General features: G+C 36.5%; 19 protein-coding genes and 2 pseudogenes across 33 annotated transcripts; 6 read left to right on the top strand and 15 right to left on the bottom strand.

Moving 5' to 3' along the window:
• Positions 1-1375: 1375 nt before the first annotated feature.
• Positions 1376-2648, bottom strand: LOC106380524 (protein BIG GRAIN 1-like A). The gene has a single exon (XM_013820294.3). It carries the CDS (start codon positions 2566-2568, stop codon positions 1510-1512), a length of 1059 nt encoding a protein of 352 aa, XP_013675748.2. The 5' UTR covers positions 2569-2648; the 3' UTR covers positions 1376-1509.
• Positions 2649-12022: 9374 nt separating this feature from the next.
• LOC106348655 lies at positions 12023-16404 on the bottom strand. 2 transcript variants are annotated; one of them, XM_013788443.3, is made up of 9 exons: positions 16072-16404; positions 15842-15885; positions 15276-15573; positions 14869-15001; positions 14002-14528; positions 13559-13901; positions 13157-13466; positions 12605-13069; positions 12023-12486 (listed from the first exon to the last, which is right to left on the bottom strand). In XM_013788443.3, exons 1-9 carry the CDS (start codon positions 16253-16255, stop codon positions 12196-12198), a joined length of 2595 nt encoding a protein of 864 aa, XP_013643897.2. In that variant the 5' UTR covers positions 16256-16404; the 3' UTR covers positions 12023-12195. The 2 variants fall into 2 exon arrangements, with proteins under 2 accessions (XP_013643897.2, XP_013643888.2); XM_013788434.3 differs by having other exon boundaries at positions 12023-12513; positions 16072-16401.
• Positions 16405-16975: 571 nt separating this feature from the next.
• LOC106348643 (protein Brevis radix-like 2) lies at positions 16976-19531 on the bottom strand. Of its 2 annotated transcripts, none has more exons than XM_013788422.3 (6): positions 19052-19531; positions 18814-18958; positions 18270-18643; positions 17728-17863; positions 17283-17656; positions 16976-17201 (listed from the first exon to the last, which is right to left on the bottom strand). In XM_013788422.3, exons 2-6 carry the CDS (start codon positions 18934-18936, stop codon positions 17123-17125), a joined length of 1086 nt encoding a protein of 361 aa, XP_013643876.2. In that variant the 5' UTR covers positions 18937-18958; positions 19052-19531; the 3' UTR covers positions 16976-17122. The 2 variants fall into 2 exon arrangements, with proteins under 2 accessions (XP_013643876.2, XP_013643868.2); XM_013788414.3 differs by having other exon boundaries at positions 18814-18971; positions 19052-19529.
• An 8596-nt stretch (positions 19532-28127) lies between these two features.
• LOC106348628 (polyadenylate-binding protein-interacting protein 4) lies at positions 28128-32641 on the top strand. 3 transcript variants are annotated; one of them, XM_022688300.2, is made up of 16 exons: positions 28162-28411; positions 28718-28727; positions 28765-28901; positions 28981-29136; positions 29243-29379; positions 29524-29708; positions 30069-30252; positions 30346-30558; positions 30637-30764; positions 30843-30903; positions 31021-31051; positions 31397-31647; positions 31728-31871; positions 31962-32054; positions 32173-32256; positions 32360-32641. In XM_022688300.2, the coding sequence occupies exons 3-16, from the start codon at positions 28778-28780 to the stop codon at positions 32387-32389; spliced, it is 1821 nt and encodes a 606-aa protein (XP_022544021.2). In that variant the 5' UTR covers positions 28162-28411; positions 28718-28727; positions 28765-28777; the 3' UTR covers positions 32390-32641. The 3 variants fall into 3 exon arrangements, with proteins under 3 accessions (XP_013643852.2, XP_013643856.2, XP_022544021.2); XM_013788398.2 differs by lacking the exon at positions 28718-28727 and having other exon boundaries at positions 28128-28411; positions 28756-28901; XM_013788402.3 differs by lacking the exon at positions 28718-28727 and having other exon boundaries at positions 28158-28411.
• A 1384-nt stretch (positions 32642-34025) lies between these two features.
• LOC125575593 (nuclear transcription factor Y subunit A-6) lies at positions 34026-36289 on the top strand. 7 transcript variants are annotated; one of them, XM_048739580.1, is made up of 6 exons: positions 34026-34270; positions 34718-35045; positions 35126-35220; positions 35328-35387; positions 35494-35670; positions 35768-36289. In XM_048739580.1, exons 2-6 carry the CDS (start codon positions 34721-34723, stop codon positions 36035-36037), a joined length of 927 nt encoding a protein of 308 aa, XP_048595537.1. In that variant the 5' UTR covers positions 34026-34270; positions 34718-34720; the 3' UTR covers positions 36038-36289. The 7 variants fall into 7 exon arrangements, with proteins under 7 accessions (XP_048595537.1, XP_048595551.1, XP_048595542.1 ...); XM_048739594.1 differs by having other exon boundaries at positions 34042-34266; positions 35500-35670; XM_048739585.1 differs by having other exon boundaries at positions 34043-34266.
• A 1690-nt stretch (positions 36290-37979) lies between these two features.
• On the bottom strand, positions 37980-38533 carry LOC106375105. Its single transcript, XM_013815002.3, has one exon. The coding sequence runs from the start codon at positions 38468-38470 to the stop codon at positions 38114-38116; it is 357 nt and encodes a 118-aa protein (XP_013670456.2). The 5' UTR covers positions 38471-38533; the 3' UTR covers positions 37980-38113.
• Positions 38534-39542: 1009 nt separating this feature from the next.
• Positions 39543-42288, bottom strand: LOC125577771 (subtilisin-like protease SBT1.4). Its single transcript, XM_048739559.1, has one exon. It carries the CDS (start codon positions 42093-42095, stop codon positions 39765-39767), a length of 2331 nt encoding a protein of 776 aa, XP_048595516.1. The 5' UTR covers positions 42096-42288; the 3' UTR covers positions 39543-39764.
• A 221-nt stretch (positions 42289-42509) lies between these two features.
• LOC106348669 lies at positions 42510-45323 on the bottom strand. Its single transcript, XM_013788455.3, has 6 exons — positions 45085-45323; positions 44362-44871; positions 44022-44294; positions 43846-43948; positions 43644-43762; positions 42510-43566 (listed from the first exon to the last, which is right to left on the bottom strand). Exons 2-6 carry the CDS (start codon positions 44857-44859, stop codon positions 42658-42660), a joined length of 1902 nt encoding a protein of 633 aa, XP_013643909.2. The 5' UTR covers positions 44860-44871; positions 45085-45323; the 3' UTR covers positions 42510-42657.
• Positions 45324-46270: 947 nt separating this feature from the next.
• Positions 46271-47753, top strand: LOC106380532 (sm-like protein LSM1B). Its single transcript, XM_048739544.1, has 5 exons — positions 46271-46583; positions 46893-46961; positions 47058-47173; positions 47266-47328; positions 47421-47753. The coding sequence occupies exons 1-5, from the start codon at positions 46523-46525 to the stop codon at positions 47496-47498; spliced, it is 387 nt and encodes a 128-aa protein (XP_048595501.1). The 5' UTR covers positions 46271-46522; the 3' UTR covers positions 47499-47753.
• A 1111-nt stretch (positions 47754-48864) lies between these two features.
• Positions 48865-56050, top strand: LOC106348676 (nuclear pore complex protein NUP107-like). The gene is made up of 24 exons (XM_048739511.1): positions 48865-49117; positions 49237-49604; positions 49754-49823; positions 49902-50017; positions 50177-50208; positions 50302-50427; positions 50883-51041; positions 51443-51535; positions 51626-51793; positions 51864-51962; positions 52436-52662; positions 52747-52804; positions 52881-52969; positions 53172-53297; positions 53406-53528; positions 53712-53810; positions 53907-54095; positions 54242-54413; positions 54503-54653; positions 54765-54967; positions 55098-55239; positions 55359-55519; positions 55650-55766; positions 55844-56050. The coding sequence occupies exons 1-24, from the start codon at positions 49038-49040 to the stop codon at positions 55913-55915; spliced, it is 3240 nt and encodes a 1079-aa protein (XP_048595468.1). The 5' UTR covers positions 48865-49037; the 3' UTR covers positions 55916-56050.
• On the bottom strand, positions 56039-58539 carry LOC106348684 (peroxisomal (S)-2-hydroxyacid oxidase GLO4). 2 transcript variants are annotated; one of them, XM_048739520.1, is made up of 12 exons: positions 58294-58539; positions 57939-58080; positions 57707-57831; positions 57586-57632; positions 57408-57485; positions 57199-57323; positions 57051-57108; positions 56907-56969; positions 56756-56825; positions 56571-56671; positions 56386-56490; positions 56039-56311 (listed from the first exon to the last, which is right to left on the bottom strand). In XM_048739520.1, the coding sequence occupies exons 2-12, from the start codon at positions 58076-58078 to the stop codon at positions 56132-56134; spliced, it is 1092 nt and encodes a 363-aa protein (XP_048595477.1). In that variant the 5' UTR covers positions 58079-58080; positions 58294-58539; the 3' UTR covers positions 56039-56131. The 2 variants fall into 2 exon arrangements, with proteins under 2 accessions (XP_048595477.1, XP_048595480.1); XM_048739523.1 differs by lacking the exon at positions 58294-58539 and having other exon boundaries at positions 57408-57492; positions 57707-57985.
• A 67-nt stretch (positions 58540-58606) lies between these two features.
• On the bottom strand, positions 58607-59960 carry LOC106348713 (trihelix transcription factor ASIL2). The gene has a single exon (XM_013788513.3). It carries the CDS (start codon positions 59707-59709, stop codon positions 58774-58776), a length of 936 nt encoding a protein of 311 aa, XP_013643967.2. The 5' UTR covers positions 59710-59960; the 3' UTR covers positions 58607-58773.
• Positions 59961-60512: 552 nt separating this feature from the next.
• On the bottom strand, positions 60513-63430 carry LOC106348698 (annotated as a pseudogene).
• A 419-nt stretch (positions 63431-63849) lies between these two features.
• On the bottom strand, positions 63850-65126 carry LOC106380542 (annotated as a pseudogene).
• A 5217-nt stretch (positions 65127-70343) lies between these two features.
• On the bottom strand, positions 70344-71263 carry LOC106380551 (dormancy-associated protein homolog 4-like). The gene is made up of 3 exons (XM_013820328.3): positions 70963-71263; positions 70756-70810; positions 70344-70653 (listed from the first exon to the last, which is right to left on the bottom strand). The coding sequence occupies exons 1-3, from the start codon at positions 71141-71143 to the stop codon at positions 70626-70628; spliced, it is 264 nt and encodes an 87-aa protein (XP_013675782.1). The 5' UTR covers positions 71144-71263; the 3' UTR covers positions 70344-70625.
• A 443-nt stretch (positions 71264-71706) lies between these two features.
• On the top strand, positions 71707-73893 carry LOC106348730 (protein PATRONUS 1). The gene is made up of 4 exons (XM_013788534.3): positions 71707-72388; positions 72458-72519; positions 72606-72824; positions 72914-73893. Exons 2-4 carry the CDS (start codon positions 72462-72464, stop codon positions 73135-73137), a joined length of 501 nt encoding a protein of 166 aa, XP_013643988.2. The 5' UTR covers positions 71707-72388; positions 72458-72461; the 3' UTR covers positions 73138-73893.
• LOC106348721 (dnaJ homolog subfamily B member 6-like) lies at positions 73756-75630 on the bottom strand. The gene is made up of 6 exons (XM_048739537.1): positions 75289-75630; positions 74991-75084; positions 74731-74807; positions 74566-74622; positions 74242-74478; positions 73756-74162 (listed from the first exon to the last, which is right to left on the bottom strand). The coding sequence occupies exons 1-6, from the start codon at positions 75388-75390 to the stop codon at positions 74055-74057; spliced, it is 675 nt and encodes a 224-aa protein (XP_048595494.1). The 5' UTR covers positions 75391-75630; the 3' UTR covers positions 73756-74054.
• Positions 75631-76675: 1045 nt separating this feature from the next.
• LOC106348767 (phosphoinositide phosphatase SAC2) lies at positions 76676-81702 on the bottom strand. Of its 2 annotated transcripts, none has more exons than XM_048739515.1 (16): positions 81326-81702; positions 81032-81236; positions 80795-80960; positions 80163-80385; positions 79986-80062; positions 79530-79717; positions 79327-79424; positions 79110-79243; positions 78904-79026; positions 78270-78627; positions 78069-78190; positions 77864-77977; positions 77617-77790; positions 77358-77528; positions 77188-77266; positions 76676-77081 (listed from the first exon to the last, which is right to left on the bottom strand). In XM_048739515.1, the coding sequence occupies exons 1-16, from the start codon at positions 81398-81400 to the stop codon at positions 76983-76985; spliced, it is 2406 nt and encodes an 801-aa protein (XP_048595472.1). In that variant the 5' UTR covers positions 81401-81702; the 3' UTR covers positions 76676-76982. The 2 variants fall into 2 exon arrangements, with proteins under 2 accessions (XP_048595472.1, XP_013644029.2); XM_013788575.3 differs by having other exon boundaries at positions 78270-78615; positions 81326-81700.
• Positions 81703-90085: 8383 nt separating this feature from the next.
• LOC106348775 (GDSL esterase/lipase At3g14220) lies at positions 90086-91689 on the top strand. 2 transcript variants are annotated; one of them, XM_013788585.3, is made up of 5 exons: positions 90086-90392; positions 90473-90591; positions 90660-90860; positions 90957-91212; positions 91306-91689. In XM_013788585.3, exons 1-5 carry the CDS (start codon positions 90146-90148, stop codon positions 91560-91562), a joined length of 1080 nt encoding a protein of 359 aa, XP_013644039.2. In that variant the 5' UTR covers positions 90086-90145; the 3' UTR covers positions 91563-91689. The 2 variants fall into 2 exon arrangements, with proteins under 2 accessions (XP_013644039.2, XP_048595462.1); XM_048739505.1 differs by having other exon boundaries at positions 90117-90407.
• A 631-nt stretch (positions 91690-92320) lies between these two features.
• LOC106348784 (ethylene-responsive transcription factor RAP2-2-like) lies at positions 92321-94633 on the bottom strand. Of its 2 annotated transcripts, none has more exons than XM_022688251.2 (3): positions 94196-94633; positions 92731-93584; positions 92321-92629 (listed from the first exon to the last, which is right to left on the bottom strand). In XM_022688251.2, the coding sequence occupies exons 1-2, from the start codon at positions 94485-94487 to the stop codon at positions 92779-92781; spliced, it is 1098 nt and encodes a 365-aa protein (XP_022543972.2). In that variant the 5' UTR covers positions 94488-94633; the 3' UTR covers positions 92321-92629; positions 92731-92778. The 2 variants fall into 2 exon arrangements, with proteins under 2 accessions (XP_022543972.2, XP_022543977.2); XM_022688256.2 differs by having other exon boundaries at positions 92778-93584; positions 94196-94612.
• Positions 94634-102636: 8003 nt separating this feature from the next.
• Positions 102637-110044, bottom strand: LOC106380560 (protein LURP-one-related 11). Its single transcript, XM_013820340.3, has 2 exons — positions 106056-110044; positions 102637-105967 (listed from the first exon to the last, which is right to left on the bottom strand). Exons 1-2 carry the CDS (start codon positions 106434-106436, stop codon positions 105590-105592), a joined length of 759 nt encoding a protein of 252 aa, XP_013675794.2. The 5' UTR covers positions 106437-110044; the 3' UTR covers positions 102637-105589.
• Positions 110045-114385: the final 4341 nt, after the last annotated feature.

Below are 114385 nucleotides of genomic sequence, written 5' to 3'. Positions count from 1 at the left end.
TCAATGTCAATTAATGTATTTGATTCTCTATAATGCGACTGAAAAAAACTTTCCTACACGTAGGTATATTTGTTAAGTGACTCGTATAAATCAAAACAAATCTCAATTTTCGTGTCCTGTAATATTTGTTTTTGAAACTCTTTTTTCTTGTTGAAGCTATTGAAGGATTGATTCTCGATCATGCGGGATTTGCAAGCTATTAATAATAAACACAACCGTTTTATTAAAGTTACTAAACAAACGAAAAGAAAATGAAAGTGGGAAAATGGGTCCGTACTAATGTATGTGATCTTGCCTTTGTATCTGATTTTTTTTCCTTGGCTACGCCACTTTTGACTACATAGCCACTATAGCCTTCTTTTGAGTTTTGTCTAGGCAATAATCTAATTGTTTTTATGCTTAACTAATTACAAAATATAAGCTAAATAGCATGTTTGTGTTAGCTTTAATAGCTTATCATAATGATATGATTCGCTGGTCCAATCTTGTTAGTTGTTATTTTGTACTAAATTTAAATTTTTGTCATGCTTTGCTTTGTTTGTGGACTCTAGTCATTTCTTCATGTAATGCAAATAAATTTCCGAAATGTGAATATATTAATATGACCTATAACGTTAGATGTGTAGATTCTTTCTCGTTCTATCAACGCAATCAAATCGAAAGTTGTCAATCTGACACACGTATGTACAATTATTAATAATACATGATTTCATTATTTTACAATAGTACATAGTGTTTTGAACTGGAACTTTTACTATTCGAGAATATATATTTGCACGTAGGTTATTCAACTACGTTCTGACCATTCATTTTCCATCGATAAACAGTAACGTGTATGATCGATATATGAAAGAGAATATATACCACGTTCATCATAATGTTGTTTAATCATCGACGATATGGTAAAGTGGAAAGAAAGCTAGTGTGTAAGTACTAAACATTCGAGAGTAGTAAACCACCATTATAATCTTAAGCCATGCTTAGAGAAAGACAAGCCAATCCTATCAAATTCAAACAGAAAAAAAAAAGTACTCAAGAAAAGAATCAAATGTTGGATACTATTGTCAATGACATTTGAGACCAACGTCTCTTCCACTTTGTTCGCTCATCTTATTGATCATTATTAGTAGCATCAAATCAAATCTTTAACTTTTAATTAATTATATGTTTTTTACTCAAATATCTTCTTATGGAATTTTAAGCATTCTTAAAGAAAAGGTTGAGAAACAAAGAAAAGGCAACGACTCTTTGCTGTTCTAGTTGGTGACAGAGAATGTAATAGAAAAACTTGGTTCCCTCTATTTTTCTTTGTCAGAGATCAAAGATTAGATTAAACCTCGCAGTAATTAGAGTAGCTAATTAAGCTGCATAGTTATGACCCAAAAATATACCATGATTTAACATATATATTGTTACACAAAAGTTACTAACATAAGAGAATTTAAGAAAGAACAATATAAGAAAAAAAATACACTAATCACCCCCAACCACTTAACTAAAACATTATTATTATACAGTTAAACTTGTAGCAACGGCTCGATTAGTATTATCTAAACGAGTGGTCTCATACACTGGTAACTCTTCTTGATACCGCTCGATCCCAATCGCCGAAAGATTCTCCAACTCGAACAGATCCGAGCTAGCACAACTCGCCGCATCATCATCATCTTCAACGTCATGGCACGTTGTCACGGCCAAAAGATCCTTGTTCTTTTGGTACGTTCTGATAAGATCCTTGGCCGCTTCGATAACGCGACGATTCTCCTCCTCCATAACTTGGCGATAACGTTTGGTGTCGTTGTTGTTATTACCGCAAGGGATGTAAACGGAGGAGTCCTCGTCGAGGATCACATTCACCGGACAGAACCGTACGGACCTTTTAGATTTTCCACTAGACGAGGGAGTTTTGCTTAGGCAAGACCTAGAGAAAGACGACGCTGAGGAGCACGTGGTGGAGGATGACTGTGACTCCGACAAGACAGAGATGGAAGTGCTGTTTTTCTTGGGCTTCTTAGGGTTAGTGGATGCGTTGGTGAAGAGCGAGTTGAGGAACGTAGCGAGCCGTCCGCCTGGAGAGATTGGTTGTTTCGCTTTTTTCAAGTCGGTGTAGATCTTCAACGCTTTTGACTTGGTTCTCAAGAAGCCACCGAGTTCTTGTTTAGTGTTGGTTCTCTCGCCGGAGCTCACGGCGGAGGTACGGATTGGTTTAGGTTGCGGAGGAGATGCAGAAGATTTGGAACGTCCGTAGAAGGAGTCTGACTCGGAGGAGGAGAGTCCGCTTGAGTCAGAGGAGGTGGAGTTGGAATATCTGAGGAAAACAGAGTCTGCGGCGGCGGCGGTGGTGGTGGTTCGCCTGGATCTTTCGAAGTCAGCAGCTATTGAGCGGCGGTGAAAGACTAGTTTGTCTGGAGAAGTGTCGAGATCCTCATGGAGAGGTTTCTTCTTCCTTGTGGGTTCTAAGGGAGGGGAGTTGTCGTCGATGGAGCGGTAGATATGGTCGAGGAGAGTGGAGGAGAAGGAAGGGTTACGGTGGTGACCTCTAGAAGATGGCTTCTCCCAAGTCTCCATGTCTGAAGAAGAAAAGCTTTTGGTGAGGGGAAGTGAGTTTGTGAGAGAGAGAGGAGGAGAGTGTGTTTAAAAGAGGAGGAGGAGTCTGACAACTGGTAATCATTGCCACGTGTCTTTCTCGACGACAGCTTATGTGACTATGTCTCTGCCCCCACAAACACCAATCATCTGTTTATTTACCTATATTTTAAATAAATTTTAAATACTATGCCATATTAACAGTAAGTCATTAACATAATGGTTAAAATGAGCTTCATGGTATATACTGGATCAGTTTTCAGAACCTGATTAGTTAAAATCTATCTATCAGGTGTTTCTAGTTAAAATTTTAACAAGTGCTTAGTATATATTGTAATCAATTTCAAAAATATGAAAGCCTTAAAATTTTGGAGAAAAAGAAAAAGAAAGCCTTAAAATTTTGGAGAAAGTATTATATAAATAAATATAACGAAATAACATTTCTGAAACCTGAAATCATAAAACTCTTAATTTATCATTAGCTATCCAAATGAAATTAGTGAAACTCTTAATTTCTGCCTCAATCTAGAGGCTATACTTTTCTAATCTATTTTCTTAACAACATGCAGTCGGACTGGAACGTAAGTGATATAACACATCGACTACGAACAATAGTCCTTATTAGAGACGGTATCTAAAATCTTAGGCTCCGAATGGTGACTGCGGTTTGAGCGGTACGGGAGAAGCGATTCAACTGTAGTGCGGTTTTAACAGTTATAAAAACGTATAAATATATGATATATGTAGAGAATTTTGAAATTGTTAACTGCGGTGCGGGGCGGGACGGTTGTAAACATTCGAAGCCTTAAAACAAAAAGAACTGTTTCAATTGCCATTTTTTCTTTATTATAATGGTCCATGATTGCAGTATTATAAATCTTCAGAAATCTAAAATATGTATGTTTCGTTCGTTAGTGATGAATCAAAATGGTTAGGTTTAAGAATTTGTCTTGAATCAAAAAGAATTATGGGATATCACTGCTGGGTTACAGAGCAACTTAGCCTTTATTCACATGACACGACCCGAAAAATCACTTGTGTGTTCCCTACTTATAAAGTAAAAGATTAAAGTTGTTCCTTCCCTCATCATAAGTCTCATTTGTATTTCATTTTAATAATTTTCTTTGTATTTTGTGAGTACTATAACAAAAATATGTGATTTATTACAGGCTACAGCAAACCCAATATTGATACTTGGGTCCATTACACTCTTTTTCTTATTTTTTTAAATTTAGAACGTCTAATTAAATAGTACTATCGTTCTATAATATTCAAACACATTTTTCTTATAAATATTTATTCCGGATAACGATTTGAGGAATATTTTGTTGTGCGTCTGAAGGAAAAAACAAAACAAAAACACTGTAGTCTGTAGTTTCTGATTCTTTCTAGAGCTCACGAAGACACTCTAGTATACTAAAAGGTTTGAGAAAGAGAAAAAGACTAGAATAACACTAAACCAAGTTTTTGTTCCCAAAGTAGCACTCAAGGCTCAAAGTCACAAAAATAGGTTTCATTAAAGAGTTAATGTACACTTATACCCCTAGGGTTAATTAATCCAAACCTTAGGGTTTAGAGTTAAGGGGTGGGGTTTTGGAATTAGGGTTTAAAATTTTATAAATAATAAATAATAAAATAAAAAATAAAAATTTTAAAAACAGTTTCAAAAAGTATTTTTAAATTATAAAAATAAAATCTGAAAAAAAATAAAAAAAGATTTGAAATTTTTTTTTTAAAGAAAAATTATAAAAATTTCGAATCTGAAAACATATAATCTGAAACTATAAAAAAAAATTTATTTTTTTTATTTTTATTTTTTTTATTTATTTTTATTTTTATTTATTTTTGTTTGTTTATTTAATTTTAAACCAAGGGTATTATAGATATTTTACCCTTTAATGAATGTCATTTTTGTGACTTTCTCCTTCTAGTGCTATTTTTGAGACATAAACTTTAAAATGTGCTATTATTGACAATTGTCCTTTGAGAAACCCTAAAAGGGTAGAGAGAGAGATACGTCTAACCAGAGAAGAAGTTTTGACAGACGATCTTGAGTTTAAAATTAAAACAAAACCCATCGTGGTTAATTTGGTTGTTTTAAAGAGTACGTAAGTGATATGATGAACAAAGATTAACTCGGTGCGTTTGTACGTAAGCTCGTGTCGGAAGTAAAGAAGGAGACACCCTTGAAAATCAAGCTTATCATATTACTCTTTGTTATATAAAGAACATGCATCTAGGTTTAAGGTGGCAATACAAGTGGGACTAAAAGTCACACAAGAATATTTTGAGATCATCACTTATATTCTCAAATTCTAGTGGATTTGCAATGATTTACGGCGAGATATAAGTCATAACGAAGCGGTAGTGGATCATGTGTTTTCATTAGAATTGCCCTGAACAGAGTTTCAAACAAAATTAGAAACAAAATTCTACAACAAAACTCAATATTTGAATACACCAAAACACACAATAAAAAGAAAATACTATATGTTTACTGAACTGGTCAAACATTGAAGAACCAAAAGTATTAGGTATTAGGAGATCTCCTAATAAGAAGAAAAAAAATCGACACAGGGATGCTACAACTAGTATATATGACAATGGCTTATACAGATAATGATTTCGAGAGAAATTAGTCAAACATTGGGGAAAAAATAAGAGAGAAGAAAAAGAAAGCGATGCAGATTTAGGAAAACCCTCGAGAACTATAGGCTTTAGCTTTAGAAATCAGAAACAAAAATACGAAACAATGTTATGTTTGAAAATGGTTAGAAGAAAGGGCTTTTGGTGTATGAAGGAACAGTCAAGTAATGCGGCTAAAGAGACTCTTATCATCTATTCCTAATTACATCCAAACAGCCTTTCTCACTACCAACCATGATTTGGTAGCCCATATTTAGTAGGCAATTGACTGTGTAGTCAGTATAAGAAATTATGGAATAGTGGGATTTTGATAATTGGAAACACCCTAGCTAGCCATTTAATTTACAGTTTAGCTATACAACCGATTTCAAAAACTCAGTTTAGTCTATTGTATGTTCGAAAATGGAATTAAAAACAATGTCTGACTTCTGAAATGAGAGGTTATAGCGTATTGATATTATATCACTCTCTTATAAAACTCTAAAATTTTTGTTGAACAGCTATGTTTAAAGATGTTATAAGAGTTTACCCCTAAAAACATCATATGAATAAAAACTAACATGTTTCAAAAAAAGAAGGAATAAAAACTAACTTCTAGAAGATATTACTTTGTGTTATATTGCGATATTTAGGGTGGCTAACTATATTCTTATACGATATAAGAACATGTGAGCTCAATTATAATAGTATTCTTACAAAGAAATTTCTAAGAAGCAGGGAAAAACAGCAGGAAGACAACAGTATAATGGAAATGATTAGACATAGACAGCGGGATTAAGACAAGATCGTCTACCTGATTAACAAAATCAGGCTTTATTAGCAAGTAGATAAGATTTTTTAATTATGAAGAACTACTGTAAACATCACTTTCAATTACCATGTACAAGTAAGCAGTGACCCAACACGGTTATAATCTCAATGATCATATTAACTTTTCTTTCTATAGGATTTATTTTTAACAACAACAACTTAACATTACTGAGCTGGAATTTTGTCGATATAAATGTTTAAATTAACTATATCACGATGCCTCTTACATTTATTTATGTGAAATCTGTAACTTGTCGCTTTTCCAGTTTTCCCAATACGCTCCTTTATTTTTACAGCATGATTTTAACTTTGAATCATTGACTGTAAGCAAACTCTCTTGTAATTTATAGTGCATGCATGTGGGCTATTTTTTTTTTTTTTTCTCGTTCCATTATTTCATTTCTGCTTCCATATGAAAATTCATAAAAAAATTCCGTTTGAAATGAGACAAATAGGAAATAAGCGAAAATCTAAAAAAAAAAAAGTCTGATTCAAATAAATATCAATCAGCTTATTCATTGAATAGTTTAAAGAGGTGCCGTACTATATCAACCAGTTTTCTACACCTTATAACAGTAGTTTTATAAATAATCGGCGCCAGTAGTCGATTGATTGATGCCAAAAAAAAAAAGTGTCGATTGATAAAAAGTGGTTATAAATACAACAAACATTTTAGGCTTTGCCATTAAATACTTTTAAAGGAAATAATTAATATTAAAATGTGATGTGTTCAATTAGTCTCCCACATGTGATATGTAAAGCTCATTACCTATACGGTTACACTACAAGAAAACACAACATTAACGACGGCGAAATTCGTAGTAAGTTCGTCGTAAAATCAGTTTTACGAGGAACTAGCGAGAAAACACGTTTCGTCGTTATTTGTTCGTCGTAACGCATATTTCCTCGCTAATTCGTCGTAAACTAACGAGAAAACATTTCCTCGTAAAGACGAAGCAAAGTATTCGTCGTAAAAACCACGTAACCCTTCCACGTAAGGAGGACGCTACATTTCCTCGTAAATACCTTGAAAACATTTCCTCGTAAATAACACGTAAATTTTCCACGTCAAATACTCGTTAATCTTTCCTCGTAGTGTTGACGTAAATATTTTACTCGTTAATTCCTCGTAAAATTTCCACGTAAGGTTGTCGTAATTTAGCTACGAATTTACTTTGAGTTTATATTTTCAAGATTAAAAAAAACAATGTATTTAATTATTTAATAAAAATCTAATTTAAAAAGAATATTAAATACGAAAATAATTTATACATAAATAATTTTTGAATTTATAATACAACCAACGAAAAAAAAAAAAAACTAAGGGTCGTTCATCCCCGGTAGAATTCCTCACTCCTCCTCTCTACATCCGCGTCGGCATGTGTGACGGATGATGATTCGCCTAAAATTAACATCAACAATAATTAACAAATTCTATAAATCTAACTAAGTTCTCTACATTAACCACCTAATCAACACTAATTAACATAAAATCCGTAAAACTATCTAAATTTCCTACACTAACCACCTAATCTACCTAAACTAATCAAATTAGAGAGGAAATAGAGAGCGTACCATAGCTACAAAAGGGAGAGGAAGTTGAGACGAAATGGGAAGTGAGAACTCGCGTGTATATATAGGAAATTATGAAATGTCGTAAATTCCTCGTAAAGTTACGAGGAACTCGTGAGGCCCGTGTTTTTATTTACGAGGAACTCGCGAGGCCCGTGTTTCGTTTCCTCGTAACATCGTCGTTAATTTACGAGGAATTAGCGAGGCCCGCTTTTATTTTTACGAGGAATGAACGAGGCCCGCGTTTTTTTATTACGAGGTCTTTACGACGATTTCTGCTTACGTGGAATTAACGAGTGCCACGTTCTTTATTTTTAAGAATCGTCGTAAGTTCCTCGTTAATTTACGAGGAAATAACTACGTTTATGTTTAAATCCCTAAAATCCGAAACCCCAAACCCCTTCTTCCTTATCTTCCTTATCTTCTACTTCATATATTCCAAACCCCAACCCCATCCTCCCTTTAACCTCAATCTCTTCTATCCATTCCAAACCCCAAATTCTGAAACCACAATTCCTTAACTAATAATCTCAATCTCTTCTTTCTAATTCAAACCCCATTACAAAAATTAAATTATATAAATAGATTTCCATGATTAAATCCATCAAATCACATGCATTAAATCTGAAAATCAATCATATTAAAACACAAATACATCAATCAGATACATCGACATTCTAGTCATTACTAGAAACATCATCATTTTCATTAAACTCGTCTTCAACAGCTTCGTCCGTGGCATCGTCGGTAATATCTTCGTACTCATGATTATGCGGATCAATGAGAAGGATGTCATCAATTTGTTGTTCAGGTACCTCAACTTCATCTATCTGTTCTTCTTGCAATGGTGGTTCTTCTCCACTGATGATTTGTCCACGAGGTGTAACTTTGATCACGGCAAACCAATTTATTCCCGTTTCGTTTCCTCGTTACATCGTCGTTAATTTACGAGGAATTAGCGAGGTCCGCTTTTATTTTTACGAGGAATGAACGAGGCCAGCGTTTTTTTATTATGAGGTCTTTACGACGATTTCTGCTTACGTGGAATTAACGAGTGCCGCGTTCTTTATTTTTAAGAATCGTCGTAAGTTCCTCGTTAATTTACGAGGAAATAACTATGTTTACGTTTAAATCCCTAAAATCCGAAACCCCAAACCCCAACCCCATCCTCCCTTTAACCTCAATCTCTTCTATCCATTCTAAACCCCAAATTCTAAAACCACAATTCCTTAACTAATAATCTCAATCTCTTCTTTCTAATTCAAACCCCATTACATAAAATTAAATTATATAAATAGATTTTCATGATTAAATCCATCAAATCACATGGATTAAGTCTGAAAATCAGTCATATTAAAACACAAATATATCAGTCAGATACATCGACATTTTCGTCATTACCAGAAACATCATCATTTTCATTACTCATGATTATGTGGAATTTAGTAAGGTAGCCGAAACAAAAAACGTGTTACAATTACAAAGTGGGTGGACTCGAAAATTCTTCGTTAAGTAAACGTAAACTATTTCCTCGTAAAGAAGATGCTACTTTTACGTCGAGCTTACGAGGAAACAGTTTTTCCTCGTAAAAACGAAGTTACCTTGCGTGGTTTTTACGAGGAAATCGTTTCCTCGTTATTTTACGACGAACTAACGTTGATTGTAAATTTCCTTGTAAGATTCTCGTAAAGTCAACGTAAATTTACGAGTACCAGTTTTCCTCGTTAATTTTCATCGTTAATCTTGTGTTTTCTTGTAGTGTTATCTAACAGAAAGCACCTAATTTTGATGATATAATATGAATATTAGTGACTTTTAAGCCGCAAAGTCTTTTTTAATTATCTTATAGATTATTTTTAGTGTGGTTTATAAGAGAAAAATCATATTCAAATACAAATATAAAAATGATGCCAATAATACATAAGCATGCGGTTCGTTAGTTATTACTTATTACTTATACTACTATCTCTCTCTTTTTTGGGTGAACTTGTCTAGTTTTTTGGGTGTTGAACTTTGTTAATAATAATATACTAGGTTAAGATCCGCGTCTTGCGCGGAATGAATGTTATATATAAATTATTTTCAAGTATTATATATTTTTTACATATTATGAAATAATAATTATTTTCAAAATGTTTATAAAAAAATTCAAAGCAAATTCGAAATTAAAATACTTATGTATTTTATATGGTATATAATTTATTTTTAAAAACTATTAATATACATATATATATATATAATATTTATTAAATGAGACTTCCTACTTATGTAATTTTGTAATCATTTGTATCTTGTTATAACATAAATTTTAAACCATGGATCACAAAAATTTATATGTGAGATTTTTAGCAACTTAAGTCATTTATATTCGTTTTTAAAAATTCAAAATATAAAATATACGAAAAAATCTAAATTTTTATTACATAGTTAATGTGGTTGTTTAATTTATTTTAATAAGTTAAAATTTAAAAAAAATGATAGAGAATATAGTAATTTTTATCAAATTTTTATTATTCAAAATCATTAATTGTCATATATATACTTTAGCCACATTAGGTAATTCCGTGATTTTTATTTAAGAAAATAATGAAGAACATTTATGATTAATTTATGATTAGTTTAATAAAAAGTTTATTATATATTTATATAGACCAACATATTTTTCTAAGGATTCTAAGAATGATTGTGGTGATGATATGTAGTTACAAAAATATGTTGTAATACTTCTCTTTTAATATATAAGGGATATTTAAGTGTAAATCGTAAATTTCCCTTTAGCGAAACACACACCTTGATGTATTTTAAACTTATTATCCTTTTGTTTTATGTGATATAATATTTTTATTTTCTTAAAACGAAATCCATAAGCTATACAATGAACGGGAGAAAACTAATTAAAAGTAAATTCATAAAATAAACAACAGTAGCAGGGATTCCACGCATGTGTGGATATGATAGACAAAAGAAAGACAAAAGATTCCGATCACATCATAATTTTGAGTTGGTGCAATGCAATACCAAAAAAGCAGATTCCTATTAAATCAAAATAGCTAGAGAGCACACACGGTCCAGCACTTCAATAGATACGTTTGATATTCATATTTTGCTCAAAACAGACCAATCAATCGAGCAAGATATACTTGCCACATACAGTGTTGCTGTATGCTTGTCTATAAATCACTCCACTATTGTCTGTGATTTGACACGTCCTTTTTTGTTGACAATCACAACAACATTTCAAAACTTTTACTGTAGGAAAAAACAATTTCTAACATTACAGTTACGTCTCAACAAAACTAACTTAAGATGATTTGTTAGGAGAAATTCATCTTTTTCTTCTGTTTCAACAAACAAACTTTTAATTACCCCTTTCTCAACTAACAAGCCTTTAACTTAACTAAAGTGGTTGGAGTTGAAATATCTCCATCCCTGGCTAAAATGAGTGAGAAATTCTCAGAAACAATTAAAAGGAAATATTAGTATAAATATTGAGTTATTCTTAAAAGAAACATGAAATGTCCCATGTCATAGTTTAAAAACTCCTTTTAGGATGGAGTTGCTATTAGAGTCATGCTTTTATATCCTCAAATCAATCAGGGCCCTTTTGACTTATTAGATAACATTAATCCTAAATTACATTAATATTTGTGAAATACTATCCTCAACTATTTTTCTGTTACTTTTGTGTGGTAACTACTATTAATATTGAGTGGACTCAACAGTGAAGACTGAAGACAACGTTTAATTAACCAGAGACTAGTCAAAATGAAACAAAATAGTCTTATTTACCTCCAAATAATTGAGTTTAAGGATTTAATAGAGAGTAATCATTTCTCAGCAAGGTAGGACTTAGGAGATAATAAAGCTTTGGCCTATTATATCAGAGCAAGCAAAGTACCTACAAATTAGGCCCTAAGCAACGAAGTTGGCCCCTTGATTTAGACCCACCTCCTCAAACTAGTATTTAGTTCTCTAAATATGTCAACAAAACAATCAATTAGATTCTGTTGTTATGATGATATAATGTGCGATGACACCTAAAAAACAAAAGTAATCAATGAGCTAATCAAAACCTATAGGCTTAGGCTTAGCTTCAACAAGTACTTATTTGTTTTATATTATAGAGGCTTGAGGTGCCATTAGGCCAAGCTCAACAACTAATGATTATCTATCAAGAATTTATTAAGGAATATGAAGAAAACTAGAGAGAAGCTACATAACTCAGAGAAGAGTATTCAACAACTAGACAAATCTCTCAATGCTCTTTTAATACTTACACAATGGGAAACACTCAGCGAGCAACAACGTTTAAGTCGCATGGTTCCACAATTAAACAGTATCACATGCTTTGTAGGGTTCTCTACCTGTTTTACTTTGAGAGAAACTATAGCAACAGTACAAGTTTGAGAAGCAGGGATAGAGCATTTACTAGATAACTGTTGAGAGCTGGGAACACTTTATGCATTCATTTGACTAAAAAAAAATAAAACAGAGTTTGGCTGTTTCACAAGGAAAAAACAGAGTATTTGCTTTCAGCTATTATGATCCATTAGACAAGTAGAGGAAGGTTAGACTTTTCTTTCAGAAGTTTGCTGCCCAACTCGGATGACCAAGTTGAGAAGGAGGAGAGGGCACAACCCCGACTCCGACATTACCACCAAGCCCAGGCCCCATGTGGTGCAGATTCGCCATAGTACCAGGCTGTGGCGGGTGGAAGAGACCCTGGAACTGCATTTGAGATGACTGTGTTGCTGCTGCAGGGGCGTTGAAGGATGGATGTGGCGTATGGGATGGTAAGTAAGCACCATGAGGCGTTTGTCCAGCTACGTTGTAATATGGAGGAGACTGAAGGTTTGAAAGATCTCTTGGGTTCTGCATCCAAATCTCAGAAGTCTCAGCCTGTTGTGTCCCCATAAAGAAAACGCAAATCAGAAATAAAGTATAACGGGAAGAAAAAAACATGTTGAAGAGGGAACATAACCACCATTACCTGAGGGTTTGGAACGTAAATATTCCCATCTTTGTATTTCATGCGAGATGGATCTTCAAGTCCCATGCCGTTTCCAACTACATTCGGAGGATTAATCTGATACCCGTTAGGACTGTTGTAAGTCCCAAAACCCGTAGGACCACCTGGTACTGGCTTGAATTGCTGGATGCCATACTTAGCACCATTTGAACCGGGATGTGAACCACCTCCAGGCATCAGCACATAGCTATTGCCACTTGAAGGGTGTGCATATGCTGCTGGGTTACCTGAGTAGCCTGGCATGGGCATCTGTGGAACATAGACTGGGGAGACGAACTGACGGTAAGGCATGAGACTGGGAAAATGCGAAACATGAACTTGCGGGTACATCTGTTGCATTGACCCCTGTTGTTGCTGTTGTTGTTGCTGCAACATGGGAATCGTAGATGGAGGGGCATTGTTCACCATGTGAGTACCTGATGCTTGCTGCATTTAGCAAAAGGATACCCAGTTAGTTTTTCTTGGCCAATGAAATGAAAGAGAAGGCTAAATACAGCAGAAGCAGAAAATTACCTCCTGCTGAGATGGTAAGCCTTGTCCTCGTGAGTTTTCGTCTATTGTCTGACTAAAATACGGGAAGTCATAACTACCGTGATTACCATATGCCTGCTGGAAAGGGACGAGAGTGTCAGAATTTTTTAGCATTTCCGAGTACTCATCCAAATTGTCAGATCTATGAGCCTCCTTCTCTTCCGGCAACAGTTGCTCGGATGGAACCGATACACGTGAATCAGATTCAGAGATTCTGAGATGATCATTAAGAATATCGATAGGCTTAACCCCCGGACCATCTGCTAAAGTCTCTGGAGCAGTAACTGGCGAGCTGCAAACAGTATCAACCGAGTTACTTGAGGAATGATACAAGTGATTTTAAACTTTACTCGTGATGTAACAAAACCAACTTTTAGAACTTACCTGCGATCAGAGTCTCTAAGTTCTTCTGAAGAGCATGATTCCTGGAAAGCAGCAGGTTCTGAATTCATTGAAGAACTAAACTCTTGAACAAAGCTACCGAAAGTAAGCTGACATCGGTCAGTCTCTGGGAGGCGAATATGATCTGCGATGATGACATTCTGTGTTTCACTGATATGAACATGTGAAAGCTTATCTTGCAACTTCACAGCCTCTGATTCCAGGTTTGTAATATTATCAGCAGGACGACAAGCCTGAGACTTTGTTGGTGTTCCAATTACTCCAGGGTTATGTTCAACAGGTTTTTGAATCGATTTAGGCTTCCATTCCATGTTCTGTAAGATCCCTGCATCAGGTTGATAAAGAATATCAGTAGTCATAACCAAAGTAAGGTACCAAGTCAAAATGGCACTACATACACTCATTCATTAATACTTGCACATTACCTTTTGTATGGCCACCAACTTGCTGTGTTCTAGCATATTGGCCTCCTCTGTTCCCACGCTGCCTGTTCAAAAGTGGCCTATTCTTTTCCAAACCGCTGGGCAAAACAGACTCTCGTGGAGTAGTTTGGCTGACTTGATCCTTCTTTGAATTTGGGGAAGATGATCGATATGCATTTGGAGTCCCAATTTTTGACAAAGCACCAGCAGATGGATCTTTACCAATAGCTTCAGAAGTTTTTCCACCAAAGCCTCCACCTCTGACTTCACGTTTAATAGCGCCCACAGGTGATGATCTAGAAACAGGAGACGGTACATGAACTGGATCTGTGGAAGACGAAACTGAATCGGTTGATGGCAAAGTAACACCACGGGATGTCTCCTTTCCATCAGAGAGTTCTCCTTTTCTGGTAGGATGGTGTAATGGAGCAATTTCAGAATCTCTGGGCCTGACATCTGCTGCTGCTTTACAATCTTCGGCAAAACCTTGAGCCCCAGAAGAGTGATGATTACCTAAACCACCTGTTGACCTGGAAAACAATGAAAAAAGAGCGACAATCTTAATTTTTCTCATCTACTCAAAGCATAGCTTTCTCTCGAAATTATAAGATAACAAGTCCTCGGTAGGCTTTCTGTTTCCCAAGGTTACAAAACCAATGTATGCCTCTTATTGTTTTACTTAACTTATTTTTTTTTGCAAACTACAGCTACAGCGACACAACTCCCTTATAGTATAACACTAAAACAATCGTTAACGAGTATCATGCTATTAAACATGTATAAAAAAATAAAACAAGCCAAGTCAGTGATAGAACATGCTAGAATAAGAAAAGCAGGATGCGAGGATACCGTACAATTAATGAAACATACCCTTTTTTGTTCTCAGTGGTCACTACTTTGCTGATATTTGATGCAGGAGACTGAGCGGTAGAATGCTTCAACTCTTCATTAGCATTTGGATTAGACCTGTTGTCTCTAACAACGCGGAACTCTCTCTTGGATCCTGCACTAACATGAAACTTGCAAATTCAGACATACAAAACATCATGTGTAGATGAATATGGTAAAAACATTACATGAAACTTGGAGGCCTCATCCCTCATTCCAATCACAAAGATTTAAAAACCAGTAGAATTCAAGAGATGCACTTCAACCCAGTTTCATCTAATTTTTACATGACCATCATAACTTTTTTTGCTATTCAACCAAGTCTAACGGATTGTGCCACATGCATAACGAAAAAAACGGGCAAGTATGTAATCATCACGTTTATTTACCAGTAGCAGGATTTCTCGAAAATGCATTTCGCGGAGCAGCGTTCCTAGAGAAGACATTCCTACTGTAGCCTCCTCTTCGAACATTATGTTCAGGCTGTGTGCGAACTCTCACTTCACTGGTAACACTTTCAAGAGGTTTCCTAGGAAACGCATCTTGCGGAGCAGCGTTCCTAGGAAAGGCATTCCTACTGTATCCTCCTCTCCGAACATTATGTTCAGGCTGGGTACGAATTTTCACTTCACTGGTAACACTTTCAAGAGGTTTCTTTACGTTGGCAGGCTCAACCAATACTGCATCCTGAAGCCAAAGGACAATCCGTTATATAATCATACAGGACAGAGTCACAAAAGGTTCGCAACACCCTTTCTCACATAGAAGAGGACCTCCAAATTGAACCCAAAACCATAAAAGAAGGATCTTATTGATAGAAAAGTTGAAAAATCTTTCGACCACCAAGTAGAAGGCACACATAAAGAAGAAAATTCATAATAAGGATGGTTGTAATGTCCACTAAACACAAGCAGTATTGAAGCAACAACCTAGTCCCATTGTTTGTGAAATTTACCTCTTTCTTCCTGTCTTTTCTTCTCTTCACCTCGTGGAATGGATCTGAAACAAAAGAAAGGCTTTAGCGAAGCAACACAACTATCCAACAAACTCGTCACACAAATAATAAAACATTATTTTACAAATACCACAAAGAAAACGAATACTTTCAGTAATCAAGACCAAAAATCAAAACTTTATATAACCAAATCTAACATCATTCTATATAACGAGTAAAAAAAGAGAGACCTTGATGAATCAGCTTCTGAACAGCCTCGTCGGCGTTCATGTCAGATTCTTTCAAGGCGGTGTAGATATCGGCGTCGGAGTGATTGCCCACGATTTCTTTAATCGATTCAATCACCTTCCTCTCTTCCTCATCGTCGTCGGGCCCCGTCGCCCGATTACCGCCGGTTCTGGACTCGGACACCATCACCGATCAAAGGGAAATGATCGATATGAGTATCTATCAAAACGAATTGCGATCCGCGTGAGTGAGATCGTTGCTAAGTGATTCGACTCTTAAACCCTAATTTCAGAAACCGCAGCGCTCTAGGGTTTCGAATAGAGGAGGAGAAACACGAGGAGAAGAAGTCTTTGCCACGTGTCAAGAGAGTAGAGAAAGTCAGATACTGGATAGATTGAAAATGACTAATTTACCCTTGTAGATAGATAATTCATTTGATTTGTTTTTAAATGGAACTTCCTGGTTGTTCAACCATAAATTTTAATTCCGTTAAAATTCAATTATAATTAAACTTTTTGGCATCAAATGTAACTGAACTTATTTTTAAATAAAAGATAATTCGTTTTTTTTAACTAAAAGATAATTCATTTGATTTTTAAATGAAAATTCCTTGTTTGTTTGTTTTTCTACCTTTTTTTTAATGAAAATTCCTTGTTATTTAACCACATTTTAATCCCTTTAGAATTCAATATAAATGAACTTTTTGGCATGAAATGTAACTGAACTATTTATTTTAAATATTTTTTAAAAATTGTGAATTTTTTTTTAAAAAATAGTGATATTAGAATATTTCAGTGGAGTTCTTTAATTAAAAAAAATTAAAAAATCATGTTTTAAACGAGATTGTAGACAAGTTTAAATAAAATCATAGTAAATTTTCCGATTCATATGTTGTGGTGAAGTGAGTGAGCTTACAGTTGCAGATGCATTAATCATTATCTCAAATCAAAAGTTGTAATCCCATCAAATGTATTGATTTTCTACAAGTAAAACATATGAAAAAAAAAATGTTTTGGTTTTTGTTGTGTCAGATTCTTCTTGTAGAGAGCATCATCACAAGTACTGCTGTTGTATCCGAGCTCTGTTCTCTTCCCACCACAATCTTGCATTCGTTTCTCCAAACCTCTCTCGGCTACAACAACAAACAAGAGAAGCAAATGCTGTCAAGTGCTTTTGCTTATTCAAAAAGGGTAATGAACTTTTGTTTTTTTACCTGAAGCGAACACGTCTAAGCTCACGAGTCCCATCTGGTAAAGCTCTGATTGTGATGTAAACACCGTCTTCGTCTTGTTCCACCCATTCTGATTCCATGTCACTTGCATTACTCACAGAAACCTCCTCTGATTGATCATCCTCTTCTTCTTCTTCTTCCCTTGATGAACCACTACTTCTTGCGGACATATCAACCGATGATGTCTCGGTCTTGGTCCCACTTATGCTAGAGAGTTTCGGCGTCGTTGCAAGACCAGATGAATCACGGTGGTGCCGACTTTGTGTTTGTGTGGTTGGTTGGTGAGCCAGTGAGCCTTTTCCTCGAGAACATTCTTTTTGTAATGGTGGAGTTGCAGGACTGTTCTTGCTAGAGCTCTGTTACACCAAATTTAATAATTAAAGACATGTTTTAATGAATGGATGTTTAGACATTAAAGAGTGTAAACCTCATCTTTGGATCTAGGAGCGGTCGGAACCGGAACGCTCTGCTGATTAAGTTGCTGCACATTGTATAACTCCATGACCTTCTCAAAATTCTCCCCCCACCATTTTTGAGCTTGCCATTTATCAAACATCTCACGGCTGTAAGCAAATAGATCAGCACATGAAGAGCTGTCTTAGTGACTATAGACACTATACCAACCAAGTGAACATTAATTCAAGATATGTTCTAATCATCAATGTAGAGCTTAAAGTGTTCCTTCTTTGATTTTGGACATGAAGAAAGTTAGTTAGATCCTACAAGTTTCACTAAATGCTTGAATCCATTTAAGATCTGAATCCACATCTCAAAAAACACTTTCTCGTTAAAAGGATGTACAGTTTTTCTGGGGACCACTTCAAATTGATTCAAGTAAAGATGTGTCAAAACACACATAGATCTAATCTTTAATACCCACTGTACTTCTCATAAGCTTGTCCCTAAGAAAAACACACATTCTCTATCTCTAAAATCAAATCAAAAACATAATGGATTAAAGTCCATTACCTGAACCGGATCCGTTTGAGATCGTTCCCTCCCTCAGGCAATGAAACAAACGTGATGAGGACACCAGGCTCCACCTGAGCAACCCATTCTTTGACCTCATCTTCTTCTTCCTCCTCCATGAACACTGTGGACTCTGTCCTACCACTCATGGACTCAGGCGTCCCTTCTCCACTCAAAAGCCCTTTTAGCCTTGACTCCATTTCTTTCCCTAGAATCTTGGGCGTTGAGCTTCCGCTTATTCCTGGTCTCTTGTACGCGTAATGGAACCTCCCAGAAGGTGACGCAGCGTCTGAGTCACGGTTACGGTTTGAAGAGCCTGAACATGGTTTGCAGCTTTTGTAAGCACCTGATGCTTTCACTGCCATGTCTTTTATCTGAAAGATTCACATAACAAAGAATAAAACAGTGTGCACAAATTTGAGTTTTTCATTTGTTCTAACTCCCAAACAGACACCGAACAAGACTTAAACATGGTTCTGTCTTAGAAAGAAAGAAAAAAACAGTTTGTGAAAGTGACATAGATAAAGAAGAGGCTTTTATCTACCTGTGACGTCAGGGACTTGATGGTCTGCTTAGACCTGGGAGTTCCAAGAACTTTGTCATCTTCTTCTTTAGATCGGCCGTTGTTGGTGTTCAGCTGCTTAGAGCAAGCTATGCACGTGAGCATCTCTCCCTCTCTCTTTCTCTTCCTGAGGATTAAGTCTGAAGATATAAGCAAAACCCATTAAACCATTTTCTCAAATCTAAAACCTTTTCAGAGAAAAATAGAATAAAGACTCAACCTTTATGCGATAGTAGCTCCACCACTGCACTTAAACCTACAAGTACACACACTCGCAGTCGCAGCTAGCTAAAATTCGATTGCTTTTCTAAACTCATGTATCACTCACTGCCATTGAAGAAAGGTAGGCAGGGGAAGGAGGAGAAACCGTTACAGCAGCGTAAGATTAGGACAGAGGATCTGTAGATCAGAGTTACGAACGGTTTTGCAATAAAAACTCTCTCGGATCCGTTCTTTGCGGAGTGAAGCGTTTGACACTCTTTTAACACTTTGTGAAATGCGAATCCGAGTTCACAAGCAAGCGAGAAAAGGGCAGAGAATTTTTGGCGAGGGGGAGAGAGAGAAACTTTGAGATCGTTGGACACTGCGAAAGTTTGCGCACAAGTGGTGGTGTCTTGTGTTCCTACTTCTTCTTTCCCCTTTATATTAAAAAGAAAGTTCTATAGCTTTTATTGCAACTTTATTATCTGAGATTTGGCCAAGTTTTGATATACTATGAGTTTTCTTCTTCTTTAACGTCTATTTTATGTTTAGTTTTTTATATATATATATATACACACAAAACTGATAGGTAAGAGAAATTTCGATAAAAAAAAAACTGATAGGTAAGAGTAGGGGTGTCAAAATGGGTCATGACCCATGGATTGACCCAACCCAATTTGATTCATTAACCCAAATGAACTGTTTATTTTTGATCCAATGGATTAATGGGTTAAAAGGTTAATTGGTTAACATGTTAATGGGTTAACAAGTTAATGGGTTAACAAGTTAATGAGTTTATTGGGTTGGGTCAACTCTGACCCATTTTGTTTTCAATTAAAAAAAAACATGAGTAAACTCAATTCAAAGGTTTGATAAAATTGGAAAATCATGAATTTCTATAAAGTCCAATCATTTATTCGGTGGTAAAATGCGTTTTCCGCCAAAACGTGTTTTCCCGCCAAAACTACAAAACAAGTTTTCCCGTCAAAACTGCAAAACTTGTTTTCTCGCAAAAACGCAATTTCCCGCCAAAACTGAAAAACCAATTTTCCCGCAAAAACGCATTTTTCCGCCAAAACCGCAAAAACGCATTTTCCCGCCAAAACCGCAAAAACGCATTTTTCCTCCAAAACCGCAAAAACCCATTTTCCCGCCAAAACCGCAAAAACGCATTTTCCCGCCAAAAACGCATTTTCCCGCCAAAACCACAAAAACGCATTTTCCCGCCAAAACCGCAAAAACGCATTTTCCCACCAAAACCGCAAAAACTCATTTTCCCGCCAAAACCGCAAAAACACATTTTCCCGCCAAAACCGCAAAAAAGCATTTTCCCGCCAAAAACGCATTTTCCCGCCAAAACCGCAAAAACTCATTTTCCCGCCAAAACCACAAAAACGCTTTTTTCCCGCCAAAACCGCAAAAACTCATTTTCCCGCTAAAACCGCAAAAACGCATTTTCCCGCCAAAACCGCAAAAACGCATTTTCCCGCCAAAACTGAGAAAACTCACTTTCCCACTAAAATGCTATTTTCCGCCTAAACCACAAAAAACATTTTATCATTTTGATCAACTTTGTCTTAACTTAAAAAATAATTTATAATAAAGATATTGGGTCCATGGGTCAACCATTAACCCATCTAACTTATTTAAATTAATGGGTCATGGGTCAACCCAACCTATTTAATGGTTGGGTCAACCCAACCTATTTAATGATTGGGTTGACCCATGACCCATTAACAATAAACCCATTTGGGTTTTGGGTTGGGTTGATCCATTTGACTCATTTTGACACCCCTAGGTAAGAGAAATAAATAGTAAGTGATAGGTAAGATAATTTTTTTTTCTTAAATTACTTAATTTACAATATTTTTATTTTTTTTAGTATTTCGTCTTTTTCATATTATATAGTGTTTTTTTTGACAGCAGTGTTGTTTATGTTTCACATATATTTCAAAATAATTAAATATAATATTTTTAATTTTAATTTTTAATTAAAATATTAATTTATATATATCTAATAATTAATGTAACAAGATAATACGAATAACACTGAAAATTTTGATAACATATTTTAAAAATATAAAATAACATTTAAAATTAAACAAATTTTAAATTTTATAACGAAAATTAATATAAAACGGAAAAAATATTATTTTCTACTGTACTCAAAGTTTGAAACCTCGCTTTAATTGACACATGGTATACTTAAGAAATTATATATATATATATATAATCATTATATCCGTTCCTTTTTAAAGTAAGATATCCAGCAAAGAATAAAATTGATTTTCTTTTAGGTTTTATAGGGGAAATAGAGCTATGAAGCCGTGCAAAATATAAACGCCATGATCAGAGATCGACACGTGCGTTGTTGAATGATTCTGGCTGTCTGATTTTGCACCCACGAAAAGAAAAAGGAAACCAAATTGCAAAGAAAAAAAACTAATCGAGAATGCCGTATTGTCAATTTTCTCAATTACAAATTTTTTAAATAATTCAAGACAATCACTTTGGGAATGTTTTGACATGATAATAGTCAAGAACTCAAGATTACTAAACTCAAGATTACTATTTTTATGAGTCATAATTCAAATTCATTCAAGATTCTATTAGAGGATAACTATCATTTGTATAGCATAGATATTATTCCTTGTATATTATGAGATGATTCCTAGAATATCTCAACTACTTGTACTATATATGTGATGATCAATATATGTAATCATTCAAGGGAAACATAACCTCTTACATGGTATCAGAGCGTTCTATATCCTAAACCTAGCAACGCTTCTCTTCTCTCTTTTCTTTTCTTCTTCTTCTTTGTCAAATCTCGATCTCCTAAATCTCTCTCTTCTACAAACAATGGCCGCTCCTGTTCTTCCACACGAACGCGCCTATGGCGTCACCAACATCAAGCACTACATTCCCTTCCTTCTCGACATTGATGATGGTAACTATGACGCATGGAAGGAGCTGTTTCTCACCCACTGCCAGAGCTTCGACGTCTCTGGACATCTCGACGGGACTCTTCTTCCTGCTGATGATGCTGATGTTGCTTGGAAGAACCGTGATGGGCTTGTCAAGCTATGGCTATATGGCACTCTCGCGAAGGATCTGTTCAAAAGCACCTTCAAAGCCGGTGGAACCTCACGCGAGATCTGGATCCGTTTGGAGAACTTCTTTCGCAACAACAAAGAGGCTCGAGCGATCCAACTGGATCATAAGCTTCGCACACAAGAACTTGGAGATCTCTCGATTCACGCTTACTGTCAGGAGCTCAAATCAGTAGCCGACTTGCTCGCCAACCACGATGCCCCCGTTACAGAAAGAACTTTGGTCACCTACTTGCTCAATGGTCTTAATGGGAAGTACGACAACATCATCAACGTCATTATGCACCGTCAACCGTTTCCAACCTTTGACGAGGCTCGCTCCATGCTAATCTTGGAAGAGGAGCGTCTTGGCAAAGGAAAGAAAGCGCTATCCCACAAAGATGAGTCGGCGTCGTCACCAAAGGTTCTCGCTGCTTCCGTCTCTTCCAACGAGCAGAAACCACCACAACAGACCACTCAACGAAGCTTCTCAAACAGAGGAAATGGACGAAACAGAGGCAGAGGCAGGGGACGCCAAAACAACTACCAGCCACGACAACAATTCATGAACTGGAACGCGCCTTACTGGCAGAATGCATATCCGCTGTGGCCTCAGCAGCAGTTCAACCCTTGGACTCAAATGCCGCATAATGCTTACCCGCAATCGGGAATTCTAGGCCCGCGACCACAACAATCTATCCCCCAAGGACCACACGCCAATGCAGAACAAAAGCCAGTGCCTACGATGGACTTTGCAACCGCGTTCAATACCATGACACTCATTGACCCAACTGATAACCAGTGGTACATGGATTCCGGCGCAACTGCCCACCTCAGCAACACGGCAGGTAATCTTAAGTCTGTAGTTAATTCTAGCATCGGAAAAATGGTCACTGTTGCCAATGGTGGTAAGGTTCCAATTAACTCATCGGGCTCTTTTTCCTTTCAAACACACACTCGCCCTCTTGCATTGAAATCTGTTCTTGTTACTCCTTCGTTGATCAAAAATTTAATCTCTGTTCGTCGCTTTACTAAAGATAACTCTTGTTCTGTGGAATTTGATCCTTTTGGTTTCTCTGTGAAGGATCTTCGAACGCGGAATACGATTCTCCGCAGTGATAGCGAAGGGGACTTATATCCGCTTCTTCCAGCTTCTAATAATGCGATGGCGCAACCTTTTGCTTTTCTTACTACTTCTTCTCATGTTTGGCACCGTCGTCTGGCTCATCCCAGCGACGAAACTTTAAATTTGTTGCTTTCTCATTCTGTTTTGTCTTGCAATAAACGTGATTTGCCTCATTTATGTTCAGCTTGTCAACTCGGAAAACACACAAAACAACCTTTCACCACCTCAAAAACGATTGTCAACAATCCTTTCGACATCGTACATTCTGATATATGGACATCGCCAACCCAGAGTCTAAGTGGGCACAAATACTATGTTCTCTTTCTTGATCACTTCTCCCACTTTCTCTGGGTCTATCCCTTGTGGTACAAACATGAAACCTTCTCTAAGTTTCTGCACTTTTCAAATTTTGTGAAAACTCAATTTGGCAGAACTATAAAGTCATTACAATGTGACAATGGAGGAGAGTTTGACAACACAGAGTTTCATGAATACTTTGCTTCCAATGGGATAACTTTCCGTTTCTCCTGTCCACACACTTCTCAACAAAACGGAAAGTCGGAGAGGATGATACGTACAATCAACAATGCAGTACGCAGTCTCCTCTTTCAAGCAAACCTACCATCTTCTTTCTGGGTAGAGGCGCTTCACACGGCGGTCCATACTCTAAACATCTTGCCTTCTAAAGCTATAGCCAACAAAACTCCTTTCTCGGCTTTATTCAACAAACCGGTATCATATTCTCACTTAAGAGTCTTCGGCTGTTTATGTTACCCTAACCTCAATCACTCTCACTTACAAAAGCTTTCTCCTAGATCTTCAAAATGTCTTTTTCTAGGCTATCCAGCTAATCATCGAGGGTATAGATGCTACGATCTATCAACTAGAAAGATCATCATTTCACGCAATGTGAACTTCGACGAAAGTGTCTTTCCATACAAGGATTCAAAACGCAAACCTGAATCAACGTATGACTTCCTTTCTTCTGACGTCGAACCCTCTCCTCTGTTTCACCAAATACTGGTCTCCTCTCCTGCGGTCCAAACTCCAACGGCCGCAGTACAAACAGAAACAGAGGCGCCAACTCTCCCAACCCAAGCGGTGAGAGAGGCTCCAAGGCACTCCATGTCAACCCGTTCTAAGCATGGAATCACAAAGCCTAAACACATCATCTCTCTTCTTACTCAAACACAATCTCCATTACCAAAAGGCCATCTTCAAGCGCTCGATGATCCCAATTGGAACCCGTCCATGCATGTTGAGTACGATGCTTTTATTAAAAACAAGACTTTTGATTTAGTGCCTCGTCCTCCTAACACTAACATTGTGCGATCTATGTGGCTTTATAAACATAAGTACGATGCAGAGGGCAACTTTAAGGGTCACAAGTCGCGCTTAGTGGCAAATGGGAAGTCTCAGGAGCAGGGTGTCGACTTCGACGAGACGTTCAGTCCGGTAGTCAAGCCGGTCACTATACGAACTGTGTTACATCTTGCTTTAACTAATAATTGGCAGGTGAATCAGCTAGACGTACAAAACGCATTTCTACATGGAACATTAGACGAGGACGTGTACATGTTTCAACCTCCCGGCTTCGTTGATTCTTCAAAACCAAATCATGTTTGCAAGTTGAATCGCTCTATCTACGGATTAAAACAAGCGCCGAGGGCCTGGAATGCAAGATTTGTTAACTTCATTACAGCAAATGGGTTCATACAATGCAAATCTGATACAAGCTTATTTATTTACAAGAAGAATGGCCTCATGGCCTATCTTATCCTCTACGTCGATGACATTATCGTGACTGCATCCACCACCACTCTTCGCGACACGATCATTCAAATCCTTAAGTCTGAGTTCCCCATGACAGACTTAGGCCGCATCAACTCGTTTCTTGGCGTCTCCGTAAGGTTCAACGACAAAGGCATCTTCTTGAACCAATCTCAATACGCACATGACATCATCAAACGCGCCGGAATGGCTGAATGTAAACCGTGCACGACACCAGTGGATCTCAAATCTAAACTCGCAGACGATGATGGCAAACCGGTCACAAATGCAACGGAATATCGAAGCTTGGCAGGGGCGTTACAGTACCTGACTTTCACAAGACCTGATATCACGTACGCGGTCCAGCAACTATGCCTGTTTATGCACGATCCTCGTGAGCCCCATCTGGTTGCATTGAGACGTGTAATCCGTTACTTGCAAGGCACGAAACAAATGGGCCTGCAGCTGCTCAAGAAACAGAGCATGAAGCTCACGGCGTACACAGACGCTGATTGGGCGGGGTGCCCTTCCACACGTAGGTCAACGTCAGGCTTCTGTCTTTACCTGGGCGACAACCTCATCTCTTGGTCGGCAAAACGACAGCCCACGGTATCTCGCTCCAGCGCCGAAGCCGAATACAAAGGTGTTGCGAATGTTGTGGCTGAATCGTGTTGGCTACGCAATCTCCTACTCGAGATGGGAAGACCCCTACAACAAGCAACAGTGGTCTACTGTGATAACGTCAGTGCTGTCTATCTCTCCAGTAATCCGGTTCAACATCAACGAACAAAACATATCGAGATAGACATCCACTTCGTACGAGAAAAAGTGCTCATGGGACAGGTTCGTGTCCATCACATTCCTTCCAGCCTGCAGTATGCGGACATCTTCACAAAGGGCTTGCCGTCATCACTCTTCTGTAGCTTTCGGTCCAGTCTTGGTGTGACAGAGCCCACGCTGCAACTGCGGGAGGGTATTAGAGGATAACTATCATTTGTATAGCATAGATATTATTCCTTGTATATTCTGAGATGATTCCTAGAATATCTCAACTACTTGTACTATATATGTGATGATCAATATACGTAATCATTCAAGGGAAACATAACCTCTTACAGATTCAAATAGTATGCAAAACCCAAAAAAAATATGAACGAGTATGTGTGTCTATGTATATCTGTCAGACTCTCATCTCCATCACAGGAGCGACGTGGAGCAACGGGGGTGAATTAACTACACTGTTGAATTTGTTACCTTCACACCATTTTATCCCTTTCTCTCTTTTTTTTTTACGAAAACAAAACTTATTCGATTTGACAAGAAAATACAGCAATGAATGATCAGATCGGATATTGAAAATATTATTAATTTTTTTACCATTGCCACGTGAAATATCACTGTTTTCTCTGTTTTATATTTTGTATTTTTGTTGCTTTGTCTTTCCTTTTCAATGTTTTCCACTGTATCTTTGTTCTTTTATAGCTACACCTATATTAGCTCCCGTATTAATATGACCCCCTGTTTGAGAATGCGCTAAGCGCTAATCGGACGGTCAGATTGGACCTAGCGGCTAAAAAAAATCGAGAATTAATCGAAAATTATTCGGGATAAAATTTTTAGATTGTTTACTGTGTTAAAAAAATATGTTAATCTTCAATTATGTATAACATTAATACATTTTCATGTTTAAGACTGTATAAAACACAAATAGAATATATAAACTTAATATAGTGTAATTTTCATCAAAATTATGAATATAAATGATATTTATAAAATTTTAGATCAAATAATTAATAAAAATATTATTAAAAATAAAATAAAAATAAAAAATAATTAAAAAATAGATTAGGCGGTCGCCTAGGCGGCTAGGCGGTCATTTAGACGGTCTAGGCGGAAAAAATCGGATATCCGATTTTTTAACCAATTTGGCATAAATCGGAGCGGAAGAATGACGTGTAAAGCTCAAACGGCTAGGGGGTCGATTTTTAGAACAAGGTATGACCTATCTGTTATAAGTAAAACACCTCACAAAGTCACAATGATCTCTGTTTTTGGGACCAAATTCTGTTCTCTCCCACGTTATGTATCTGAATAATTTATTTTTGGTAGTTAAGTGTCAATTACTAGTATTCAAAAGTCAAAACTAAACGTTGCATGTCTAAATTATAATTTCAATACAATTTGTTTTTTTTGTTGCAGTTTCATATTTATTATTTTTCTTAAATACTTTTTATGCGCCACCCTCCCCCAGTCCCCCACATAAGTTTTTTCCTAGCCATTTAACATAAAATACATAACATTTTATTCATGTTTCTTTTAAAAAACATTTTATTCATGTCGTCGGTGTTAGAACTCAACTCAAAACCTTCCCGAGTATCTTCCTTTTGAATGGTCAAGTAATATACATGTTGGGTTATCTACGTTCAAGATGATCTTTGCTTGCTTAATTTTTTCAGCTATTGTCATTACTCATTAGTATTTTAGTCCTAGCTTTATGGCGACAAGTACTATACTCCACCTTCGATCTTGCAAAAGGCGTAAAGTGAGATTAATCTTAAAGCAAGTCATGATGAGACATGTAACGAAGCATGTAATCTTATAGATTCAAGCTTCTTACAATAATAAATTAACTAATGATTTTGAACTTTATGGAGTCGTTTTCCAACTAAGCCTATCAATACTTTTTGCCCCCTCTCCCCCCACCTTTCTGTCTCCTTCAATGCTTAAGTACTTCGTTTTCAATAAATATAAACACATATTAATCCCATTGTCAAGCGAACCATTCGCTTGACAAAGTTCATTCCAAAGTATGCTAAACGCTTTGATAAATCTCTTTACTCTTTGCTAATTTCTTTCACAAAAGGTAAATTATAATCGAAGGATCGACTTCTTTATACGTGTGTTAAAAGCTGTACAACAAACCTTTTGTTTTCACTAAAAAGCATTGCATCAATGATACATCAGACGTTCTTAATGGCTAAGGTAAATGAACAACTACAAAGTTGGGTCCAAATTCAGTTAATAACCGACGATGAGCCCATTATTTTCTGGGCCCAAATATAGTTAATAGCCCGCTCAAATCTAAACCGCCAGATGAAGAAGAGAGACCATGTTAGTTTACCATGCACTTCCCCGTAGCTGATTCATTCCCCCATACATCGATCTGTGCCGTGCGGCTCTTCGCTCTTTTCATCATTTCGCTTCTCGCAATCAGCTCCGATCATTGTCTCCGAATCGTCCACCGCCACTCTCTCCGCGCGAATCTCAGCTCCGTACGGAACCCTAACTCGCTCCGGTTGAACCAATCGATCGAGCTCGTCCCTTCTCCGGAGCATTTCGTTTTGTAGGTGTGACGGCGAGTTGGTTTTCGGATCGGGATCGATTTTTTGAGGTAGTGAATGAGTCTTTTAGCTCCGGATTTGTATTCCATTCTCCGTGATCCATCGTTCCTCCGCGTTATCGGGGTAGATGTGGTGATTCAGATGGTCGATTTAGGGTTTTGATTCACTGGAATACGTAGTTCAAGCTCGATTACGTTTGAGATCCCTTTGATTGATTGCTGATGTTTGTATCAATGCCTTTGCGTCTAAGCATCTTGCTATTGATTTGATTTGTTATTCTCTGATTGTAATTACGTTTTTGTTACTTAAGAGTTAAGATTATACGCCTTGTTTGTTGTTTGTTCACATGCTTTTAGATCTATTTGCTTTTTCTTTAACTCCCTTGCTTTGTTAGTTTGAACAGTTTTGAGGCTGGAATGAATATGCAACCTGGTCTTCCGTCTAAGGCTTCAACAAATGGATCTCCCTACATAAGAGGAGGGGAAAGAGAGGGAGTTCTGAATAAGGCCAAGTCTATAAAGTCACATCCCGCAAATGCAGGTATGCTGTTTGATACTCTGTGATATATCTGCAACGTCATGTTCTGAATTCTTATGCTTGTTAATTTATATATATTCAGCATCCAATGGTGAAGCTGGAAGTTTGAAGGGGGATTCACGCGATGGTTTAGTGTACCTCACAACGTGTAAGATTGGGCATCTAGTGGAAGTGCATCTGAAAAACGGATCGGTTTATAGTGGTATATTTCATGCTGCTGACGTGGAGAAGGATTTTGGTGAGGCTTTGAATCTTAATTTACCTTAGATATGTGTGAATGTGAAGCATAGAAGTACATTACCTTTTTCTTGCTGTTTTATGATTTTTTTTTTTTGAACTACCAGGAATCATTCTAAAGATGGCATCCTTGATTAAAGAAGGTGGTTTACGAGGGCATAAAGCCCGTTCCGAGTTTGTCAGAAAGCCACCTTCCAAGACATTCATTATTCCTGCTGATGAACTTGTGCAAGTTATAGCTAAGGTGTGCTTGCTTTTATTAGTTACATGCGAACTTTTTTTTTTTCTGTTTTAAGTTTATGCCAATGCGTTACATGGCACTATGGCAGGGACATTACGTTGAGATTTGACGTTTTAATTCTTTATATATCATTGATGTTTGTGTTAGGATCTCTCCATATCCAGTGACGGCATGTCGAATGCCGTTCAGAGTGAGAAGTCGGGGGAGCTGTTGACAGACTCTTCTATATCAAAGTCGTTTCATACTGACCAGGGAAGAGAGCTAAAACCCTGGATACCTGATGGTGATGTTCCTCAGGGTCTGGATAATGTGTTTGATGACCCTTGGAAAAGGTATGTATCTACACATATTTGAATTTCTTGCAATTAGTTATTGGATGCTTGATATGTAGATTTGTTAACTAGATCCTTAGACCATTATTTCTTAGCTTAACGATGTATGCGAGAGAATAGTGGGAATGAATAGATTATTTTTTGTGATTGCACTTTGTACTTGTTATGATATTCCTTTGGAAGGCTATGATCTTTCTATCTCTCTGTTGAGCTAGATTCTTTTTATTGAAAGCATATTAGCATATTGTGGGGAAGAGCCTTGGTGAATGTCCATAAGTTTAGGAAGACTATTGTTTCCATATCTCTCATAGCATGACTATTTACAGGTAGTATGCCCAGCTGATACGTTTCTGTTTGTAGGGGTAGGGGATGGGATCAGTTTAAGGTGAATGAGTCACTGTTTGGTGTCAAGAGCACTTTCGACGAGGAAATCTATACCACAAAGCTTGACAGAGGTATTCGGACTAGAGAGATGGAAGAGAGAGCCCAGAGAATCGCGAGAGAGATTGAGGGTGAAAATACCCGAGATCTTCATGTAGCAGAGGTAATTTTTGGCGGTTGTATTTGCACAGCCTGATCCCTACGTTTCTTTGTTGTTATTATATAAATGCAGATTTCTAATTGTTCATGCCTGCAGGAAAGAGGCTTTCAGCTTAATGAGAAATTTGATATTGACGAGGAATCTAAATACTCAGCTGTCCTTCCAGCTGATGCATTTGATGATAGTGGGTTTGATGAGGAGAACGACGAATTGCTGGACACTTGCAACGATGAAACTTTTGGTGGGTCATCTACTTCTACTGTCCAGAAGCCAGTTTCTTCTAGTGGCAAGGGATATGGAGAATTACGGGTACGGTTGAGTTCTTTTTTTTTTTGGTAATAGTTTCTAGCAGAACAATTGTTGATATTGACATTCATTTTCATTCAGGATGCCAGTCAGCCTTCTCGGAATAATACAAATGTAGATCAAATGTGCTCGATATCTGATGATCACGCTCAGCACCTTCCCTCTGAACAGCGATCGAAAGATTTTACTGCCCCAGGCAGCAGTATCAGGTCACTTTTTTGCCATCACCTTGTGGGCTATTAAATCATCTAAAAAACTTCCCTCACATTAGTTTCTCTTGAAAACAGTGAGAGCCAGATGGGTGAGCGAAGAAACAAGAACAATCCAGAGTTTTCCCACAGTAACAGAGTAAATTCACCTCCTTGTTGATTATGCGTGTTTAATCAATGATTGCGTTTGGCAACGAAATTCCTGTTCTATTATTTTATAACATTGGTTCTTTGGCTTCCTTTTCTGTTAACACAGTCAGCTGAGGAATCAGTTTCTGGTCATGGAGGTATACTCTGTTTCTTTCTTGCTCTCTTTTCTATATTTGTTTATTAGTTTGAACAATTCATGCCCACAGAGTCTGAACTTGTTTTCCTGTTCTACACGTAGAAATACCTTTCCATTTTTACAAGCATGGCTCACGTTTTTCACTCGGCCTGACACTAATATTTATATTCACGCTTATCTCAATAATGTCCCACTGATGGTGGACTCTTTTAAAGTCGCCAAATAGAATCTAGAAAAAGTTGCCTTTGTACATGAGCAGTGGTGACCTGTTATTGAACCTCTATCTAATGAGGAACCAAGTCGTAGGCGTGAGTGGTAAGAAAATATTGTGTGTTTTGGAATATAGATAGCAAAGAAGGTGCAAAACTTGGTGGTGGTGGGACCTCGGCGTGGAAGACTGTTGCTGAGAAAGAAAGGCAAGTCAGTGAAGTGTCTGGTAAACCAAAATCTGAAAGCTTTACTGGGCAGTCGGCTTCAAGAAGAAGTTCAGAGAGCCGCCCAGGTCCTTCAACATCAAGTCGTCCTGGACTTTCACCAAGCTCGTCAATTGGTTCTTTATCATCATCAGAAAAGTCAACGCTTAACCCGAATGCAAAGGTTATTTTTATATGATTTGTCCAAACTTGATTTAATTGTTATATTTTTTTAACTAATCAAGAGTCGTTGGGTGTGATCAGGAATTCAAACTGAATCCAAACGCAAAGAGTTTCAAACCAACAGCTGCTGCGCGACCTCAGTCTCCAATGGCAGATGCATCATTCTACTACCCTGCTGCACCTGCACCTGTTCAGCAGATGCCTGGAATGCCTCTTGGTTACGGAGTAAGTTCATGGTGTTGCTGTATACAACCTAAATTCATATTCAAACACGAAGCGAAAGTCCTCTAAAACTTGCCATGTAATACTTTGCAGATTCAGCCGCAATATCCAGGACAGCAGCAGATGATATATTATCCTGGCCACCAGCATCCTCAAGCCTTTTATCCTCCAAATGCACAACCCCAGGTATGAATTGACACTAACAACACAAAACACTACCTTATTATAACCGTCAGTATTCACAAGAGATCATCGAAAGAAAAAAAAAAAGTGTAATGGTTATGGAATTGTTGTGATGTTTTAGTTTCCGCAGCAGCAGCAGCAAATGATGATGGGTCGTCAGCCTAGGCCGCAAATGGTTTACATGCCGCCTCCTCCGTACCAGCCGGTTAGTTTTATATTCCCTCTTCTTTTTTTTTTCTGTATTTATGTTCACAAAGTGTTAAGCTTTTGGATGCTGAGATTCTCTCGCTCTCCATGTGTTTTAACAGGACAATCCATATAATCAAGGACGAGAGTGATAACCCGATGGTGGTGATGTTGTCTTTCTGTTGGGAAGGATGTGAACGAACCAACCCTCTGTTTTGGTTTACGTTCTCTCCTTTTTGTTTTCTCTCTCTTCCTTAGCCAGTTACTGGAACTATTTTCTCCGTTTTTTAAGATTACCGGTCGGATTTTTATCTCATTTAAGAAAAACCAAAAAAAGAAGCAAAAAACTATCTATTTGTAATATATTTGTATTCTGAAGATATACATATTTTAGAGTTTAGGTCTTTCTCATGTGTCGTCACTGATTCGTTCGCATTTTTGTTTGTGTTTGTGTGCTTTTGTTTTGATACGCTTGTTGCTTTTTCAATTTATAGGTGAACTTTAGTTCTAAAATCTAAAAACTTGTGATTGGTTTAAGAGGAAAAGACAAATTTCAAAGCACGCAAATATATATTCGTTGTATTGTTTCAATCGCAAAAATATTCGTTAGTTGATTCGTGTTGGGCAATGGGCATGTATCATTTAGTAAGACGTTAAATGTTTTGCTATCCATAGCTGGTCTTTAGAGGGCAAGATCATAATAACGAATATGGAGTTGTGGGTTTGTCGTTGAGACTATTTGGTGGGCAGCAAAATGTTTAAGATTCGACAAAGAAGAAAAGAATCATACCTAATTTTGCTGATGCACGTATAATTTCTTGTAGCTGTATTGAGCCATTTGTGTTTTTCTTTTTTCTTTTGATGATTCTCACTCAACATCCGAAAACTAGTTTGCCTTTTTTCTAAATTCCATTTTCCCTTGTCAAGTGGAGATTCTAACAGTCACTCTGAGTTTATAAATTATGATTGCTCACCAATCTTCATCTAGAATTAACCTACAAGTATATTCTATAATAAATGGGAAGAAAATGGATTCTTCTCCTTGCTTGACTTAATTCCGATTTCTTTTCACGCGAAGTAAATTATTAAGTACCCATAAAATAAAATAAAAATGATGTTGGCAACTTCCACCAAGACATTTGATTTTTGTTTTAAATCTACTGTTCTTCGGCATGGTCGGTATGGTAAATTGGGATTGGACAATTGGTTTTAAATCTATTCTCAAATAGTCGTTATTTAATTATTGATTCTTAATTATTTTTTATTTAGGTATTATGTTAAAAGATCATATAGAAAAGGGACCCAAAACTCCGACAAAAACTAGGAGACTATAAACGACAAACAAAAAGGAAGGGAAGTGTCTATGTTGCTTGTGACGTGTTTCATCTCCAAAACACCAGACGTGCCTATCACGCGAGATCGAGAAGCGCGTGGATTTTAGAACAGTAATATGGCGGCTGTGAATAAAATATATTTTCAGACAACTTTTTTATTCTTCCTTCCTTCCTTCTCACTACATTACCAATTTACCACATTAGAACCCAACTTTAGACATCTGATTAATATTTTTCTTTCGAGTATTTGTACTTCAAAAGACTTTTTCTAATACTATTATTTCCTAAAAAAGTAACTATTATTTCCTAGAAAAAGATTTATTTACTAAGAGTTCACTATAAATTTGCTAAATGGATTTTATTTCGTGAGGAATAAAACAAAAGGAAGATGAGAATGATAAATAATGTAAAACGAATAATGTTAATATTAATGTAACTAGTGTCAGCTAAAAGGTGGTGTTCACAGTGAATAAGTGGTGGAAAGTTGGTATTGCAGAAGAGAAATAAAAGTGAGGTAAAGCTTTCCTCTTTAGCCAATAGCACTCAATATTCAGAGAAAGTGAAAGAATTCAAAAGAAAGAAAGAGACCATGTTTTGAGGAAGGAGACATGCATCATCCCAACCTCACATGATTTATAGTTTTGATTATTTGTACTCTGCTTTGAGAGGAAACAAACCCATTTTTTGGGTGATTGGTAGGTAAATAAACGCTTTGTTTTGTCTCTTTTTTCGGATATGTTCTGTTTTTTTTTCTTGTTCTCGTTTTTGTTCTTTTGAACTGGATCATTAAAGTTCGAGTGATTTTTGATATACAGTTCTAGGAATCTACTATGTGATTGATTTCCCTAGTTACTGGTATTGCATGTTCGTGCTTTTTGTGAACGTTTCAATGATTTGATCTGATTTGTTAGTCCGTCGGTTATCAAATTCAGAATCTTTGCTTCCTACTTAATTTCATAATCGGATCTGATTTTTTTTTTCTTTATTTTTCTTAGATCTGTTGTTCTTTGTTTGAATCAAGAACTGTTGTTTTAGATTCGCTTGCAATTGATTTATGACTAGTTGTTTATACTTGACTGGGTTATATTGTCTCTTTTCATGGATATACTATTGTCTGGTGATTAGCTTACTGAAGTAACGTTTTAGATAATGCAAGAGTTTCATAGCAAAGATTCATTGTCTAGTCCTACAACTTCTTGGGGAAACTCTGTGTTATCTAACTCAAACGTCCAAGGATCATCATCATCAGCCATGACCGACAACAACAACAACAACAACACGTTAAGCTTGACTATGGAGATGATGTCTGCCCATTTCCCAGGGATGAAACAAACTGGTTTTCAATTGCAGGGTCATGATGATTCTTCCTCTACACTATCCACTGGAGGAGGAGAATCATCTGGTGACGTTGCAAGTTTGGGGGGACATAATAGTAATAATCGTTATGGCCACAACTTTGTTACCCATCTCTCAGGTTCAACTTGCACACATAAAGAGCTCACATGCATTTGCAATGTGTTGTAGCTGATCTATGTGTTCTTGGTTTTGATGCAGGTCACAAAGAAATCGCAGTGAGTCCTAGTGGAAGTCATCCAAAATCAATCTTGTCGAAGGTCTCTCAAAACTCAGCTCCTCCTCCTACTATTGAGGTTAATCTATCAATCATCTTTGACCTTATATAAATAAATATAATATTTGACCTTATTATAAATGTTGTAAATACAAAACTAATGACGTCTAATCTCTATACTCTTAGGCTTCTTGGCCTCTACATGGCAATTGTTTCATGTCTTTTCCATATGCATCACAACACATGGTAATGTTTGTTGCATCTTATCACGGTGAAGCCTTCGCTTAAATTGATTTATGATTCAATTAAAAAATATATATATTTATGATCAAAAGTATTTTTGTTTATGAAGGTGCAGCAGCATCCACAAATTGGAGGGTTGATGATACCTTCTCGAATCCTTCTGCCTCACAACATTCCAGAGAACGAACCAATCTTCGTCAATGCCAAACAATACCAAGCCATTCTCCGTCGCAGGCAGCACCGTGCAAAGCTTGAAGCTCAGAACAAGCTCATCAAAGCCCGTAAAGTATGGTTACTAACTCTATAACTAAATACAAGTTTTAGAGGCTTATGAGTTATGTCTAAAGAGAGTAACTTAGTCTATGAAACTATATAATATGCAGCCATACCTTCACGAGTCTCGCCACCTTCATGCGTTAAAGAGAGCTAGAGGCTCTGGTGGACGTTTCCTCAACACAAAGAAGCTTCAAGAATCAAAATCTCCTCCATTCTTGGCCACATCGGTCAAGTTCAGACAGAGGGAGATTTTGGGCGTTGCGGTCGGGTCTAGTGGCCCGGAGTTAACTGGGAACAACATGGACATGTTCCAACAAGACCCACAACTCAGATTCTCAGGTTATCCATCAAACCACCATGTCTCAGTTCTCATGTGAGAATAGTGGTTGATGAGAGACCATGACGGGAAGTCATCCTTGGCTATTACTGATCCATAAAAAGTGTGTTCTGTCTTTTTAATTCTGCTTTCTTTAATCTCTATTGCAAAAAAAAAAAAGTTGAAAATCTTTCAACCAGTTTGTTTGTTATGTTCTTTTCTTTTATGGGATTGTTTATGGTGTGTGGTTGGATTGTTGATACTTTGGTTTAAACTTTTGTGAATTATGTAATATAATAATTATCTATCTGTACAGAACCAGTGTTATGCAATATGTACAACAAATTAATCATTATTTATATACTTTGAGTAATTAACAATCAGAGAGAACTCATTAGCTTCCCCATCTGACAATTGTTGCTGAAGTCAGACCAGACAGGCAGAAGAAAAATCACATTTTCAATTTGAATTAGTTAGAAAAATGTTTGGTTTTATACGCAGGGTTCAATATATTATGTGGAATCAAATCGGTTAGTTTCGGTTTAGGATCAATGTAAAGACATAACTAAGAGAAGGTGGTCACAAATGATGGAATATGATTTGCGTATTAGGGTTCTGTCTCAGCCATGACTTGTCCATGTGGAATTGTTTGCGCTGCCGTTTACTCTCTTCACATGTATATCATTCCGGTTTTCTCTTTTGTCTTAATAGAGAAAAGACAACCCGCTTTGGGTCGACTTTAATGTTTTGGACTAAAAGAAACATTTTGGGTTTATAAACCCAATGATTTTTCTCTTCTTTACATTTTTAAACCCAAAAGCCTTTGTCAAATATACAGATATTCAGTTTTAGAACAGACACTGATTTGTTATTTTCAAACACATTAGGTTTTAGAACGTTTAACAAAGCCGTAATAACTATCAGAGTTCGAATCTCTGTTTTGGAAGAATTATTTACGTTCGTTACAGAATTTTCATGCTAAATAAAGAAATAGATATTCATTATGTGTTGTGTATTTCACATGCAGTAGGTGTTAAAAAAGAAGAAGAAGATATGTGGTTGATTTTTTTTCATCAGTTGGATGGTCGACAAAAATGACAATTGGTTGGACTTAACTGCATAAAATTTTACATAAAATTTAGACAGTAGTTTTTTTTTTAACTTAACTGTATGTATTGTAGTTTTAAAATTTAGTGGTACGACAAAAAAATTTCAATAGTTTAGAACATGATTGGTACTTTTAAAAATTCTAAATCAAATTTAAAGGTAAAAACAGTTCCTATAGCCCAACAAATCATCAACAGGTGTCAGAAACCATAGCTAACTTTACAACATGAAATATAGGATTCAACGGAGTCGGACTCCAGTGAAAGTGAAAATGACTGCAAAATTGGATATCTCCTCATAGGTACTTGAAATGAGTTTTTTTTTTTGGAACTGTTACTTGAAGTGAGATTTCAGTTAGTTCCTGATAAATATATTTCAATTGGTGCATACTATTTTCACACTTAAAATAAAAATAATTAATTCATTAAAAAACTTTCTTATAGCTTTTTTTCTTGATTTTTTTTTACTAAATCTGATGCGTTGTATTTTAAAGAACAAAAGGTTACAAATGTTAAGCCAAAGCTAAATTAAGAACATACACTGAAAAAGATAGAGAGAAAACAAGGTACCTTAGTTGCGAGAGTGGTTGTGGCCAGCAGAAGTTCCACATCGGCTACGAGGACCACGTCTTCCATGACTTTTAACTGTTGTCTATTCTAATCTGTGTAGAACTCTTTGTGTTAGGTTAGTTGGCCCTGAAGGCCTCATTGTTTTCAAAGCTCAAAAACATTTGCACCACAAGAACCGACATATCCTCTAAGTCAATGCCTCAAATCCAAATTGTATATCAGCAAAGACTTATTTGTTTATCAATTGGTTACTCTTACATCCCAAGTCTCTTCCCCTGATTCAATTATTCCACGTGTTTTTAATTTTCTTTTCTTTTGTGACAGAACTGTTAAATATAAATTTATTTTACTACACCTACTTTTCATAAGAAATTCAAAGTAGTATAATAGGAAATTCTGAAAAATAGTACAAAGGTAATTAATTACTTTGAAACTATTAAAAATTAACTTGAAAATTTTAGCTAAACAAGAAAAAAACGTTGACCAGACACGGGACAGAAAGATAGCCCCAAGCCCGGAGCGGCAAAAGCAGCCGTTTCCACCGTCATCCGCTGCTGGATAGTTGCAGCTCCGGCGTCAGCAAACTCCTGCGCCACGTTACGATAATACCCTTTGATCATCTTCACGAGCTTGACATAGTACAGTCTCAGCCACTTGAACTTCATCCTTCTCACCACCCTCTTGAGCGAGAATCTCCCACGTGGCCCACTGTTTCTTCCGCCAAGACGTACAACTTGCGGCTTACGCCGACGAAGATAGACCTTCCGGCGACTTGACGGCCATCGGAACGCGGAGGTGATGAATGAATGTGTATCCATTGGGTCCTCACGAGAGAGTTTTGTTGATGAGGAAAGAAGTATATAGAGAGAGGGTATATGGAGTAAAGATTGAGAAACTTATATATAGAGAGACTAGTGTCACGAAATTAGTTATGTGGTCAATTACGGCTTATGTGACATATTACGTAATTCCCGTAAACTAATATATTTTATGTCCAAATCATAAACTATTTATAGTTCTTTTGTTTGTTATATAAACAATACACAGTTTATCTATATGCTTAGGGGATCAGGGGATGACCTATATATCACGACATTTCAGCTGTACCACATATATTGATGTTCTTGTGTGTTGAGACGATATAATTTTTTAAGATTAAATTACTATTTTTTGGGGGGTAAACATACAAGATTTGTTTGAATGTCTTGTCTCCGCTAACTGACAATATGTTATTTATGTGCTACATGAATCATGTTTGTGTGCTCTTAGTTAAAGCTGTTGCTCGGTTATTACAGACACAGTTTTGCACTATCGGCATAAGCAAGATGCTTGGATGACCTATATATATCACAACATTATATTGATGTTCTTGTGTAAAGATACAAGATGCTTTTGGGTTCTTGTCTCCTCTCGAGTTAATTAACAAATGTTGTATATTTAAGAAATGATTTGCTTTGGTTATTTCGTTTCGTATTAAAAGTGCAAATGATTATACATTTAAGAAAAGTAAGTAGATAAGCTTAGCAAGACAAAAGTAAAAGCCAAGCTATGCGTTGGTACAGAACACGACACTATAGTTACGTTAGCTCTAGGGACCGCTTTTGTCTCTATTATATAAGAAAGTCAACTTCAAAGCAATTATGTAGGTACTAGTGAGAACCATTCACCCGGGAAAAGTATGTGTTTCTTGACTCCTCTTTAGTTTTTTGTGTGCGTTAATTCATGGACGGCTAATGTTCCTTTATTTATTTATGGTTTTGATGTTGAGTGTTGTTGACTCTATTGCTAGATTGCTCTCTTGTGTGTACAATTTCGATTTATCTTCTACCTTTCCCTATTTAAAGTATTCAGTATTCACCGAATCAAATGTTTAAGTTATTGATTAAAATGTATAGAAAACGACGCTTTTTATTTTGTTTAATCTTTTATCGAAATCGACTTTTATTACACAAACATTTCACAATGCAAATTGATTTTTCCGCTCATTCACCCAAGAGTAAGAGCTCAACAATGAGTAAACTGATCAGCCCAATTCACTATAGGCCCATGAACAAGCCCAATTTCTTTTTTTTGATGAAAAATAAAAAAGCAGAGCCCAACGTCAATCATCAATCAGAATTGACTGTACAGTGCGCCCTGGCTCCATTGAACGGCCACCGGACTCTTGACGACGTGTTCACCGTCTGTCCACTCAATCGACCCGAACTCATGACCCGGAACGGATCCAACTCCGCCTCCAAGCACAACGCTCTTAAACGTCACTTCGTACTCCATCTCCCTAGTCTCTTTACTAAACGCAAGCTTGCTCGGAGACACATCGATCTCCACATTCGCCGGAGCCTTAACTCCGACTTGATACACCGCGTCAACATTGCTCCCCACGTTCTTAACAACTCTCCTGTACTTAACAACATCGACACTCGATCCGAAAACGACGGAGAAAGACGGGTAATTGAGATCCCCGGCGGTTCTAAGCTTGCTCGTCTCACAAGCGTCGTAAAGACTCGGATCTTGAAGGAACACTAGAATCCCCGGGAACTCGTACCCCACGGCGCAGAGGAACGCGACGTACTCTTTCGCGTCGAGGTCGTAAATCAAACCGGGATTCAACGCTTTGTTCGGATCCACGTGTCCCGCTCCGTGGATGAACGAGTTCGACGATTCACCGGTGGCGAGATCCTCGATCGGTTCCCCGGAGTTTTCGGTGTCGTAAGCGGTTGTCACGAGCGCGGATTTGATCGCCGCCGGGGACCAATCGGGGTGAGCTTTACGGAGGAGAGCGGCGAGTCCGCTCACGTGCGGGCACGACATCGATGTACCGGAGATGATGTTGAATTTGACTCGTCTCGGGTCGATATCTAAATCGGTTGGACCGACCATTCCGGTCCAACCGGCTAATATATTAACACCTGGCGCAATCACGTCCGGTTTGAGGATAACCGGTGTTATATGATTTGGTCCACGGCTAGAGAAGGCTGCGACTCTTGGAGAAGGAGGAGACGGGCCGATCAAAGTTCCCAAGAAGCTGATCGTTGCGGTTGGAGAGTTTGAGTTTTTGATGTAGTCGCGGATTTGATCTCCGGCTTTAGCTCCGACCATCGTCGCCGGGACGAGATGCGAATCGGCGGTGAGTTCTTCGCCGCTTTCAGCTGTGTTCGCGAGAATCATCCCTGCTCCGCCGCCGATCTTGACGGCGCTTCCTTTCTCGACTCTTGCGTTTCCTCCTCTATCACAGAGAACGATCTTCCCTTCCACCAGCGACGAGTTCAGCTTCCCGGGGTAGCACAATCTGCTCCCGCAGTCGCCGGAGTACACCAGAGGAATCTGAGAATCAGGGAGAGGCTCTCCGGCGTAGAGCGACGTTCCGGTGAAGACTTTCCCGTCTCCGGTGTTCGCGTTCGCGGTGAACTCTCTATCCACCGTCGACGCACCGACGGTTAGGATCCAAGGAGCGATATTAGTGGCGGTTTGCGGTCCAGGACCCGAGTTTCCAGCGGAGCAAGAAACGACGATGCCGTGACGCATCGCTCCAAACGCTCCGATCGCGATAGAGTCTTTATGATACTCCGGAGCGAAGCCGTTAGCGCCAACGGAAAGAGAGATGACGTGGACACCATCCGCAACGGCCTGATCCATAGCCGCGAGGATATCCGAATCGTAACAACCTCCAGTCCAACAGATTTTGTAAGCAGCGATTCTCGCCTTCGACGCCATCCCACGCGCCACGCCTCGCGCGTATTGGTACAAACTCGCGTTGACCACAACGGATCCTGCCGCGGTTGACGCGGTGTGCGTCCCGTGACCTGCTGTATCCCTCGGCGATTTGGATTCCTCTGCGTGCTTTGATCCGTTGCGGTGCGTTAGGTATCCCTGGTAGAACGCTCGAGCTCCGATGAGCTTCCGGTTGCAGGAGGACGCCGGGAAGTCAGGTCCGATCTCGCACGCGCCTTTCCATGTGGAAGGAACGGGATCGAGACCTGAATCGGAGAAGCTAGGATGCTCCGGCCAGATTCCGGTATCGAGAACGCCGACGATCACGTCTTCGCCGTAATTGGAGTTGCTCCAGAGACCGGAGTTATCGGAGAAGCCGAGGAAGGCGGGGGTGTGAGTGGTGTGGATCTCACGCGCCTGATCTGGTATTAGGGAGATGACGGAAGGGTGGCGACGGAGAGCGGAGGTCTGGGAAGGTGAGAGACGCGCGGAGAAGCCGTTGACGGCGCGTGAGTAGGAGTAGAGGAGAGTCGCGGGTTGGGGAGAGGATGGGAGGGAGCGGAGGAGAGAGTTGTGCCAGTGGCTGTGGGAGGAGAAGAGAGAAGGCTTGTGAGATCCTTGCACATGGACGATGTATGACTCTAAGCCATCCCAGGAAGATGATGACGATGAGAAACAGAGGAAGAGAGAGAAAACGATTAAGACGGAGGAGAGAGAGAGCTTCGCGGCCATTGCAATGGCGATGGATGAAGAAGATTCGATAGTTTTGTGACGTATTTATTTAATTAGCCTTCGTCTGTATGCCACGTCAGCAATATATGAATAATTGGTGCCAAATGCGTCTCCCAAGAGATAACATGTGATGTTAGTATATGTTACTATATGTTAAAGATTTAAAAAATCGATTAATAGTAGAAGTATCAACGAGTAGACGTGCGTCACATTACTGCGATCTCATTTGATATTGACACGAGGATAAAGAAGAATCTTGAGGTTATACAAAAGTGGCAGGTAGGAGTATGACAAAATGACGAACCAATAAGAAGCAAACGCGGCATAAGCAATTATCGAAAGATTCAAAACTTCGAAAGCTCATCATTACAAAGTTATATTACATACATAGTTTGTTTGCTTAAGAAACAAAGGTTGAACAGGATCGAAAAATAGCATTCCATGTGTAGTTATTTATATAAACAAACAGAAGAAAACTTTCTTAGAGGTAATAGTCAATAAGACAAGTATTTACAACTGCAAATGCACAAAAAAAGGAACTAAAACACGAACATAAGCAGCTTCAAGGCTGTTCCTGTTCGAGTGTTAGCTCTTGTATCAGCTTTTCGAGCTGTCGTCTGTAAACAGGCATGAAGTGATCGCTTATCATCCTCTGCGATAACCTCACCTTACTATACAATGACCTCGGAGTCAGAAAGATTCCTACTCTTCCCTCCTCCACCGTCTCCACTGTCTCAGTCCTTTCCAACGCATCTTCTTCTTCGTTTGCCTCTACAGCCTCAGGCCGGACCGTGACAATGTGCATGATCTTCCCTGGCGGGAGGAACCTGTGAGATTCTTTCATCTCAGGCGTCCTGATCTCCGGCTGAGCCACACCCGCCTCTGCGATCACAGCTTCCTCTTCCTCTTTGATCTCTTTCGCCACATCAGCTTCTTCTTCAGGCAGCTCTGAAGAGTCTTCGTTGTACAGGTCATGCTCCAGCTGCTGCCACAGCTCAGCTTCAGTCATACGCTCTTGCCGTGTTTCGATATCGTCTGGATCCTCACACTCGTCAAGATCAGTTGCTCCAAGACTAGCAGATGTTGCATCATAACTAGAACACTCAGCTTCTTCGCTCATGGAATTGCTACTCGTGGTAACAACAAGAGGATCTGAAGCTGCTTCTGAAGAATCTATCTGATGTTCCGAGTTCGGTTGAGTGGCATTGGCTCTACGCCTTGGTCCCATACATGACCAAGAAGATAAGCTTAGTGCAGGACGGGTCAGCATACTCTGAGCTCTCCTCATCACAACCTGCGTGCCGCTAGACACTGGGCGTAACATAGCACCAGCACCAGCAACTTTTGCTTTGGCAGTGGCCATAGACGGAAGACGCGATCCTAAAGCCGTCGCTGAACGATAAACAGTGCTGAGGATTCGAGTCCTTTCAATCTGATTCCTCAGATCATTTAGCCAAGCAGATGCTGTTACCTGAAGAAAATACAAAAATAAAGTGAATAAATGAAGAACTGTCAAGGCATATAATCTAAGAGTTTAGGAAGCTAAACCTCAGCGCGTAAGTCATCAACTGACGCAGCAGAAAATGTAGGAACCAGATCGGCTCCATTAATCACAGTTACAATGAAGTCGTTCCCGGAGTCAGCTAACTCCCAAGTCATACAAGCAGCTAAAAGAACACATGAAACAAAAAAAAAACTCAGTCTTATATCTTTGAGAAGGTATCAATAGATGTAACTGAAGACAAAAAACCTGGGGCAAATGTAACACAAGAAGCTGTAGAGAGCATCTTCTGCTCCCTCAATATATACGTTAAAAGAGCAGCCGTTCCACCACCCAAAGAGTGCCCTACAATCTACCAACAAAACGCTTATAAGGCAAGACACAATCTCTAGTTTGAGACGAGGGCTTTTTAGAGAGTGTCCTACCTTGATTTTATAATCTGGATACTGCTCAAGACCCTTGAGAAGACAAGGAGTAGCAAGTTTAGCTATACACCTAGCAGCAGCAACCATACCACAGTGAGCATACCCTAAGACCAAATTGCTGACCCCACTCTCGTTCACAACAGTATGATGAAACGGCACTATTCCTCCTGTAGCAGCCGTCAACGTGTCCTTAATGCTATGCGTGCCACGTATCAACAACAGAAAACATTTTGAATTGTGATCAACAAGAACCGTATAAGCCGGCTTCAATATCTGCATCAAAATTAATCCTCAGCTTCCATGTTCGAAAAAACCGTCTTAAGTTAATTTATAAACTTACCCCAGCTTTAGGTTCGTGAATGAGAACGTTGTCCTTTACAAACCCAGTCTCTTCCAAGAACAAAGGAAACGGCTTCTTGGAGAAGTGCCAACACAAAGTCAACAAGTGCAAATAGTACTTAAGCTCATCGGCTACTTCTGGTCCTTTAAGCTCTACACTATCTTCACCACCAAAGACACGATCCACATGTAGTAGCCCCTGCCTCTTGATGAGGAAGTTAATACCAAAGGCGAGATCACCAATAGGCCACTTCCCTAGAGTCTCGGAGTAAGTAAAACGAAGAGTCTCAGAGAGTGTTGAAATAGTCTCGAGCCAAGTGGCTGGAGCTTGAATAAGTCTATGCGAAACACGATCAATCCTCAAAGCAGCACCACGGCTAGTAGAAGAAGAAGAAGCTTCGGAGCTCTCATCGTCGACACCGGCGATTAGCTTCCGGTTTAATGTGTAGTATAGAAGAGCAGCTGCTCCAGCTGCTGTAGCCATAGTTGCAGTTGCCATGATCAATTTATCCTTAAGAAACATTAATGAGAGACCAAACTCAGTCTAAGACAAAGTCACAAAACAAAACTGATCTAACTACATAGGATCACCTAGAGATCTTAAAAAACATCTAAAGTTTGAAACTTTCGGAGATTAACATGATCTATTGCAACGGATCAGGATCTGTGAGCTAAAGACACATAACGACAAAAAAAACCTAAATCTCCAGCAAGAGAATCGAACCTGGGATGTGAAGATGGGATCGTGACTTTGGTTTTAGGGTTTTAGAGTGGTGTGGAGGATAAGGTTGGTTGGTTGCTTGGTTGTGTACGATTATTATCTCGGTCTGAAGGGGACTTTCTCTCCGATGATGATGATGATAGATTAGATTAGATAGGTACAATACAAAAGTGTGAATTGATTTTTGATTTGCTTTAAGTAAACTGCGACGCGTTTTTGTGCTGCTGAGCAAACGCCGCGTAGTTTCGCGCCGCCGTGAACTGGTGATGACGTGGCGAGATGTAGTTGGATCGCCTAGCTTTCCCACCGCACCTAGTGAGTGGAGTATTTTCTTATTTGTAAAGTGTATGAAGTATTTGAGGTCAAATACAATGCTCTACTCCTTTTTCAGTTGCATAATAATTGAAGTTTAAGAAAAAAAAAACTGTTTCAAAAATATTTACAGTTTTAATTTTTATTTGGTAAAAAATTAATTTTTAATTTGAAATTTCTAACCAGTTACATAATGTATTTTTCTCTTTTTGGTCACAAAAATAAACCACAAGGAGAAAAATGACCAAAATATTTCATTTAATAGGTAAAAAGACCATAATACCCTAGATATATATATATAAAAAAATTTAAAAATTTAATTTTTTTTATAGTTTTAGATCGAACTTTTTTATAAGAAAAAAAATTTCGAATTTTTTTTACTTTTTTTTTAAATTTTCTTTTGTACTTTTAAAATAAATTTTGAAACTATTTTTATTTTTTTTTTCAAATTTTTAATTTTTATTTTATTTTATAAAATTTTAAATTTTAAATCTCAATCCTAAATCTCCACCCCTTAACTCTAAACCATAAAGTTTAGATTAGTTAATCCTATGAGTATAAGTGTATATGTACATCTTTAATGAAACATTTTGGTTATATTGATCTTTAGAGTCTATAGTTGTAACAAAAAAAATTTTAATGTTATTTTAGGGTATTTTCTTTTATTTAACTTAAATAAATTATACTCTTTCTGTTTTACAATATTTTGATTCATTGCACAAAAATTAAAATAAATATATTTTTTCTAGAAAATAACTTATAAATATAATTTAAAAATTATTCAATCAATTAAAAAATTAATTATAAAATTTAATTGGTTACACAGTTTTGAGTAAAAATAATATAAATATATCAAAATTTCGTACCTGTGTGCGCAAGGAAGTTTATTTTTTCTTACAAACGCGTGTCCGCGTTTCAATCTGGAGTAGAAAGTCTCAACCTTGTTATCGTTTCCTTACACTGAACCCTTTGGTCCACTCAAAACCCTAACCTAGATTTTTCTTTTCTTTCCGCCTTCTGAACGCGTTCAATTAGCCAATCCTTTTTTTTTCCTAATCTGGAATCTGAAAACATTTTTATTATCGCTTCTTCTAAGTGCTACTCCTCTGTTCGGGTAGAGTCAGTGACGATGTCTTGGGCTGGTCCTGAAGATATATATCTTTCAACTTCACTCGCCAGCTACCTTGATAGTAATCCATCTCTCTTCCTCTCTTGTTTACGCATTCGTTGAATTGTATGTATGTACAGATAGTACTCAAGGATATGGCATGGTAGCTCTAATTGTATATGAGAGCTTAATCTTGCAGACAGTTCAGTGTCTTTTGTCTTTGATTTTGACTTCTTATTGTTAACTAGTTTGTCAACGATCTTCGTTTTGTAGTTTTTTTTGGGAATGTGGGTTTATTCTCAGTCTTATGTGGAGTTGTTTGCTTTTAAAATAATGTGCATCAGTTACTTATGAATGTTGGCCTCTGCTCTTGATGATGATGATGATGTAGGAAAGATACTTGTGCTCCTTAGAGATGGTAGAAAGCTAATGGGAACGCTCCGTTCATTTGATCAATTCGGTATTCACTTTTATATTTTGATTTCTCCTATCTTTGTGATAGTTTTAGTAGTGGGAGAGAGAGAGAGAGATTAAAAGCATGATTTGAAATACACAGCCAATGCGGTTTTAGAAGGTGCGTGCGAGAGGGTAATAGTTGGTGAGCAATACTGCGACATTCCTTTAGGCCTCTATGTTATCCGTGGAGAGAATGTTGTTCTGATTGGTGACCTTGTAAGCCTTCTCCTTGTTTATATTTTTTTTTTCCTGTTATCTCACTTTCGTATGTTTTAGTTCATTGATTTTGGTCTTATGATATGTGTTAGGACACGGAGAGAGAGGAGCTTCCCCCAAATATGGTTCGCGTCTCAGAGACAGAGATTAAAAGGGTAAGGCACCACAACATAAGAGTTACAAAATTGGTTGTCCCTTATGTTTCCTGATGATTTGGTTCTGGGGGGCTCTGTGTACTATGGTGTAGGCTCAAAAGGTGGAGAGGGAAGCGAGTGAACTGAGAGGAACAATGAGGAAGAGAATGGAGTTTCTTGACTTTGACTAAGCCTTGATTGTATCCCCTATTCATTTTTTGGCTTGATGCTCTGCTCTGGCTCGCAAGATTTATGAGGAGCCTTTCTGGTGTGTTGGATGGTAGAGATGTTGATTTTGGGGACTGATGTAGTAGGTCTCATTTTTCATTTTTGGAAGAATATGACAGAATAAGTCTTGTGATCTATAAATATTACCTTTTTACTAAACTTTGAATGGGTTTGACAAGAAGACCTAAGACTTCTTTTTAGTAAAGCTGTGGAGAAAAGCTGTGTGATCTTTTTGGCTAACACTTGCAAACAAACACCATTGTTGATACTTCATACATAACAAAACTACACACACAACAGCGAAATGGAGCCAAAGAATTGAGGAGACGTGTCCCATTGTGGGATCTTCATGGTAAAAATATTGGTATTTTTTGATCAATCAGGACTCTGGTTAAAAGAAAATTGCTTCGATGTCAGGCAACTTATCCACCCTTGCCTGGTGTAAATCCACAATCTTGAGTACGGTCCAGGACATTAATCTGTATTATCTTTTTGTAATCAAAATTACCTGTGGATAAGAACGTACTAATTTGGTGAAAAGATTTTGAAACTATTATGATAATCGTCACCCCATGGCGCGCCATCTTTGAAGATAAAACAACTAGTTTAAACCCAACCCGCTTTTGATCAGCTGTTTTGTAAGAGCATCTCTAATGTATATCTTTATATTTTCCTCTAAAATAAAGATTTCTATTATAGAGTTGAATTTGCTCCAATGTATGTTTCTATAATAAAGTTTCTCTATTTTAGAGAAAAATATAGAAGAATCTTACATTTTACATCTATATTTAGAGATGAAAATAACAAATCTTTATATTTTTCCTATAAATAGAGGAACTCTATTATAGAAGCATACATTGGAGTAAATCCACCTCTATAATAGAGTTTCTCTATTTTAAAGAAAAATATAGAGATAAAAATAGAGGTAAGTTGAAAATGGTCTAAGCAGACGTTTGTATGGAGAGAACGAAACTCATATAAACAACCGCAACATGCGAGCTGCCCCATCAAATTTGTGGACAAGATGGTCAGTCACTTGGTTCGAAACCAGCAAGATCTAACCCCATATAATCCATTTTTTGATTCTTTAAACTTAAAACAGTAGCACTTGATGTACAAAGTTTTGATTGAATAAAATTTTACATTCTTTCACAAAAAAAAAAAAAAATTATTGGCTAATTAATCTGTTTATTTACACTAGTGCCTTTTCAGTTTTGAGTTGAAACGCAGCGTTTTATGCACTTTGCTTTCACGTTTTCCTCCAGTCGCGTGACTGTTCCGTCTATTTAATTACGCTTAAGCCCTTTGACTGACTCGTAAAGTTGAAACGCTGCGTTTTTGGCAGCTTTGCTTTTTCGTTTTAACTCTAGTCGCGTGTAAGTGCTGTCGCCGGCGGAGTCTTTCACTCGACGGAGGATTTTGATAGGGTTTGGACGAGTAAACCTAAACAAACCCTAATCGAACGCTCAAAGCTTCCTCGCCACGTTTCGTTGGTGGAGAAGATGGAAATGGATATGGACACTTCTCCCAGCTACTTCGACCCCGAGGTCCTCAGCGCCAGAGATCAATTCCGTCGCTACCGGTAAACATTCCGACTACTCCTTCCCTCGATTCGGTTAACTAATTCTCGATCCTCTAGGTGGCATTGATGCATACAAGCTTCGATTATTGTTTGTTTAAAACGGTGGTTCACATTTGCAGGAAGAGACACTCTACATCGCCGCCGCATGAGGAAGTCTCGAGTCTGAATGTTAGTGAGAATAGGTTGCTGTACGATGGGGATTACATCCATAGTCCGACGAACACTGCCTTGCTTCTTGAGAACATTAAAGAAGAGGTTGATAGCTTTCACACCGGTCTTTACCAAGCAGATCCGATCTCTGCTGCTGTTGCTTCTGCTTCCAGGAGGGAGAGTGGTGGAGATGTAAATGGTGACGACGATGAGGGTATGTTTCGGAGAGTAGAGAGTCAGTCGCTGAAGGCTTGCAAGGCTGAGAATGATGAGTTGGCGGAGAGTGGGGATACGACCTTTGCTCTGTTTGCTTCTTTATTTGATTCTGCTCTTCAAGGTTTGTGTCAGTCTTCTTGTTAAGTATGTTTGTTGTGTTTTTGCATTTGTAATTTTTGGGTGTCTAGGTTTCATTTACTTGGTTGCTAGACTCTCATTTATGTCTGGTTATCACTTATTGTTATTTATTATGGCGTGTTGGTTCTGCAGGACTGATGCCCATTCCGGATCTAATATTGAGACTTGAGGATTCATGCAGGGATGTTTCACAGTCGATTAGGTATGATGAGACCTAAACCGTCAAACTTCTTCAACGTTATCTTTCTTATTCAAACAACTGCGTCGTGTTTCTCTACAGGTATGGATCAGATATAAGGCATCGGGTTGTGGAGGATAAACTTATGAGACAGAAGGCTCAGCTTTTGCTTGGCGAGGCTGCCTCCTGGTCGCTTTTATGGAACCTATATGGAAAAGGTTAGGAAACTCAGCTCCATCTAAATAGTGTTTTGGGCGTTTTGGAATTGGGTATGCATTTTGTCATTTTGATAACTGATGTATGTTAAAGCTGCCATGTAATATTTTCATGTTTACCTAGAGATTGGTATTATTGATGATTCGTCTTTGTTCTTGCAGCTACTGAAGAAGTTGCGCAGGAATTATTTATGGTAATGCATTTTTTCTTATTCCTTTTCCAAATGAAATCATTCCTATTTAGTAAATCTTACGAATGGACTTATGTGTTTGTTTAATGTCGGCAGTCCCCATCAACATCTCATTTGGAGGCTTGTCAGTTTGTTGTAAACGACCATACAGCTCAGCTATGCCTTCGGATAGTCCTGTGGCTGGAAGATCTAGCTTCAAAATCACTTGATTTGGAAAGAAAGGTGGCTATTCCAATATATTCATTTTTAACTATATCCCTTTATCAATGTCACTTCGGAATCATACTTGATTGGTTGATATGCATAGGATCGTTAATAAACTCACTAATTGCAATGTAGTTCCTGTAAATTTTACCACGGCTATAAGTTTATAACTCGTAAGAAGCAGAATTTGAACAGGATAGTAGCTGCTACTTTTTTCGCTAGTAGTCTTTGCTCTCCACCTAGAGAATTGCTTGCTCTGCTTGTATATGATTGGAATTTGAGGAAGTCATAGAGATCAGCTCCACAACATTTTTGCTTCTGAAATTAGAGTCATATGTTTGTGTTTCCTACTTGTCATATATTTAGGGTGTTGGTACTGTTTATGCAAATAATTGCGTGATGAACCCTCAAATTGATAGAGCTGACTAACACTCAAATAGAAATAAGCCCCAAGGAAATATTTATGTTCTTAGGTGCGGGGATCTCATGTGGGTACTTATCTTCCTAACGCTGGAGTGTGGCATCACACACAAAGATACCTCAAGAAAAATGGCTCTGCTGCTGATACTGTACGCCATTTGGACTTTGATGCCCCAACACGTGAACATGCTCGTCTTCTTCCTGATGACAAAGTAAGTCTCGTTCAGCTATGGTTGAAGTTCGGTTTGTTTAGTGCTGATGGTCATGTTTTACTTTTGATTGTATTTGTTCATTTAACAATACACGGTAAACACTAAAAATTGTTGGTGGGACTACCCAGACAGCAATGGATTGTGGATAAATAGGGTTGAAACTTGAAGAAGTTTCCTCAGAGTTGCCACCTTTTTTCATAATTAATATTTAATCCTCTTCTCAGTTATATGTAGCTATTTTGCTTGTTCTAGGGCGTATAACATAGTAATTGTGAGTGCTTCTTTTGTATGGTCGTGGTCGAGCCTCCATATGGATGTCTATATATATAGACTGTGAAGGTCGTTTTTCGTTCTTGTTTTTCTGTTGAACAAAATTAATATTTACAACTTTTCTTTGGCAGAAACAAGATGAATCTCTTCTTGAGGATGTGTGGTTTTTGTTAAGGGCTGGAAGAATAGAGGAGGCATGTGATCTCTGCAGGTCCGCCGGGCAGGTAATATTACAAGGTATATGAATTCTTGTAGGGTAATTATATTACAAAGGTGTGAAGCTATAATGTCGTTTTAAATTTATACTCCGGCAGCCATGGAGAGCTGCAACTCTATGCCCTTTTTCTGGAATGGACATGTTTCCGTCTGTTGACGCACTGGTAAAGAATGGAAAAAATAGGACTCTCCAGGCTATTGAACTGGAAAGTGGCTTTGGCAATCAACTGCGTCTTTGGAAATGGGCTTCGTACTGTGCATCAGAGGTAATGCAATTTCCTGATAGGTTTTCCACTTCATAGAAAATTAACATTGTTTTTATCTTTGTTTCTGAAGAAAATTGCGGAGCAGGATGGCGGCAAACATGAAGTTGCTGTTTTTGCAAACCAATGCAGCAACCTGAACCGCATCTTGCCAATTTGTACTGATTGGGAGGTAAAACATGCACACTTGTGTAACCTGATTTTTGTTGAGCATATTTCAACACTGCTTCCTTGGCTGCAATTGTTTTGTTAACTTACATATTTGAACTATTTTTTTCTTGGTTGTTATGGCATATCTCTCAGCATTATAGTTTAGGTCCTGCATGTGTGTCAATGTTGACTTGAATTATCATTCATGAGAAACTTGGCCCCTGTTTATAGATGGATATGTGATCGTTGATAGTAAAACATAAAATCCTAGCTAGTTTTCCAAGCCGCACTTTGACTCCTACTTTCAGGATTTGTAGAAACATTTGCATCAATATGCCATATTGCTATACCTGTTCTCATATCTGTCCTTCCTCTGTAAAATCTTTGAAAAAAAATTGGAAACTGCTATAGTTACTTACATACTTTGTAGCTTAGTCTATGTAGTGCGTTCATTCACATTGTCTTAATCTCATTTCAATGGTGATTTTTCTGCAGTCAGCTTGCTGGGCGATGGCAAAATCATGGCTTGATGTTCAAGTTGATCTAGAGCTCGCCCAATCGAAGCCAGGCTTGACAGAAAAGTTTAGAAGTTGTCTTGATGAAAGCCCTGAAACTATGCAAAATGGTCGTCTGGCTTCACTTGGGCCAGAAGATTGGCCGCTCCACGTTCTAAACCAGCAACCCCGTGACCTTCCTGCTCTTCTTCAGAAACTCCATTCAGGGTATGCATGCAACTATTGAGATATTTATTTTTGTTCTCCCCGTAAATAGTTCCAGCCCAACGTATTGTTTTGTTCCTGGCATAGGGAAATGGTACACGATGCTGTTGTCAGGGGATGCAAAGAGCAGCACCGGCAAATTCAGGTATGGTAGATGCCAAATATATTTCCATCACGCTATAAGAACCATATGTTTTCATCCCTAATACTTTCTTTTGCAGATGACCCTTATGTCGGGGAATATCTCGCATCTTCTTGATATAATATGGTCATGGATCGCGCCCTTAGAAGATGATCAAAGCAACTTTAGGTAGTCAATAGTTTTTACCTAGATAGTTTCACTTGTATTAAAATATTTTGGATATAGTTTTTTTTTTTTTTTTTTTTTTTAAAAAAAAAAAAAAAAAAGATATAGTTTTTTTTTTCGTTAGCACTACGTGTTTACGTAATCAATAGTGTTTACCTATAGCTATATTTTTTATTTAACACAAAATGTTTTATTCATCTGGCAGGCCCCATGGCGATCCTCATATGATAAAGTTCGGTGCTCACGTGGTGCTTGTTCTTAGGTATATGCTTGCCGATGAAATCAAGGACAGGGAGAAGCTCAGTAATGTTGGTGATCTTATTCTTCATATGTGAGTCACTTCGAGTTGGTTCCTCTGCAGTGATAGAGTTCCTTAATTCATGATACATGGCATATTACGCTCAATTGGATTTCTAATGATGTGTTGGAATGCTGCCAGGTATTCGATGTTTCTATTTTCAAAACAACATGAAGAACTAGTAGGAATATATGCGTCTCAGCTTGCTCGTCATCGCTGCATCGAACTTTTTGTACACATGATGGAGCTAAGGATGCATAGCAGGTAATTTCTAACTATTAGATGCTGGATGATAATTATCGGAAGAGAGTTTTATATATTGCATTGTGTGGTTCTCTCAACAAAACATTTATTATGTATGCGGACGAGCACGGTTGGCTGTTACATATTTGTGTATGGCATAAAGTAAATTATTTGACATTTGTTTCCTTCTGCCCTGAACAATAGCGTACATGTGAAGTTCAAAATCTTCCTTTCCGCTATGGAATACTTGCCATTCTCTCACGTGGATGACTCACAAGGAAATTTTGAGGAAATAGTTGACAGGTATTCAAATGGTCCGCTTCCTGGTTTATTGTATGGTAACTGTGAGTTGCATACTTTAGTAAGCTAAGAAAATGCAACTTTATGGAACATTTACAGGGTTTTGTCAAGATCCCGGGAAATCAAACTTGCAAAATATGATCCCTCCGTTGATGTTGCGGAGCAGCATCGTCAACAGAGTCTTCAAAAAGCCATAGCCATTCAGTGGCTCTGTTTTACACCTCCATCTACTATAAAGGATGTCAAGGGTGTTACTTCCAAATTACTCCTGCGTTCTTTGATGCACAGGTACGCTCAATACACGCTGACACATGGAAAGACACTCAATTCCGTTATTGAGATGTTTATGTAAAGAGTCTGCTACTGTCACCAATTCGATTTTTCTTTACTTATGCCTCTGTTTCATGGTGATTTTTTTTTTTACCTCCCTTCAGCAACATACTTTTCCGAGAGTTTGCTTTGATCGCCATGTGGAGGGTGCCTGCAACTCCGGTGGGTGCACACACGCTTCTTAGTTTTCTTGCTGAACCTCTGAAGCAACTCTCAGAGAATCCAGATACACTCGAGGATTATGTTTCCGAGAATTTGCAGGAGTTCCAAGACTGGGTATGCTTCACTTTGCATTTTCTACTTTTAGTTATTCCTTCGATTTAAACGTTAGTGTCTAACTACGTATCTCTGTGTTTTTTTAATAGAATGAATATTATTCCTGTGACGCAAAATATCGCAACTGGCTCAAATTCCAATTAGAGAATGCTGAAGTCACTGAACTGTCAGAAGAGGAAAATCAAAAAGCTGTAGTAGCAGCCAAAGAGACTTTGGATTCTTCTTTGTCACTGCTCCTCAGTAAGTGACGCCAAACTTTATATATATCGTTGACTTGTATGCAAGAAGAGCAGTTTTACATTGGTTGAGAATCCTTCTAAATGTGATAGCTTTGAACCTCATTATGTTTAGGAAAAGACAATCCTTGGTTGACATTTCTCGAAGATGATGTATTCGAATCAGAAGAAAATATGTTCCTTGAGTTGCATGCAACTGCGATGCTCTGTTTGCCTTCTGGTGAATGTTTGTGCCCAGATGCCACTGTTTGCGCGGCATTGATGAGTGCGCTTTACGCTTCTGTCACTGAGGAAGTTGTTTTAGACCGTCAGTTAATGGTACTCCCCTTCATCCAATGTCTTGTTGCATCAGTTCTTTTTTTGACCGTTATTCTTGTTTTGCCTCACCCAGGCCTATATATGTGTGCATGGTCCTGCTATGTATTATTTACCTTGATCTTTGCTGTAGGTAAATGTATCGATTTCATCGAGGGACAGCTACTGCATCGAGGTTGTGCTTCGGTGTTTAACAACTGAGGGTGATGGACTTGGGCCACATAATGCAAATAACGGGGGTATTTTAAGTTCAGTTGCCGCAGCTGCTTTTAAAGGTTGGGATGTCTATGGAACATATCTCGCTTTCACTGTGGCTTACTCCATATAAACTTGGAGATGTTTCATTCGAGACGAAACCACAATAATATAAACAAAACTTAAAATATGACTGCAGGTGAGCTTACCCGGTTCCAGGCAGGTGTTACAATGGATATATCACGCCTAGACGCTTGGTACTCAAGCAAAGAAGGCTCGCTTGAAACACCTGCAACTTATATTGTCCGCGGTCTCTGTAGGAGATGCTGTCTCCCAGAGCTAGTTCTTCGATCTATGCAGGTAAAGCCTCTTATTTGCAACTAGCCTCCTACAGATAATTTTCACGTTTTATTTGCACACATAAGTGAGAACTGTAGAACGCATATTCTTGGTTTGTTGAATTTGCCCTCACTAAACGACATACTTGCAGGTGTCTGTTTGTCTAATGGAGTCGGGAAATCCACCTGAAGATCACGATGAGCTGATTGAGCTCGTGGCTTCTGATCAAACTGGTTTTATCTCTTTATTCAGTCAGCAACAGTTGCAGGTTAGTAATGCTAGATCAGTTTGCAAATTGGTTATTCTTAGAATCTGACAACCCATCTGATGCAATACAAAATGCAGGAGTTTATGTTGTTTGAGAGAGAGTATCGTCTGTCCCAGTTGGAGCTCCAGGAGGAACTTTCATCATCTTGATATTGTTTCATCTTATTACCCTGAGACGGCTTAATTTGGTCGTGTAAATGACGCCATAGCTCTGTTTTCTTTTCAGACCAGAGCTTTCACTTATGAAACTGTATACAATGTGATAATCTGTTGGAAAATCCTTCTCTCATAGGCGTTCATATAAACTATAAAACATCACACAAAGTCCACGCATAGTACTCACTTTCCACAAATGTCTTTTGAGGATCAGAGCATAGATTTAAGTCTATAACTCTCAGTCCTAACATGGTTTCTCGTGATGTTATCAATGGTTGGACAACCAGAAAGAGCCATAGTTAACTCCAACTCATTCTTCAACATCTCTATCACTTTTCTCACTCCATCTTCACCTTTGGCTGCAAGTCCATACACTACAGGCCTCCCTATCTGCATAATCAAACCAAATAGGTCACTACATCAACATAAAACAACCTGAAAGATGCCCAACATTTAAATCTTACAAGAACAGCTTTTGCTCCTAGTGCCAACGCTTTAAAAACATCTGTTCCTCGTCTCACACCTCCATCAAGCAAAACCGGTACCCTCCCTCCAACAACATGAACAATCTGCAGTTTCAAAAAGAAGACCATTGTGTTCATAAAGAAGAATAAGCAAGTTCTTACGTAAAAGCTTTGACGGGTTTTACCTCTTCTAAAACAGTTATAGTAGCTGGTGAATAGTCAAGCTGGCGAGCCCCATGGTTTGATACAACTATTCCATCTACACCAGCTTCAATGGCCTTAAGAGCTGAAAAAATATCATCAAAAATATATTTATTATGTAATACGATACAAGCTATATGTAGATCAGAGTATGACACAAGAACCTTACCGTCTTCACCGGTGAGTATCCCTTTGACAAGAATTGGCAACTTTGTAATAGATCTTAACCATTCAATGTCCTAAAACATTCCAGTTTCAAACATTATAAGTAATGCCTAGTATTCAAGGACACGAACAGAATCAACTCACAAAGATTATACCTTCCAGTTTAAAGAAGCATCAAATGTACTAGAAGCGAAGGCTTCAACACCTGAACCTTCACTCTGAGGAAAAAAAAAGTTATCACGTTAACAACGTGTTATGTTTTCACTTTACATGAACCTTAACTTCAAGCTTCTACTTACAGGTATGACTTCGGTTGAAAATAATCCTTCAAAGTTCCTCAGCTGTGGGGATACCATTCTACAGAACAAAAAAAAATTGAAACATCATTTAACAATCTACTTTTTTTTGTTAGATAGGCTAAACAATGTAGTAAGGGAGAGTGTTAACTTGTTCTTTATATCTGCCTCCCTTCTGCCAAGTTTAGGAACATCAACAGTCAGAACAATGGCCTTGAATCCAGCTTTCTCAGCTCTTTTCACAATCTGTGCAGTTACATCTCGTCTCTTGTACACCTATTAAAGAAACCAAAGTGAACTAAGAACCGATAGGCCTAATGGTAAACAAAAGCAGATAAAAAGTCTAGATTGTGCAGTTACATATATTTGAAGAAACCGAACAGCGTTACAACTAGAAGCAACTTCCTCAATAGTGCATGAAGCCATGTATGATACTATCTGAAAACTCACACAACCACAAAAAAAAGAAAGTATAATCATCACCTTAAAACCCAAAATCAGAATGCAATAACATGTGTTCCAGTAAACACTTTAGTACCATGATGGTGTTACACGTAGCTGCAGCCTTCGCAGTGGCGGTCTCTCCTAACATAATAGACAAATAAAAATCAGTTTCCAAATAGAACAGCTGCATGTACCAACATAGAGTAGACAGAGACCTTGTGGATGAGCCAACATATGCATTGCTGTTGGAGCAATCATGATTGGAGCTGAGATAGGGTAACCTAAGATTCTGGTAGACATATCTATCTTGCTCACATCAACGAGAACCCGAGGACGGAACCTGAACACCAAAGCACACCACATAGCACACAGATAAAAGAAGGGGAGTCCCAAGGTGTTGTAGTGTCACTTACTAAAGCAAAAAGGATACTGATATGGATTTGTTACATGATTCTAGTGAAAGCTTCCACGTTTTCCTTGAGAGTATGTTGATCTTCTGCTCCTCCACTATAAAAATCATAGTACATCTTGGGGAGAGCTCGTTTGGCTAGCTCTTGAAACTCATTCACGTTAACGATTTGATCCATATCTATATAGAATATATCATATTAGAAGAAAGAACACTGAGAGTCACAGAATTATCATTCTTTAAGAGACAAAGGATCATGCTTAAACCAATTATCCATCACCAAACTTGATTCCATCTATCTTGAAATTACAAGAAACAGATATGTATATTGACTGTGATCACTAAAGGGTTGTTGTCATAAGCATAGCTAACTCTAGAACTAGAAGTACTCACATGTGTCTGAACGATGATCCAGAAAGCAAATCCCAGATGCAGAAATAGAACTTGTAAACCAAGAAGGTCAAATATAATCTTTAAAGTCTCTCAAAAGTAAAGTGAAATAGAAAGAAAAAAAAAACACTATCGTTCCGTGTGCTATCGGTGACGCAAAACGACAAACAGCTACTACTGATTAGTCCTTTTTCTTATGCAACTTTTGTAAGATTTGGATCATGCGAATCCTCTAAGCCGTCTAGAGTGTTTATCGACGCAGAGCGAGAGTAGTGTATGTACACAGTGACACCAAGAGATGGAAAAGTATCAACAATTGGCAAACAAAAGAAGAAAAGATTTGGTAAAATATTAATACACACTCATGAAGAAGGTATCTTCTTTTCTAACAATTTGAAAGCTCAAATTCTAATAAAATATGTAGATTACGACCTGAAACCACTAAAACTCTAGTTATCATTGAAGTTGTCTTTGTTATTATTACTAGTGTTTCCCATTCTCCTCCCTTTGCTGCGACAACTCAAACTGAAACTTCACAAAGAAGTGCATCCTCTGCGACTCCAACTCTTTTAAAAACCTCAACCTCTCTTTCTCCATCTCAACCACCTGCTGCAGCTTCGCATTCTCTATTTGCTCGTAAGCTTCACCAAATCTCATGATGGCACTACTCACCTCCCTCCACTTGTTTCCTCCTCCTTGCTTCCTCTGTCGAGGAGGAGGAGGAGGTAGACTGTCGTCCCCACCAGAGTCCTCAGAATGTGAATCAGACACATTCCTCTTCCTCCTCAAAGGCCACCGCTTAGACTCACTAGCATTAACTCCAAAACGCGGCGTTTCAGCCTTACCTTGCTGATGGTAAAGATTCAAACCTCTGCCCATGGGAATACCCATGGGAATATTATGCAACCCTCCTCCTCCTCCTAGTCCACTAGGAGGAGGTGCAGGTGAGATCTTGGCCGTTGAACCAATCAAACGGTCAAGCTTATCGAAGAACACCCAGCTGCTGCTCCGTCCACTTCGTAACTTCTCTTGCTTATACTTCTTCTTAACCGTATCGATCCTGTTCTTGCACTGTACATCCGTCTTGGGAGTCTTACCGTTATCCTCCTCCTTGCTTCTCACCGTCTCCGCCACCTTCTCCCAGTGCTTCTGCTTCAGGTTCCCTCTGCTCAGCTCCATGTGAATCTCCCCCCACGCATCGATCAGAACGCCCGTAGCCTTCTCGCTCCAGCAATCCTCCCTCCCTCCGCCGCCGCTGGATTTGATCGGAAGCAGCGCAAGAGGCGACGCGTCGGGAGTTTTTTGAGGCGGACCTGGGAAAGCAACCGTAACCGTGACTTTTCCGGACGGCGGCGGCGGCGAAGAAGAAGGATCGGGTGAATCGGAGTGAGATCGGATCTGGTCTTCGTCGTCGGCCATCGTGAGAAGGAGATAGGGTTAGGGTTTGTAGCATAATGATCTTTGTTCGGGGGGAGTTAACGGAAAAGGAGACGGCGTCGGTGAGAAGGGGGGGGGACACGTGGAATAACGATACGGGGAGTCTGACGTGTAAGGATGTGATTGGATTAAGGTTTCAGTCACCGGTAAACTTGCAGCCCCACTAACACTATGAGAGTTTTTCTTAACTCTAATTTAAAGCACTTGTTTAAAATCAATGCATGATTCTTCTTCTTCTTCTTTAATCATATACCTGCCTCCCATTCTCAGCATCAAGTTCAAAATAAATAATGATTGTATGTATAGGAGATTTTAATTTAGTATATATATATATTTATCCCTCTCAGCCATGATGACACACTTGTTTATCTAATCACATTTGGAATAGAAGAAACATACTACTTGCTAACCGGTGCTGGTCTTGCGTACAAGTCATATAAGTTTTGATGGTAATAAGTGGTAGATTTTCGTCTGTGGATTCTGCCCGATTCGTGCATACAACAAGCACACAAACTCATAATGATCACTAACTTAGGCTAATATTTGTGTTCATTATTACATGCTTCCATGTAAAACTCTAAAACTGGTATCAGAGCATTCAGTTCGTGCGTATTAATCTTCTTAGTAATCTTCGTGATTTAAAAGCTCTGTGTTAGTCCACCATTCATGATGAACTTGAGAAAAATATTTAATGCTTGAAATTATTGAAAATGGTGAATCCGTGAAGACATTAATACTAATCAAACGCAGTTTACTTTGGTCGTTGAAATGACTCCGTAGCTCTGTTTTCGTTTCAGACCAGAGAAAATTTCACTTATGAAACTGTATACAACGTGATACAATCTTTCTGAAAATCCTTCTCTCATAGACCAATCACTTTCCACAAATGTCTTTGAGGATCAGAGCATAGATTTAAGTCTCTCACTCTCAGTCCTAACATTGTTTCTGGTGATGTCATCAATGGTGGGACAACCAGAAAGAGCCATAGTTAACTCCAGCTCATTTTTCAACATGTCAATCACTTTTCTCACTCCATCTTCACCTTTAGCTGCAAGCCCATAGACTACAGGCCTCCCTATCTGCATAATCCAACCAAATTGCGTCATTACATCAACATAGAGCAACCAGAAAGTTATGTGCCAAATCTTCAAACATTTAAAAGCTTACAAGAACAGCTTGTGCTCCTAGTGCCAACGCTTTGAAAACATCTGTTCCTCGTCTCACACCTCCATCAAGCAAAACCGGTACCCTCCCTCCAACAACATGAACAATCTGCAGTTTCAAAAAGAAGACCAGTGTGTTCATAAAGAAGAATAAGTTTGGTCTTACGCAAAAGCTTTGATGGGTTTTTACCTCTTCTAAAACAGTTATAGTAGCTGGTGAATAGTCAAGCTGGCGGGCCCCATGGTTTGATACAACTATTCCATCTACACCAGCTTCAATAGCCCTAAGAGCTGAACATATCATCAAAAATATCTTTATTATATAATATGATACAAGCTATATAGTTATATATAGATCAGAGTATGACACAAGAACCTTACCGTCTTCACGGGTGAGTATCCCCTTAACCATAATTGGCAACTTTGTAATAGACCTTAACCATTCGATGTCCTAAAGTTTTCCAATGCAAACAATATAAGGAATGTTCTACCATTGTCATGGGAGTATTCAAGGACACGAACAGAATGAACTCACAAAGATTATTACCTTCCAAGTTAAGGAAGCATCAAATGTACTAGAGGCTAAGGCTTCAACCCCTGAACCTTCACTCTGAGAAAAAAAGTTATCAAGTCAACAACATGTTATGGTTTTACTTAACATGAACCTTAACTTCAAGCTCTACTCACAGGTAGGAAATTAAACCTTCGAAGTTCCTCAGCTGTGGGGATACCATTCTACAGAACAGAAGCATTGAATCATTCAACAAAAAAAACTACTACCTTTGTCGTCATTGTAAGTAATACTTTTCATTACAAAATAAGTATCATTTGATGATTTCGATACAATTTTTCTATTAATTTATTCTTTTTACCCATAATTAAGTATTTTTTTCAAAAATCTTAAATGCAATACAATTTTAATAGTCACATAAAGACAACTGAATATTTAAACGACTTCTAAGTTGAAAAGGAAGGAATGTTATTTTGTTAGATATACAGGATAAGAAAAGTTGTAATGGAGAATGTTACTTGTTCTTTATATCTGCTTCCCTTCTGCCAAATTTAGGAACATCAACAGTCAGAACAATGGCCTTGAATCCAGCTTTCTCAGCTCTTTTCACCATCTGAGCAGTTACATCGCGTCTCTTGTACACCTATTAAAGATATATCAGAGCGAACTAAGAACCAAGGCCTAAAGAATAAACAAAAGCAGATGAAAATGTCTAGATTGTGCAGTTACATATATTTGAAGAAACCGAACAGCGTTACAACTGGAAGCAACTTCCTCAATAGTGCATGACGCCATGTATGATACTATCTGAAACTCACACAACCACAAAAAAAGAAGTATAGTCATCACCTTAAGACCCAAAACAGAATGCAATAACATGTGTTCCAGTAAACACTTTAGTACCATGATAGTGTTACACGCAGCTGCAGCTTTTGCAGTGGCGGTTTCTCCTAACATAAAAGACAAATAAAAATAAGTTTCCATATATAACAGCTGCATGTACCAATAAAAAGTAAAGAGAGACCTTGTGGATGAGCCAACATATGCATTGCTGTTGGAGCAATCATGATTGGAGCTGAGATTGGGTAACCTAAGATTCTGGTAGACATATCTATCTTGCTCACATCAACGAGAACCCGAGGACGGAACCTGAACATCAAAGCACATGAGCACACAGGTAAAAACGGGGCCAACGAAACCAAAAAAGATATATTGTCATATTGATATGTGTTACATGATTCTAGTGAAAGCTTCCACATTTTCCTTGAGAGTGTGTTGATCCTCTGCTCCTCCGCTATAGAAATCATAATACATCTTGGGGAGAGCCCTTTTGGCCAGCTCTTGAAACTCATTCACGTTAACGATTTGATCCATCTATGTAGAGTATCATATCAAAGGAAAGAACACTCTCACAAATGATCCAACAAGACTAAACAGAATTACCATTCTTGAAGAGGCCTTATTGCCATCATTTTATTTGATCTTTAACGAGACAAGAACTATGCCTAAACCAATGATCCATTACCAAAGCCGGATGAGTCCTATGAAACATTAGTTTTGGCCTCCAAATTTTTTACATTATAGACTCCCGAAATTATGATATTTTTTTATTAAAGTTCTTAAAAATGTTTATAGCTCCCGAAATATCAGATCCGACCATGTTTGATTCGTCTATCTTAAATCTTTAAATTACAAGAAACTAAAAGAAATAGATATACTTTGGTTGCGATCATTAAAGAATGTTCATATAAAGTATATATGATGTCTTGCTCAAAAAAGAAGAAGTATATATGATGTAAAGAGAGCTGACTTTAGAAGTACTCACATGTGTCTGAAGGATGATCCAGCAAACAAATTCCAGATGATGTAGAAGCAGAACTTGAGAGATCAAAGCTACTTTTTCAAGTCTCCGAGTAAATTGAAACAGAAAAAGCACTGACGTGGCTGTCGGTAACACAAAACGACAACAGTTACTATTAGTCCTTTTCTTGTGTAGCGTGTAACATTGGATCATGTGAACCCTCTAAGCTGTCTAGAGTGTTTGCTTTCCGTCAAATTGCTGAAGTGCTCAACTATGAGAGTCGGAATCCTCAAACACGGTGCACAGAGAGCAACTAAGGGTTACACTGGGATTCATATTAGACCTGGGAGGCTCGGTACTTCTCAAGAACTAATTGTCAATCAACGATCAAGTAAAAGATGAATCATCTGTGCTTATATGCATCATATTCATATATGTTCTTTTGACTTACAAGTAGCTTCTATGTGATGATGATTGTGAAGAAATGCTATAAGCTTGGTTTGGTTGAAGGAGGCTTCTATCAACCAGGTTATCAATATGGAGGGTTTAAAACGTGCCGATATGGAAAAATTAGACCGTTTAATGGTTTTATAATTTTATTCCCCCTCAAATTATACCGTTCGGTCACAGCTTGTCGGAAAAGCAAATTAAACTCAAATCTAATTTTCTTTTCAACAAAAAAATGGTAAAATATTAATACACTCATAAATCCTAAAAATAAAGTTTCTTCTTTTGAACAATTTTCAAAACTCAAATCTAAAATACGAACTGAAATCACTAAACTCTACTAGTTCAGTAGTTCCTAACATCGTTGTTGCTATTGTTGACAATCGCATTCATGTTATTACTATTGTTTCCCATTCTCCTCCCTTTGCTGCTTAAGCTGCGACAACTCAAACTGAATCTTCACAAAGAACTGCATCCTCTGCATCTCCACCTCCTTAAAGAACCTCAACCTCTCTTTCTCCATCTCAGCCACCTGTCGCAGCTTCGCATTCTCTATTTGCTCGTAAGCTTCACCAAATCTCATGATGGCACTACTCACCTCCCTCCACGTGTTTCCTCCTCCTTGCTTCCTCTTCGACAGAGGAGGAGGCGGTAAACGATCTCCAGAGTCCTCTGACATAGTTGCTTCAGACTCCGAATCTGAATCAAACCAACTCTTCGAAGCAGCTTTAACCCTAGCCTTATCCCCAAAACGCGGCGTTTCAGCCTCACCTTGCCGATGGTAAAGATTCCAACTTTTCCCCATAGGAATCTTAAGCAACCCTCTAGGAGGAGGTGGAGATGAGATCTTGGCCGTTGAACCAATCAAACGGTCAAGCTTATCAAAGAACACCCAGCTGCTGCTACGGCCACGTGTTAACTTCTCTTGCTTATACTTCTTCTTGACCGTATCCATCCTGTTCTTGCACTGTACATCCGTCTTGGGAGTCTTACCGTTATCCTCCGCCTTCCTTCTCACCGTCTCCGCCACCTCTTCCTAGTGCTTCTGTTTCAGGTTCCCTCTGCTCAGCTCCATGTGAATCTTCCCCCACGCATCGATCAGAACGCCTGTAGCTCTCTCGCTCCAGCAATCCTCCCTCCCTCCGCCGCCGCTGGATTTGATCGGAAGCAGCGCAAGAGGCGACGCGTCGGGATCTTTCTGACGCGGCGGAGCTGGGGAAGCCACCGTTACCGTGAATTTTCCTGGCGGCGGCGGAGAAGAAGAAGAAGGATCGGGTGAATCGGAGTGAGATCGGATCTGGTCTTCGTCGTCGTCGGCCATGGATAATGATCTTGTTCGTTAGGGGGCGACACGTGGAATAACGATACGGGGAGCTGACGTGTAAGGTTCCGTCACCGGTAAACTTGACGGCCCACTAACACTAAGAATGTTGTTAACTCTATGTTACAATATGGTAAGGGGAGAGAGAGAGAGAGACTTGAATCTAAAGCGCTGATTCTTTGATGATCTTCTTCTTTGCTCCCGTTGTCAGCATATCAAGTTGAACAGAAAAAAAAGTGATGGTATATATATAGACTAGTGTAGGGGATTTTAAATTAATATATTATCCCTCGCAGCCATGATGACACGAGTTTCTAACTTGTTTAGCTAATGTTCTAGATTTTATTTGTTCCTCTCTGTATTTCCTCTTACACACAGTCATAAAGTCATAATAGAAGTAGAATTGACCAAAATATTCATAAATTTTCATTTGATTCATTATCCGTTTCGATTAGAACCGAAAAATCTAGATATCAATAACTCTACAAAAAAATAAATATTAATATGCAATATCGATAAGAAACAAAACAAATCACAAATAATAATATTTTTAGAAACAGATATCTGATCTGCATTTATATATATAATTTATATAAATAATATATTTTATATAATTTTACAGTATTTTTCTTTACTAATTTTTTTTACAACATTTACTAAATTTATTATATTACTTATTATCATTTTTAAAAAGTAAATTACCTTTTATTTTTGTGATAAAGTATTCTTATTTTAGATTTTAATTTATTTTTACGGATCGAATCGGATATCCAGTTAATTTTTTAAAAAAATCAGATATCCAGGACACCAAATATACGTGTGGCTACGGATCGAACCAAATCGGATAATTGATTATTCGGACAAAGAGGTTCGGATCACGAATACCTCCAAAAATCAGAATATCTGATTTGTGTCCAATATCAAAATGAGAATAAGTATGGGTGGGCGTTCGGGTATCCATTCGGGTTTGGTTCGGGTCTATTCGGATTTTGGATTTTTGGGGTCAAAGATTTTAGCCTCAATAGGGTATTTCTAAGTTTCGGTTAGAGTTCGGTTTGGATCTTTACGGGTTCGGATAACCCACTAAAACTATTTGTAAAATTTTAAAATTCATTATACACTTTAAATTTCTCAAAATCTATAAACAAAATAATATATTACATACAAATTTGAATAACAAATGTTAAAATATCTAAAGTTAACATATAATTTGATTTGGTTTGAATATTTGGATAGATAATCAATAGATATTTTGGTCACTCCATATAAATTCGATTTAATTGATGAATATTTGGATAGATAAGTAGATATATTCAAACATAAATTAATTCTAAAAAGCGACATGAGACTACTATTTACATGCATACATTTTTAACAATATGGTCACTGCATATAAATTCGATTAAGTAGGTGTTTGATTCTGACAAAAAAAGTAGGTGTTTGATCGTTTACTTATACACTAGGATAAGACCCGCGCCTTGCGCGGGATTAAGTTATTATTTTTATTATATTTTGGAGAATGAAACAATAGTTTGGCTTCATTTAGATTACGGGTGTTCAATCCGGATATCGGGTTGGTTTTGGTTCGGTTCGGTTTTTTTCGGTATTTGGTTAGTAAAATATAACTACTATTCTAAATCCATATTTACTTTGACTTTAGTCTTTCACATACTTTTGAAAGATTTCAACTGGACGACTAAATTGATCAGCCAATCTTGTTGCTTTAAATCATTAGTGTTTATAACTTATTATAACAAAAAAATAATCTATTGATCACAAAATTTTCAGAGTGGGAATATTCAAATTTCTAAATAATATATAGACGTTTTGAAAAATTTAAATATAACATATAAGAAAAAATATAAATGTTTTTATTATATATTTAATGTGATTTTTTAATATCTTACAATAATATAAAATTAAAAAAAAAAAGAACTAAGATACCAAAATTGTTATCAAATATTTATTATTCATAATAATTAATTTTCATATATACGTTAATCATATTAGGTAATTTCGTAGCTTTTAATTAAGGAAAGTGCAAAAAACATTTTGGTAGATTATTTATCAATTCGATAGTTAGTTGAATAAAAAATATAATGTAAGTTAAGATGGACAAACCTATTTTTCTAAGAATAGTATATTTTATATACTCATTTATTAAATGAGAATTTATAATCATACAGCTCTATGATCATTCATATCATTTTATAACTGAATATTTAAATCATCGATAACAAAATTTTCAATGTGAAATCTTTAATAAGTTTATAATTTATAAATATTTTTGAAAATTCATTGAAAGTTTTAATATTAAAATATTTATGTAATCTTATGGTATATAGTATAATCTATATATATATATATATAAATATATATGTTTTATTATTAAATGATATTTTTTACTCATATGGTTTTAAAATAATGTGTATCTTCTTATAATATTAAATAAAAGTTCATATTAATACAATTTTATGATCATTTGTAACTTATTATGACAAAAAAATAATCTATTGATCACAAAATTTTCAGAGTGAGGATCTTCAAATTTCTAATAATTTATAGACGTTTTGAAAAATTCAAAATATAACATATAAGAAAAATTTTAAATGTTTTTATTATATATTTAATGTGATTTTTAATTATATTTTAATAATATAAATTTAAAAAAAGAACTAAGATACAAAAATTGTTATCAAATATTTATTATTCATTATAATTAATTTTCACATATACGTTAATCATATTAGGTAATTTCGTAGCTTTTATTTAAGGAAAGTGCAAAACATTTTTTGGTACGTTATTTATCAATTCGATAGTTAGTTTAATAGTATATAAGTTAAGATGGACCAAAACATAATAGTTTAAGTTAAGATGGACCAACCTATTTTTCTAGGAATAGTATATTTTGTATAGTTATTTATTAAATAATAATTTATAATCATACGGTTCTATGATCGTTCATATTGTTTTATAACAAAATATTTAAATCATCGATAACAAAATTTTCAATCTGAAATCTTTAATAAGTTTATAATTTATAAATGTTCTTGAAAATTCATTGAAAGTTTTAATATTAAAATATTTATGTAATCTTATGGTATATAGTGTTTAATATATATATATATATATTTATTTTATTATTAAATAATACTTTTTACTCATATGGTTTTAAAATCATGTGTATCTTCTTATAATAAAAATGTTAAACCATTGATCATTAATTTTTAACATAATAATTTTAATAGTTTTAGTCATTTATTGTCGTTTTTAAAAATTCAAAATATAACATATACGAAAAAATCTAAATTTTATTTTTATAGCTAATTTGATTGTTTAATTTATTTTAAAAATATAAAATTAAACAAAAAATGATGGAGGAGATATACATTGTTATCAAATCTTTATTATTAAACTCATTAATTGTCATATATATATTAGTCATTTATGGTAATTCCGTAGGTTTTATTTAAGGAAAGAAAATATCATATCATATCATTATATCATATAGTTTGACCAATTTATGTATCTAACAACATATAAAAATTGAATGTGGACCTACTTATTTTTCAATTGAATGAAATTGACTACCTAATTGAGTGCCACCTATGCATTGGGGCCTCTTTTAATTAATACAAAATTGAGGTTACATCTTTTCAAATGTTCCTCAATTAATATATAAGGGATTCGTAGAATGGTCTCTTTCAACGGTCCAATGCGTTTAGCACAATCCTGCAATATTAAGGATAGTACCTTTTAAACATTTAAGCTATAAGAGTAACAAAAAAAAGAGAGAGGATCATATGAGAATGAAAAGAGATGGAGATCAAACCAATCGCAAGCATTAAGACTTGTAGCATGTGTTTCAGTTTCACTTGGTGTTCCAGCTGCATACAAAATTGAATATGAGAATAGTTAATATACAAATCAATATTTTTCAAGCTAATATCGCCTCAGCCTTTTTTTTTGCAAGCTTTATAAATTGTTCTTAGCTAACCAGTGCTGGACTTGCGTACAAATCATATAAGTATGTTCTAGATTTTATTTGTTCCTATCTATATTTCCTCTTACACACAGTCATAAAGTCATAATAGAAGTAGAACTGAACAAAATATTCATAAATTTTGAATCGATTTGTTATCAGTTTCGAGTTTCGACTAGAACTGAAAAAAATCTAAATATCAGTAACTCTACAAAAAAAAACAAATATTAATATGCAATACCGATAAAAAACAAAACAAATCACAAATAATAATATTTTTAGGAACGGATATACGGTCTGCATATATATACATATATTTAAAGAATTATATACATAATTTATATAAATAATATCTTTTATATAATTTTACAGTACTTTTCTTTACTAATTTTTTTGACAACATTGACTAAATTTATTATATTACTTATTATAATTTTTTTTAAAGTAAACTACCTTTTATTTTTGTGATAAAGTATTATTATTTTCAATTTTAATTTATTTTTACGGATCGAATCAGATATCCGGTTATTTTTTTTAAAAAATAAAATATCCAGGACACCAAATATATGGGTGGCTACGGATCGAACCAAATCGGATAATTAATTATTCAGACAAAGAGGTTCGGATCACGAATACCTCCAAAGTCAGGATATCCAATTTGTGTCCAATATCAAAATGAAAGTGAATGAGAATAACTATGGGTGGGCGTTCGGATATCCATTCGGGTTTGGTTCGGGTCTATTCAGGTTTTAGATTTTTGGGATTCAGGGTTTAGCCTCATTCGGGTATTTTTAAGTTTCAGTTAGAGTTCGCTTCGGATCTATACGAGTTCGGTTCGGGTTCGGATAACCCACTAAAACTATTTGTAAAATTTTAAAACTTATTATATACTTTAAATTTCTCAAAATCTATAAACAAAATAATATATTACATACAAATTTGAATAACATATGTCAAAATATCTAAAGTTAACATATAGTTTGATTTAGTTTGAATATTTGGATAGATAATCAATAGTATTTTTTGGTGTTTTGAGTATATTTTAGCTATTTTAGATATTTACGTTTGACTTTTTATATATTTTCAAATATTTTGGAAAATTTAAAAATATTATATATATTTTGGATATTTTTAATAGATATTAAATTTAAAATATATTTATATACATGGGTATAGAAATCTATTTCGGATACATTCGGGTATTCGGAATACTTTGGTTCGTGTCGGATTCGGTTTCGGTTTTTTTAGATACCAAAATTTTGAACCCGTTCAAATATTTAATCAATTTTGGTTCGAGTTCGGTACTACTTTTTCGGGTCATGTTTGGTTCGGTTCTTCGGATTCAGATTTTTTTGCCAGTCCTAAGAATAAGAAGAGGAAACTGATTCGGATGACATCACAAATATGTTCTTCTTTTATTGCCAACATTAATTTATGGGACATTTCATATTAGAGAACCCATGTTTCAAAAGAACAATCCATCTGGGTCACTACTATTTACATTCAAAAGACAAACATAAATTCTAAAAAGCGACATGAGACTACTATTTACATGCATACATTTTTAACAATATGGTCACTGCATATAAATTCGATTAAGTAGGTGTTTGATTCGTGACAAAAAAAAAGTAGGTGTTTGATCGTTTACTTATACATTCGTAGAATGGTCTCTTTCAACGGTCCAATGCGTTTAGCACAATCCTGCAATATTAAGGATAGTACCTTTTATACATTTAAGCTATAACAGTAACAAAAAAAAAAGAGAGAGGATCATAAGAGAATGAAAAGAGATGGAGATCAAACCAATCGCAAGCATTAAGACTTGTAGCATGTGTTTCAGTTTCACTTGGTGTTCCAGCTGCATACAAAATTGAATATGAGAATAGTTAATATACAAATCAATATTTTTCAAGCTAATATCGCCTCAGCCTTTTTTTTTGCAAGCTTTATAAATTGTTCTTAGTACTGCCGCCGTAAAAGGTCAACCGAAACAATACAAAGGTAACTTACGAGTCAAAGGAGAACCCGGGGTGCTTGATCCGACAGGAGAATCCGGGACACGACCAGGATTCACCATCAACTTCTGGTTACTATTCTTTGTAGCAGAATTGCGATTTCTCAACTTCTTCAGACCATTTTCGGGCGCAGGACCGGCCACCGTTTCATCCCACAGCTTGTGCAACAACCCCATATATCCAAATCAATTTTTTACAAAAGGGGTTTTGTTAATGCTCTCTTATGTTTTTTGTTCCTGTTCTGTATTGGAGATGAGGATAGTGGTGATTTTATTTATATAAAGATGGGAAAGAGAAGCGTGGAATCATATCTTTGGCTAAGACTAATTATATAAGATTTGACCTTAATTTTAACATTTCCAAAATTAAGTAGAGATTTAATAAAGGATAGTGATATTTATAATCCTAGCAGATAAGAAGATCGTTTAGACAATGAGTTTTATAGGATGTGACACGTTGACTTTTCATCTTACTTCTTTGACGCTTTCAACCATGTTTTTAAACCCAATCCGAATATTAAACCGGACAATTTACCGAGTCACTATTGGATCGACCGCGGACAAACCATATATTAATATTTTTTGTTATTAATAATATATTAGCTATTGAAGATATAAGAAACATTTTATGTTTTAAAAACCGTTTGGAAAAATACTTTACTTTAGTTTTATTCATTTTTATTTTCATTTCACATATGAAATATTAAAAGAATAGACTATTTAACAATTTTGTAATAAATTAAGAGTTATGAGATTGAATAAAAATATATCAAGATTTAAAATCTATAAGTATTTAAATGTCTAGTGTGAATAATAAAATTAAACTTTAAATCGAAAATAAACCAAAAGTGAAATATAAAATTGTAATAAATTATCGATAACAGAAATAAATACTAAATTACATCAACTAGTTTTTTTAATAGAATCCACATGATAATATAATCTTTTTTATTATTAATTAAAATGCAAAACATATTCTAATAATGTAACAGAAAAATTCAAGAAAAAAATAATTAAAAGTTATATATTGGTTCAACCAATGATTCCCCCGGTAACGGAATTCCGGATTTTAACGAATTTTTGTGGGTTTTACCTGATTTTAAAATAATTAGTTTTTCCTAAAATCCAAACCGGATTACATGATGCCCGGTTTAACGGTTCGACTCAAAACACTCTTTCAACCGAATAATCTTAAACCAGTTCGACAAACCTTAATTGGGCCGTGGTTGAAACATTCTGCAACGGCTATTAACCTTTTTGTTTTTTTCTTCTATAAATTCACTTGTTTCGCCTAACCTCGTAGTCTCTAGATTGAAAAGTTACCGTTAAAACAATTTCAAGAAAAGCGCTCTTCGTCTTCCTCCTCTAAGACTCGTCTCTCTCCCACAAGATCTTACCAAGAAACTACTCCATTTTCGAAAGGTAATCCTTCTGATTTAGGTTCGGTTCTTTTTTAAATGAAATTAACAAGCTTTTGTTCGGTGTTCACAGGAACATGAACACTCTTCAACAGATGATCTTCCCTGACGAGAACGCTCCCATTCATCGCAAAAGTAGTTTACTCTTTTCTCTTTATCTTTTAAGCTGTTGATGGATATGCTTTGAAACAAAGTAAGACTTTGTTTATTTGCTGTTTCAGAGTCTGTTGTTACAGCTGCTTCTGTGCTTGGTCAGAAGAAGAAACCTGGAGGAGCTCGTAAGGCTCTCAATGATATCACCAACAAGTCAGCTGGGGCTCATCCCAAACCTTCTTCCAAGACCAAGCAACTTGCTGGGGAGATGTTCTTGCATGACCACAGCAAATGCATCAAGGAGCAGCAAAGTCTCTGGGACGATGATGATCTTTTGCTTCACCATGGTAAAAAGCTCTTGATGGTGGTTGTAAACCTATCTTTGCTTGTCAACTTGTGCTTTAAATAAAGCTTGTTCCTCTTTTTTTTTTTGTAGATTCTTCTTGCATCAAGGAAAAGAATCTCAAGTACAATTTGACTTGTGACGAACCAGAAGAGATTCCATCGCCCAAGTTGACTAGTTACCTGAAGAGCTCAACTCCATGGCGCTCTCCAGTCCGCCATGGCTCTATGATGATGTTGATGCCTTCCACTCCTCTTGCTTGGCGGTTCGATTCAGCTGAATTCACACTCAAAGAAGACTACGACGACCTCTTCTGAATGTCTTTTATGAGTTTTCATCCTTCAGATGAAGTTAGTAGTAGTTAGTAGCGACTATCTCTTGTTCAACTCAAAAACTGTTTTAGTTTCTTCATGTACTAGTACTACTCTGTGTCCATAATTTCATGAAATAGAAAGCTGATATCTTTTCTAGTATATGAGCATTCTCAGTAACATTAAGAAGATCCGTGATCATTCTATATCTCTTAAACGGTTGACTTATATTGCCTTATTATATTTTGACACTGCGATGACACATGATTATTGTTTCACCTGTCTGTCTTCTTCAATGTTCCATAACATCTCCAACGTGTGAATCTACAACTTACAGTATAGACTATGGCTAACTACGGTTTGAGCGGTGCGAGACAACCGGTTTAACTGTGATACAGTTTTAACAGTTATAAAAACGTATAGATATATAATATATGTAGAAATTTTTATTACAGTTAACTGCAGGACGAAACAGTTCATAAAAATAACTGTTCGTAAATTGTTCCAATCTTCTTTAAACATTTTGAGTAATTAATTAGTATTTTTATAGATGGAAAGTGGGGTAAAACATCTAAAAGATTCTGATAAGATTTGCCATTACTTTGACGCTTGGTTCAACTAGAATGGACCAAACAAAAATGTATTATATTCAAATGCTGAGAAAATCAAGAGAGAATAGGATGTGTATTCATCATAAAGCAGCAGTTGACTTCATCGATCTTAACAACTCTTTGCTTAGGAGACAACAATTAGAGAGAGAGAGAGAGAGAGAGAAGAAGCTTCGAGAAAATGAGGGTGTGTAGTTTACAAACGACAATGTTTTTTTGAGTATTTTCATGCATCACCGTTGAGAGGAGACCATAACCAGTAGTCCTCATGTGTGTGACTAGTCGACAAATAAAAAATATGGTCTGAAGGAAGGGCTATGAAGTAGGGACTCCATAGTTGTTAGAAGGTTGAGCATTGTTCTTCCGTCTGTTCCTTCTTCCACCATTGTTCTTCCCTTTCTTGAAATCCTGCTGATGTTCCACCTGAAAAAAAGAAACAATACATCATCATCAAGAACGGCACCTTCAGGAGCATTAAGACGAGGGTGAAATGAATCTTTACCCCTAAAGAGAAGGTGTGAGATCTTGAGTCAAATCCGAAAGGATCACTAGTCCCCATCGAGCTCATCCCAAACGGTGACTGCTGATAGTTTGTATCAAAGACAAAGTTACAAGAGGAACTGAAAGTTGAAGCAGAGAAGGATGAGGATGATGAGGGTGGGAATGCTGTGGCGTCTCCTTGAAACATCTCATTAAACAAATCTTGTAGCTGCTCAAAACTGTCCCCTGAACTATTCTCCTGCCAAAACCAAACATCTCAAATATCAATAATGAAGTCTATTATAATAAGCTAAGGGGTGAAAGAAACTAGTGAAGAGAGACTTACATTAGGCTTAGATTGATTCATCATTGCAGCCATTTCGTTCAAGAAATCACCCATTCCCTGCAAAAAACAAAAAAAATTCCATCACTGCATGGTTCAATAACGCATGTCAAGAAGCATCGCACTATCTTTAAGAAAAATATGAAAAAAAAAGACGGGGACTATTACATTTTGGTCCTCAACATCATCATCACTGTTATAAGCTCCAACATCATAGAGGAACCTCTTGTTGGAGTCAGACAGAACTGTTTCCCACCACAAAAATATAAAAGAAGCTTAATCAAAAAACATAAATAGTACTTACAAAAAAAAGTACATATCAAGAAGATAACAGAGGATCCTCTGTTTCCAATAATCAACTCCCATTTTTTTCCATATAACAACTTAAAAAAAATGATTAAAAATGAAGAAAAAAGTGGTGAAATTACCAGAGTAAGCCTCTTGAATAGCCTGAAATTTCTTCTTTGCTTCATCTACAAACTCCAAGTTTCCCATCGATGAACAACGATCTGGATGCCATCTCTATAATTCAAAGACAAAAAGTTCCCAGTTAATTGTCAATAAAGCATATAAAAGTTAATCTAAATTTTAATCAAACCTATCAGCTAAGGCATATGATCCAGTATAATGAAACTAACAAAAACAAATCAATTGGCTATTATTATTATTACATGCAATACTCCAAACAGAATCAATATGTTGTTCAGACAAAAACAGAAGACTTACAAGAGCAAGCTTCTTATAAGCAGTGCGTAGTTCGGTCGAGGTACATTCCTTGTTCAAACCAAGAACAGCATACAAATCATCGTTGCTGTTGTTCGACGCCATACCTTTTACTTTCTTGTTTTTTCGAGCTTTGCTTGGAAAGCAAGTTCTTAAAGAAGCCAACACAAGGGATGGATTAAGGTTAGATAGGAGTCGTAGACGAACAAAGAAGAAACTCAAGAGAAAAGAGAAGAGGTGGTTAAAATAGGGCTTTTATTATTGTGTTTCTCCTCTCCTTTCATATACGTATACGCTATTAGAGAGAATGGAACTCTCCAGAACCACTTCTCTGCCACTTGTCTTTAGATATTTTTCTCTACTCTTCTTTTGTTTTTTTTTTAATAATAAGCTGAATAATTATCTTCTTCTGACTCTTTTGATTGGGTCAAACAAATACTACTTAAAATTTTTGTAGGAAGAAAATATCTCGTATTATACTATTATTTTTTTTCTTTTATCCTCAACTCAACTAAAAACGTTTTTTTCTTAACTACTCTCCAGTTTACGTCATCTACATCAATAATTTCTTAATTTAAAATTTTTACCCAAAATAATAATATTTTAATATAATAGTTTTTCAAAGGATTAGAGATTTCAAAAATTCCTTTAAGAAATTTTGGTATATAGCTCTCAATATTTTGAAAAAAAAAGAAAATCATATTTATACCGCTCATATAAAAGAGTTTGATGATTTGTCAATTGTATTTATATCTTGAATATTATAGGTAATGAACTAATGATATAACTTATGTGCCAATATATGCTAAAATATCTTGTGAAAATTGAATACTATAATTGGTTGTGGAGAGTAATAATTCAATCATCTTCGAGCATGAGGGTGCGGCTGAGATTTCAGATTTGGTTTGATATTTTCTTTAGTGGCTCTCGCTCCAGAAGGTTCGAATGAATGTGGTCTTCTTCGTAAAGTGCTCTACACTCGGACCTCTTGTGTCACCGTCCTTTTTTTGGAAAGATGTGCTTTTAGTTTTAAACACGTTAAATCATGTGGACCCACTGATGACTAATTTGTCGTTTTACGCAAGTAAATTAGGAACGGGTTTGGTTAAAATACTTTTGGAGGAATTAACCTCATTATCTACCTTTGTAATGTTAAATAGACCCCTGACACATTACTAAGCTGCTAAAGGTATCAACCAGAGCTTGACCTCATTACAAAGTATCTATCTCAAAGATTGTAACTTGTAGGTTTTTGATGATTTAGAGGATACTGGTAATAACAGTATAAAACAGACAAAACATGTTTGTCTTTATGTAGTATCTTGATTAAAAGAGGTTGGTCCAAAACTGTCCAAACTCCACTCCGAAGTCTAGTTTGTAACGGTGGAAGAGTACTGAACATACTCTGTCTTATTGCATTCGGGATTCAAATCCAAACTCCAAAAAATGAAAATGTCTCAAAGATATATCCAACAAGATCTAAGTTATGTTTTTCTGTATAAGTAAATTATATACAAGTTTGTCTACTCTCTCTTTTCTTTCATTTCTTTCACACCTTTTCACCATTTTTCTTCCAAACTGATTAATGAATTAGCAGCGGTTAGTATATCCCTTCTCTGATACTTTTCTTTATTCACCAGCACTAACATGTATCTTCTTATTTTCTTTTGTTTGGTAAAAACAATCTAGCTCTCGTCTCACCAGAAATGTCCCTCTTCTTCATCCATCACCCACCTCACATAACCTTGAGGAATCCCACTAATGACTTCTCCCTCCATAGTTGTTACTTCATCTCTCTGTAAAAAAAAAGGTAAACAAATAAATATTTACCACATAAAGCGTTGTTCAAAAAAAAAAAAAAAAAAACCACATAAAGCAGACATTTGATATTTATTTGCTCACCTTTGTGTTAATGACACAAATCTCTGACTCTATTTTTGTACTTTCAGGTATGGTTTCAAAAGATCTAACCATTGTTGATCTACATAAGATGAAAAACAATATCAACTTCAGACAACATGTTTTGGTTAGTAACTGAACTGATAAATAGATCATGTCTTCTAATTTTTTACCTTCCGTAACTACTCTCATCTTCACAAGAGGCTCCTGAAGAAGAAACCCAATCCATATCAAAAGCTGCACATGTGCATTGGTCACCACCATGCCTATCATCATTACAGCAGAAGCAATCGTTTTCAAGTATCTCGTCTAAACCTATATCCTCCAACGTCGCTGGTGGAGCACTGCAAACACACACACATAAAATCAATTCTCCAATATTTAGCTGACAACAACCTTAATCTAAATACATTTATTTGACAGTTTTTTTACCTGAAACTACCAGCAATCATGGCAGCAGTTTTAGAAGTTGAGATGATCTCAGGTGCTGAATCTGAAAGACCTTTAACTTCTTCATCCTTCTCACCTAAACCATGCCTACCAGCTACTGTACTACTGCCCTCACTAAGGATGCTACTTTCTGATAGAGATCGTTTCATCGTAGACCTAAACGCATGGGAAAAAAAATGTAATGTAAGTAACATAACATGTTTCAAACTACTCTACGAGTGTAAAGTACCTTGAGATCTCAGGTACAGAACTGGCAAGAAACCTTGCTGCATTGTAATGCTGATCAGAACCTAATTCCCATAGCGCTGGCTTATCTGGTTGTGGCTGAAAGTATCCCAAGAACCTGTAGAAGAGTACAAGTGAAACGTCAAACAACATTGTCATACCAGATGGCATATAAAGGCTTAGAGAGAGAAAAGTTTAAGACAGCATACAAGTTAATTGCATCTTGCTTTTCAGCATCCATATAAGCGTTACTGTAGTAACGTTGCAATGTTCTGAATAGTTCTTGTGACTGAGTAGCCGCTTTCCACTGACCACGCCTTTCACAAAATATCTATCCACAGAAAAAAAGATCATTGCAAGGTTTAATAACAAGGCAACAAAGTAATGTCCAGAGAAGCTAAGAAAGGGACCTTGTTGTGTGCAGCTGATCCTCCATACTGAAGCGCAAGAGTATCGCCCATTGTCTCATAAACTCCCATCAAATCTTCAGCCAGAGGATTATCTAGATCAATAGTATCAGACTCTGTCAATCTCAAAGCATGGAGCTGACGCGCAAAAGCTACCAAACCATAAGCGTACTGAGCAACATTGGTGCGGTCTAAACAGTCTATGCAGTTAGTCCTCAAGACTCCATTCTGAAGCATGGTGGCTTCCTTTTGCCGATCCTTTTTGTCATTACCATTTTCCACCGCTGAGTCTGATGCAATCTCATCTTTAGTGGGAAGATCATAAGTAGAACATTCATCAATATTGTTCCTGCAATAAAAACTAAGAGGTTATAAATCAAATCAAAGGCTATTTGGTGTCAACACAATGGTAAGCACATGGCCGGTCCTGGGCAAAACCGAATGAAACATTCGCCTATAGCTCCCAAACTTTTCGAAAAAATTACTTAGACATAGGCCCATAAATTTGTAAGAAAAATAAAAATTTATTGAAATCTTTACTAAATCGTCTATAGTTCCCAGAATATCAGGGCCAGTCTTTGGTAGCAAGAAGCTACATAGAAGTACAGAAAAAATGTTGGTAAATTTAGATACTCACTCCACGGTGGATGGATTCTGGTTCTGAAACCCATCTGAAGTTAGCTGACAGTAGAAGATGCCAGTCAAGTTCAGTGCATAAGTAGCCAACCTGCCGAGAATCCCCAACACGTTTGTGCCTTTTCTGCAAATAAAAATAATGTTCAGTAGTAAGCATGTTATGTTAACTTATAAGCTATATGAGGGTTGTGTCTCCATTCAACGTACTTTCTGGAGTGTTTATGCAAATCCCAGTGAAGAGGCCTTAGACGCTCCTCCTTGCTTAGCCCTTTGTTTATAAACGTAATTGCATTTGCAAACTCTACACGCAGAATGGTCTCACGAGGTCTCTTTTCACGTGTCTGTTTTTTTAACAATCAAATGATATTAGGGCTTTGATCAAGATTTTGTAACTTCATTAACAAGTCAGAAAAAGAAAACAAACCTTGATCAAGTTGAGTACTATGATTGGATTCCCATATCTCTTTGCTAGATTTTCGAAATGCAGTCTTGTTGCCTCGAAGTTAGGGTCTTTCGCTGACACTTTACACATCAAAAGAGATATCAGCACAGAGAAAAAGAATCAAAATCTCAGTTCAATCAAAAAAAAAAAAAGAATCAAAATAGAAAATGAGTCAAAGATCATACATGTTATATCAGGTTTGATATTCAAGCGTGAAGTCTCCTGAGACCAGAACAAGGGTATGGAGCCACGGTTCTGAACTACAGAACTTACTCGGACGGGATGACCATCTTGAGCTTCCTCGTAAACAATCTGCTCTGTCTCAACATCATTAGCTACCCTTCCTTTCTCGTTCACACCACGTTTCAGATACCTGGAGAACAAAATAGAAGATTACAACTCAACTAAGAGTTAAGATGATTTGTAGTAAAACGACAAATCAATTGCTATTCAAACATGAATTTTTGAAACTCATTTAAAATCCGCTTTTATTGAAGTAACATTTCATAAAATCTTTTAAACTCTCCAACTAAAATTATCGGAAAACTCATAAAAAATCAAATCACTTCAAATTCTATATTGAATACAGCTTAACCAAATGAACAGCAGAGATAGAACAAGCTCAGGTGAAGTGGTTGTACCTTGTGCCAGCATAATGCCTAGATCGGCGAGCAATTAGAGTCAATCTAAAGTTCTTCTCACAAACTGATAGCTTAACCTAAATATTAGACACAAAAAGGCCATTTTATAATGTGCATATCTCAGAATGTTAGAAAAAAGTAACAGAAACCATAGGACCAATTTGTAAACAGTAGTACCTGTTTGAAGAATCCATACACCAAGGCAACTGTCCACATACAGTCCTTGGGGTTATTTCGAATCCGCCGAGTTAAGTATTCGTTCCAGACAAACATAGATTCATAGTAAGTCTGTCCTTCAGCATTGTTTGACATATTCCTCTGAAGTGAATGCATGATATGATAGGAATAGCTGAAGAATAAGTCCTTTGTGAGATCAACAGTGCAGAGAAGCCTCTTGTACCTATAAAAATTTCCAAACAAGACAAAAGAAACAACCAAAAAAAAAAGAAACATGATTCAGAACCTGGATCAGTAAATCATCTTAAAAACATATCATCAACAAACAGAAGAAATCAAAATTAGAATAAAATATTAAATAAAAAAGCTCTCCATTTTCTTGATAATACCTCTTGTCTTATAACATATCAAAATATATATACAACAAATCAGAAGTGTGCCCACTGTACCTAGAAATAGTAAAAAAAAGCAAAAAAAAAAAGTGCAACAAGATGGAAACACTAATCTGCTGGATCAAAGTAGAGAGTAGAATCTAAGTACAAGTGGAATTTTTTTTAATGATTTCTAAATGTAAGTAAGGTACCAATGTACAGTTTTTTTTCAATTTACAAGCAGAAGTGACATAAGAAGACCTTTTCTCATCCTTAGAATAAGCCACAGTGGATAGAACAGAAGCATGTGGAATCGTAACAATCCTGCTCTTTGCTACACCATAAACAGTATGCCCACAAACTTCACCAAGCTTCCTTCTCTTAGTGATTATCAGCATGTAGTAAGGTCCCAAGAACCTAATGAATCCTATAAAACCAAGAAAATGTCAAAACTAGCAACTAGTAGAGCACAAGATTTGGTGTAATAAGAAACGTTACCGATGATGCCGTAGCAAGTGGTGACGAATTTTAACCCACCGGCTGATCTGTTCCCTTCGTGTATCCTCCTCAGAGTCTCGAAGCATTCGGATTCTGTGTAAGGAGTTGAGTCTTGGTGAAAGTTGAGCTCTGTTTGCTCTGTTCTGTCTAGCTTGAGAACCTTCCAAAAGGTTCGGTTTTTATCTCTTCCGATCATGTAGAAGTTCTGTTGTTCAGACAAAAAAACGACAAAAGGTTTAGACTTTTAGCAAATCTATGGATGAGAGAGAGAGAAAGAGAGAGAGGAATCATTACCGAGCGTGTCTCGTAAAGTCTGAACTTTTGTAAGAAGGAAGAACTCGTGTCCATCGATCTCTCTGGCGCCGCCATTTGAATTACTCTTGAGAACCGGAGCTCCGATAAAGTCGGGTCCTTTCGACTGTACAACTGAATCTGAGTTCACATACACAGACTAGACAAATTTTTGAAAAGGAAAAAAAAACGAATCTTTCAATTACAACTGTACTCAGAAACTTAGGACAAGACGATGTACGATAACCCTTTTGGTAATAAGATCTACAGTTCGAGATTTTGTAGGTTTGAGATTAGTAGATGGAGAAGAGAGAAGATGATGACAGAGCTGCGGTGACCGGAACCACAGAAACAAATTAACGAGAGAACCCTCCCTTTCGGAGGAATAGTTGGGAATGTGGCTGCCCAGATACCAGAGTTATCAAAAAAAAAAAAAAAAAAAATAAAGGAGGTACAGCTGTACTGCCCGCCACCCGGGTTCGAGTTTTGGCCACAACGGATTTAACATCCCTTCCGTTGGGGCGCTGGACCCCTTTCGGGAGAATAGTTGGGAATATGGCTGCCCAGATACCAGAGTTATCAAAAAAAAAAAAAAAAAATTAACGAGAGAGAGAAAAAAGGGTTTAAAAGTTTTTAACTTTAGGCGCTCGTTTATATATATATATCCTAAGTAATTTTAATTTTTGTCGTTAGTCAAAATTAATTAAAAAATGGTTTATTAGTAATACGAGCTTAGAACATTCACATTCAAAATATATTATGAAATGTTTTCGGCCGACTAATACGAGCTGAAAACTTTCACACACATATAAATTATGAACTGATTTTTTCTGGAAGTGTTGAACAATAGAACCCATCAATTCAAATTCAAAATATATTATAATTTTAGAATGAATGAATACATGGCAAAACTTTTGTGTGACAAATGATGTAAGAAAATGTGCAGAAATGTTAGAAAAATCATTCAACATTATAACTATATAATAATATAAATAAGAAAAAATGAATTTATATTTCCAATTGACAGGAGATTATGAATATATATAAAAAAGTGAAACTGTAACTTTTAAAATGATGTAAGAGGGGAGAAAATATTAGCAGCTACAAAGACTGAACTATGTAGATTATTTATCTTAGCTTAACATAATACATGATTAGAGAAGATATGAATGTATTTACTTTTTTTTTTGAAAATTATGTATATACTATATTGATCATTTTTATTGTATGTCACCGTAAACGCAAAAATGTAAATGGACGAAATTCTACCGTTTTCATTTTTTCTATTCCGTTTGATTCAACATCATGCTAAAGATCAAGCTAAATATCATGAAGTCAATGATAAACGTGATCAGCATTTCCGGAATATCAGTTACTTTGTAATATACAAAATCATGTCAAACTCGTTTTCACCTATCATTAGAGCAAAAAATACAAAGAACAAAGGATTCATGTTCTTCTTACCGTGTGAAGATTAATCAAACGTGTACGGGTGTACAAAACTACAAACTCCCTTGAATAATATTGATGGATCCTTCTATTTGATTTAAGATATTTTGTGATGTGATTAAATTAATCATTTCTATTAGTTTACTAAATCAAAATATGTTTATGGTATTTAGTCAAATAATTTATACGTTTTTGTATGATGTGACATGTAAGGTTGCGAAGGTGTCGGTACATAAAAAGACAAATTAAAAATACGAAGTCGACGAACATATAATAAATAGTAAGCAGTTCTTTCAGGAGTATGATATAACATTTGTGATTCAACAAAACAAATCCCAAGATCTGGTTATCTTTGATTTGTAACAAAAAAAAAGTAATATTAAAGTATATAAGTATATAACACATATACAACTTTCATTGTTTCTAATAAGGCTTCAAATGTTACGAACCGCTCCGCCCCGCCCTGCAGTTAACAGTAACAAAAATCTTTACATATATTATATATTTATACGTTTTTATAACTGTTAAAACCGCACCGCAGTTAAACCGCTTTTCCCGCACCACTTAAACCGCAGTTACCATACCAATGATACATAAGCCATAAAAATAAATAAAAATAACCAATGATACATTTTTTTTTGGTCGATAAATAACCAATGATACATTGGATACAATTAACGAATTATTACAGTGATAACTAAAATTTACAGATAAGAGGTGGGCAAAATAAACATCATAACTCAAAAGTGTCATAAGTAAGTTGGATTCGACTTGCCGTCGGACCATTGGCCTCTCATTAGAGAGCAACTAGCGAATGTAATATATTTTTTTTTGGTAATCCGAATGGAATATTATTATTAGCAAAAAAAAGGAGAATATACTATACACTATTCTTGTATTCCCTCGTCAACTTTTTTTTTGCTAACAATTCCCTCGTCAACTTGATATTGAGATTATCATAATTTAATTCCGAACTGAAAGACTTTTTAGTGTAACTATTTCTTTCGTTTACCAAAATTTCAAGATCTTCGTTATATATATCTAATCAAAGTCTTTGCAAATGATACACGTTTCAACTTATGTCATTATCTAAAAATCGTTCTAGTTATAATTCGCACTCAAAATAAATAGTATTTTTTTTTGACTAAAGGCATTCTAAAGTAGTTTTTTGTACACCCTCTCAAAATAAATAGGTAAACCTAGCTAATTGCTCCACTTGTCAAATGTACACGTTTCAACTTATAATATTGAGGATCTTCAATAGTTGCATTAATGCAATAGTTATACATACATGATACATTCATTCATACTTTCTCAACCAAAAATAGAACCTTTGGCAAAAAAAAATATATATATATAAGACTCTCCGAACCGTTGGATTTTGTATATCCGACGGCTAGGAAACCACGAAGATCTGTACTATCACAGCATGAGAAATATCCTGAAATGAGGAACTGGAGACAGCTAGCTTAATGACGTGGCACAGCATGGGCCTATTATCGTATCAACGAGCATCACGTGGATATTGTCTGGACCACCGTGGCAGCCATTTTTCTACGTAATTAACTGTTTAAATTGCGACTCACTCTTAACATTTCTGCTACGTGACGTGGAGCTTTTGTAAGCAATCATTGGTTTCTCTTTTATATTTTTTCCTCTTTCTTCTTTTAGAAATAAAGCTGATAAATAATTAGATTCTCGTGAAAACGTTAAACCACTAAATTTATCATCACTGAAAAGTTTTGCACTAAACATTATGGTCCTTTTTTCATAATACAAAAGGTCCGAGTAAACATATGATTTTATTTGTATACTTGATTGTGTTCTATCATAAACATTTTGAGAACGAAGCTATTTAATAATTTATGTCTTTTTTGACGGCTAAATGACTAAGACTTGAACATCCTGCAATGCTATTTCCTATCCGTATGTGCGTCTCAAAACTAATAAATATTTATTTCAAATTGATTAAAAGTTTTAAAACTAGACAAAATATATCTGCTTTTTCAAGTACACACCAAAGGTCAAAGGGATACCAACAAACTCTGAATTAACGAGTGTGTTCTTTTTTTTTTTGACTAAAATTAAGGGAAATTGCATCCTACATTAAGCAAACAAATTATAATTCACTCGGTATCTAAAAACCCTTTTTTATCCATATACCCTGTGCACAATATACAATATTGCCATATTGCCCTTCTCAACCAACCGGGAAACCGTCTGATAAAAAAAATTTAAAATTAATATGGAATCTGTTCACTTACCATCGTGGCCGCTCCGTTTTCACTCACTCAAATATAATTACTTTACCTTTTCCTCTTTCTCGGTTAGTGTGAATAGTTCCATCTTCTGCAACTCAAAGCTTCATCGACGGTTAAAGATTGCGTCCGTTCGTTGCGCCGTGTTCCCTCCATTCTACTTACTCTTAATTATCTCCCTTGAAGAAGCGGTTGTTGGAAGACAGAATTAGGTTGAGGCCGAGTTACGAATCGAACGGTGTCGAAGATATTATATCGAGTAAGTTCGAATCTCCTTCACTATTTATTTAAAATTGGTTGGGTTTATGACTCATAGGACTGTCAATTTTGCTGTAGATTCCTTGATTGTTTTGATTTCTGATATTACTTGTTTTTAACTAGAACGACTTTGTTCACTCGCCTACTTGCGATATTAGCTTCGGTTGTAAGAAAATATGTAATTTGTCATGAGAGCACTGATTTTAATGGTCCCGTTAGTGGGTATGGCATGAAGAGTGGTTTACTTAGTTGCATTGGTTCCATTGTGACTGTCAATTTTTAGCGGAATCGTTTATTAATTGTAAAGCTTTATATTCCACTTACATTTTAAGGAATGATCTTCCATTTCAGATCATTAACATACTATTCCATTTTATAAAATCTTAGTTACATACTATATTGCATGTTACTTTCTATTCCATTTATGTAGTTCGAGTGTATATTCAATAAAAATTTCATACAATCTTCTCTTATAATTGTTTTCATGTTGCAGACATATCATGGACAAATTAGGCCTCTCAAGTAGACTGTTCGATTCTGGGTGTGAGCCATCCGGGCGTAAACGTGTTAACAACTTCAACCTCCGGTGGATCGATATTATGAAGCAAGCGTTACATGATGAGCATTTGGATCTGTTGATCAATATCATTGATTCTTACAGTCATGCTTTTGCTTTAATACTATGTTTTTGTTTCTGGTTTTGTTTTAGAGATACTGTGGTGAAGAATAACGACGGCGGATCGTTAACAATGTCGCCATGTCAGAAAAAGAAAGAAGATGAAGACGGACTCTATATGGTGATGAAGAATAATGATTGTGAGCCTAGTAAATCTGTATCAGCATCAACATGGAAAAAAAATGAAGAAGAGGAACTCGTCGTCCATACTATATTCGGTGAAAAGAATAGTATAATATATATATTTTTAGTGTGCCTATTTATGTAAGAGTACCATACTATTTGAGATATATTTCTATATTATTTCTTAGAGATATAATAATCTGTCATGTTTTCAAATTTGATAGTTCTTTTCTCTGTTATTTTGTTTGATTGATTGTAATATGAAATTCATTTTTTCGAATGTTAGACAAATTTGATTATTTGGAACATTCACTTACTATACTATTTATACTATATGGAAAAAAAATTATACAACCTGCTAACCAAGTTAATGTGTCTCCAAGTGTCAAATATTGGAAAACAATTTATAAATTGTATTTGGGTTTATATATTCATGCTTAGGGTTTAGATTTACTAAGTAGAAGTTTGGTTATATTAAACCATATTATATACATTCTATTTGGGTTTATGCTTCCTTGATTAGGGTTTAGTTTTACTAATCAGTGGTGTGTCTTGTATTGTTGTATTTTTTGCGGGTGGGGAGAGCTTACTATTTGCATTTCATACTATGAAAACAACACTAGACAAATTTGATTATTTGGAACATTCGTTTACTATTCTATTTAGACTATATGAAATAGAACATATGCAACATGCTAACCAAGTAAATGTGCCATCAAGTGTCCAATATTGGAAAACAATTTATAGATTGTATTTGGGTTTATAAATTCCTGCATAAAGTTTAGATTTACTAAATAGAGGTTTGGGTATAGTAAACCATATTTATATACATTTTATTTGGGTTTATGCTTCCTTGATTAGGGTTTAGCTTTCTAAAGCAGGGCTTAATTTCGAGGCGTGAATTTAACAAAAAGGATTCTAACTATTTAGGTTCATAACATAGATATCTATAACACGTCGCATAGAATGAACCTACATATAAAAGTGAATGGAATAAATCCAATCGATGTAACTGTAATTTTAAACACCTTAAATGTTTTTATAGCACAGTAAAACGTATCTGGTTATTATGCATGTCACGTGGATGCCACTATTGTTTATAGCGCAGTAATTACTGTCCATATTTTACCAGGGCGATGTGGCCTCTTTTCTTCCCTTCTAAGTGGCCTTCTTTCTTCCCTTCTACCTGTACGATATAGGGTTAAAACCGGATGAAATGAGTCACAATTGTTAGTTACTTAATACTGTCAAAATCATAGTCCTGCACTTAATTAACGTTTCAATCTTAGCTATCTCGCAAATTCTCCCTAAAATTAACGAGTGTGTTAAGAGATACAAAAACAGAGAATTGGGAATTAGAGTCGAAAATTTGGAAACTAATGAAATTTGTAATGATTGAGGAACATGTGTCCTTTTTGGCAACCACTCCTTCATCATCCCTTCCTTTTCTTGTTCTGGAATTTATTACTAAGTTCAACCAACTAATGACTTTTTAGTACAATGCCATTTTCAAAATTTTAGTGTCACGTTAGTGTAAAGTATAATAGAATAGGTATATTATTGTGTTGTGTTTAATAAGAGAATACAATATGCATATATATAGTGGTAACATTAACATAATGTTAACACTAGATAATGCTAACTTTCCTAAACACTTAATGTAAATATGCTAGAATATCTTGAGAGTAACTTGTTTTTCAAGTCTTTCCTTTTAGTCTTGATGGTCTTCATGGGTTTCATGGGCTTCACAATCTTGGTCCGTAAGATACACATCTTACGGCCCACATATCTCTAATACTCCCCCGCACGACAAACGTGGGATGCAACACACAAATCTGCAATCACAAAGCAGACCACGTATGTCGTGGACACTATGTCGAGGAAAACAAATCAGTAGATTTCTCCGAGAATAAACTTCAACTTTAGACAGGGAGGGATGAAATCTTCAGCTCTTCTTCGGTCTTGACAATGAGAATACATCTCGTGGGCGCAACTGCAGCTCCATAAACAATTATCCTTGACTTGGACAGTCCATAACACGGACTAAAAAAAAACTGACCTAAGAATTTGAGCGTTTAACTAGAACTCCCCCGTAATGGTTAAACTATAACCAATAAATCCCAAACTATGAGAAAACAACTCTTGAGAAATTCTAAACTATAGAAAAATCTCAGATAGAAAATAACCCATGTGAAACTACAAACCTTAACCCTCAATAATTCTCAAGCATTCACCAAAATAGAAAAAAAAAATAAATAAATCCTTTGACTTAGATAACGTACTTAACAAAACCCTGATACTTATTATTAAGAAGTATCCCTAATGAGAGAACTTGACGTATACGTTGACGTCTTCGTCTGGATCGTCGCCACCACCTTCTTTGCCATCATCAACACCACCGATGGTAAGCATCTTCGAAGTTTAAAACTTATAACGCGGAAGCTTAATTTTGATCCCTAAGAATCGAATGCTCTGATACCATGTAAAGTATAATAGAATAGGTATATTATTGTGTTGTGTTTAATAAGAGAATACAATATGCATATATATAGTGGTAACATTAACATAATGTTAACACTAGATAATGCTAACTTTCCTAAACACTTAATGTAAATATGCTAGAATATCTTGAGAGTAACTTGTTTTTCAAGTCTTTCCTTTTAGTCTTGATGGTCTTCATGGGTTTCATGGGCTTCACAATCTTGGTCCGTAAGATACACATCTTACGGCCCACATATCTCTAATAGTTAGAAACAAATCAACTTATCTCTAATAAAAAGTGGGAAAATGTAAAAACTGTACTGTGTACATCAGAATACTTAAAACCAACTCGTAATAAGTAAACAATCATATATTTTATTTGTTTTAGTTGTTTTGGGGGTTAAAATTAGACAAAAAGGCACAAATGAAAATATTCTAAAATGTCATCTATCTTAGTGCCACTTTCATCCAATACACTTAACTGAATAATAATAATGCGCGATGGAATCCATTATACTGTAATAATGCTGGCATACTCGCAATAAAACAAAAGTAAAAATAAAAACCGATAAATGATAAAACAAAGGAAGTGATAGTAAACTGTAACATAGTAGTAATATATATGGACATATGTATATGCGTCTGTAGCAACTAATGAAGAATATATATGAGCGTTACAAACTTCATGGAATGAACAGGATGAGGTTCTTTGATTTATGTGTAAACAGTTAAAAATCCTAGATTCTGGTATATATTAAATGTCACACCATTTTTGTTTTCTTGCAACAAATGTCGCACCTTTATTGGTGGGGGGACACCTTTTAAAATTTCTCATTGCATAAAATTAAATGTGATAAAAGTGGTGACCATTGTTTTTCAAGAACCAACTTTGGATCACAACCAAAACGCCCTTTGTTAAAGAAAAAAAAACTTTAGATTAATTACAAAGATATACAGAGAACCAAAATGAACCAGGATTTTGGAATAGATGTTGAAGCCCATGTAGAAGCCCAGTTAGTAAAGTGAAGGACTACTAACTTTACCCGTTTGTTCGTCGAGTGACGTGCTATGTCGAAGCCCAGATTTTGAAGCAAATGGCCACAGTGAATAAGCCCATGCATGATGGTAGAAGTTCTCACGAGAGCACAACTACCCTATTCAATTTCTGAATTAAAAGAAATCTAAGAAAGCACTCATGCTTGAACTTTCAACCGCTGGTAAACATTTGAAGAAAACATGATTTATTAATATTTACTCTGTCCACACCAATCTGGATAGCGTATATTATTCTTTCTGGTTCCTAATGGGGTAACATCACATGATTCACAACTCTCCCCCACCCACTGTCTGAATTAAATATGGATCGTGGATCTAAACACATTAGTTATGTGAGTCTACGACAAACGTAATTAAAGCGGTTAGTTTCGGTTTAAAATGGTTTACTTCTACATAAAAATCAACCAACCGAGTTAATCTCGGCTTGGTTTGGTTTAGTAGATCACATAACAAACACTTCAGACAACAAGTATAAAAGTCCAGACACAAGTACAAGTCACAACTCCACTGTCAAGGACAAAAATGGCAATCAACCGTAATTTAATTATCTTCGCAGGGTTATTAGCGTCTTTTTCACTCGCCAGTTTCCCGGCAAACGTTGCCGGCGAGCCACCTCTCTTGTTCACCTTCGGCGACTCTTCCTACGATGTAGGCAACACCAAGTTCTTCTCATCAGCGTTCGATCCGGCCACCACCTGGCCATACGGCGAGTCCATCGACTTTCCGACCGGTCGTTGGTCTGACGGCAACATTGTCCCAGATTTCGTCGGTACATATATAACAAGTACATGCAAGTCTTGTACTTCTTTCTTAAGTTCTTGTAACTGATTATGATGTAATGACAACCAGGTCGATTGGTTGGTAATCACGAACCGGTACCTCCGGTTCTTGATCCAAAAGCTGATCTCTCTCGTGGAGCAAGCTTTGCCATTTCTGGAGCAACTGTTCTTGGATCTCCATCTGACACCGTACGCTTTTGTCTTTTTTACGCTTTTAAGACTAAAGTGGATTTGTAATGACTTTCTTGTTTTGGCAGATGAGTTTCGGACAACAGATATTGAAGTTTATTGAGTTACATAAGAAGTGGAGCGATAAAGAACGAGCAGAAGCTATATACATGATCAACATCGGAGCTGATGATTACTTAAATTTCGCCAAGGCTCATCCAAATGCTAATCCTGTGGAGCAAGTTGCTTTTGTTGCCCGTGTTCTTCAAAAGCTATCCAGAGATCTAATGGTATGTAGGTTTCTACAAAAGTTACTGGAACGGTTTAGATCTGGTCCGGTCCGGTCCGGTCAACACTGAACCGGGAAATGTATTTGTGATATGCAGAGTTTGTACAAGTCAGGTGGGGCGAGGAAGCTTGCGGTACAGAACTTGGGACCGCTTGGTTGCTTACCGATAGTGAGACAAGAGTTTAAGACAGGTGAAAGTTGTATGGAGATGGTTAACTTCATGGTGAAAACACACAATGAACGGCTTGGTCCTGTGCTCTTTGCTATGACCGTACGATTCCGTAGCTTAAGATACAGCGTCTTTGATTTCAACGGTGAAATTTTCCGAAGGATCAATGAACCATCACGCCACGGTAATTAAAGAAAAACTCCCTTTTAACAACATTTATGATATATTTGTTGTAGTAATTATAATATGAAATGATAATCTTGGTTTTGATGGTTAGGGTATACTGATACAACGACCTCTTGCTGTGGTACTGGATCGAGAAATGCGTTCGGGTGTGGTTATAGCAACGTGCATTCGAAACTCTGCAGTTACCAGAAAGGATTTTTGTTCTTTGACGGGCGTCACAACACCGAGAAGACTGATGAAGAGATTGCCAATCTGTTTTATGCTGGAGACAGACATGTTGTCTCTCCGGTGAACATAAGGGATCTTGTAGGTAAATCGGTGACTTTTCTTCCAGCGCAAGAAATCTAGAAAAGCCCTAGTTTCGTTCTGGTTGACTGTTTCTTTGTGAAATAAGTAAACGGCTGTTTGTTTGTAAGCTATTATAAAACTCATTTTCAATTGAGAATAAACAAAAAGTACCGTTTCTTGATTATGATCTTCAAAATCTTGTTACAATCTATGTAAATCTTCAAATTATTATTATCATACAACCATCAAATTTACTGGCGTTTGTAACACAAACATATGAAGCGTACTTAAAGCTATTTTTTCCTTCTAAAATATAAAAATGTATGTGATATATAAGTAGAGCAACACCTCTCTTTGTATGGTGATAGTGACTCGAAGCCAGCTATAAAAAAAATTAAGAGAAATAGTACAGACGTTTCTGGACAATTTCTTCTTTGAATGGTCTAAGTACGATTATTATATGGGAGGGAACTATTGAATAGATATACTATAACTGAAGCAGTCAGTCAATCTTTGTATAAAACTATGCTTGAAATAATTGAAATCAAGGCTATATATCAGAGTAATTTGACACACACACAAAGCTGCATATATATATATATCAGTTTCTTGGCTCTCAAGGTACCCGCTGGTCATTGGAAAAGTTTGAAGTGTCATGATGTAAACGGACTAGTTAATGAACTTGCGCCAGTTCAGCTAATGGAAATTTTTGGCAAAATTTGAGCTGATAATTTATTCTCTCAATTTCTCTTTGTTTTATTATTAGCAAATATTATAGCGATAAAGTAACATTTTGTAAGGCAGGGAAAGATTCACAATACAAACAGAGCTTCCATATAGTTTTCATTATATAATGTTAAATAAGTATGGGTACAAAACAAAACACTTGCGAGGGTGATGATACCAAAGATCAAAAACAGAGCTTAATAGATTTAATAAGCTGTCTTAGAAAAGAAGAAAGAAAAAACTGAAAGGAAGAGGACTCATTAGATATAGATTATACCTCTATTTACTAATCATCACCCCCATTTATTTCAGAGAATTTAAAAGACATTCATATAAGATAATAAACGATGCAATAAGCTCCAGGTTGTGACTTGTACCATTCCCCCTTCAACAGCGAAATCCTGTGAGACAAGAAAAACAAACAACCAGACTGTAAGATTAGGAAACCAAAGTTAAGACTGTTTTGTCTTCACAACAGAATCCACTATGGGTTGAAACTCACCAACACACACATAGCTCTATTTACAAATTAGGCAAACCATCACTCACTTCAGAAGACTCCTTCCAGCATGTAATTGATATCATCTAAGCTCCATAGGTCCATCGGGTTCTCCTCTCCCTGAGTCACAGCAACAGCATCTACACCAAGCATGGCTTCAACTTCTAATGGAGATGGAGATTCCCACAAGGCATTGTCAAGGTATGCCATCAGATCATCAGACTGGTTGCTTGTTCCGTCATCAGAGCTGGGTTTGAGCTTCTTGGCTGCATTGGTTTCTTCAGTGAACGGAGCTTGGTTATTACCGACTAGCATCGAAGAGATCTCAGGTGTCTTGGGGCCGTGGTCGCTCCACCCAAACTCAGAGCAGTCAAATGAGTTACTCCCCTGATCAGAACTGAAGTAGTGGTTGTTGTACGAGTTTGCTAACCCAAACTGATTGTTGTACATCTGAGGCTTCTCTTCCACGAAACTCACATCACCAAAGGAGTTGTTGCAGTACTGACTCATTGGCTGCTGAACCAAAGCTGGGCTTTGGTTTGGTTTAGCCACCAGCTTCTTAGCAGAAGGTCGTTTCTGGGAGACGCTACGGTTGTTGTTGCTCTCCTCTGGGAAATTCACCTTAGCTTTACTACCACGGATCCTGCGTGCAGCTGCATCATAGGCTCTTGCTGCTTCCTCGGCGGTGTCGAATGTTCCAAGCCATTCCCTGGAGCCTTTTCTAGGATCACGGATCTCAGCAGCCCATTTTCCCCAAGGTCGCTGCCTAATCCCCCTGTACTGATTCTTTCTCTTTCTCTTAGCAGACTTCTCAGCTTGACCACCGGACTCTATGATCTTCTTGCCAGACACTGAACCTAATGGAGTCAAAACACACAATATCAATCAGTCAAAACTGCATCTCTCTCTATGGGATCTGGACATAGGCAACTCCAAAACCCCAGTAAGCTAGTAGTTAATCAACATGGTAAGAAAACAAATATTATCAACAACATCCAGAGACTTTCAAACAACAATTAATCAGTCTCTAACTGAACCTAATAGAGTCAAACACACACAATCAATCAATCAATCGCTCATATGATCATTTATAAAACTGCAACTCTCCAGGAGCTACGAGATCTAGACATTAGCAACTCCAAGATCCAAGTAATCAACATAGAAACAAAATCAACAACATACAAAGACTTTCAAACAACAATTAAACACTAAGTAAAGCCTCTGAACAACAAGATCTAAACCCATTTCATGAACTTTAAAATGATCATATAAATGTAAAAAGTCAACTAAGCCCTTTCAAATACTTCACAAATGAACAATAACATCTAACATGGGAGATGAACATCATGATTGAAGATCCACATATCAAAAAAGCTCTCGTCTTTCCTAACGAAATGGCAAAAAGGAACGAACTTTCACATAACCCATTCACGTAAAGTGAGATTCGAATCAATCCCAGAGATTTTACCAGTGGCGGTGGGAGGGGAAGCTACGGGCTTGGTGGTCGCGGTGAAGACAAAGGGCTTCACTTTAGCGAAGACATCATCATCTTCATCATCGTCTTCGCAGTCAAAAGACGCGTCGTCATCCTCAAACCCTTGAAAGTCAGCCTCGAACTCATCGTCCAGATCGAAGAAATCGGATCGCTTCTTCGAAGCTTTCCCCTTGTTCTTCTTCAGATCCGGCCAGAGAAACTCGCTCGTGACGCGGCGGGAACTCGGCGGAGGGATGAAATCGGAGATTATAGCTCCTCCACACATGGCGAATAGCTCAGATTCGAGGGGGGGGGGGGTTAAATACTCAGAAACACAAACTTTGCGGCGAAACTGTAAATATTAGCTTCTTTGGGGTTCTCTTTTGTTTTCTCTCTCTCGCTGTGGTTTGATTATACTCTCCAGAAAGATTGAGAATGGTGCGTTGTATATTATATAGTTTGATTACTTACGATTGTACCCTTGCTTGTGAGAGTTGTTCTACAATAATGCCATTGTGAGTTAAACACTTTTTGTTAAAGTTAATGTGATTTCTCATCTTTTAGGCTGGTGGATATAATCATTTACAATTTGTTGCTCATAATCTCATAAATAAAATGTTATAATTGGTGGGGATTTTATTGTTTTGATCATTATATATGGAAGATAATCATCAATGACATTGACAATGAAACTAACTAATTTTTATCTTTCCATTCAAAGTATTTTAAACTTTATTGTATGATTGAGTTTTAATTTCTTTATATTTGTTTCAATAAAAACTTTATTTTAATGGTACAATTAGTTAAACAAATTATTGATTTTGATTACACAGAGAAGTTGAAATTTACATTATATTCAACTACTATACCAAAGTTGTTTTACAAAATATATTGAAAATCTAGGCATAGTTGTTTTTTTGTCGAAATGTTAAATATATATGCATAGGTTAAAGTTATATATATATATATGTATTAAACAAAATATAACAAGTCGTTATTCAAAAAGTTAGACTGTAGAGTTATTTCATAAGACTGGTGCACCTGTACATGGTAGGTTGCATCTCAATGGAACTTAAAACATTTTCTTCATTTTTTTTGATCAAACCTTTCCATTAGAAACTTAAACAACCATTACATCTCTAGGAACAGAGTTTTGTAACGAAAACAGAGCATCCTTAGCCAACTGATCAGCGGCCACATTACAGGTGCGATTAATAAATTTAAAAGAGATAGAGGTCAAGGAATGACTCAACACGCAGATGTCATGGAGGATTCCTTGGAGCTCGATCACAGACTTGTTTCCTGTGATGAGAGAGATGAGACTTTTTGAATCAGAGAAACAAATTAAGTCTTTTACTTCGTGGGAAATCGCAACTTCCATAGTTGCCTTCAAAGCCAGCGCTTCCGCAATCAGCACAGATGCTACCACTTCAATTGAAGCTGAGCCCTGGTCTAGCGTAGTTCCGTCTGGTTTCAAACAAATCCATCCCAAGCCTCCTGCACCTGTGGAGTTGTTCCAAGCGGCATCGGAGTAACAGGAGAAGATATTGTTGTTTACCTGAGGGACGTCTGGAGTATGTGTTCGATCTGTTTTGCTTTGACAGTCTTTGAGCGAATCAGAGGGGGAATTGGTACTAGTGTTGGCATCTTGCCATTCACGAGCAGTCTTGATTGCTTTGGTCAACACCTCTGATTCCGAAAAAGACTTATCTTCAAAACAAAGTTGGTTTCTGCTTGTCCATAGAACCCACAAGATCCAAGGGTACAACGGTACCGACAGTCCCACCGGCGGGAGATTTTGCATTTTTGTACATGCCTTGAGAAGTTCCTCAACCGAAGAGACTGAGTTAGTGGATGGAACAAACATAGCTGGGCAAGCTTCCCAGATTTTCTTCGCAAATGAACAGTGGAACATGACATGAAGGACGGATTCACTTTCTCCACATCTCCTACATTTGCCATCCACCTGCATTCCACGTTTGATGAGAGATTCACCTACTGCTAGTGCATTATGCGTTACTTTCCAGAGGAACTGGCGAATCTTCGGGGAGCAGGTGACATTCCATACGCATTTCCTCCAGTTAAAGTCCTGGTGCTTCCCTTCTCGATTGAGTTTAGCAGCAGCATATCCCGTCTTCGTCGAGTACTGTCCATTTTTGCTCAAAAGCCATACCCTTTCATCTTTCATTTGGAGAGAGCTCGGCACAATCTTTCTGATGAGAGTCTCATACTGAGGTAGATGATGTCTTAGTTTAGCTACATCCCAGGTGGTTGTGTTCTGATAGAACAGATCACACACCAACAATTTCTGGCCTTCTCTCGTTGGAGGGCCCGTAGGCCCAATCTGTTGGTTTGGGGACAGCCAGTGTTCACCCCAAACACTAACCGAAGCTCCATCACCAATAACCCAACCTAAGCCCTTCTTTAATAGATCCCGTCCAGCAAGTATTCCTCGCCATCCATGTGAGGCCGAGTTTGGTGCAGAGCAGTCTAGGACCTCATCGTAGCGACAATACTTGTTAAGAAGGGTCTGGCCAAGGAGGGAGTCTGGGTTTTTTAACAAACGCCAAGCGTGTTTCGCAAGAAGCGCATCATTGAAGATTTCGATTTCCTTAAAACCCAACCCTCCTGCTCCTTTGGGTAAGGTGAGAGTATCCCAAGCAATCCAGCACATCTTTCTAACCTCCGGTTTCACATCCCACCAGAACCGGGTAAGGACACTTTGGATCTGCTTACAGAGGGATTTCGGTAACTTGAAGCAGGACATAGCGTACGTTGGCATCGCAGCGAGCACAGTCTTGAGTAAGATCATTTTCCCTGCCCCCGAGAGGAATCTTGCCGTCCAGCTATGTGCTCGTTGCTTGATTTTATCCACGATACTAGCAAAGATGTCCCGTTTGCGTCTTCCAAAGTGCTCCGGAAGGCCCAAATACTTCCCTATCCCTCCTTCAATGGTGATGTTTAGTTCTCGTTTGGCTCTATCTTTGGTCGCTTGGACGGTTTTGGAAGAGAAGGTTATAGCAGATTTAGACCGATTGATACACTGTCCTGACGCCGACTCGTATCTACTAAGGATAGACGTTAAAGCCGCACAACTAGAGGAACTGGATTTGCTGAAGAAATCGTGTCATCGGCAAATAACAGGTGGTTTATTGGCGGGCAGTTCCTAGCAACTTTTACTCCCGGGAGAGTACCGTTATATAACGCTTGCTGGCATAAGCCGGACAGAACCTCCGTGCAAAGGATGAAGAGATACGGTGACAGCGGATCACCTTGCCGAAGCCCTCTCGACGGGATCACCCTCCCTTGAGGACCACCGTTTATTAGGAAAGAGTAAGAGACAGATGAAACGCATTCCATGAGCCATAAGATCCAAGTTTCATGGAACCCAAAGCGGGTTAGGACAGCTCGAAGAAAGTTCCATTCGATCCTGTCGTAGGCTTTGCTCATATCCGTCTTGACCGCCATAGAAACATGCTTCCTTGCTCCGGAGACTCGTAAGTAGTGGAGGATTTCGTGAGTGATCAGCACGTTATCAGTTATGGCCCTTCCCGGGATAAAGGCAGATTGGGACGGGGAGATAATCGAGTGGAGCAGTGGTTGCAGTCGCTTTGATAAAATCTTAGCAATGATTTTATAGTGCGTGTTGCAAAGAGCTATTGGTCGATAATCCGAGACCCGTTTAGCACTCAGGATTTTTGGAATCAGTCGGAGATGAGTCTCATTTTGTCTCGGGTGAAGATGGCTTGTCTCAAAGAAACTCCGGATGTCCCGGTACATATCCTCTCCGATTACATCCCAAAAGGATTGATAGAATCCGGCTGAGAACCCGTCAGGTCCCGGGGCCTTGTCAGGATGAATGGAGAAGACGGCCGCCTTAACTTCAGCGATCTCCGGGATAGCAATCAACATCAGGTTCGCTTCCTCCGATATCCTAGGGGATATAGCTTCCCGGACTACAGCCTCAGGATCAGAGTTTCCTGAGGTGAACAGGCTTGAGTAGAAGAGACCAAACACTTGTACAATCTGCTCTTCATCATAGAATGCTTGGCCTGCTTCATTTTCAACAACTGAAAATTTATTTCTTGCCCTCCTTCCTCTTGTAACAGCATGAAAAAACCTGGAGTTTTTATCTCCCTCATGGAGCCATTGGATGCGACTTCTTTGTCTCCAATAGGCCTCTTCCTCCGCATACGCTTCTGTAAGAGCAAACTGAATTTCTTTTATGCGTTCCTGATCTGGTATGGAGGCAGATAAAGCTTGTTCCAGTAGAGACTGGTTTAACAAGAGAGCTGCTTTGCTGTTAGCCGCCTGTGCTTTGACCCACTCAATTAAGCTCCTCCTTATTGAGTTGATCTTCGATAAAACAGAATCCGACGACTGCTTCCAGGTGTCCTCCACCAGCTTCCGCACTTCTGGTTTCTCACTCAGTCTTCTGTCGTATCGAAAGATACCTTTTTTCTTTTTCAGATTCAGGTCGAAGTGGGTGAGGACCGGTCTGTGATCAGATCCTTCAAAATTTAAGTACTCGCTTCTGGCTGCCGGGAACATCTCCATCCACTCCACATTTGCCATAGCTCGATCCAACCGAGACTGAATGAAATGGGAGTATCTGGTACCTCTCCAAGACAGGGAGTTACCCGAGAACTGGAGATCCCAAAGGCCATTTTGCGCCACGAAGTTCCTAAAAGAGACAAACGACCCTTCCCATCTCAGCGGGCCGCCCACTTTCTCTGTGTTATCAAGAAGGTCGTTAAAGTCTCCGGTCAGAAGCCAAGCTTCCTTCCGCTGTGCCCCTATGGTAGACAGTTCCTCCCAAAATTTCGCTCGGTGCTCTTGTTGAGGAACTCCATAAATGTAAGACACAAAAAAGGTTTTGTCATTATGAGTAATCTCCGTATCGATTACATTTGCTGAGGCTGCTAGAATTTCTACATGAACATTGTCTTTCCAAGATAAGGCTAAACCACCACTAAGACCAACTGGTGGCACAGTGAAATGATTAGAAAAATCAGTGCCTCTATACATCCGGAAGACGTCTTCGTCTTGACGTTTAGTCTCCATTAGGAACATTATATCCGGGGAATTTTTAGTCCGAAATTCCCTAAGACGACGAACTGTCAGGTCGCTCCCAATACCTTGACAGTTCCAGCACATATTGACTAAGGAAGAGGATTTGGACCGGACCGAAAATCCGCTCCTTTTTTCCTTGACGATGGGAAGGCAGTCGTACGAGGTTGTGCTCTTGTAGTTGTTCCTTGGATTGCTGTACCTTGCCCAGCAGATGGTGTGGCAGGTGGGGTTCGGCGTTTAGGAGAGTTCCCTTTCGTAACTCTCCTTTTTTTCAGAGAGATGCCTTGAGTTGAACTCCTCGCTACACGTTTCCTGGTACCTGCTGGGATACTAGCTTTTCCTTTGTCAGTAGTTCTAGCAAGAAGTGGAATATCCTCTGACAGCGAGGTTTCCTGCTCAGCTGCTCTTGGATCAGAGTAGGGTTCGTAGACTGGTCCCAGTCTCAGGGAGACATGAACTCTGTCTTCACTCAGGGTACGAATAGGTGATCTGTCGGTTATTCCTCCTTGCGTAGCTGAGGTTCCAGTTCTTGGGGTTTTCGAGGTAGAAGCTTTGTTACTTCCTCCAGAAGTAAGCAGATTAAGGTTCTCCTCTAAGTACTGAATCTGGACTTCTTGGAGTCTTCCACTCGCTGTATTTGCAACTCCATCCTGGAGTAAAGGAACTCTCTCCACCGGCAGAGATAGTCTTGCCAGAGCTGACCTTCTTTCAGCTGAGGGGGTCCCGTTTCCCGAATTTTGTCTAGCATCTGTAGTCCCTGCCTGGGAGGAGATGTTCTCCCTCTGGGGTCGTGGGGAGGGGGTGTGGGACATTTGAGAGTGCGCTGAGTGAGCTGATCTATCCAGGGTCTTGGTCCCTTCCAAGACAGGTCTCCATTCAGTTCTTTGAGCAGAAGTAAGGCTATTGGAAAGGTGTCCCCGATGGGAGGCAGTTTCGCTATCTCTAGTGAAGGTAAGTCTCTCCCTAGCAGACGGTCTCCCCTGACGCTCACGGTCTCTTACATAAGGAGACATCCCTCGTCTGTAAGGTTCTCTTCTGACGCCGTAATCATACTTCCTACTCAAGTCGCTTCTCCTCGAAGGTTCATAGTGCTCTTTAGGTCTCACACTGTGTGGATAGGCTGGGCTTTGCTCCTTTGGACCTGAGAGGTTTCTGGCTCCTTTTTTAACTTCTTTCCTCCTCCTGTCAGCTTCCAATCTGTCCAGAGTGCGGTTTTGTGAGATTCCCATGTGGGTTTCTCTTCCATTTCTGCTCCTATTTGGACAGTCATCACCTTCATGGGTCAAAGAGAGACAGTAGAAGCAATGTTTCTGCAAGTTTTCATACTCAAGTTCTACTTGCTTTATCTCTCCTGCCACATTGATTTCCAGCTTCATTTCTAGTGGCTGGAGTCCGTTAATAGATACACGGACCCGAGCCTGATCGACATCAAAATCTTCTACTGGTCCCAATTCCTTCCCAATAGTCTCCAGGGTAACTTCCGACCAATAATGGAGCGGAATGCCATGGACTGTGATCCAGAATGGAATTAAGGCCGGGAAATTGTCGGAGACTACAGGTTCCCACCTCTGTAGGATCAACATCCATCTCTTAAAGTGGTAGGGTCCTTTCTCAAGAATGAGTTGCAGGTCGCGCTCATTTTCAAATTTGAACTGAAAGAGGCTGGGCCCCAGAGCTTTCCCGGTAATCTGGCCTGAGACGTGCCAGTGTTGGATAAAGAAATCCACTAAAGCTCTTGTTTTTTGAACCGCCGGGTTCGTGACTCTGCCGATGAGCGTAAGGCGGTTTTCTTCAATCAGGGCATTAGTATCAGCCACCGGGATTTTGACTGGTGGTCGTCTGACATGCCTAGATTTCTCAGCGATCCATTTTTCTTTATCTCCTCTGGTCAGTCTGTTCGCCATTTATACCGAAGAGAGAGAGATAAGCAAGCAAGTAAATGGCCGCAGTAAATGTTGAGCGGTAAGATTCCAAAAAAACTTAATGGTAAAATCCTCAGTGACGAGGTAGGAAACTGCACAAGACAGTAAAGGGTTGACTAAGGATAAAGAATCGAATCTCTCTTTCCATTGCTGTAGAGAGAAGATAACTTTTCCTTCCGTACCCTTAAACCAGAAATTAGATCTACGTCGGATAAGGCCTGTAGTCACACATCTGGAACTGGGGGGGTGTTAGATTTTCCCAGGAGCAACTGTAGGCTGAAGAAGTAGAAAGTCCGGTGAAGATTCCGGCGAGTCAGGAAGCTTTCCGGGATGTTTTCGAAGTCGGAGCGGAGGTTTTGCAAAAGTCAACTCGGGGTAACAGTAGACTTCGAATCTTGTGCCTGGGAGCTTTTTTAAACTAAAAAACATTTTCTTCATATAGTTTAATTTTTTAATCAAACAATTTTGCACTTTGATGGTATGACAAGTCGTAGAAGACTTTCATTAAACTTTCGAGAAATGAAAGGAAAATATATCATACGAAGTTAGATACCTCTTCTCATTTAAAGTAGGAAAATTAGTTTTTTTTTTTTTTTTTTTGGTAAAAATGTTAAGATAGGAAAATTAGTTGAGCTGGATTGTTTGAGTTTTCTAAAGTTTGAGTTTAATAGCATTTTAGAATGTTTGAGTTTTCATTTAAAATATATTACTACTATACCAGCTCTAATATTTATCTCTTCTCTGGATTCCTTGATGTTTAGATCAATTTTAACATGCTGACAACATCTACTGCGCTACTGACGTAAATAATAGTACATATCAAAGGTAAGGGTAATATGAAAAACATGCCATAGAATCTTGACCAACGGTGCCAAAGATACGTCAAAGTGTAGCCGTGTAACCATGGTAAATAAAGGAGGCCATGAAAATTTAAAAGTGTTTTAAGTGCATGCATCATTCAATAATACTATTCTTTAAGAACGAAAAACCTAGAGACCGAAATATATTTAAGCAATGGCCAAAAAACAATAGTTAAACAGGCCGCTTTATTGAACAGAAAATGAATGATGTAGCAAAATTTAACATTCAACAGACATCTTTATATTTAATGAAAATACTATAGATAATAAAATTTGAGAAAAAACGAAATTAATAAATTAACAATTAGCTAGCAACATGACATCTTCCACGTATGAGGTATATACATACGTTACATATACATAGATGTATACTTCTAATTCTGGTCATGCCAGCCTGTAGTTGAAATACTGTATACATATTCCCACATGATTGCCGATTTCAAGGAAGTAATATCTATATATGTGTTAAGAGTCGACGAGATTGGTTGGACTTCCATAATCTGTTGAATCAAAATAAGGGAAACCCATCCCTAGATGATATTATCATGGAGTGACAGCAAATATCTGGAAACAAATTGTTTTTTAGAGATCATCAATTCATCATATATATGTGCGTTTGTGTGACAGGAAGCTTATTGAGACTTGGGAAGATATAAAAGAAAGACAAGTTGATGAACAAATTGACAAGGTCTGCGTTGTCCGGGTCCCTCCTTGTACCACACACTTACGCACATCTTCGTAGTTAAACTTACTGTAAAAATTATAATCTGTTGTCTATTGTTTGTTAATTTCGTATTAAGTATCCTAATTGATATTACCTAGTGCCTCTTATCATTTCTTAACAGCAACTTACTTCTTTTGATCGATTATGTTTCCTCGAAATAATATTAGGGAATTAATACACGTAATCAATATGTACAAAAATAAAGTTAAGCCAAGATATGATATAAAGTTAGGAATGCAAAAGGAGGTAGGACCATTTTCTTTTGGCTCGATCGAGACAAAGCTCATGTAATAGCTGATCTCAAGAAACAGAAGATGATGTAACTTCTGAAAGCACCCGTTCCTGCCATCATTTTTGTTGCATTATTAAATGAACTATACGCACTCAAATAATTGTTTTGAATAAAAAATATATTAAAATGCACATTTTTGTTCTATATTTTCTAGAAGAAAGTAATGAAACTGTTTTGATCTTTTTGGCTGGTATGCGGTGATCGGCATTTATTTCAGATGGCTGTAAAAGAATCCAGAAAGCCCCCAGTCGAATATTTCAATCTCAAATCTAGGTCTTTGTTTGACACAAAATCTTGGTGTCTGCCACTACTAGCGGTGAACTACACACACCAACACACGTGAACTACACACACGTATAGTAGAGTTAAAATACAAACGAAAAGGAAAAAGAATTGCATTGATTATTTATTCATTTGTATGCTACAGACAAATTGCGAACTCAGCAACCTGAGTGGTCAAACGAATAATGAAGTGATAATATATTGTCCATCAACTCGCTTATAAGTAAAAACAAATATCATGAAGTGAAAGTGGATGGGCTTGGAGCTTTAAGCTTCACAAGCCTCATTTAGATGCCCACATCACAAATGAAAAATATTTACTCAAAAACATACACACTCAAAGTCAAGCGCCTTGCATACTAGATATATATCAAAGCCGTTATTACATTCGATAATTAATTAATTAGCAATAATGATATTTTGTATCGTATGAGATTAACCGTCATATAATAGCAAGATCTTTCTCTGCCCGCTTAAACTAGGAGCTCGGCAATAAGCTGAAGTAATTGGTGTCGGAACAACTCCAAGATGAATCACTGAGACTATACACACAAAAGATTCATACTTTATAGGCACTAATGGCTTCACAGCGATTATTTATGTCATAAAAGCTTTCTCCTTTTAACATGCGGCTTTCGTACTTAGCTGATAGTTAATAGTTTCATTGCCTTTGTCTCAACTTAGGCGCTGATCGTGATCTCATTGTGTCCAATTCTCTCATCTCTATATATGTCAAATTCTCTAACACATACTCTCCTAGTCTCCTCCCAGAGTATAATTTGATGAATTTTTTTAACGAGACACCGTTAGCTATTGCTCCTGTTATAGCGCTACAAGAAAACATCCCTCTGCTTTTCCCTCTTTGACTTGAGTTTGATTTGGGTGTGCATTCACGTTTATGAAAAAACATCATTCTGCTTGTCCCTTCTTTTTAAAAAATGCATTTCTTATTTACGAACACAGAATATATGAACATTTTTGGATATAAGTTGTATAATGATATCAAAATTTTGTCGGATGAAACAACTTCGTTTTGCCTTCTTTGCGGTCTAGCACCTCTTTTCCATGCTGCTTTTCTGTGTTACTCTTAGCTAGAGATTTGCTCGTTTATCACAATCACTCTCTACAGATGCTTACAAGTTGAAATCCTATCATACATCACTCTCTACAGATGCTTACAATAAGTTTAACAGATTGTTTTCTGCTCTCATGTTTTTTTATCTTTTTTTTACCATGGAACTAATTATTTTAGATTTTACAGTTTGTCAATAACTTATTGTAACACCGGGGGTGATTGGTTAGGCTGTAACTGTAAAAAATTTATCTTAGAATTTAGTTTGTAGAATTTTCTGATTTAACTTTAAGGGATGTAACTTTAAAATTTCCTACAGCTAAAAGATGGAGTTTTAGAAAATAAAATTTTTACAACAATTTTTTGTATATTTTTGCTATAGCTTTAGTTTTTTGGTTGTAACTTTAAAAACTAAAATAAAGCATCATTGGTAGTATTTAGGATTGCAGATGAAATTAAAGCTAAAGTCACTTCCTACAGCCTAACCAATCACCCCATCTTCGTCTTTATTTTTGAAATGACAAAAAAACATATTAAATTTTTACCTTTTCTTGTTTATGGAAAAACATAACATGTTACACATTTCCATTAATTACATGTTATAGTCTTCTAGACGACAAATGTATTGCACATATAAAATAGTGGATTGGAGCTTCAAGATGTGTTTCGGTATGGTGCATCGTCGTTTTAGTGTTTTAACGAAATGAACGATACAGATCTTCTCCTGGGAATCGAATCAAATCCCACCCACAAAGTTTTTATAATATGGGAGCCCTGCAAAAGAAAATTTAATAATTGGGATTTTGCTGGTAGTTCTGCTACTTAATTAATCACATACTTTAATTCGCTTTATATTATCTATGGAAATTTCTCAGCAGCCACGTTAAACTTTCTTCGCCAATTACCCTTAACATTTAACATTTAACATTTAAAATTGGCTCCATCTTTCTAGTCTTTTAAGCATTTAAATGAATAGTGACAAAAAAACATTTAAATGAGTAAAAGAGAGCTTACGCTCACTTTATTGAAACTTTTATATCTTACAAGTATCATACATCAGTTGTATTTTCATTAGCAACAACGACAAAAGTTTGTGAAAGTTAAAAACTAATAATAATTTAAACCCAAAAACACCATCAGTTAGTGATGGTTTTCACTTTTTATTACAGTTTACAGTTGATAAGGCTATGAGTTAAAATAAGTCCGATGATGAAACAGTGATCAACTTGTGACTCAACCATCATCGTCAAAACATCATCTCCTAACTCCAAACCATTCCTCGATTGTTTTCTCTTCACTTCTGCCACAAGTCTTCCACAACTCTCCTCGATCCCTAAACTTGATCCCCGAGTTACCATCTTATAACAATATTCTTCATTGTTTCTACACGACCCCGTTGTGACTCTATACGAAGAAGATGAATCTTTACTATGAATCTTAAACATATTATTTTTCACTCGAAAATAGTCTAAGTTTGTTGCTGATTCAGCTGTGCCCGTCGGTGATCTGTATCCTTCCCAGGTTTTGAATAATCCAAACTTCTGTAAACATACAAAAAAACTTAATTAGTTTCAAGTGAATAAAAACGTTAGAAACTTGCATGAAAATAACTTTGGTACGTGTCTCTACCTGTCTACGTAAGGTCAACAAGACACGACCGTGTAAATCCATTAGGTAAACTTCACGGCAGCTCTTAGAATTATAATTATCGACACGATAAATTATATTTCCCTTTGAATCGAAGACGGTGCAGCCGTTTGTATTGAACACCAACGACTTCATCCAAATCGTGAAACTCTCTTTCTCCGTCGTCAAGTACGGCGAGCTTGTTTCTTCTCCGGTGGCGAGGGTTTTCCGGTCGGGATGAATCTTCACCATAGTTTCCGCTGGACGGATTCGGTTCTGCCAAGCTTTTGTCTCGCAAGGTCGTCGGAATATTTGCATATAATATATATCGATATATATCGAGACAATTTTTTTTTTTTTTGTCTGATTTGATTTGGTCGACATGGGCTGAAACTTGGGGTTGTATATATACTAGGACGATTTGCGCGGAAGTTATTTACCTTATTCGTTTGTGATTAGTGTAAGTCAACTTAATGATTGTCTACTAGTTTATGTAATTATTCAATGTTCAAAGTAATTTAGTTCTTATCACATTAAGTTTCCACGTGTTTTAGAAGAAAGTTGGTCCCATTATATGTTTGAATCTTAATTTTTTTTTAATTATACGTGTTATCTCGAGTTATATTTATATTGTTTTATCTTGTGTACATTGATGTGTGAACTGCTATATATATATGTGTATATCTTTTTTTTTTTTGTAAAAAAATGTGTATATCGATGACGAGGTCTTCCTCCACATGTTTAATGTGAAATCCTGGCAACAATCTTTGGAATATAATAAAAATAAGACATTCATAATTTAACTAGACTGATATAGATGGGGTTCTAGGTAGCTTGAGAAGTTGCTCTATCGATTTTGAATTGTATTAATTAATAGTAATTAGTCAACAGGAATGTATATATGTGTGTAGAAAAATGTGAAATCCTCTTAGATAATAAAACAACTATCAATAAAATCATAAAATGGCAATAATAACATATCAAATCAGATTTCGTTCTACTTCTAGATATTAAATTAAATATAGTCACTTTTTGGTGTACAAATATATTCACACAATACCAGCGACCGCATATAAAAATTAGTCAATGCCTGATATAGTACACCAACTTAATCATTTTTAGGTGCATTGATTTCTTAGCAAGTTAGCATACATATATGTGTGTATATATATTAGAGCTATAAATTCTTTTTCTTGTTGGAAGTGCATAAATTCTTCTTCTAAGCAACAACGAAAGCTTTTCTTTCATATGCTTAGATTATCAATTAAGTAAATTTAAAATTTGTCGTAGATGAGTAAATGGAGTTGAAGTCGACGAAGAGTTCATTGTGTCACATGTTTTAGGTCTTAGGCGGATAAGCGTCAGACATCATTACCCTTTTGTTTCTCTCTTAATTATATATATGTTTAGTTTCTTTCTTTAATCGTGTAAAACTACAAAATTAGGTTTTTTCGTTTTGTCGTATTAATTTATACACTTTAATTGAGTAATATAACTTTGGCATGTTGAACTTTTCTCGTGGCTGACGAATTCCCGAAATTATACTAATTAAAATGCAAGTTGAAGTATATTATTTTGGCAAGATAACTGAAAAAAAGAAAGAAAAACATTTTGAAAATAGAAATATAAACGCTTTTGTTATACCATGAAATAAGTTATTAATTAGTTAGAGATTTTTATGGTATAGTAGCATTCATAATTTTTTTAAGAAAAAAAAACACTGATATTGACACTTTAACCTCGTCTTCCTTTTTCATGTAGATTGCGTTAGTCGAAGAGTTTCATGGTTTAATAAACAACTTTTACGACACTTTCTGACGTAAGTCTTTTGAACTATGAATTAAATAACCTTTTGTCCCTAAGCGTACATCATCCGTCACAAATCCAATTTAGATGACACAAACGATCCAATATATTTAACCTTTAGGAGGCACTTTTGTGTTGGGATAAGCACCAGGTCCATATATCGATTACTGACAAAAAGTAGAGGGATTGTTTAGAATTTTGTTAGGTTAATTTAACCAATTTATGATCTAGTGTATTAAGTACTTTAATGGACGTATTAGGTAGCCTAATCTTATTTTTCAAGCATATACTTACTTGTCTATTGGTTTGCAAAAGGCCACTTAATGATCATCTTAATTAAACTATGTGTGAGTAATCCTAATTCATATTATTGTTATAAGAGCACTTTTCGGGGGGTCATTTTAAGAGATTGGAATGAGACACAAAAGATTAGCATGCTTGAGGCTGACAAACAGATACATACAAAAAAGTTGGGCGTGTACGCCCTGAGTCCATTGACCTGTAAACACATCCAGACGGCCCAAACTCATGACACAAGAAAAAACAATATCGTATCAATAAATTCCAAAATCTTAATGATCTGATCAATCTCATTTCGTTTTAGGCTAATGTTGCATTATTATCCATTTAGTTTTAGAAGAATGTTGAAGCAGAAAAACTTTATGTTGGTGATATGGTTTCAAAAGGAAAATGTGACCTCTGTTAAAGTTTCTATTGATGATTGACACAGTACAAGGACTAAAATTTGAGAAAGAAGAAACCATATAATTGAAGACACGATTTCTTTGCAAGATTTTAACTATTATGCAGATTCTCTATTTCCACTGTGAAGATATATGAATGAAGCTACAAGCTTCCAGCCAATTTATGTATTGATCTGACACTTGAATACCTCTCAGGATTATTGATCTAGCGATATCACTGAAAACAAACATGAATATCAGTCAATAGCTCGTTTTTGATAAAACAAAACTTTTGATATTTTTGATCGTGTTATCTTGGGATTGTGATGTGCATTTCTTCCAAGAATATGATATGTTTTCTCGATTTTGATTTCATATGTGGAAAGATCTTTGCTATTCGTGAAAAAAACACAGCACAAATGTTTTTCCCCCAGGATGATAATTTTTCTCATTAGTTTCGTGTTATTGTAATGTCATCCTTGACATTTGTGATACTTCATACCTATATACTCTTGTGACTAGGAAAATGCTTAGTCCTTTCTTATATTGAAGGGCTCCACATCTCGCGTATGTAGATAGCGAAAAACTCAGCCATTTTTAGTTATCGGAAGCAGAATAAGATGTAGTATCGGTGGTATTTAATTTTAATGGATTTTATTGAAGGCACCAAGTTATTTTCAGTGCAATCAATTGGTATAAGTCTCCTTATAGATTGATTAGGTTTAGTTTAGCAAGATTTTCGTAAATTTTAGTGAAGATATAGTTATACCAACGTATATTTCAACTCAATGAGAATATACTAAATTTAGCTAAGAAATCTGAAATCTATATAGAACAACATAATTGTGGTAGAAGATATGAACGCTAAACTGTTTTGGAGTCTTACTTATCTCAATGTTGTGATTATAGTTTAATAAAAACATATATAAATAAATTGTATGGAAGAAAAAATATACATAAGTAAGAATGTTCAAAATATAAGATACTTTGTATGATTTTTTGATAGTGACATTTGAATCACAAATAACAGTAATAATAATAATATAACAGAGATTGGTTTTTAAGTAGATATATGATAGTGTTTCAAAAAAGAGAGTAGATATATATTATAATGACATATTAACTTTTCTATGAGTATATTTAGCAATGGAATCACGAGATCATATGAAAGAGTAGTTAGTGTGTGGTGGTAATTATGTATATAGGATATATGTTAGAATATGTGCTATTTTGCATAATATAACCAAAACAAAAGTTGGGTGATGAATTATAAATTTATGCAGATACAATTATAACTGATATTCACAACCATATTTTAAGTAACACTATAGTATATGATCAGAGAGTGCTCACCCTTCTAAAAAACTGCAAGAGCTTTAGACTTCTAACTTATAGCCAAACTAGATTTTAACCCCCACGTTCATGCAGATATTTTTTTCATTTTATAAATGCATTAGATATTATTACAAATGTTTTAAATATAAAATTTTTATTTTAGTATTATATATTATGTAACTCTATGATATTATTGTTTATATTTTTTATTTAGCATTATTCATATATAGTGATTTTTAATACATTTTACTTTGTTATTAATGTTTATTTCTTACTAATATATTTTGAGTTAGATACAATAAAATAACAATATGAAATAATCAAATAGAAAACCTCCTTCAATATTATTTTTGAGATATATTATTTTAGTATTTTACATAATTTACGTAAAAAAAATTGTTTAAATATTATAGCCCTATTATTTTAGTAAATTTTATACATAGTAGCATCTATCATATTATTTTACTAAATTTTATTGATATAAGATATTTTTTGATGCTATGATATTAAGTTTTTTTTAATTATATTTTCAAAATATTCGATTGCTTTAATTTTTACAACATATATATTTTGTTTTTTTCTGTGGTGCATTTCAAAAAGTTATTCTTGATTATCGGTGATTTAATATTTTGTAAAATTTGAAATATTATAATTTCGAGTTTGAATATTTATTTTCAAAATTTATATTTTATCAAGTAAACTTTGAAAAATTACGGTACTATATTTGAGTTTGGAAGATTACATTTTGAATTTTTTTTTGTTATTACATTAATACACTAATTTATAATAAAATATATTTAAATTTTTGGTGATATTTTCTAAATTTTCTCAATTGATTTTGATATAATTAAGAAAAAATTATAATTAAAATTTGATTTGAACTACTAAAACTTCATAGTTTTCTAATAATATTCTAATAACATATTTTTAAATAGTATATGAATTAAAGGTTATTATATAATATTATATCGTTGTATATAAACATTTCAAAAAAATATTGTCGAGAGTTTCAAAATAAATAAAAGATAATATATAGTTGTAGATATAAAAGTTTAACATATCTTAATAAATTTATATTTTGTATAAAAATATTATATAGTTTACAAATGTTAACTCATTTTAATGATGATTGATAATTTATTTAAATGAAACAATAAAAATTTTGTTAATTTGCATATTTAATATAATTTTATAATATTTAACTCTTATAAAACTTCTATTTTTATATAATACAGAATCTAATTATATAATTTATTTAAAATAGTATATAATTTTTATTTTCTTTTTTATAAAAAAATTTAGTTAACATTGATTTATAACAATATTATATTATTAATTACAAAATTAATTAATATGCTATTTTATAAAAATATTTAAATTTTAAGTAAGATTTTGTTAGATTTTTTCTCAACAGATTTTGTTATAATTAAAAAATAAAATTCAAATTTATAGTTGGTTTATTATTAATGTAAATAATCAAATATGTCATATTAACTATTTCTTTAGGTGGTCCTATTATGACTTGCTAATGGTAGATAAAAATAGAACCATAAATTAATAGATTAGATAGATTAATACAAAAATGTTATTACATACACACATATAGATATATATATCTATATGTTTTGATTGTTTATACATCTTTTCTCTCTATTTTTGCTTACTTTTTCTTTCTTTTTACTATATTTTTGCGTATTTTTTCTTTCTTTTTACTATATGTTTGCTTATTTTTAATTAGTTTTTCCTTGTTTTTTTTATTTTTTAATTATAAACTTATTGTATGTATTATTTTAGTTGTTAGTAAATGCTCACGGTTGTTGCGTATTTGTTGGGTCGGGAAGAGCCACACCACAGTGGTGGTTATGGAAACTGAACTTGGGAGCTTGATTGATCCCAAAGAACGAATTGCATGGAACAGTTCAGTAGAACCTTCCCCTCCAACAGTAAACTTCGACGAATACCAAAACTATGGATCTGGTTAAGATGTGAGAAACCGGATTATTTGGGTTGGGTATAACCCATTGATGTCGGAGGAGGACGCTCGAAGGTTTAGCATTAACATATTCATTACAAACTAGGATGGTTAAAGGAGTTTTGTGTCCCTTATAACAGTTCTTTGTAACCAGTTTAATTCATATGTAGTCAATTTTTAGTGATAATTACAAGTTTACTGGCATAAAAGAGCGGCTGTATTTTAACACCTAATGTCATTGTTTCTAGAGATGGAAGTGGAGACTTCAAGACAATTTTAGAAGCTGTGGCGTCAGTGCCAAACAACAAATTTGATTCAACATATTCGTTAAAGAAGTTGTTTATTACGAGAATGTTCTAGTACCAAAGAGAAAAAACAACGTGCTGATCTATGGATAGGTTATAACAACGACAACAATTATATCTAACAATCTAGGCAGGTTGGAGTATCCTAAATCCACGACAGCTGCCACAGCAACATTCTGTAAGGTACTTTTGTTTCCATTTTAGACATTCAATCACTATTTTATGTTTTGTGGTTTGTGTTTTGGTGAAGATGTTCTTACTAACAACTTCATTGCTTGAGATAACAAATTTGTTAACACCGCCGGACCAGAGAAGTTCCAAGCTGTTGCATTCCACTCTAAATCCAATCACTCTACCTTGTTTAGATGTGCATTTTATGGCTACCAAGATACCCTCTACGTCCACGTAGGGGAGCAGCTTTACAAAGGATATGACATCATAGGCACAATGGACTTTATCTTCGGCAATGCTGCAGCTGTGTTCCAGATGTGCACCACTGTTATAGCCGGTGGCGGATCCATAATTTTTTAAAACCAGTGTCATAAATTAAGTTAATTATTTAATTCAAATATTTATTTAAAATAAATAAAAATAAATTATTATTAAAACAGTGACTATATAAAATATTAGATTTTTTTTCTTATTTAGAAACCCAAATAAAAACAATGACAATAACTAAATGTTCAAATTTGGGATTAGAAAGGCAAATGTTCAAAATTTGGGTTTAGAAACTCAAATAAAAACAATTATAAAAAATAAATTAAACTATGTCCAGTAAAAACATATGGATCCAAAATATATATATCTATATATATATATATATATATATTGGGCCTTTGGCCCGTAACCAATATAATAGGTGCAAAATGACACTTCGAATTGGGTCTGGGGTTTTTTTGAAGTGTCAAAACAGATATTTCTATCAACTGAGCTACATTTCTTCGTTGTATACAACCTATAAATAAAATTTAAAATATTATGGATCTGCCTCTGGTTACAGCTGAGAGTGCAAAGGACCAGAAGGATAAGTTTGGTTTCTCCATCTTAACGAGCAAGCTTTTGGCGTATACAGGAGAAGAGTTTACTATGGTTGTGTATTTAGGTCGGTCTTGGAAGAGCCACCCCACATGGTGGTTATGGAAACCGAACTTGGAAAATTGATTGATCCCAAAAGGTGGATTGCATGGAACAACTCAGCAGATTCTCCCCCTCCAACGGTGAACTTCAACGAATACCAAAACTATGAACTTCAGCTTAGGCTTTTGCATGATTGAGCTGAGCTTCATCGTTGAACAAGTTGGAGGAAACGAATCAGATGGAAACCACACAATACTCTATCCGTTTCAAAATAAGTGTCATCTTAACAAAAAAATTCTGTTTATTTTTCTATTAGTTAAAATATGGTTAGATGTATAATAATGATGTTTTTATTTTAAAATTGTATAAAATTAAATATTTTAAAAAATATATGTGAATAAACATAAAACAACAAATTACAATGAAATATATGGAGTACTAGATATCCAACCGGCCGAGGTAAAACATAAGCCATTTAACTAAAAATAAAAAAAATTGTTTCTTATTACATACAAATATTAACACTTAATACAACTTGACAAAGACATGCAGACTAGCTATATCTATACAAGTATCAATTTCAATTTTGGAATTGATCACATAACTAAATCCCATTTTGTAAGTTCCAAAGCACTCACAACCTTTCATGAATATGTTTTTATTTTGTTTTTCAAAAAATTTCCTACCATGGAGGCGATTGGTTGGACTGTAATTATAGAAATTTTACTGTAAAATTTAGTGTGTAGAACTTTTTTTTTTACGGAGCTGTATTTAATGTAGCTGTAGAAATTAACACATACAAATAAAATTTAGTCTTCAACTACTAAGGCTTCAACTAAAACATAAGCCATTTAACTAAAAATAAAAACAATTTGTTTCTTAATGCATACAAATATTAACACTTAATACAACTTGACAAAGACATGCAAACTATATACAAGTATCAATTTCAATTTTGGAATTGATCGCATAATTAAATCCCATTTTGTAAGTTCCAAAACAGTCACGACATTTCGTGAATATCTTTTTATTAGTTTCTTACCATAAAATTTATTTCATACATCCGTAAATAACATCAAATTCAGGTGATAAATATTTGACAAAGTATTATATATCTCCCAAACTACGTTGTATCATGTATTATTTTGTTTATAT

The sequence above is a fragment of the Brassica napus genome, chromosome A1, assembly GCF_020379485.1.
Source record: "Brassica napus cultivar Da-Ae chromosome A1, Da-Ae, whole genome shotgun sequence".
NCBI classification, from domain to species: Eukaryota; Viridiplantae; Streptophyta; class Magnoliopsida; order Brassicales; family Brassicaceae; genus Brassica; species Brassica napus.
This window is presented reverse-complemented; position numbering and strand designations above follow the sequence as displayed.

What these genes read in the sequence shown, in the direction of transcription:
- LOC106348628 (XM_013788398.2), top strand. Translation starts at nt 28,778, where the DNA reads ATGAATATGCAACCTGGTCTTCCGTCTAAGGCTTCAACAAATGGATCT. An exon ending in AGTTTTCCCACAGTAACAGA is followed by an intron (nt 30,904 to 31,020) that starts GTAAATTCACCT and finishes CTGTTAACACAG; the next exon opens with TCAGCTGAGGAATCAGTTTC. An exon ending in CGCCTCCTCCGTACCAGCCG is followed by an intron (nt 32,257 to 32,359) that starts GTTAGTTTTATA and finishes GTGTTTTAACAG; the next exon opens with GACAATCCATATAATCAAGG.
- LOC106380560 (XM_013820340.3), bottom strand. Translation starts at nt 106,436, where the DNA reads ATGTCGACCAAATCAAATCAGACAAAAAAAAAAAAAATTGTCTCGATA. An exon ending in TGTTGACCTTACGTAGACAG is followed by an intron (nt 105,968 to 106,055) that starts GTAGAGACACGT and finishes GTATGTTTACAG; the next exon opens with AAGTTTGGATTATTCAAAAC.
- LOC125577771 (XM_048739559.1), bottom strand. Translation starts at nt 42,095, where the DNA reads ATGGCCGCGAAGCTCTCTCTCTCCTCCGTCTTAATCGTTTTCTCTCTC.
- LOC106348730 (XM_013788534.3), top strand. Translation starts at nt 72,462, where the DNA reads ATGAACACTCTTCAACAGATGATCTTCCCTGACGAGAACGCTCCCATT. An exon ending in CGCTCCCATTCATCGCAAAA is followed by an intron (nt 72,520 to 72,605) that starts GTAGTTTACTCT and finishes TTGCTGTTTCAG; the next exon opens with AGTCTGTTGTTACAGCTGCT. An exon ending in TGATCTTTTGCTTCACCATG is followed by an intron (nt 72,825 to 72,913) that starts GTAAAAAGCTCT and finishes TTTTTTTTGTAG; the next exon opens with ATTCTTCTTGCATCAAGGAA.
- LOC106348767 (XM_048739515.1), bottom strand. Translation starts at nt 81,400, where the DNA reads ATGGCGGCGCCAGAGAGATCGATGGACACGAGTTCTTCCTTCTTACAA. An exon ending in GACTTTACGAGACACGCTCG is followed by an intron (nt 81,237 to 81,325) that starts GTAATGATTCCT and finishes TCTGAACAACAG; the next exon opens with AACTTCTACATGATCGGAAG. An exon ending in CAGAATCCATCCACCGTGGA is followed by an intron (nt 78,628 to 78,903) that starts GTGAGTATCTAA and finishes ATAACCTCTTAG; the next exon opens with TTTTTATTGCAGGAACAATA.
- LOC106348784 (XM_022688251.2), bottom strand. Translation starts at nt 94,487, where the DNA reads ATGTGTGGAGGAGCTATAATCTCCGATTTCATCCCTCCGCCGAGTTCC. An exon ending in TTCCCCTCCCACCGCCACTG is followed by an intron (nt 93,585 to 94,195) that starts GTAAAATCTCTG and finishes TGACTCCATTAG; the next exon opens with GTTCAGTGTCTGGCAAGAAG.
- LOC106380551 (XM_013820328.3), bottom strand. Translation starts at nt 71,143, where the DNA reads ATGGGGTTGTTGCACAAGCTGTGGGATGAAACGGTGGCCGGTCCTGCG. An exon ending in CCCGGGTTCTCCTTTGACTC is followed by an intron (nt 70,811 to 70,962) that starts GTAAGTTACCTT and finishes TTTTGTATGCAG; the next exon opens with CTGGAACACCAAGTGAAACT. An exon ending in AGTCTTAATGCTTGCGATTG is followed by an intron (nt 70,654 to 70,755) that starts GTTTGATCTCCA and finishes TTAATATTGCAG; the next exon opens with GATTGTGCTAAACGCATTGG.
- LOC106348713 (XM_013788513.3), bottom strand. Translation starts at nt 59,709, where the DNA reads ATGGCCGACGACGAAGACCAGATCCGATCTCACTCCGATTCACCCGAT.
- LOC106348655 (XM_013788434.3), bottom strand. Translation starts at nt 16,255, where the DNA reads ATGGTGTCCGAGTCCAGAACCGGCGGTAATCGGGCGACGGGGCCCGAC. An exon ending in ACCACTGAGAACAAAAAAGG is followed by an intron (nt 14,529 to 14,868) that starts GTATGTTTCATT and finishes ATTGTTTTCCAG; the next exon opens with GTCAACAGGTGGTTTAGGTA. An exon ending in GCTTACCATCTCAGCAGGAG is followed by an intron (nt 13,070 to 13,156) that starts GTAATTTTCTGC and finishes TGCTAAATGCAG; the next exon opens with CAAGCATCAGGTACTCACAT.
- LOC125575593 (XM_048739580.1), top strand. Translation starts at nt 34,721, where the DNA reads ATGCAAGAGTTTCATAGCAAAGATTCATTGTCTAGTCCTACAACTTCT. An exon ending in CTCCTCCTCCTACTATTGAG is followed by an intron (nt 35,221 to 35,327) that starts GTTAATCTATCA and finishes CTATACTCTTAG; the next exon opens with GCTTCTTGGCCTCTACATGG. An exon ending in CATATGCATCACAACACATG is followed by an intron (nt 35,388 to 35,493) that starts GTAATGTTTGTT and finishes TTGTTTATGAAG; the next exon opens with GTGCAGCAGCATCCACAAAT.
- LOC106375105 (XM_013815002.3), bottom strand. Translation starts at nt 38,470, where the DNA reads ATGGATACACATTCATTCATCACCTCCGCGTTCCGATGGCCGTCAAGT.
- LOC106348684 (XM_048739520.1), bottom strand. Translation starts at nt 58,078, where the DNA reads ATGGATCAAATCGTTAACGTGAATGAGTTTCAAGAGCTAGCCAAACGA. An exon ending in CTACGTGTAACACCATCATG is followed by an intron (nt 57,486 to 57,585) that starts GTACTAAAGTGT and finishes GTGAGTTTTCAG; the next exon opens with ATAGTATCATACATGGCTTC. An exon ending in CTATAACTGTTTTAGAAGAG is followed by an intron (nt 56,491 to 56,570) that starts GTAAAACCCGTC and finishes TTGAAACTGCAG; the next exon opens with ATTGTTCATGTTGTTGGAGG.
- LOC106380532 (XM_048739544.1), top strand. Translation starts at nt 46,523, where the DNA reads ATGTCTTGGGCTGGTCCTGAAGATATATATCTTTCAACTTCACTCGCC. An exon ending in ACTCGCCAGCTACCTTGATA is followed by an intron (nt 46,584 to 46,892) that starts GTAATCCATCTC and finishes ATGATGATGTAG; the next exon opens with GAAAGATACTTGTGCTCCTT. An exon ending in CAGAGACAGAGATTAAAAGG is followed by an intron (nt 47,329 to 47,420) that starts GTAAGGCACCAC and finishes ACTATGGTGTAG; the next exon opens with GCTCAAAAGGTGGAGAGGGA.
- LOC106348643 (XM_013788422.3), bottom strand. Translation starts at nt 18,936, where the DNA reads ATGCTCACGTGCATAGCTTGCTCTAAGCAGCTGAACACCAACAACGGC. An exon ending in CTCCTAGATCCAAAGATGAG is followed by an intron (nt 17,657 to 17,727) that starts GTTTACACTCTT and finishes TTGGTGTAACAG; the next exon opens with AGCTCTAGCAAGAACAGTCC. An exon ending in CTTAGACGTGTTCGCTTCAG is followed by an intron (nt 17,202 to 17,282) that starts GTAAAAAAACAA and finishes TTGTTGTTGTAG; the next exon opens with CCGAGAGAGGTTTGGAGAAA.
- LOC106348676 (XM_048739511.1), top strand. Translation starts at nt 49,038, where the DNA reads ATGGAAATGGATATGGACACTTCTCCCAGCTACTTCGACCCCGAGGTC. An exon ending in TTGCGCAGGAATTATTTATG is followed by an intron (nt 50,209 to 50,301) that starts GTAATGCATTTT and finishes TAATGTCGGCAG; the next exon opens with TCCCCATCAACATCTCATTT. An exon ending in TCTGCAGGTCCGCCGGGCAG is followed by an intron (nt 51,536 to 51,625) that starts GTAATATTACAA and finishes ATACTCCGGCAG; the next exon opens with CCATGGAGAGCTGCAACTCT.
- LOC106348669 (XM_013788455.3), bottom strand. Translation starts at nt 44,859, where the DNA reads ATGGCAACTGCAACTATGGCTACAGCAGCTGGAGCAGCTGCTCTTCTA. An exon ending in ATCCAGATTATAAAATCAAG is followed by an intron (nt 43,949 to 44,021) that starts GTAGGACACTCT and finishes TTTTGTTGGTAG; the next exon opens with ATTGTAGGGCACTCTTTGGG. An exon ending in TTGATGACTTACGCGCTGAG is followed by an intron (nt 43,567 to 43,643) that starts GTTTAGCTTCCT and finishes TATTTTCTTCAG; the next exon opens with GTAACAGCATCTGCTTGGCT.
- LOC106380524 (XM_013820294.3), bottom strand. Translation starts at nt 2,568, where the DNA reads ATGGAGACTTGGGAGAAGCCATCTTCTAGAGGTCACCACCGTAACCCT.
- LOC106348721 (XM_048739537.1), bottom strand. Translation starts at nt 75,390, where the DNA reads ATGGCGTCGAACAACAGCAACGATGATTTGTATGCTGTTCTTGGTTTG. An exon ending in TATTCAAGAGGCTTACTCTG is followed by an intron (nt 74,808 to 74,990) that starts GTAATTTCACCA and finishes GGTGGGAAACAG; the next exon opens with TTCTGTCTGACTCCAACAAG. An exon ending in TGAATCAATCTAAGCCTAAT is followed by an intron (nt 74,479 to 74,565) that starts GTAAGTCTCTCT and finishes TGGTTTTGGCAG; the next exon opens with GAGAATAGTTCAGGGGACAG.
- LOC106348775 (XM_048739505.1), top strand. Translation starts at nt 90,146, where the DNA reads ATGGCAATCAACCGTAATTTAATTATCTTCGCAGGGTTATTAGCGTCT. An exon ending in TTGGATCTCCATCTGACACC is followed by an intron (nt 90,592 to 90,659) that starts GTACGCTTTTGT and finishes TTGTTTTGGCAG; the next exon opens with ATGAGTTTCGGACAACAGAT. An exon ending in AGCTATCCAGAGATCTAATG is followed by an intron (nt 90,861 to 90,956) that starts GTATGTAGGTTT and finishes TGTGATATGCAG; the next exon opens with AGTTTGTACAAGTCAGGTGG.